General features: G+C 42.1%; 3 protein-coding genes across 3 annotated transcripts; all 3 read right to left on the bottom strand.

The window, feature by feature from the left end:
• Window positions 1-4,341: 4,341 nt before the first annotated feature.
• On the bottom strand, window positions 4,342-19,496 carry LOC132768296 (aquaporin-6-like). The gene is made up of 4 exons (XM_067463921.1): window positions 18,840-19,496; window positions 9,929-10,087; window positions 7,107-7,187; window positions 4,342-4,973 (listed from the first exon to the last, which is right to left on the bottom strand). Exons 1-4 carry the CDS (start codon window positions 19,197-19,199, stop codon window positions 4,773-4,775), a joined length of 801 nt encoding a protein of 266 aa, XP_067320022.1. The 5' UTR covers window positions 19,200-19,496; the 3' UTR covers window positions 4,342-4,772.
• Window positions 19,497-49,670: 30,174 nt separating this feature from the next.
• On the bottom strand, window positions 49,671-50,843 carry TMDD1 (transmembrane and death domain 1). Its single transcript, XM_067465556.1, has one exon. The coding sequence runs from the start codon at window positions 50,645-50,647 to the stop codon at window positions 49,730-49,732; it is 918 nt and encodes a 305-aa protein (XP_067321657.1). The 5' UTR covers window positions 50,648-50,843; the 3' UTR covers window positions 49,671-49,729.
• An 18,742-nt stretch (window positions 50,844-69,585) lies between these two features.
• FIGNL2 (fidgetin like 2) lies at window positions 69,586-132,207 on the bottom strand. Its single transcript, XM_060764047.2, has 2 exons — window positions 131,959-132,207; window positions 69,586-72,687 (listed from the first exon to the last, which is right to left on the bottom strand). Exon 2 carries the CDS (start codon window positions 72,674-72,676, stop codon window positions 70,520-70,522), a length of 2,157 nt encoding a protein of 718 aa, XP_060620030.2. The 5' UTR covers window positions 72,677-72,687; window positions 131,959-132,207; the 3' UTR covers window positions 69,586-70,519.
• Between the last annotated feature and the right edge of the window lie 11,972 nt (window positions 132,208-144,179).

The raw sequence follows: 144,179 nt of genomic DNA, 5'->3' as shown, positions 1-144,179 counted from the left end.
TTGTCATGTCAGGAGTGACTTGAGAAACTGCAAGTCGCTTCTGGTGTGAGAGAATTGGCCATCTGCAAGGACATTGCCCAGGGGACGCCCAGATGTTGTGATGTTTTAACATCCTTGTGGGAGGCTTCTCTCATGTCCCTGCATGAGGAGCTGGAGCTGATAGAGGAAGCTCATCCGCACTTTCCCCAGATTTGAACCTGCGACCTGTCGGTCTTTAGTCCTGCCGGCACAGGGGTTTAAACCCCTGTGCCACCAGGGGCTCCTGCCTTGCTATGATATAGGACAGTGTTTCTCAATCGGGGGGGGGGGACCCCTGGGGGGGATTATGAAGAGGGTGTCGCCAAGGACCAAAAGAAAACACAGTATTTTCTGTTGGTCGTGGGAGTTCTGTGTGAGAAGTTTGGCCCAATTTTGTCATTGGTGGGGTTCACAATGATCTTTGATTGTAGGTGAACTATAAATCACAGCAACTACAACCCCCAAATGTCAAGTCTATTTTCCCCAAACTCCACCAGTGTTCACATTTGGGCATATTGAGTATTCATGCTAAGTTTGGTCCAGATCCATCATTGTTTGAGTTCACAGTGTTTTCGGGGTGTAGGTGAACGACAACTCCAAAACTCAAGGCCAATGCCCACCAAACCCTATCATAGGAGTTCTGTGTACCAAGATTGGTTCAATTCCATCATAGGTGGAGTTCAGAATGCTCTTTGATTGTAGGTTAACTATAGATCCCAGCAACTACAACTCCCAAATGACAAAATCAATCCTCCCCCAACCCCACCAATATTCACATTTTGGTGTATTGGGTATTTGTGCCAAATTGGGTCCAGTAAATGAAAATGCATCCTGCCTATTGGATATTAATTTTATGATTTATAACAGTAGAAAAATTAGAGTTATGAAGTAGCAATGAAAATTATGTTATGGTTGGGGGTCACCACAACATAAGGAACTGTATTAAAGGGTCATGGCATTAGGAAGGTTTAGAAACACTGATATGGGGTGTGTGGTTGTGATGGATTCACACTGTGCTGCATCCATGGGATCTGCTTGGTAGAAGGATTGTCTTGACTTATTGTGGCTGCATGTGACACGTTCATTGACAGTCCAACTTCAAGTCTGGTAAACTCAGAGCAGCTATGGATCCCTCGTCCAAATTAATTAGTGTGTAGTGTAGTCTCTTCCATTTCCCATTGCTTTCCACTTTATCAAGTGTTATCATCTTGCTCACTGAGTTATGCCATCTCACAATACCTCCAAGGTAGGACAGTCCCCATTTAATTATCTTGGCTAGCTATGCCTTTACTCTAATCTGTTTATTTGTGCCATGTCCCAACCGCTGAGCTGTCCTCTCCTCTCTGCTTTTGTTTCCTCTATTAAGAAACCAGGCATCCCATTGTGGATGCCACTAAGCAGGACAGGAGAGCAACAGTATCTTCCCACTTGTGTTTTCCACTTGAAAGGCACATTATGATAAATAACTACCATGACTATTGTCACTGATCACCCCTGGATCAGCAGGACCTCAATACCATAAAGGTGCTAGAGCCCATCTGATTTTAGAAGCTAAATGGCATTAGCTCTTGTTAGTTTTTGAATGGGAGACTGCCAAAAAAATCAGGCATTGTGGGGCATATTGGAACTGGCAAAACAACCCCTGTGTATACCTTGCTTATACACATCTTGGGTTCACCAGTAGTAAACAGGGTATTTGACGGTACACACGTACATTAGGGATTAGGAAGAGGGTTGGGAATAATGGGATTCCTCAGAGGTTGTTGAACTGACATCACAGCAGTACTTCTCATTGGCTTTGGTGCTGCATCTGGGTGACATATGTAGGGCTACATAATTCTGACCCTGAACTAGAAGTCTGGCATTCCAGTCTAGTACTTATATGCAATATACATGGGTGGACAAAGTGTGAACCCTGGGCTGCATGTGGCTCTCCTTGCTCAGGGCAAAATAATGGTAGTACTGGTTTGCTCCAAAATGCCCCCAAACCCACTCTGGGGGTGGCGGGGGGGGGGGGGGGCATGAAAAGCATGCAGTATTTGCAAAAACAAAAAATCAAAACAAAATATTTTTGCTCTGAAATACCTCAAAATGTCCTCCAGGGGGAAGCATAGATATTTCCACCATATTTTGCATAATTCCCCCATGTCTTATTTAAATGGGGAGCCCATTTTTCATCTTGGGCCAAAACTGGCTCAGGAAGACCACAAAATGTTGAAAAATATTCTTACCCTTAGAGAGCATTTTGGGGCAATATTTTGATTTTCTTTTGTAGGCGGAGGTACAATGGAGTGGTGCAGCTCTTCAGGATCTCCTGGAGCAGCAGTTCTCAAGTGTGCTCCGTGGAGCCCTTGGGACTCCTTGAAGCATACTGTGGGGCTCTGCATCACCTTGATATTGCCTAAGCCCTGCAATTGTAGTGGCCCCGTTACACCAGTGGCAAACTGGTAACTCAGCACTTACACAATTACACATTTATATACTTCCCCCTTCATTTGGTGTAGGCCTGCAAGTAGAGAACATCCCTGTGCACTTGGTGGCCTTTGGAGAGTCATTTCTTTTAGGTTTAATTCACCTCAGAGAGTTATTATGGGGATAAAATGGCAATGGGGGGAACCAAGGATGACAGATTACCTCCTCAAAAGAAGAGCAAAAGAGTAATCTAGCTATCCTATAAAAGGAAATGTCAGAGGGACATCATTACAGTATGTTCAGGGATAAGAACATCAGAAGAGTCCTGCTGGGTTAGACTAAAGGCCTGGATTAGACCAACCCCAGTGAGACGCTCCAAAGCCAGGCAGGAAGGCAACAGTACTCTCTAAATTATGTCCTTCAACAATTGCTCTTGAGCAACATATAGCCTCTATTATGGGAGGGAACATAGATATAATAATGACTAAAAATTCTGGATAACCATATCTCTATGAATTTATCCAACCTTTTTAAATGTTGGCAGCCATCCCCACTACTTGTGTTCATGAGTTTCACAGTTCAAATTGCCAATGTGAGAAGAGGGCATTTTTATTACTCCTGAATCTCCTATCAGTAAGTTACTGTGTGTGAGAGAATGGTCAAATGTGTAGCTGTATCGCACATTGCAGTTTTTTGAGTTTCCCCTTCACATTCTACAAGCCCCACTGGCTGTTGGTTCCCACTGAAGCAGTGGGATTTATCTATAAGGAGCCCCTGGTGGTGCAATGAGTTAAACCCTTGTGCCAGCAGGATTGCTGACTGAAAGGTCATAGATTCAAATCTGCGGAGCAGGGTGAGCTCCCATCTGTCAGCTCCAGCTTCTCATTCAGGGACATGAGAGAAATCTCCCACAGGATGGTAAAACATCCATTCATCCTCTGTGCAACGTCCCTGCAGATGGCCAATTCTCTCACACCAGAAGCGATTTGCAGTTTCTAAAGTTGTTCTTGACATGAAAAAAAATCTATAAGACTCACTTTTGCCATCAATTAAATGTTTCTCCTCCAGTTGGGAACAGTATTGGGCCACTGAGATCTATTCATACAGCCCCATGTTTCTGGGTCCCATTTCTTATTGTGATGAGGGACTTAAATGTCCTCCAAGAAGAGGTTTTGCATTAACCCTACTGCATCATGATCAAGTCATTATTCTGTGCTACTGACCTCTAGCCACCATACTGCAGAATCAAATATGTGTTCCTGCATGGCAGGGGACTGGACTAGATTGGCCTCATGATCTCTTCTAATTCTATGATCCTCGTGATTTCCCCAAAGTCTTTAGTGACACCTTACACATTTGCCAAGAATCCAGGAAGAAGTTGTCAGCAGAAGTACACTCAAATGACTTCAGGAAGGAGAAAAAAACCTGCGGCCTTCCAAAGATCATAGGATTGCTATTCTCATTGGCACTAGCCATCACTGTAGGGAAGAGATGATGGGAACTGTGTCCGAGGACATCTACAGGGCCTGGCATTCCCTATCCCTGTATCTGTCAAGGAGTGGTCTGTGGGAGTTGTTCTTCTGGGCTACAAACAAGCCACATCTGGCACAGGAATGGGCAACTAGCCCAATGGTCAAGTAATGATGGATCAAGACAGCTTGAGAAGGGCAATAGTTCCTTATCCTTGACCTATGGATTCGAAGATCTCCCTGCCTCTTGGGTAGACACAGTCCTTGCACAATCATCAAAGAGACATGCTTTGGAACTGTAATGAGGAACGTACTTCCATGGAGTGCTGGCAGTGATACCACTTTATGCAAAACAATACAAAAATCATAATCCAGAATCACACACAAACAACCCCACTTGCTTCATGATAAAATGAGGAACAAAAGCTGGTGATATATTGGGTGTGAGGTTGCAGTGGTAAATCAAAAGACAGCTTTAATCTTTAAGAGAATCAACAGATACTCACGGCTTTAAATATTTACATTTAACCTTGGCTCAGTTACGTCTCCTCTGAAAAGTGCATAAGATACCACAGATCTGTACAGTGTCTCTGAGCTCCCTTGACCTTATGGTGCCCATGTATCATCTCCCCACTATCTGGCATTCTTAGTGCGAAAAGATCCCCTTTTTTAGCAAAATTGGAACTAGGTAATAGAAATGCATCTAAGATGCAGATGCGCCACTCCAGGCTGTAGACTTCAGAAAAAAGGCACCTGGGGCCCTCCAGTGGCCAGTTGCAGAATAACCTGGTTTAGTGTGGCTGAGCTCTTCCTTCAAAATGGAAGAAAATATTTCTGTGCCTGTGTCTGCTCTCTTCTCAAGACACTAGTAGACTATAGTCTATGTACAAGGCTGAGGCTGGGTAAAGATATGGATTCTTTCGGCCGCTCGGTCTTGTTCTCCAGCTCTTCTCCATCATAGCTGCCCTTGAGAATAGCCAGTCGTTGGGACAAAGTCTTTGGGTCATGGTAAAGGACAAAGTTGTAAAGCAGTGATGCCAGGACAGCCCCAGCCAAGGGACCCACCCAGAATATCTGCAAAGAGAAAGAGAGAGTGTGTGAGACAATAATAGTTGCTGTATTTGGATGTCTGCAGGAAGCTGCATCCCATTTGCTGGAAATCAAAGCATAGAACAACAGAGTTGGAAGAGACCTCATGGGCCATCTAATCCAACCCCCTGCCATGTGGGAAAAGCACTATCAAAGCACTCCTGACAGATGGCCATCCATCCTCTGTTTAAAAGTTTCCAAGGAAGGTGCCTCCACTACACTCCAAGACAGGGAGTTCCACTGCTGAACAGCTCTCATGGTCAAGAAGTTCTTCCTAACGTTCAAGTGGAATCTCCTTTCCTGTCATTTGAACCCATTGTTCCAAGTCCTAGTATCCAGGGCAGCAAAAAACAAGCCAGCTCCCTCCTCCCTATGACTTCCCCTCACATACATCACGTCTCATATTAACCTTCGCTTCGGCAGGCTAAACATACCCAGCTCTTTAAGACACTCCTCATATGGATTCATGGTCTCCAGACCTTTGATAATTTTACTTGCCCTCTTCTGGACACATTCCAGATTGTTAATATCCCCTTTAAACTGTGGTGCCCAAAATTGGACACAATATTCCAGGTGAGGTCGAACCTTAAGCAGAATAGAGGAGCCCCATGACTTCCCTTGATCTAGATCAGTGCTTCTCAACCTGTGGGTCCCCAGAGTTTTGGCCTTCAACTCCCAGAAATCCTAACAGCTGGTAATCTGGGTGGGATTTCTGGGAGTTGTAGGCCAAAACAACTGGGGACCCACGGATTGAGAACCACTGACCTAGACACTATATTCCTTTTGATGCAGCCCAAAATCCCATTGGCTTTTTAAATCTGCTGCATCAACTTATTGTCCACTAAGACTCCAATATCTTTTTCACATGTATCTCTGTTATCGTGCCAGACATCATTCATTCTGTATCTTTGCATTTCATTTTTTTCTGCCCATGTTGATTAGACATGAGTAATACTGGTGGTGCAGCGGCTTAAACCACTAAGTTGCTGAACTTGCTAACCAAAAGGTCGGTGGTTTGAATCTGAGGAGCAAAGTGAGCTTCTTCTGTTAGCCCAGCTCCTGCCAACCTAGCAGCTGGAAAACATGCAAATGTGAGTAGATCAATAGGTACCACTTCTGCAGGAAGGTAACAACGCTCTATGCAGTCATGCCGGCCTCGTGATCTTGGAAGTGTCTATGGATAACGCCGACTCTTTGACTTAGAAATATACATGAGCACCACGCCGCAGAGTCGGACATGACTGGACTTTATGTCAAGGAGAAACCTTTACCTTTTTAATACTAGTGGTGAACAGGGAAGATTATTTAACCTGCTCTCCTATTGAAATGACTTGGGGTTAAGGTCCTTCGATGTATTTAATAATCTGGTTAACTGTAGTGAGATTTAAGTGCAGCAATCTTTCTCTTGAGACAAGACTAGCTTCTAGATCTTGGTCTTCATCTTCATATTCTACAGTCAGAGTTACCAGCCTCTGAAATTTGAATAATCTCAATTGCATCAAACTTTGACAAAGGGAAAAAGAGCTCTTGGGCTGATTATCAACACTGAAGGATGAACTGTGTGGACTGGAGAGAGCATCAGTTCTTCCATCCACCCACTTCCCTATACATCTAATGGGGCAGAGTGAGGCAGCGAGCTGTCCAGACAGGATGGGGGCAATGAAGCAATGTGGCCTGCCCTCAAATTTTGGATTTAACCAACTGTATAGGAGTCTTGCAGGCCCTGATCCCTGAAGCCTGAACATTACAGGGAGGGCTCAAACCCTCAATTATACAATTCCCAGGCTACCCAAAGTGTTCTCTAGATGAGAACAAATTTTAATCATAAGTCTTATGAGGTATGAGGTATAAGTCTTACCATACCACTGCTACCACCAGTAACAACAGTAATCATTCCTCCTATTCCTGTTCTCCTTCCTCCTCCAACATCACCACCTCCTCCTTCCTCACTGCTTCCCTCCCTCCATAGACAGGTACAGCATAAAATACCTATCAAGCAAATACATGGCACTGCTAAGTTTTGCCATCTGACAATCTTGGACAACAGCTGGGGAAAGTGTTCAATTTTTCCTATTAATTCTGAATAACAAGGAAGGAACGGAAAAAGGTGTTTCTTACCCAGTGCTGAGGAAACTTCCCAACAATTACTGCAGGGCCAAAGGATCTAGCTGGATTCATGGAGCAGCTGGTGAAATAGCGCTAGAAGAAAGAATGGGCAAAATGGTGTGAGGAGAAATATCTCTTGTTGGGCCCCAGCTTTTTCCTTGTGTCTCTCTTAGCACCCTATTTAAAACAGGGCTTTGAAGGTTTTCCCCAAAGAAGGACTTCTTATAGCTGGTTCTCATATCAAAATAAGTATACCTCCCTTAAGCACAGACACAGACCTGTGATACTGCACACTTTCCTAAAAGACACTACTTACTCATGGATGCTGGAAGGCACCAAGTGTCATTTTTGTGGCCCCTATGGTACCCTTTGTAGCCATACCAATGTTTCCCCCTTGCTTACTTGGGTCCCACATATCTTTACGCTTCTCTCAAAAGCTCACGTTCTCTGATCTGCGATGTGTGCTCTGGAAACGTTGTTTTGTGTATTGCCTGATTGCTAGGGGATTCTTGTAGGTCCCCAAAAATAAATTTTGCTAGCTTTGGCCTTGAGCAGTATGCCAAGAGATCCTTAAATCAGGGATTCTAATTCAGGAGTGGACAAACTTGAAGTTTATAGGGTCTACTTTGATTTTTACTAGCATCTCAAGATGCATGCCTAGTTGCAAAATGATGCCTTGGTTTGAGTGTGGGGCCGGCACTTGGGAGATCTGGATTTTAGTTCCCACTGCACGTAAAAACTTCCACAGTGACCTTGGGCCAACCACTGTCTCTCAGATTTATTTACCTCACAGGAAACAACAGAAAAAAGTTAAGAAATCTTAAGCACTAAGACTGGAGTTTACATATACACATCTATTTCCCCACCAAGGTTTCTTGGTTTTCAGCAGCAAAATTTAAAGGCAGGGAAAGCCCTCATCCCAACCTGCCTCTCACTACTAGCAATCCAATAGTGAGGGGCAAATCACCTACAGCCCTTCCACACAGCCCTAAATCGCAGAATATCAAGGCAGGAAATCCCACAATATCTGCATTGAACTGGGTTATCTGAGTCCACAGTCAGGTAATGTGGGATTTCCTGCCTTGATATTCTGGGATATACGGCTGTGTGGAAGGGTCCTGGGTGATTTGCCCCTCACAATTGGATTGTTAGTATTGAGAGGCAGGTTGGGATGAGGGCTTTCCTTGCTTTTATATCTATTAATTGTTTCTAAATATATGAGGACAAATGGCAACTTTTAAGCAGCAACTTTTTACATAACACTGTAATTACTACCATCCCTATTTAAACTTCCTCACTTCCTTGGAATTCAAGAGCGTCCCACTTTCCTTTGTAAACATCCCTTTGCACATTTCTGATTCAATTTCTGATTTTATAGTTGTTTGGCATCAGAATCACAACAAAGAGCACTCTATAATTAGCATTCAAGCATCACTTAAGAAGAAAGGAAGGAAGGAAAGGAAGGAACTCAGTGAGAAGTTACTGAGGGCTTTAACTTGCACTTTCTCGGCCTCTGACTCTTCAGAGCCAACTGGAGAGAGTGCAGGAAAAATGACATCTTTCAAGAAAAGCTGTTATCCTAAGTAAATCCTTTTGCATTAGTAGAAAGAGTCTATTCATGAAAGCATTTTCCTTCACTCTTAAGAGTCATAGAACCATAGAGTTGGAAGAGACCTCGTGAACCAGCCCCCTGCCAAGAAGCAGGAAAATCACATTCAAAGCACCCCTGACAGATGACCATCCAGCCTCTAGTTAAAAGCCTCCAAAGAAGGAGCCGCCACCACACTCTGGGTCAGAGAGTGTTGAACAGCTGAACAGCTCTCTCATACAGTCAGGAAGTTCTCCCTAATGTTCAGGTGGAATCTCCTTTCCTGTAGTTTGAAGCCATTGTTCTGCATCCTAGTCTCCAGGGCAGCAGAAAACAAACTTGCTTCCTCCTCTCTGTGACTTCCCCTCACATATTTATACATAGCCATCTTGTCTCGTCTAAGTCTTCTCTTCTGAAGGCTAAACATGCCCAGCTTTTTAAGCCGCTCCTCATAGGTCTTGTCTAGGTCATATTCAGCCAGGGTTAAAAGAACATAATCCTAAATGAAACTAGCTGAATGTTCTTGTTCCACTCAAAAAGCAAATGGAGTTTGGATCTTGGATGTCCAAGGCAAGCTGGGAGTGTGGACCACCTCAGACCTGTTTACACCTGAGCTTCCTTAAGTGAAGCTGGCTGGCTGCTTCAGCCCACCCACCCTCCTCCCTCCCCCCATTTGTCCATTGCAGTTTGGGAAAGTTTATATCCCAATTCAGCTTATGCTAATTAAGAAACACACAGAGGAACGAAAATAAACACACACACACCCTGTGCCTAATCGTACTCCAGTTTTATAACCTCTCACTTGGAGGCATCTCAGAGCTTTTCCACTTCTCCACAACTTACCATCCTCATTGAGCAACTGTCTCATTATATCTGTTACTCCTCCATGATGCTGCCCCCTAGTAATGCAGCTTAAAACTAATATACCTGGAGGAGAGACTATACCCCTCAGCTGTATTATCCAGAAGAACCCATTATCACAGGGAAAGAAGACTGGAAAAAACCTATTGCATTTAAACCCCTCAATGGTAGCAGGTTGACTTTCAAATCAATGGGGTGGTGAACCTGATCCAAGTTTTAGTCTGAATTTTAAATGAGTTATCTAATGCTGAGCCCTAGCCTTAAAATAGGTCCAGTATCTTGGATAGCCCCTTTAAAACTAAAACCCATAGCAGGTTCACTGTCCCACTGACCCAGAAGCCACTGGCCTCCACTACACCTGGCCCCAGTGATGTCCTCTACTTACCCCAATTACTTGCCCCAGAGCAACAGATATGCCAATGATGATAGCAGGAGTGCCGGTGCTTCGCTGACTATCAGTGGATGCAAAGTAGCAGAGAACCAACTGCAGGGTCAAAATGAGCTCAACGGCGACAGCTTGTCCAGCAGAGATGTTGCTGCTGACCTGAGTTGGAGGAGGAGACAAAGTGGTGAAAGAGGTTTAAGTTTCATCCCTCAAAATAAAAAAAAATGAACATTGGGATGTTTTCTGATCTCAGTGAGAAATCCATTGCAGACTTAGTATTTTCCACAACCAGAAGAACCAGCAGGAAGCAACCTACTACCAAGCAAAGCACATCACTTCTACTTCTTTGCATCACTGTTTCCCAAAAACAGTATGGGACATTTTTTCACCCAATCTATTCCAATTTTTTCTGTGCCAGGAGTGACTTGAGAAACTGCAAGCTGGCCTTAGCATACTTGACGGGAGAGCTAAAGAAATAAAAACAAGAGGAATTTATTGAATTAGAAGTATAGAAGGTTAAACAAGATGTGCATAAATCCTGCGGGGATCAGTGACGGTAGCCAAGGTGATGGGTAGCACTGGGGGTGGGTTGAGGGGTAACTGTACTATGGGTGGTGGGTTGCCTACGTATGTGTATGTGTTTGTGCATGTGTATGTGTATATTTCTGCAATATATATGGTTGGTGTATTATCTTTTTGAAATAAAAATGTCTTGGTTTTCAAAAAAAGAGAGAAACTGCAAGTCACTTCTGGTGTGAGAGCATTAACTGTCTGCAACAACATTGCCCAGGGGATGCCCAGATGTTTTGATGTTTTACCATCCTTGTGGGGGCTTCTCGCATGTCCCCGCATGGGGAGATGGAGCTGACAGAAGGAGCTCAACTCGCGCTCCCCAGATTCGAACCACTGACCTATTGGTCAGAAGTCCTGCCAACACAAGGATTTAATGCCCATTGCACCACCAGAGACTCCTATCTATTCCATTGATTGGGAGAGACAAAACAAAAGTATCCCAAAGGCCAAAAAACTTTGGTTTGATTATGATGCTTTGTCCCGGTTGGGTTTTTCTTGTTGTCAAAAAAAGTTAGAACAAAATTGCACAATGCAAATGGCATAAATGTGGGGCTGTTGCCCTTAAAAGGTAAGCAGAGCCAAGTCTGGTTAGCACTTGGATGGCAGACTACGAAGGAGTGTCAGCTGCTGGAGTATATTCAAAGAAAAGGGATGGCAAACCTTCTCTGAATAAATCTTGCCTATGATAGGCTCATCTTAATTCACAAAGAGATTTCTTGAAGGCACATAATAGCAGGTATCTTGCAACATGGAAGAAAACAGCACCCTTCGCCTTGGGGGGGGGGGGGGGGAAGGGTGCATAGCCCCTAAAGCTATTCACATTATTCTGGCACATGATAGAAAATGAAAACAAATGTTCCCTGGCAGTAAAATATGATAACAAATTATATGACAATTTGCACATGCAAAAATATCTGCTGTCCACATCTGTTGCATTGCGCTGCCTCATGGTAAGGCTGGTCGTGTGAAGCAACCATAAACAAATCAAGATTGTTATGAAGGATATTCAAGGAAGACTTCAAGAAATAATTCTATATTTTCAGATAAAAAGTGAGACACATGGGTCCCACATCATTGTGTAGTCAAGAGATCTAAGTAATGAATGAGGAAGAAGAAAAACAAGCTGGGAGAAGCTGCAACAGTTTGCTTTTGCCAGAGCCCTTTGAGAAGAGGAAGACACCGGGCCCTATATCCCAGAATATCAAGGCAGAACATCCCACATTATCTGAGTGTGGATTCAGATAACCTAGTTCAAAGCAGGTATTGTGGGATTTTCTGCCTTGATAATCTGGAATAAAGGGTTGTGTGGAAGAAAATAGAAAAACATCATTTCTAGATTAATTCCATACCTCCTTTCCCTTCAGTTTCTTAGTTGACTTCAATGTAAAAGAAGAACTTTGCAAAACTCTAGATCATGGATAAAATGGATGCCAGCCTGATTGTTAAGAAAACAAGCTCCCTCTTGTCTCCTTCACCCAGCAAACGCTCACATCTCCAGGAGAAAAGAATGAGAAGGTGATGCAGCTGGGCTTGATGCAGGTGGGGGAAACACTGCCCATCTTCCTCAAGTGTTTTGGACTTCAGTTCCCATCAGCAGGGATGACGGAAAAGCAAAGTTTCCCCATGCCGGGGCTAAGCAGTGCTGTGAAAATGGTCTCAGTGTGTGTGTGCATCTGGCACACCTTTAAGGCAGAGGGAAAGGCTGGGTTGATCTTCTTGCCAAGATGAAACAAAGGGCAATTCACGGCTGTAAGTGTCTGGAAGTTCAACAAAGATCAATAGTATGACTCTTTATTTGAAAGGAGGAGCTGGACGAACTTGGTTGGTGCTAGGAAATCACAGCTCAGTAAACACAGTGATGGAGGGAGACGGAGGGCCTTTCCAAACAGCCCTCTATCCCAGAATATCAAGGCAGAAAATCCCGCAATATCTACTTTGAGCTGGGTTATCTGAATCCATACTCCTATATCGTGGGATTTTCAGCCTTGATATTCTGGGATATAAGGCTGTGTGGAAGGGCCCTGGGTTATCTGAGTCCACATTGTCATATATCCCAATTCAAAGCAGATAATGTGGGGTTTTATTCAGCTGTGTGGAAAGGACCAGAGAGAGAGAAAGGGTTAAAAAAACTGCCTCTAGCATCTTTCTAAAATAAGACAAATAGGAGAAAGATGGCCTAGAGATACAGGAAAGGATTGTAGGGGATTACAGATTAGGAATAGTGCAATAGAGAGAGTACTGTCAGCCAGAGGGAAGAACTTAATAGAGTTGTAAGGAGTCATGAATGGGTTAATCTGCGATCTAATTGTGTATTAATAAGCTTCTGCTTGTTTATTCCTTTTTACAATCATGCCTGTCTGTTACTATTTCATTTTGAGAGAGGCTGGTCAGGTTTATCACAGTGAATCATTGAACAACACAGGTATTTGTCCATATTGGAATAGCTTTTCAGATTATTGAAAAGCCTCCGGTGTAAGAGATCCCAGTGGCGCAATGAGTTAAACCCTTGTGCCAGCAGGACTGAACACCGACAGGTTGGGGGTTCAAATCAGGGGAGAGCATTGATGAGCTCCCTCTGTCAGCTCCAGCTCCCCATGCGGGGACATGAGAGAAGCCTCCCACAAGGATGGTAAAACATCAAAACATCTGGGCATTTCCTGGGCAACGTCCTTGCAGACGTCCAATTCTTTCACACCAGAAGCGACTTGCAGTTTCTCAAGTCACTCCTGACATACAAAAAATTGAACAACACATGGCTTCATCCATATTGGCATCCCTTTTCAGATTGATCCTGAGGAGGATATTAAAGGGGAAATGTGAGCCCAAGCGTTTGACCTGCAGGAGAAGAGTTTTGTTGCACCTTCCCACTTAAAAATAAACACAATTGGACACAGACTTTAAAAAAAAAGTGATGGAGTTAATTCCTATGACTTAACCTGCGATATCCTTAATTCACCCAAACAAGGAGAGGCAAGCTCTCCTGCTCAAACCTTTCACTACATAGTAAAGAGGTTTTTTTAAATCCATCAAGCACTTTATTTGTAAAGCTGAGGATTTTAAAGACTGGCCGTTCACTTTTAAGCTGATTCTACCTGCTGCACCTGTTTCTCTTTAATGGCTTTGTTGGGCTTTAAAAACATTTCAATCTTATTTTATTGTATTGCTACTGATAGAGTAATTTTATCGCATTGCATTGTCTTTTATTGTTTGGGGTTTTATTGCATTGTTGCATTGCATAAGTTATATGATTTTTCAGGTTATGTTTTCCATTATTTTAAGCTACACTACGCACTGTGAGTAAGCGGCAGGCATTGCCTTCAAACAAGTACACATTTTCCCATTTGAAAAGAAATTGATTTAGTTCTTTGTGCCCATCATACACATGCAAAGAACAGCACCAGAATTTCTGCATGGAAAGGAGGTCGAGAGGAATGAAAAAAAGACAAACATCAGAAAAGGACACTACAGATGGAAATTATAGTATTCTTCAGTTGGTGGGGTGGGGTGGGGCAACATGGGCACCAGATGTACCTCATGGAATGGATACCTGGCTGAATAATAATTGGGCAGATATGCTATATACTGTAAGAGCTACTTCCAAAATATACTCCAAGAAACAGCTGATAGGGACGCCATCACAGTTCTGTGTAGGATTCCCAGATATCTGGGCCTATTCCTACATCTCAGGATGTGAATCTCTTTCTCCAGTCCTCAAGGTGAGATGGAGGAATCTCAGGTGGAGAGCACTGACTAGGGAAAATGTACATAGTTAACCTACTTGTGAGAGCTTTTTTTTTTTTTTTTGTCGTGTCAGGAGCAACTTGAGAAACTGCAAGTCGCTTCTGGAGTGAGAGAATTGGCCGTCTGCAAGGACGTTGCCCAGGGGACGCCCGGATGATTTGATGTTTTTATCATCCTTCTGGGAGGCTTCTCTCATGTCCCCGTATGAGGAGCTGGAGCTGATAGAGGGAGCTCATCCGCCTCTCCCTGGATTCGAACCTGTGACCTGTTGGTCTTCAGTCTTGCCGACACAGGGGTTTAACCCACTGCGCCACCGGGGGCTCCTTGTGAGAGCTGGTGTTTGATGTGTGTGTGGCATACTTGGGGCGGCTGTGGCTAATGCCCACATGAAACATTGCCACAATCTACCTTTTAATGTCACAAAGAGATCATCCCTAGGACACAGGTTGAGGTGCTGAAATCTCAAGGCCTGGGCCGATCCTTAATTTAGGACCCTATATCTCAGAATATCGAGGCAGAAAATTCCACATTATCTGTGTGGACTCAGATAACCCAGTTCAAAGCCGATACTGTGGGATTTTCTGCCTTGATATTCTGGGATATAGGGCTGTGTGGAAGGGCCCTAGTAAGCCTATTCCTATGAAAACTTAGCTTGGAATAAGAAATCCCAGTGATAGGGAGTACACATATTAAGTATAAACATCGAGTATACATATGTAGAGGCAATTAAACAACAGTCAAGCATGCTGCAGAAAGCATTTGGTTATTTGTAATCCTAGGTGAAGGAAGCAATCTGGTTTTCTATTTCCTAAACCAAGAAATAACACACCCTGGCTAAACGGACTGGATCATCCACAACAGGTTATAATCTCCCCAGTTTTCACATAATCCACCATGATCTCACACTTATACACAATACATTTCAGAAAAGGAAGACAGTTCACACATGCAACAAGGCCCCAGTCTTACATATTTACATCTCTCATTTCCCTCTTTCATGGGCTTCACCTAGAAAGCAATAGGTCAGTCAATTTCCCCTTTGTGAAAACAGGGCTTTGGGTGAGCAAAGAAATTGCATTACATAGAAGTAGAAAGCAAGCATTAACATCCATTTCAGTCTGGTAATTCTTTCTTTCATTTCCTGATTTTGATAAATCAGTGAAGCATGCATCTACACACTATGTTTACGTTACCTATCTACAGTGATGGAGCACCATAGTGGTGCAATGGTTTGAGTGCTGAACTAGTGTCCCTTCCACACAGCTGAATAAAATCTCACATTTTCTGCTTTGAAACTAGAAAATAAGGCAGTAACCCAGGGCCCTTCCACACAGCCCTCTATCCCAGAATATCATGGCAGAAAATCCCACAATATCTGCTTTGAACGGGGTTATCTGAGTCCACGCTCAAATGTGGAATTTTCTCCCTTGATATTCTGGGAAATAGGGCTGTGTGGAAGGGCCCTGAATCCTCACTGCCATATATTCCAGTTCAAAGCAGAAATCTGGGATTGTATTCATCTTTATGGAAGGTGCCCCTGTTCAAAGCGGAGATTGTGGGAATTTCTGCCACAATATTCTGGGATATAGGGCTGTGTAGAAGGTCCATACTAGGACTCTTGGAGGCCAGGGTTCAAATCAGCCATTAAAGCCCTCTGAGTGACCTTGGGCAAGGCACATTCTCTCAGCCTCAGAGGAGGGTGATGGCAAACCTCTCTGAACAAATAATTTCAAGAAAACTCTGTAATACTTCAGTTCATCTTAAGTCAGAAATTATTTGAAAGCATGCAACAACAATAGTAGTGACATTTCTGTTACTCTACAAGGTTTTTCTGTGCTCTTTAAAACTGATTTGAGCCTTATCACACATGCCTCCAATTGCTAAAATAAAACAGAGCAGACAAAACCAACATGTATTTGTTAAATACTTAAAACCTCTGCTGTTTCATCCCTGCTTGATAGGACACATTATAGATATTTTCATTTGTAGCTTTTCCGGTTCTGTAAGCCTGCACCATCCCTCTGTGCAAACGACTGTGATAAATATTATACCTTATATTTCAAAGTTCTTATGTAAACTAGACACTAGATTAGTTGTTTCTGAGTGCCAAGCGAGGCTTAACTGAGCCTTTACTGGCCTAGCCTGGAATCCAAACAGAAGAACTTCATTTAGAAACTTCAACCCAAAACACAACTGAGCCAAAATAATGAAGTTTGACTCCCTGTTCTGCCTATCACAGAAAATGGTCTTTGCAGCCATCTTTGCTGTCAGTGCAGCACACTACCTGAATGCTAACCAGCTTTCAGTGATCTCTTGTCAGTTCTTAAGAAGTCCTGCCACGGGATGGCAACCCACGCAGATTTAAGAGTTCTTAGTATTCTTGGAGTTCAGAATCCTAGGGCTGGAAGGGATCCCGAGGGACATTTTTAGATCATTTCCAATACCCATTTCATTATATAACAATTCAGTACACATTCATCTGTGTCCTGTCACACTATCACTCTTCTTCTGCCCCTCCCAATTGTGTGCAAAATTTTAAAACATAAGCTCTTATAGGCATTGATGTTCCTTTTTGGTCTTATTCTACAATAGTCTTCCCCAAGATAACATCATCCAAATGGGCAGAAGTACAACTCTGATTATCTCCAGCCAATAAAGAATTTCCTCACATCTTGATGGTGTTACATAAATATACAATCAAGCATATCTTGTTTTGCAACATCTTTTAGTTTGATACACTCTGAAGTAAAGGAATGCCAGTGTGCCTGTCCCATCTGTGACTGCTATAACTATCTCAAGGCAAAGGATCTGCCGTGGTATATTATTATTACACCCTCCTCTGCTCACTCCATTTCCAGCTACAGAAGGAGATGACACAAATCTAAATCTCTCCCCACCCCTACCCCTGATATCTTGCTTCAAATATAAACCAACACACTTATTAGGTGAATCTGCCACCTACTGACTGAAGCTGGTACAGCAGGTTTCAATCACAGCAACTTATTTAAAGTAATCTAAATTGATGAGTGTGCTTTTAAAATCAAATAACCACCAAGTGTGGATCTCTCAATTCCTCTAAGCAGATTCTCATGCCTCAGATGTCTGGGTTTCTAGTGCTAGAACAAAGGCACTAGCAAGCACATATAAAGACTTCATTACTAGAGGAAATACTGAGATCTCAGAAAGAAAAGCAGGACTACCATCTACACTTGTTCCAAGTTTGGAAACTCCAGTTGATTCAAAATGCAGCAGCCAAACTAGTTACAGGAACATCTAGGAGTGAGCATATTGCACCTATCTTAAAGTCACTCCACTAGTTGCCAATTAGTTTCCAGGCAAAGTATTAGGTGTTGGGTTTGACCTTTAAAGCCCTACATGGTTTGGGTCCAGGTTACCTATAGAATTGCCTTCTCCCTTACAATCCATCCCGAACATCTTCTCCAGCCTTCCAGTATCCGACTAGTGACTGTCACCCAGAGGACCTTTTCATCGGCCACCCCAAGACTGTAGAATGACCTGCCAGTAGAGCTTTAACGGCTAGATCAGCTGCTGGAATTTAAGACACAAGTGAAAACCTATCTCTTCCAGCAGGCCTACCCAGACAGTTTTAATGACGAATTTTAAACTTCCAATCTATAACTAACTTTTATTTTATGCATTTAATATGTATTTTATGGAAATACTTTTTAATATATGTATTCTATGGAGTGTTTTTAAATGATTATGTGTTTTGATTATGTGTTTTAGAAATGTTGTAACCTGTCTTGAGCCATGAGGAGAGGCAGGTAAGAAATAAAATTATTATTAATATTATTATTATTATTTTACACTTTACAGTAGTCACACTGGAGTTGCTTGTGATGTGGCACCTGCTTCTTGTGACACAGAGGTAACTGCTCTCTCTTCCTTTTACAGCCTTCCTATTCTGCCCAATAGACTTATCCTCCACTTCCCACTTCAGCCAACTACTTCCCTTTCTCAGTATCACTGTGTGCCCTCTCTTTCAGAGAACAAAGGAGACCCAAGATGAATGCATATCACACACTTTTCTTACAAGCTTCCTGCAGAAGTTGCTCCTACAAGTGATGGATAAAAGAGGCTTTCCAAATTTGGCCATCATCAGGAATGTAAACTTACACCTCCCATCCTCCTTAAACAGCATATTTGTGGCTGTGGGAAATCCAGGGAGCATCAAGTTTTGATGTTACACTACAGTCAAAGCCTTTCATAAAGGTCATTAGTGTCTTTTACTTTTACTTAATGCTACTCAGTTCTTAAAGACTAGCTCCCAAAGTTGGTTCCCTGGTTTTATTTGGACAACAACTCCAAGAATCCCTCATCATTGGTCATGCTGGCAGGGACTTCTGGGAGCTGAAATCCAACAACATCTGGGAACCCATGATTGGGAATCACTGCTCAGAGCTTGGGGAGAAAGAATTCCTAGGGATTTTAGAAGATGTAGATTAACAGATTATTTGTTTTACCCACGCTCTGGCTTCAACCTAAGATGAAAGCATATTGGAAATATGTCAGAGCAAGTTTACTGTACCACCTTTGCCAACAGTAATACAAATTCTGAGACAGAACAAGGACATACCATGTTGATGCCTAAATTTCCCCGGACGGTAGCTGGAGTGACCGCATACAGGATAGCTGCCCCAAGAATCCCTCCAGCCAGCTGGGCAACCATGTAGCAGATGGCCTTCACCAGGGAAATGCGAGAGCCCAGAAGGAAGGCCAATGTCACTGCTGGGTTGATGTAGGCCCCACTGGCATGCCAGGCAATCTGGACGGTGGTGGCAGCAACCAGGTTGAAGGTGATGGCGCTCTGCAGGATGGACGGGGGCTCCGGCCAGCTCAGCACAGAGCCCACACCGAAGAAGACGTAGATGGCGGTGACCAGAAGCTCTGTGAAGACACCCCGGTAGAAGGGTATTGAAAGCAGTTCCCTCCACATCCTTGCCAGGAGCTAAGCAGGAGCAACCTTTGTGTGTGAGTGTGTATATATGTGCCTTGCTGCCTCTGTCTTGTGGCTTCTTTGGCTGGGTGAGGGCCAAGAAAGGGAAATAGTATTTAAATTAGTAAGATTGCCACACTGGGCTGGACCAGGAAGCTTATGAGATACGGATGCAGGGGCATTTCCTACCCAACTCCTTCCGGTCATGCCTGACAGAGATGGCCATACTGGGAAAGTTGTGGACCCACAAGAAATATCAATGGGTGCTTTCCTAGGACTCACTCCTAACCCCACTGTCTTGGGGGGGGGGGGGGTTGGGGGGGGGGTAAAGTAAGAGGTCGCTTATCCAGAAAGGCTACAAAGACTGGCAAGCACACACCTTCCCTTTTCATAAGACGTTGATCTCAGAGGCTGAGATATGGGTAGGTGTGTCTTCAGAAGAAGTTCTAGTTTGAACCAGGAAGTCCCCAATTCAAACCTCATTTCCAGTCATGAGTTTGTCGAGTGAAGATGACTGCTTTTCTCCCCCACATTTCAAAATATCCTTTATTGTGAAGGACCCACTGCTACTTACTTCATTTTTTTAAAAAGGCATTTCCTTCTGTGGCTTTGGACATTTTTAGATATAGATAAACACACATACCTTTCAGCACACCACAAACAGCTGCTTTTGACAGTATCAAAAACTGTGATAGATACACTGGCTGTTTGAACAACAATGATTTTTTTTAAAAATACAATCCAAAGCTTCACTTCACAGAGAGGACTGAGTCACACAAATAGCTTTATGGCTCCATAATGCTTCATCAACACAAAATAGATTTCTTCCTGGCCATGGGAACCTCCGCTGGCAGTTTGTGGGTTTATGTCCCTTTCACAGTTGTGTAGAAGAGATATTTTAGCAGGCATTTATGTCCTTTCCACAGTTGTGTAGAAGAGGAATTTTAGCAGGCATTTGTGTTGCTGTTACCTGGTTGCATGACAAGCCACACCTGCTGACATTCTCTCTTCTATCCAGCCGCGAAAGGGAGAGAAGCCCTCTCCAGTTTTCACTTTGGCAAACCTACACGAGATTCAGTCAAAGACGGAAACAAAAGGCCTTTGTCAGAAACAGTGGTTCCTGATGTATTTTTAACTATGTTTTTTAACTTGTTTTAATGAAGACTTTGTTTTAACATGTGTTTTATCCATGTTGACAGCTGTCTTTGAGTGAAAAGAAGGAAAACACAGTATATAGAGAGCAAATGAAAAGAGATTGCTTGACAGGTCTGGCCTGTGATGAAAAAGAGGAACATCTGTTAGCATTGTGGCTGCTTGCTTAACCCTTCCTTTGCAATGCAGACCAACCAGGGCTTGATATTAAGCTTGTGCAGATGAGTGAAAAGTCTTTCTGTGGCACCTTCTGGATCTTACTAGGATGGTTCTTCGTTGCTTTATTTGTTCCTTTGGCAAACCTTTTACCCTGGCTGATGCCTAGTTTTGTATTTGCTGCATTTAAAAAAATGTTTAGGTAAGGATTCTCCTAGGCAGTAAGAAGCCAGACCCTGAAACTGCTGGGCCATTAAATGTTAATCAAAGTAGCCAATTGAAACATTAACACTTACCTCAAACAGATGAGAGTTCTTTCTCCCACCCTGGATCTTCCACAGATATATAAACCCCACTTGCCTGGTTTCCAACAGACCTCACAACCTCTGAGGATGCCTGCCATAGATGTGGGCAAAATGCCAGGAGAAAATACTTCTGGAACATGGCCATACAGCTCGGAAAACTCACAACAACCCAGTGTAAGTGAGCTTGGGGCATTTCTTTTCTCATTGGAAAAGAGCAAGATAAATCTCTGTGCTTTCCATGCACTCCAACATTTCACAGATGAAGATGAGGACAAGATCATTAATGTGGGAGAACACGAGTGCCTGGAGAGGCTGCACCAGTTTGCTCTCTTCCTGGGCAAAGGACAAGCAAGGGCAAAATTCCACCTGCTCCTCTCCTCCCTCCTGAATTAACTGAGTGCAAACATCTTTTGTATTTTCAACCCAGTTTGCAGCAATTGACATAAGCTGAAGACAAAAGGGGAAACTGGGAGGAGGAGAGAGAAACTGGGACATTTCAAAAGCATCTGGAAAAGTTGGGATGACAGAGGATTAATTGGGACTGCCCCTGCCAAGCCCAGGCAGTTGGAAGGTGTGGCCTTATTCATCCTAGAACAAAGCAGCCACTGGTTCCTTTGCCATAATAGAATGTCCTGGCACAAGAACGCTGGAACCGAAAGGATCCTACCTCCAAGCCCAAGTTTAGTCTCTCTTTTTTTGTATGCAAAAAGGGATGTGTAATGAACTTTGCTTTGCAAAACTGAGTCATGGGAATACAACTGCGTTAGTTTAATTATTACGTGATCACTTTGCTTTGGTTAAAGGAAATGTTTTGCAGAAGGGGGAAATTCCAGAAGAACAGCTTTTTTGCACAGATGGTTAAGCTACACCTGTCTTCCTTTTCATTTGTGAACACTAAAAACTTCTTTATACACAAAACAACGATTGCTTCATAATGTTTAGTACCATCTGCATTGACTGGTGGTGCCTTTCCAGGATTTCAGGCAGTACTGTTCCCAGTTCCCACCACTTCCACGAGGGATCAAGCCTAAGCCTTCCTACAGCTATATGTCCCAATTCTTTTTGGTATTTTTTGTAGCCCAATGTGAATATTTAGTTACCTTTCTTTCACATCAAAACTCGATATAATTAAATGAAGAAAGTTCAGTACACACAGATATCAGTAAGTGAAATAAATGGGTTGTTGTTGAAACTAAAGATTGTGTAGGCAAATCTACATTAGAGTAGCGAATTAAGCTTTTGTACAAGTTACATTTTTATTTCCTCAAGGAAGTCAATGAAATTCATTCTGGATTCATTTGTGTCAGCTCAATCAGACACTTAGATGCCAAACAGCTCCAACTTTATGCTTCAAATTCAACCAGAAAGTCATCTTCCTTTTGTAAGAATCCTAGATTCGTTCTTCTACCTCAAGGGTGGGGATTGTTTGCTCCTCTAGATGTAGTTGGACTACAGTTCCCATCAGCGTCAGTCATCACAGCCAATGGTGAAAAATTCTGTGAGTTGCACTTCAACATAAACATTTTGAGTCCATCCCTGCATAACTGGTGTTGCCTTTGAAAACTGTACCAGATCAGGTTATTATTTACCCCAGTATTGTAATGGATAGGCTTCCCCAACCCAAATATGTCAGAACATAGCTCTTGTCACTTCTGCTAGCCATGCTGTCTGGGGTACAATACGTCTGTAAGGATCTGGAGTGAACAAAGTGACATAATGTGCCGGCAGGGCTGAAGAACAACAGACCACAGGTTTGAATCCGGGGAGAGCGCGGATGAGCTCTCTCTATCAGCTTCAGCTCCCCATAGCAGGGACATGAGAAAAGCCTCCCACAAGGATGACAAACAGGATGGTAAAACATCTGGGTGTCCCCTGGGCAACATCCTTGCAGACGGCCAATTCTCTTACACCAGAACTGACTTGCAGTTTCTCAAGTTGCTCCTGACATGAAAAAAAACCCTTATGTTTGCTTTAGCAAAATCTCTTTCCCCGTGAAAACCACACTCTGGTTCCTCCTGGTTAACCTTTCTCCCTTGCTGACTCATACATGCAAATCAACAAATCCTTGGTTTGCTGAAAGGAGGTAAAACTCTACCAGCCTCTCTCTTTCTGTTCACACAAGCATAGACAGGGTTAAAGATTTAGAGACTCCTTTGCCAGAAAGACAAGGTGCTGAGATTTGATGGATGGCTCCTGCCTAAAATTTAATACTGTTGCTAAAGAGGAACAGAAAAGATTAACAGCCTGCTCTTAGGCAGGGTTAGACATAGCTCAGTCTACTGAAATTCAAGGGAGCAGATACTCATAAGTTTGCATACAAATGGCTTCCATGTCCATGGGCTAGTGAATCCCCGCTAGATTTTAGTCTGAACTTTAAGGTGATGAATCCTATCCCCAAAATAAGTTCAGCAGCTTAAAGACCCCCTTTGAGGGTCAGGCTAAAATCCAGAGTGGCATAGGACGGGGCTGCACTTGTGGGTGCTTTGCTCAGTTCTCTCTTTCCTAGCTGTATAGAACAAACTGTCATAAATCACAATGGGCAAATTCTTTCAAAGTAAACCCATTCCCCAACCCAAATATGTCAGACCATAGCTCTTGTCACTTCAACCCAACCAACCTAGTAAGCAATGCCAGTCTCCCAGGACTGCTCTATTAAACAATTTTGCAGAATTTCAGCATGCTTTGTGGCATCAGCCATGTAATATTGACAAATACAGTCTGACAAGAGTGTTATGAATTGCCTTGTTCCAGCCACATAAAATTACAGTTTCCAGGGCTCTTTATAGAAAGGAAAGCCCTGTTTCAGCAACTTAAGTCTACAGTGTAGAAAAGATAAGCCACCTGCCATTTCCCAATCTAGTCACTTAGTTGTCACCATTGTCTGTATTTGGGGACTTTGTGGGATGTAACATGGTTATCTACAAAACCTTCCTTTCTAGGGAGTGTGTCTCACCATAAAAACCCCAGGAGCATTTAACTAAAGCTGTGGCTTCTTTTCCACTAGGATCAACTGGGATCCAATTGAAAAAAGCCAGGCAACAAAATCAGACAATTTTAATAGGCATAATCAGTTTTTACAAAACCAAAAATACTTGTTGCCATTATCCTATTCCCTTGGTGCTGTTCCTCAGGCAAGAAGAAAACAGTACGTAACATAATTTCTTCCATAGGAAGTTTTGAAACCTGGGAAATTGATGGTTTGTAAGCAGATCTGTTGCTTTCACACATTGGCACCAACCAACCACTGTAAAGATCTGAAAGACTTGCATAACCTTACGCAGCCTTTTGATGATTTAATGAGAGGGTCATGATTGGCATCTTTCTGAGATTGCATTTTATCCTAACTCCCACAATGGTATAAATATGCCTGATACTTAAGGACTGAATTCCACTTGTAACTGCAATTGAAGAAGAAGGGTTTATGTCCACAAAAACTCATGCAAAAACAAGAAACCAGTTCATAAAATCCTAGAGTTGGAAGATGTGGTGTAATGTAAAATAAACCATGTGTAGTTCATGTTTGATCAGCCCACATACTGTCTTGCCAGAGAAAGAAAATATGCCACACAGGTAAACAGTAAAGAACAAGTAGTTTATTCTTCTTAATTCAGAACAACAGATTTACAATGTGATCAGTTGCTACACCAACACACATAATGGCCTTTTATGACAGATTTAAAATGGTCTTTCTTTGTCCATGTGGATAAACTCCTTCAGCAGCTCATGAAGGGAGAGCACACTCCAAACTCAGTCTCTCTCTGCTTCTCTCTTCTTTCTGCTGAACAAAAATGTGAGAGTATCCAAAAGTCCCACGCTCAGCCATCTTCCCGGGCATTGCCCAACCAATCAGCTTTATGCATCTTATTTTACAGCTGATACACAAACACACACTGATTCCTTGCATGCTCCAACAGAAGAGATCTTGTGGGCCATCCAGACCAACCCCCTCCAAAAAGCAGGAAAATTGCATTCAAAGCACCCCTGACAGATGGCCATCCAGCCTCTGTTTAAAAACCTCCCAAGAAGGAGACTTCATCTTAAAGGTACGTCCATATTTCTAATTTTCCTTCATTCCTCTTTCTTTTTGTCAAAGCGGCTTTGCTTTTGCTGTTCCTCATTTTTCTCTGACTTAAGATTTCAGCACCAACCTATAGGGCCAGCCACTTGACAAATGTCGAGTGCATCTATAGTTCCTATTACTATTCTCCACCCTAAAAATTAAGCCTGGTTTAATCTTTTCCTTGCCAAACTCATTGTCTGCTCAAACCTCACCTCCTTCATAACAGGACTTCAGAAAAAGATAAAGTGGAATTGTGACACTATGATTGTGTAATGTGAAAGGACTCCTAGGATGGAAAGGGACATTTTAGTACCACCCCTTTCCTACTTCTGCTTGTCTTTGTCTCCATTCAACCTGAAATGTTTTCCTAATGTGATAACATAAAAATATAGTCTTTCATGGCAATGGGATCAGGAGTTATAGCAAAATATAAATGTTACACCACTTGTTATTTCTTCATGTTTGATGTCCCTCCTACAAAACCTAAAATAAACACTAAAAAAGAACTCTCTGGCCAAGGTACTGTGTACACAAGTCAAAAGAGCCCAACCTCTTCAACGTCAAGGGATGCTTACCGAATCTGCCAGGCTTTCTCCACCCTATGAAATAGAGCAGGTATTATAATATCTTCCACCTGCATGTGACACTTGCTGTGCATGGCCAAAGTATTAGACTGTGCACAAGTGTTATTGCAGGTGTGTGTGTGTGTGTGTGTGTGTTGGGCAGGGGGTGGGACTGTTCCCAGCTTTGTGAGAAAGTCCATTATGTAAGCACATAGTGTGAGAATGCAAACACATAAGAGGCATGTTGTGATGTCATTGACATCTCAGGAACCAGGATGTGAAACTTGGTGACTTTATGTTCATATTACACAGTTATTAGAAAAGAATTAACCAACTGAGCAATTCAAAAACTTGACATCAGCACTGCACACTGGCAAAGGAATGATAGTTGTCATCCTCCTTTCATCACTGCCATCCTTCTTTCATCACCATCATCACAATTCTCAGTAGGGTTGGAGAATCGCTGATCCTTCAGATGACGCTGGGCATCATTTCCCCTCAGCCCCAATCAGAAGGACTAAGTCAAAAAGAAGAATAAAGTTCGTGCCTAGCATCAGGTTTAAACTGAACGATGTCGGAGTTTTGTAACCTTCCATCATTTCTAAAGTGAAAATAAGTTATAAAGATCAGGTCCATCCCAGCAGCAAGCATTAACGATTTAATCACTTGGCTAGCACTGAGTAATTTATAGCCAGGGTGGAGTAGTTGAAAGCATAATAAAAATTACAAGCTTCTCTGTAGGTGTTGTTGTTGTTGCTGTCGTCAGAGTGTTGAGCTGTTGGAGATGGTGATTCTAAGTTTTAAGGATGAATGAAGAAAACTAGAAAGAAGCTAATACTATGGAGAAGGTATGAACTGACTAGGAATGCTGAAAAGAAAGGCTAAAGAAGAATCAAGAACTTCTGTTAGATATATGTAAATACTGCTGTATAAAGTTTTCTACTGAAGATTCAAGTTGTGCTTGTCTGTCCTTAATTAGAAAGAGAGTGCTTCTGCTGAAGAAGGGGGTTGGCTTGTTGCTGAACAAAGAACCCCCAAAAAGTGCTGTGACAAACCAGTTCTCATTAGTTTCTAGATGAGCCTCAGGCTCCATCTACACTGCCATATAATGCAGTTAGGTAAAGGTAAAGGTTTTCCCCTAATATTAAGTCCAGTCGTGTCTGACTCTGGGGAGTGGTGCTCATCTCCATTTCTAAGCTGAACAGCTGGTGTTGTCCGTAGACACCTTCAAGGTCATGTGGCCAGCATGACTGAATGGAGTGCCGTTACCTTCTCACCCTAGAGGTACCTATTGATCTACTCACATTTGCATGTTTAGAACTGCTTGGTTGGCAGAAGCTGGGGCTAACAGTGGGATCCCATCCCACTCCCCAGATTTGAACTGGTGACCTTTTGGTCAGCAAGTTCAACAGCTCAGCAGTTTAATACACTGTGCCACCGTTATAAACTGCGTTATATGATTCATGTAGTTTCATATAATGCAGTTTAGCTGAACTAAACTGCTGTTCTAAACTGCATTACATGGCAGTGTAGATGGGTCTCTGTCTTCTTGTACTGTATAAAATGCCATGCGCACTGATTACAATACATATATCAAGTTGCACAATGAACATCTATAAGCATCATCGTATATCAGCCTAAAGCTCAAGTACTTTTGATAGCATTCAATGAAGGAGCTCCTATCCTTGGCCTTTTTCCTTTGTCCTCCCTGAAGTTTTGTGCAGGATTGGGAAGTGTTTAAGTTTATGTTGCTGTGCTTTGCCTCTAAAGCTCAGCTCTACTTAATCCAGTTCTGCACTTAATAACATTTTTGTAGCCTGCCTCCATCTCCCCGAAGGGACTCGGGGCAACTTACATGGGGACAAGCCTGAGCAATATAGTTAAAATATAACATTAAAATTCATAAAAAAACATCATAAACAATATAAAACAAACACATACATAACGCAATATAAAAGCAACCATTGAGCAACAGCCAGTGGCCTGAAATAGTAGCAATAGGAACACCTTCACTCAGTGCTATCAAAACCACACTTCTATAGTGTGCTCTTATTTTCTCCCTCCCACTTGAACTTTTCGTATTAGGTGGGTCAGCTGCTCTTGGCATACTGTAGACTTAGAAATCAAGTGGGCACAGGTTCTTTTTAGATCGGACACATGTTCATGTATTAACACACATTCATTTAATTATTCTCATTTACACCTGTATACTTGGGGGTGCCAACTGATTCAAAATCAGCACCCACTGCCTTATTTCCAAGTAGCCTTGGTTTGCTTCCAACTATTGGACCATCCAAGTTTTCATATCCAAGACAATGTGTTGCAACCTACAACAGAATGGACAGCTCTACCTAGCCAACCTCTATTAGGAAGGAAATGCCCCTTTTGGGAGCTCTACTTAGTTGAGAAGTAGAGTCTTGAAAAATTATTTGGGGCTATACAGCAGAGATGGAAATCATGGAGTCCTCCTGATATTGAACTATAACCTTTAGCCGGAATAACCAACAGTGAGCAATGATGAAAGTTGTAGCTCAACAACATTGTTACTGATTTCTACTCTCAGGGTAGTACAGAAAATAAAGAAAAATGGAAGAAAAAGTACGTGGAAAACAAACATATGACATTGTTTTTCTACTTATTGAATTCTTGGAACACCCCCTATTGTACTATATAGAGGTAAAAGATGGAACTTTAGGGCTGCAGCCACAAACCAGGGTGTTTTGTACTACTAGTGTACTTATAGGCTGTGACTAAAAAATGGCAACATTTCTCCTTTTACACCTTGCTTTCCGGAAAACCCATAGGATTAGAAGAAGCCTATAACAGGAAAGAAGGTGTTTTTTCCCCCTCTAATGCCCTAGCACAGTGGTTCTCAACCTGTGGGTCCCCAGGTGTTTTAGCCTACAACCAGAGGCAGCCCTAGGTTATTTTCAACAGTAAGCAAACAGTATTTTGGCACCACCACCCCAACCAATCACTGATTCATAGTTTCTGTTTGTCGTGGGAGTTCTGTGTGCCATATTTGGTTCATTTCCATCACTGGTGGAGTTCAGAATGCTCTTTGATTGTAGGTGAACTATACGTCCCAGTAACTACATCTCGCATATGTCAAGGTCTATTTTCCCCCAAGAGCGCCTCAAGAGCGCCCCTGGGCAAAATCAACTATACTGCAACGGCTTACTTTGCGTAATGGGTTGAGCCGCCCCTGCCTACAACTCCCAGAAATCCCAGTCAGTTTACCAGCTGTTAGGATTTCTGGGAGTTGAAGGCCAAAACATCTGGGTTGAGAACCACTGCCCTGATTCATGCACCATGTGGACAAAATGGGTTAGACCCTTGTGATGGCTGGACTGAAGATTGACAGGTCACAGATTTGAATCCAGGGAGAGCGTGGATGAGTTCCCTCAGTTGGCTCCAGCTCCCCATGCAGGGACATGAGAGAAGCCTCCCACAAGAATGATAAAACCAAAACATCTGGATCTCCCCTGGGCAATGTCCTTGCAGATGGCCAAGTCTCTCACAACAGAAGCAACTTGCAGTTTCTCACATTGCTCCTGACACTATAATTTTATACATATACATATACATATACACATATACATATAGAGCTTGGAAAAGTTACTTGTGTGGACTACAGCCCCAAGAACGCCACTGCCAATGCTGGCTGGAGACTTCTTGGCATTGTAATTTAGGCAAGCCTGACTATATATTTTTAGAAGTTTTAGCAGCCCTGTCTTTGTGGAGTTGCAATGCACAACCTCAGCATTTTGTGCCTCAGGGACCCACAACAAACCACAGATTGTGGCGAGTGTCACATTTTGCTTCACATTGCAGTTCCATTTTGCTTCCAAATCAATAGGAAGTCGATCTCCCAAATTCAGTGCTAAAGGTAATGAGGGAGACAGTTTCTCAAACCAAGATAAGGAATTAAGATAGTGAAGGATTCTAGACAAGATTTATTCTTTTTCCAAATCTGGAAAGGTTTGGAGGAATGTCTGTTCATTTCTTGAGCGAAATCTGCCCGGAAATGCTCTGCCAGAAATAATCTCTTTAGACCATCGCACTGTGACTCAGAGAGCAATAATCCCAACCATTTTGCAAGGTCTAGCCTACCTCTTAATCACATCTTATCTTGGCCTCCAGTTGGCAGTTTACTGTTTTTTCCAATAAGTTTTCCTTTCAAGTGTTGAAAGTGAACGAAGGAAATTGCTGTAATGTTTACACGAAGGCCTGGGATAATGTGGCAGAGCATGCAATTTTATTTTAACCGGAAAGATCAACCATGGGACACAATTACCCGTTTAATCCAAGGAGCTGTAAACAAAACTGTGGTTCTCTCTTGCTTTACTTTATCATTAAAGATAAGCTGCCTTGGGTAACCTTATGTGAAGGAAGTTGGGAATTCAGACTCTATTAATAGTTTGTGGAGAAGAAATGTTGGCAGGAACTATTAGTTAGGCCAGTTTAACAAAGGCGTTTCTTTTGGGGGTTAGGATAGAGTTTGGAGAAATTTCTTCTTTGGACATGGTTTATAGTTTGTTACTAGAGTTGCAGTTTTCCATTTGGAAAAAAACACTCAAACGGTCTTTATAATGCACTACATTATAGTGCATGACCCCAGATCACCTCACAGTTCTTTTCTTCAGCGCTTTTTCCAGCTGAGCCCATGAACTCTTGTCAAGGCATCCAAGGTCATACCACCCATTTTGGCCCCATGTTTACCAGGGAGCAGGCATGTAGCCGGGGGGGGGAGGGGGGGCTTGAGGGGCTTCAGCCCCCCCCCCCGAAATTCTCATGGTGGTTTGCGAAAAGGCCTTACTGGTGCATTATTTAAACTGTTATGTTTATTCATATCATGATCTGATCACCATACTCAATATATCCCATATGCATGGGGGTATTGGGGTAATGATACAAAAGGTTTGCTAGGCTAGACCCTCTTTCACTCAGACTCAGCCCCCCCCCCCCCCCCGAAACTCACCCCCCCCCCGAAACGAAATCCTGGCTACGGGCCTGCCAGGGAGGTAAACTAGAGGTGGTGGTGGTGCATTATTTTGAAAGAAAGCAAGAGAATGTTGGTTCATATTTTAGGATAGGATCCAGTATATTATGAGAGCCAGTGTTGTGTGGTGTTTGATGGAACTAACCCACTGCCTGGCACAAGTTTGTAGTCCTCATCAAGGACTTAGGCTGAGGAATTAGTTGACAGGGAAAAGTCCTCCTCTAATTGGCCTATCTGACTGTCTCCCCTTTATTTTCCCATTACATTGTTTGTTAAACAGGTGGTGCTTAGGAACATGCCTTTTTCTATAAATATTTACAAATTGTTTGAGCACATGGCAAGGCTCAGAGTTCTCCATTTTGTTATTCTCCTGAAAATCTGGGCAGAGACATGATGTCTTTCTGTGAATTAGTTAGATAGCCAATCCCGTTTTACTTTCCTATCTTTACTTTACTGTGAATAAAGTATTTTATAACCTTTTAAGCTTGAGCACAATTGTTCTTCTCCCTGTACTATAAGCATCTGATCTGCTGTTGTTGCTGTGCTACCATTTCAATGTTTTTCCCTTATTGGAAATAACTCCCAACAGTTTGACCAGGGCACTAGGAAACTAGGGTTCAAACATGCACATGACCTAATTGGTGATCTTGGGTATGTCACGTTCTCTCATCTTTAGAAGAAGATGGCAAACCCTTTCTGAACAAATTCTGCCAAAAAAGAAAACCCATTGTAGGTTCTTTTTAGGGTCAATGTTGTGTTGTGTAATTTCCGTTTCCGCAGGAACCTCAGGTTCAGAGTTCGGCTCATGGAGCTTCCCAGAAGGCCAGATGGGACACAGATGGATTGAATGCAAAATCAGAGGTTTGTTCTCAATCGCCAGAGAGGATGTCTGTTGAGAAAGCGCTCCAAAGAACTGGCACATGGCAACTGCAAAAACAGAGCATATTTACTGTATTTTGAGAACTCTTCAAGTATACTGTGCTAGCTTCTGATTGGTTCAGAAAGTGTCCAGCTAGAATCCACTCCCTAATTGGTCTAGGGCTCCATCCTATGTCATCGCTAATTGGTCCTTGCTGTGGCAGGAAACTGTAATAAACTGTCATTGGACAAGGGTATGTGTGGTTTTCAGGCTGTCATTGGACTATTTTGAAGAATGTATCCATTTATTGATTTGCCCATGAGTAGGGCGTAATCAGAAAGGAATGTGGTGGGGCAATCGATAATGGGTTTAATATTTTAGCCCTGGTTGACACCATGGTGTTAGTCTCGATTAAAAAAAATAGGTGCTTTAAGCTGATGGTCATCTCAATGGGTGTCACAAGAGAGTCTAGCTTGGGAAATGCGAGTGGAAACATTCCCAAAGATAACCCAGATCATATCAGATGAAAGAGGGATAATGACTTAGAAGCTTTGACACAAGCCCGTGGTGTGCCCCACCCCTGGTGTCTCCCAGGTCATTGTGAAAGGATTATGATAATTTGGGGAACCATTTACTGACGTCCAAGGTGGAGTGAGGAAAGGTTCCAAGGAAATTTATGAGAGGTTATTGCAGGATGAAATAGAAAAGGTAAGCTATGTCCCCATGGAACTGCACCTCATAGTTTATAATTTTGAGCATCTAATTTCTCAATAACAATACATTAGAAAGGACTTGAAAGCACAGAACAATAAGAATATTTTCTATCATTTTGAGTAGAATAAATCTGGAGAAATGAATTAGGAAGTGTGGGGAACTTAACTGGATTGGCCGTTTGTAAAAAGAGAAATGGTTGAACAGAAATGGCAATGCAGACTCAGGCCCCACCTCTGCCTTGTGCTCAGGTTCATTGACAGGGTGCCTTTCTGAGAAATTAGAGGAACTAGCTGCAGCTATGATTGCAGCCAATTTTAATGGCATCCTTCCTTAAAAATTCTAATGTGCCCACATGATCATTCCAAGAAGCGTGGTCAGCAGCACAAAGACTTTTGCACATCACTCATTTCTTAGATTTCATTAGTCTTTCCCAGCAACATAATTTGAGATGGTGAGGGTGGTTTTGTGGTTTGTATTAGAACTTTCCTCCATATTGCTGGACAAGTGGGAGTCAGAACTCTTTCCTGCCCTTTTGTCAATCACATAGGCAATTATAGCACTATTATTCCATTGTAATAGCCATGGCTGCATTCTGTGGAATCCAGTGGGAATTATAGTTTGGTCAGAGGCAGCGAATTAGTTCCTTGGCTGAGAAAGTCTCACCCTCCACTGCATACCTCAGGATTTCATAGGATTTTGCCATGGCAATTAAAGTGGAATCATAGTCATATTTCTGTACTGTAAAAGGGCCCCAGTGTCAGGAGTGGGAGGGGAAATCTTTTATGTTGTGCCTGCTCCTACCATTGTTTATGCACATATAATGGGAAAGAGAATGTACTTCAGGTTCCTTCTTAATAATTAAACTAAGCAGAATGTCGAAAATTCTGGTACCACCCTAATATGGGTATATATCCAGAAGATCCTTTGTTGTTATTCCAGATAGTAAAGTAATATGACCGAGACCACCTTCTACAGGTTATCTGTTTTGAACTGGATTATATGAGTCTCCACTGCCAGATAATCTGGAATAAGAATGATCAAGACAGTTTTAAACAGTGTATTTTAATATTGAGACAAGTGTTTTTAATGTTTATATATGCACATAATGAATTCATGTCCCGGTATTGAATGTTTGCCATATATATGCTGTGCTCCACCCTGAGTCCCCTTCAGGGTGAGAAGGGCGGAATATAAATGTTTTAGATAGTAAAATAAAATAATAAAAGAAGATAATCTGGCATCAGATCCTGGAATGTAGGGGCAGTGTAGAAGGGGCCTGAGTGCTCAGTGGTGTTCATACCACTGCAGAAGAAAAATGAGACATAAGAAGCCAAAGTGAAGTCTACACCTTTAAACTGGAATGTTTCCAATTTGCACTATAAAATAATGTATTATAAAGAAGGTATGGTGCTAAGGTTCATCAGTAGCTTGTCAAAATGGCAAACTGCTACTTTGAGTAGTAAGGCATACCCTGAGCATGTTGGCCCAGAAATAAGTTATATGAGATCAATTAGACTTAGGCCCCTTCTACACTGCCATATCATCCAGACTATAAAAGCAGAAAATCCATTTTATCTGCTTTGAACTGAATCCAGTTCAAAGCAGATAATCTGGATTTTATATTTACATTTCTTGTCTAGGGGGCTCAGAGTTGATTACAGCATTTACATATATAGGCAAACATTCAATGCCTGTACAATTACATAAGATACACAAACACAAACAAAGGCACGGCTTCTCCTTTCATTTCTGGCATCTGGAGGCAGTGCTCGTCTCTGGCTCTGGGTGGTGCTTTTCTCCATTTTCAAGCCGAGGAGCCTGTGTTGTTACCACCTGGACATGTGGCTGACAAGATTGCTTGGAGTGTCTCATTGCCTTTTTCCACCAAAGCAGTACCTATTCATCTACTCACATTTTGCATGTTTTCAAACTGCTAGGTTGGCAGGAATTAGAGCTGGCAGAAAGGAGCTCACCCCGTCTTGTGGATTCGAACTTCCAACCTTCAAAACAGCAGTTCAGCAGCACAAGTGTTTAACCCATTGCGCCACTAGAGTTCCCTATTGCAGTGTAGAAGGGGCCTGAGACTCAAGGACGTCCATTAGGATTGCAGCTTTTGGGGTGAAATCACAAGAGATTACTAATGTGGAGTTTACTGGGAACTGCAGTCCATTAAAGTTGGAGAGCCACATAATCTACCATTAAATCTAATTGTCCATCCCAACCAGAGTGTAGCCATTGAATCAATTATTAAACTAGGAGCCACCGGTGGCGCAGTGGGTTAAACCCCTGTGCTGGTAGGACTGAAGACCAAAGGTCACAGGTTCGAATCCGGGGAGAGGTGGATGAGCTCCCTCTATCAGCTCCAGCTCCTCATGCGGGGACATGAGAGAAGCCTCCCACAAGGATGAGAAAAACATCAAAACATCTGGGCATCCCCTGGACAACGTCCTTGTAGACAGCCAATTCTCTCATACCAGAAGCGACCTGCAGTTTCTCAAGTCACTCCTGACACAACTCTCTCTCTATATATATATATCTTATGTAAATCCCATGAGTACAAATGGTCTACTCTAATAAAGACAACAAATTGGATTTAGGCTGACTAAAGAAAGGAATCTTTTTGTTTGGAGGTATTTACAAGACAAGTTCCTCATGTTATCTGAATATGAATGTGAAAAAGATGACAGCCATCCTGTTAAGACTTTGCATTACACATCAAATAATGACATTCAAAGGTTTATAGGACAATTTCAAATGAAATAAAGATATATTCACACACATTTATAAAATATTGATGGAACTGGGGGCCAAGAACAATACATTCAAGAGGCAACAGGAGAAGATATTAAAATCAGTTTCTCGGATTTTTTTTAAAAACGGAAATGCATTTGTAAAACAAGATTAATGGCGATATTGAATATGACATTTTAAAAAAGATTTCTGTAAGATAATCTCACGGTGGGATTGCATGCCAAGAAAGCTGAATAAAATGTGCCGACACAGAAGTAATGTATGCTGGAGATGTAAGAAGACGGAAACTAGTTTTCTCCACATTTACTGAAGCCATAAAGTCATAAAAGCATTTCAGATGAGAATTACTGAGGTCATATAAAATGTTACAGGAGATAAATTGTTTTTTGCTCCAAGAATGAGTCTTTTGAATGATACTCTACTATATGTTTTTTAAAAGACACAAAACAAAACAAAATGGAGTAATGATTGCGAACACGCTCACACAGGAGCCCCAAACTGGAAAAAATTTAATCTATATAACATCAGCCTCCAGTCACAGATTTTTTATTTCATTTATCAAGCAGAAGCGCACCAATTGTATCTGCTGCTGTCAGTAGGCAAGAAAAAAATGCATTTTCACTCTTTTCAGTCTGGTGGAGATACATCAAGTTTCTGGGAAAATACTTGTAGAATTGCTCATGTGAGACAGCAGTCAGATATTGGATATTTTATGATACATTAACATCATAAGACAACGAACAGCTTCTTTAGAAAAGGTGGTATAGAGATGTCTTTTAAAATCAAATATATTCTCCCAGTGGGATTGATTTAGATCTTTCAATTATTTTTTATTTGCTTGTTTTAGCTTCATGAAAATATTCAGTACTTTTCACATTACCTATGGTTTGTATGGGATTTGTTGCTGCTGCTGTTATTATTTAAGATCTCCCCAGCTGAAGCCCTGGTTTCTGTTAAAGCAGGAAAGAAGCCAGAAGGTGACTGAGCACTGGACTTTGGACCAGAATTCAAACCCCACTCCGTTCTGGAAGGCCATTGGTTGACCTCAGGTAAGTCACACTTTCTCAATCTCAGGTTCCTTCCATCCAGTTGAATAAAATCCCATGGGGAGGCCCTGCTCTCGATCCCGCCTGTGTCACAAACAGTTTTGGTGGGGACGAGAGACAGGGCCTTCTCAGTGGTGGCCCCTTCACTATGGAACGCCCTACCTGGGGACATTAGATCACCCCCTCCCTCTTAACATTTCGGAAGAGAGTCAAAGACTTGGTTGTTTGAGCAAGCGTTAGAAAATGCAAGGTAAAAGACATAGGAATTGGAACGACTGGATGACGAGATGGGAAAATGTTTTTATTAGGAGACGCAAATGATGTATGCTTTTAGTATTCTTGTTATGGTTTTCTATTATGTGTTAATGTTTTTAAATGTTTTATGGTGTTTTTGGGCATTGAATCGTTGCCATTGTAAACCGCCCTGAGTCGCCTAAGGGCTGAGAAGGGTGGTATACAAACATAGTAAGTAAGTAAATAAATAAATAATCTGCTTTGAACTGGGATATATGACAGTGTGGGCTCAGATAACCCAGTTCAAAGCCGATATTGTGGAATTTTCTGCCTTCATATTCTGGGTAATATGGTTGTGTGGAAGGGCCCCAAGCAAGGCCTGGGCTTGACTCAGGCCCAGAAAAACCCTCATTCCCATTGACAGGCCCAGGAAAACTATCATCCCCATTGACTGGACCCCCATATGAAGGACCTCCATGGGTAGGAAAAGGTAAACCTTCTCCCTCATTAATCTTGCTGAGGTAACTCCGTGATAAGTTTGCCTTAGGGCTTATCATAGCTCAGAAATGACTTGAAGGTACACAACCACATCAAGAACAACAACAGTCCCTTTCCATCCACTTATTTCAAAGCAGGGTATGACCTCCATATCCACACGGGACACATTCCTGGACTTTTTGTGCATATGCAAAACTGGTGATGATAGCAACCCCTATAAGGGGCTGTAGTCTGAAAACAGATAATAGGAGTTGTAGTCCAGAAAGGAAAAGAGCAGATGCAGCAGTTTTTTTTTGGATTTTTTTAAGAAAAAGAGCTCCTTTCTGAATTCTTTGTATTAGAAACTAGAGATACAGACTTGCTCAAGCAAGTCAGGGTCAAAGCTAGAGACATGAAGTTTCATTACATTTCCATCTCAAGCTGTTTGCATGTATAGAATAATGAGCCAATTAGAATACAATGAGTGAAGAATAAACCAATGAAAGAGACAAACTGGAAACACCAATCAAAATGTGTTGTTTGATCAGTTGTAAATGATAAAAGATCACGGCCCCATCTTTGGCATTTCTTTATGCTTCAAGCCAACTGTCTGCCATTTGCTGATCAGCAAATAAAGCCTTCTTTGCTTGACTCAACTCGTCCGTGTGTCCACTGTGCCACCCCCTTGAGAGCAGAAGAAAGAGAAGGGCGCCTCTGAGAGCATGCAGAGTTCTCCCTTCACCCCTATTATTTTAATGGACAAATGACAGGCACTGAGAAGAGGGCATGGTGTGTAAAGAAGATTAAAAATGAAGAAGTAAAACTGTGTATGTTGGTTTTTGGGTACAGGGGTCATGCTATATTGTGGTTCAGATATGTGGCAATTCATTTGCAAAAGAGGTCAATTTATGTACTATTTGTAATTATCCCAGCTATCTCCCAAAAATGGGATTCAATGCAGTTTCCACCACCAGCTGAAAGTATAGTCATTCCTTCACATTCGCAGTTTTCACTTTTGTAGATTTGATTATTTACATGTTCGATTTAAAACATTCCCTGGAAGAAATCTAGATTTTCCAATGTGACCTTAGAACCAACTTCCTCCAATCATGCTAGATTACATTTTTGTCTCAGGGTGGTCCGTGAGAAGGCCTTACTGGTACATTATTTAAACTGTTATGTTTATTCATATCATGATCTGATCACCATGCTCAATATATCTCATATGCATGGGGGTATTGGGGTAATGATACAAAAGGTTTGCTAGGGTAGATCCTCTCTCACTCAGACTCAGCGCCCCCCCAAATCAAACTCAGCGCCTCCCCCCCCCCCCCCGAATCAAAATCCTGGCTACTGACCTGCACAGTCCTTTATCCCAGAATATAAAGGCAGAAAATCCCACATTATCAGAGTGTGGACTCAGATAACCCAGTTCAAAGCAGGTATTGTGGGATTTTCTGCCTTGATATTCCTGGATATAGGGCTGGGTGGAAGGGCCCTAGGACACTCCAGGGGCCCTTCCACGAAGTCCTGTATCCCAGAATATCAAGGCAGGCATTTCCAATATCTGCTTTGAACTAGGTTATCTGAGTCCACACTGCCATATATTCCAGTTCACAGAAGATATTGTGGAATTTTATTCAGCTGTGTGGAAGGTGCCTAGGTCTTCCAGTGGGACTGCATGGTCAAATTTAAGACTCGTGTGGAATGACTTAGACATTCTTACAGAGCTGTTCTTTTGGGTAAAACATAGCAATTTTGTTATTCGTGGTTTTTCACTTTCATAGGTGGTCCTGTGTCCCTAATCCCAGTGAATGTGGAGGGCTGACCCAGGCCAAAGTTTGAACGTCAACTTGGATCACGCTGCTTGGGAGACAATGAGAGTTGTAGTCCAAAATGAAAGCTTCCAAGCTCTGCACCAATCCATATGTTTGGAGGACTTTACCTCCAAACATATGGATTAGTGGGGCATAAGAAACAATTACCTGTCATTTTGTCTTGACAAACCAGAATTATGCTTCAAAAAGTAACCCACATTCCTTCATCCCTTCTTTATTCTGATACAGTCACAGGGAGCCATTGGACATGAGGAAAATTGGAAATCTTTTCTCAGACAGCTGCATTTTAAGATAGTTAATACACACAAGTGAAAAAAAATCCATAGGTCTCAGGTTCAGTCCAATGGAGGATTGGGTGTGCCCACAGAAAGGCTCTGAAGCCAAACCTTTGTGCTTTCTCCTTTTCAGAATGGGAATAAGCCTTGTTAAACTATGAATCAGAGTTGGATGCATCAGGACCTTTGGTGTAGTCATTTTTTCAAAGCGAACAAAGGATTATTTTGAAAAGGTTAGTGTGTGAGGGGAAAGTAATTAAAACAGGTCCTGAAAGTTGATATTGATCAGCCCAGTTCGTAGAGCTTGGTTCCTTCCCTTATTGTGCCTTTGTAATTCAAAGTCTTATACAATATAGTCCAAAAGAGTTGCTAACTTTCCCCAGCACTTAATACCCATTTGATCAATTAATTTATATTGTTATTATTTTGTTTTTCAAGTGAGCTCAAACCAATATAAATGGCTCTGGTCCCACCCTGTCCATGTATTCTGGAAACAACCTTGTGAAGTAGTTCAGGATGAGGCCCCATCTGCGCAGCTGAATACAATCCCACATTTTCTGCTTTGAACTGGAACATATGGCAGTGTGGACTCAGATAACCCAGTTCAAAGCAGGTATTGTGGGATTTTCTACGTTGATATTCTGTGTTATAGGACTGTGTGGAAGGATCCTGAGAAAGAGTAAGTGGCCCAAGATCAAGAGACCAAAGTCCCATGCACTTATTTGAGAGTAACCTGCAATGAGGGCTGTAGAGCTTACTCTTGAGTAGGCAAGTTGAAGAACCAGCCTTTCAAATGTGAAGGTTTTCCTCATATGGAGAAGCTGTTCAGCAAATGCTTTGCCAGTTGAACACCTTGCTTTAATTGATTGTTTTTAAATGCAGGAGAGTAACCCCAGCAAACAAAAGGGATGACAACCTGAACCTTTCATTAAAAATTTCCTGAAGGCAAAAGGAGAATATAGCATTGTGCCCTTAAAGCTTTTACCTGTCATATTCCTCGGTGGGATTAATTTTTCTTCCTGGCCTAATTCCTTCAAACAAACGCCAAAATGTCAATCATGGGTAGACAGGCAAGCTTATCACACACCCAAAACTTCCAATGCAATGTGACTGCATTTTCAACATACTTTCCATTGAAGCCCACACAGTGTTTTCTTTGGGCTTAGTGTGAGTGTGGCAAGTGGAAAAGAGACCTAGAGAAGGGGATTTATACAACTAGAGCCAACATAGGGTGAAGAATGGTAAGAGATTATAACGAGAAAGATGAGATTTAGGTTCAAACTATCTGAAAGACAGCATCTCCTTACACCAAACTAACAGAAGCAGGGGTTTTTTTGTGTCAGGAGTGACTTGAGAAACTGCAAGTTGCTTCTGGTGTAAGAGAATTGGCCATCTGCAAGGACGTTGCTCAGGGGATGCCCGGATGTTTTGATGTTTTATCATCCTTGTGGGAGGTTTCTCTCATGTCCCCGCATGGGGAGCTGGAGCTGACAGATGGGAGCTCATCCTCGCTCTCCCCAGATTTGAACCTCCAAACTGTCAGTCTTCAGTCATGCCAGCACAAGGGTTTAACCCACTGCGCCACCAGAGGCTCCTGGCTCACTTGGTGAGGACAGGAGAGGACGCCATCTCAAGGAGTATCTACACCAGTGTTTCTCAACCTGGGGGTCGGGACCCCGCGAAGGGGTGTCAGAGGGGTCGCCAAAGACCATCAGAAAATACAGTATTTTCTGATGGTCATGGGAATTCCATATAGGAAGTTTGAGCCAATTTTATTGTTGGTGGAGTTCAGAATGTTCTTTGATTGTAATGAACTATAAATCCCAGCAACTACAACTCCCAAAAGTCAAGGTCCGTTTTCCCCAGGCTCCACCAGTGTTCACATTTGCGCATATTGGGTATTTGTGCCAAGTTTGGTCCAGATCCACCATTACATGAGTCCACAGTGCTCTCTGGATATAGGTGAACTACAACTCCCAAACTCAAGGTCAATACCCACCAAACCCTTCCAGTGTTTTCTGTTGGTCATGGGAGTTCTGTGTGGCAAATTAGATTCAAATCCATCGCTGGTGGAGTTCAGCATGCTCTTTGAATGATTATAGGTGAACTATAAATCTCAGCAACTACAACTTCCAAATTACAAAATCAATCCTCCCCCAACCCCACTAGCATTTACATGTAGGTGCATTGGGTATTTGTGCCCAGTTTGGTCCAGTGAATGAAAATACATCTTGCATATCTGATATTTACATTATGATTTATAACAGTAGTAAAATGACTGTTATGAAGTAGCAACAAAAACAATGTTATGGTTAGGGGTCACCACAACATGAGGGACTGTATTAAGGGGTCACGGCATTAGGAAGGTTGAGAACCACTGATCTACACTGTAGTATTGATGCAGTTTGACAGCTCTTTAGCTGTAATGGTTCAATGCTATGGAATCCTGTGATCTATAGTTTGGGAGGGTGCCAGCACTCTTTTGCTGAGAAGGGTAAAGACTTTGTAGAACTATAGCATTGAGCCATGGCAATTCAAGTGGTGCCAAACTGCATTCATTCTATAATATAGATGCAACCACAGTGGCTACTCCTGCCCCCTTGTATGCCTTTCTATGAGAACCCAGACCTCCCCGCCCCCAGCTTTCCTTCCACAAGTCGGTGAAGACATTTTTATTGAAGCAAGCTTTTAATGGATAAAAAGGGATGGTTTTTTTTTTAATTGGGCATGATTTATGTATCTTTCAACTTTTGTGTGTGTTTTTCATAGATTTTTAAATGTATCATATGATTTTAATTGTTGTCACATTGTGTAATACAAGCTTTTAATGTATTGTTTTTGGAAGCCACCTTCATTTCTCTGGGAGAAAGGTAACAGAGAAATACAAAATAAAGAATAAAATAAATGAATAAACATGATAGATAGGAAATAAGGAGAAAACTTTCTCTTCCAAAAAGCCAACATTTTCAGATGCAACAGCAGCAGGAATGTCATCATCACCAACATAATAATAGTAATAATAACAACAACAACAATAATAATAATCTTTATTTGTAGACCGCCATATCTTCCCGAAGGGACTCAGGGCAGTTTCCAACACATATGGCAAACATTCAATGCCTACAAAGAACATGTAACCAAATTACATCAAAACAGAATACATCAAACAACCTAACTAAAAACTTAATACCAAATAAAAAATAACCAAAAATACAGCTTAAATAACCCATCACTCTCATTGTCTCAATTTTATCATTATATCAGTTTACATAATAAATGAATAGGAGGTTTTCATATTGGAAATGGTTCATAGAAAACTGAAAAACATTTTCTTCTTGCTTGGGACTCTTCAAACACAGGATTCGTGACCTGGAGTGCTCTTGGTTTCCTCACAAATTGAGGTGTGAGGTGGAAATTGTAGGTTGCAAGTGGTTCCCACAGATGTTTTGGCACTTAACTGGACACAGGAAGCTCTTGCGTTCCTGAAAAAGAGGGGGAGTGAAATTCCCACGTACACACCCAATGATAAAAATCCATCCTTGATTGATTTCAGGAGTGACTAAAGGCCTTCTCTGACTGCGGAAAACAGAACCTAGAAGTTACTACCAGCTTTATTTTAAGTTGTATGTGACTTCAAATTATTTGTTGGCTAATGACAACTGCATGAATTTCATAGGCATATATTCCAGATTACCAAAGCAAATAATCCACATTATCTGATTTGAACTGGATTATATACATCTACACAGCCATATAATCCAGTTCAAAGCAGATAATCTAGATTTTATATGGCAGTGTAGAAGAGGCCGCAGAGGTGGTTTTGCCAGTCCTTCCTCTCAAATACAGCCAACGACTCCTGTGATTTGCAGCTACATAGTGGCCAATTTTTCAACAAATGCAATTCACAGGGATGGGGTGGGGGCGCATTGAGAAATAAATACTCATGTACTTCCTGGAGCTGATTAGAAACTAATGGCACCCAGTAAAAGTTGGGATTCTGCTGGCTCAGGATTTTTAAAAGAATGGAAACAATCAACTTCTGGGTTTTAGACCAAAGGATACCTCTTGGCCTGTAGCTGTTTTTCATAAGTGGTGAAATGGAATAGACAACAACAGTATCCATAGCTCCTTGGAGACACATAGGTGGTTGCCAGAACGGTTGGGAGCCCCAGTTTGGTTGAGAGACAAGGAGCTGGAAATGAACATGGAATCATAGAGTTGGAAGAGACCTCGTGGGCCATCCAGTCCAACCCCTGCCAAGAAGCAAGAAAATTGCATTGAAAGCAACAGATGGCCATCCACCCTCTGTTTAAAAACCTCCAAAGAAGGAGCCTCCACCACACTCCAGGGCAGAGAGTTCCACTGCTGAACAGCTCTCATAGTCAGGAAGTTCTTCCGAATGTTTAGGTGGAAACTCCTTTCCTGTAGTTTGAAGCCATTGCTCCACATCCTGGTCTTCAGGGCAGCAGAAAACAAGCCTGCTCCCTCCTCCCTATGACTTCCTCTTACATATTTATACATGGCCCTCCTCATGTTTTCTCTCAACCTTCCCTTCTGCAGGCTAAACATTACTAGAAGAGTGTGAGTTGAGGAAACTGTATATGGGCCCTTCTCCAGAACCCCCAAGTGGCAAAAGGTGGAAAAGATCAGCTACTTTTGTGACAAACCAGTATCTGGGAAATGCACTCCCTGCAAGATAGCACCTCTATCAACTGTTCCAACTTCATTGATTTATATGAGCTTTTCAGGTAGTTGATTGCCTGTGACAACCTTATATCTTAGACTAAAGTCAATATCACACTTCATGGCCAGGTGTATTTATATTGGCCTTATTACACTTTGTACTACGTTTTGTAATGTTTACACGGCCTGTGAAAGTTTAATGTGTTGAAACAGATTCTGCTGCACTTTGTAATCTTTCTGTTGTTATATGTGCATGAGCAAAGGAGGGGAGCACAAAGATACCTCTACTGGTTTGATCGCAGGGGGAGCTGAAGGTAAGGCGACAGACATTGGACACACCAAGTGAGGTATGGCAAAGATGGAGCATTTCTTCATGTGGATTGAATTGGTGGTAACAAATCTTCTCTGCACTATTAAGGGAACCATTTATAAACGCACACCCTCCCCCCCCCCCCCGAGAGTTAAGGAATCTGAAATATTATTGAATGAAGTTTTATGACTAGTGATTTCATTTGAAAATAATTTGATTTTTCATATTTATACTATTGTTGTTGGGATCGAACTTTGAAAGTCTCAGACCCCTTCTACACATTATCTGCTTTGAACTGGAATATATGGCAGTGTGGACTCAGATAACCAATTTCAAAGCAGATATTCTTGGAATTTTCTGCCTTGATATTCCGGGGGGGGGGGGGGGGGGGGGGCTGGGGCTTCCACACAGCCCTATATCCCAGAATATTAAGGCAGAAAATCCCACATTATCTGCTTTGAACTGGGTTATCTGAGTCCACACTCAGATAACGTGGGATTTTCTGCCTTGATATTCTGGTTTATAGGGCTGTGTGGAAGGGCCCTCAGTAATAAAACTGTTGAATTCTTTGCTCAGTGCTTTGAAGAGAAAACAATTCAAATTTGCTCTGGTTTTGATGTTGTCATTGTGAAGGCATCTGGTGTCCAGGCAACTATCTAATGACTACGGTGCATCTAAACTCTAGGCTCTAGCCTGAGGTCTTCTAGATCTGTTTCATTTGCTCTCCAAGTGGAAATCAGTTCTACTGATGCTGCGGTTTCCACTGGCAGATGGGCAATCTGCATAGTTTGTCTTAGCAATGTATGTAAGTCTCATCATATCAACAGGAAAACTTGCACAAAGTGAGTTGTAAAACATTTGACCAAGGAAATGTGCACAAGATTGTAGCGTTGCAATTAGATCATATATTTACTCAGGAGTTTGCTTGGAAATTACAGAACTTCCTTCTACGTAAATACAGACATGGCTATAATCTCAGGCAGAATCTCAGCACATGTACACATACATCAATATGTATTGTTTGCCTTCTGGCTACAGATTGACCAAACCAGGCTTTATAGACACACAAACTGGGCTATATTCTATGTTTTCAAAACATGCAAGTGAGTACCAGATTTATTCCTGCAGTCTTTTTTAAAAAAATGAATAGAGCACATACAGTGGGCCCAGTTGGTTCCAGGATATCCCCACGCACCTTCCCTGGTTTGTTTTTTGGGGTTTGTGTGTGTGTGTGTCAGGAGCAGCTTGAGAAACTGCAAGTCACTTCTGGTGTGAGAGAATTGGCCATCTGCAAGGATATTACCCAGGGGGTGCCCGGATGTTTTGATGTCTTACCATCCTTGTGGGAGGCTTCTCTCATGTCCCCACATGGGGAGCTGGAGCTGACAGAGAGAGCTCATCCGCGCTCTCCCCGGATTCGAACCTCTGACCTGTCCATCAGCAATCCTACCGGCACAAGTGTTTAATACCTTCCCTGGTAAGTAAATCTCTTTTACCTGTCACTATTACTAAGATAGCTAGATCTCTGCCGGTCTCTGTGCCTTGCACTTTCACTGGCACCTTTGTTGCTCCAATTATTTTTCAACTTCCCACCTTCCTGACAGTGCTACTCTTTCTATGGGAGGAAAAGCGGTAAAGTATCATAGCCTGGTCTGGAAGCTCCGAGCGTTACGGAGATGCCGCAAAGGTGGCTGCGAATATGGGAAGAGAGTGGGTGAAGTGAGAGCGGGGAGAGCGAAGGAAGGATAGAAAAGAGGGGATACTTAGGGTCAGTGTTAGGGCAAGGTTTAGGGTTTGAGGTTACGGTTAGGGTACGGTTTAGGGTTAGGGTAAGGATTTGGGTAAGGGGTTAGGCATAGGCTTACGGTACAGTTCAGGGTAAGGGTTTCACCATTAAAGAATTCTCACATTCCTTCTATATTACTGTTGAATCGGGATAATGTTTAAATGTATTTTATTGTTTTAATTGTAATTTTATTGGTATATATGTGGATTGAATTACTGGATGCTCATGTAAGGCTGCCCTAAGTCCCCTTGTGGGGAGAAGGGTGGGATAGAAATGTATGTAATAATAATAATTCTATATAATCTGTCTCTGGCCTGGTTTACATTCGCCAAGTCTCTCTTGCGCAAACAGTGCTCTCAAAGGAGTGATCCGGCTCCTCCCAAACATAGTTTCTGGACCCAGTTATCATACTATTACCGTTAAAGGTTTTCCTTTGGCATTAAGTCCAGTTGTGTCCAACTCTGGGGGTTGGTGTTCATCTCCATTTCTAAGCCAAAGAGCCGGCGTTGTCTGTAGACACCTCCAAGGTCATGTGGCTGGCAGGACTGCATGGAGTGCTGTTACCTTCCTGCCGGAGCGGTACCTGTTAATCTCCTCATATTTGCATTTCAAACTGCTAGGTTGGCAGAAGCTGGGGCTAACAGCGGGAGCTCACGTTGCTCCGCAGATTCGAACCTGCGACCCTTTCAGCAAGCAATTTCAGCAGCTCAGCGCCTTCACCCACTTAAGCCACCCGGGGCTCTAATTAAACAGGAAATAATACTTTCAAACCAGGAAGAACATTTTTCTCATTTTGTTACTATAGTGCTACTAGCCACAGTGAGAAGCCCCAATCAAATACTGGCTGTTTGAATACCACAAGTTAACCATTCCAAAATACCCTGTGGCGTGGTATAGCACCAAGTGCTACACCAAGTGCTGAATCCTAGGTCCATAGCAAGCTGTCACCAAATCTCCACAGAAGGAAATACCCAGCTCGGTTTGCCCAAGGAAGAATCCCAATCTGCATCACTTGAACGTCTGCAATTACAAGAATAGCCAGCAGCCCTTTGATGGCAAAGTAAAAGCCTTGGCTGTTGTCCTGTGCCGCTTTCCCCAAGCATTTCCTGGGCCCAGTGGCTTCCGCACTTCCAAAACGCACCTATTGGGAAGCGCCTTAGATTACAGCCTGAGTTCCGAGTGGAAGGAAATCCCGCACGCGCCGGGAGTGGGGGGGGGGGAGCTAACACCGCTTCCGGCTTCGTCCGAGTTCTAGCTTCTCCGCGTGAGCCAATGAGAGTCGAAAGGCTCTTCGAATTAGCCAATCACTTCTCAGCATTGGCTGATTAGCTAATACCAGCAATATAGAGACGCCAACATAACTGCCTCGGCTCAATGCAATGGATTTGTAGTTTCACAAGATCTTTAACCAGCGTTCCAGTGCCTCACCAAACGACAGCTCCCAGGATTCCATAGCGCCATGGCAGCTAAAGTGCAATCTTTGTATTGTCGAAGGCTTTCATGGCCGGAATCACTGGATTGTTGTAGGTTTTTCGGGCTATATGGCCATGTTCTAGAAGCATTCTCTCCTGACATTTCGCCTGCATCTATGGCAAGCATCCTTAGAGGTTGTGAGGTCCTTTCTATAGTGTAAATGTTTCTCAGCCTAAGGTGCCTTACCAAACTACAAATCCCAGGATTCTGTGTAGGCCTTTAAATTGGCGTCACACAACATTAATTCCACGGGGTAGTTGTAGTAGATGAACCCAGTTCGTGTTCTTTTGTGCCGGTGAACACTATCCGCGGGAGTCCGTAGGTAAGGAATCCTTTCCTCCGCCTGTCAACTCACAAGGCGCTGCGGCGTGTTCAATGGTGCCTCAGCGTCCCCCAGCGTGCTTTCTTATTGGTACTCGCTTTTGTCGCTATTGTTCGAACTCTTTCGCCTATTGGCTGGTGGAAGTTCCGATGTTCCTCCTCAGCCAATCGGAAACGAGCGCTACAATCCGAACCATTTCCCCTCTGCTTCTGCTCTTGTTCCTTGAGTGACCCAGCCCTGTGGGCAAATATCTTTCTTGTCTACAAAGGGATTTTTCCTATTTTTTTCCCTAAACGTCCCCACTCCTCACTGTATCCTACAGAGCCATTGCTTTCAGAAGCTAGTGCACCAATAACACAAGATTTTTGTTCCTGGGTTATAAATGTCATTTCCTAATTGGTTGTATAATTAAAAAAAAACAACATGGGAAAGTTTTATTAAATTGCAAAAGCTTTGTTTTTGCAAGACATCCTGCAGCACATTATGCAATAATTTTTCAATGAATATCTCAGAGTATGTATTTTTTTTTAAAAAAACTCTAAAATTATAACAGCAAAACAACACCCAAACACAGGGAAACTTCAGAGAGGAAATAATCAGGGACAGCTAATCATCTCTCGACAAAAGATTCCCCCAGGCACTAACAAGCTACACCAAAAAACTGCCAGGCCATCAAATGCCAATCAAGGTGGCCAACTGAAACATTCACACCTAGCTCCAACAGACAAGAGTTCTTTGTCCCACCCTGGACATTCCACAGATATATAAACCCAATTTTCCTAGTTCCAACAGACCTCACAACCTCTGAGGATGCTTGCCATATATGCAGGCGAAATGTCAGGAGAGAATGCTTCTAAAACATGGCCATATAGCCCGACAAAACCTAAAACAACCCAGTGATTGCAGCCATGAAAGCCTTCGACAATACAATACCTCAGAGTCTCAACCAATTCAACCTAGTTTTTGGCAGCCACAAAAAGTTTCTGGAGTACAACAACTACTTCCAAAGTAAGTGCCACACAATTAAACAGGAAACAATACTTTTAAACCAGGAATAACATTTTTCTCATTCTGTTACTATACTGTTATTACACATCTCCATTTCTAAGCCGAAGAGCCGGTGTTGTCTGTAGACACCTCCAAGTGCATGGAGCAACATTACCTTCCCACTGGAGCAGTACCTATTGATCTATCACATTTGCATGTTTTCGAACTGCTAAGTTGGCAGAAGCTGGTGCTAACAGCAGGAGCTGACCCCACTCCCCAGATTCGAACCTGTGACCTTTCAGTCAACAAGTTCAGCAGCTCAGCACCTTAACTCAAGCCACCCAGGACTCTAATTGAACAGAAAATAATACTTTCAAACCAGGAACAACATTTTCCTCGTTTTGTTACTATAGTGTTACTAGACACAGTGAGATGGTTCATTCAGGCAGCATGTCCTAGAAGAGATAAGTGGCCCTAAATGCTGGCCCTAAACCAGGCCTTCAGGTGTGATTGGAGAGAAGAGGGAAAATATGAAATGGGCTTACAACAACCCGGATTGTTGGCATACGTAGCCCAGCACTACTGGGTTTCAGGCAGGATTCTTTCATGGCTCTGCCTGGATATTTTCTAGCGCTCCTTATTGGTCCCTCCTCCAGCCAAGTGGGACTACATTTCCAGGGTGGCATGGTACAGCTCATATAGGAAACATTAATGAGTTGTTGCCCCATTGTTGGTCCCAATCAACTTTTGTAAAGCAGGGCTGAGTATGATTTATTCTTTGCCTCAGGCAGCAAAATATATTGGCCATGACAAGTGCAGTGTACTGTTTTGTTTTGTTGTTGCTGTTTTTAAAACCCACTTCTGCTTACAAATTAATTACATGAACTCATTCTTTATGGCCCCGCGGGTGGTGCAATAGGTTAAAACCTTGTGCTGCTGAACTGCTGACCTAAAGGTTGGCAGTTCGAATCTACAGGATGGGGTGAGCTCCCGCCAACCTAGCAGTTGAAAAACATAGGTTAGCTCCTGCTAACCTAGCAGTTCAAAAACACACAAATGTCAGTAGATCAATAGGTAGGAAAAGGCAAAAAGATGCTCCATGCAGTCATGCCAGCCACACGACCAGGTGGTGTCTATGGACAACGCAGGCTCTTCAGCTTGAAAATGGAGATGAACACCTTCCCCAGGGCTGGAGTTGAGCACTGCCTCCAGAGCCGGAAATGAAAGGAGAAGCCTTTGCCTTTGTCTGTCTATTTCTATTTCATTTTATGTCATTATAACAAGGCATTGAATGTTTGCCTGTGTCTGTTTATATGCTGTAATCTGTTCTGTGTCCTCTTGGGGAGAAGGGAGGAATATAAATATATTATTATTATTATTATTATTATTATTATGATGATGATGATGATGATGAAGAAGAAGAAGAAGAAGAAGAAGAAGAAGAAGAAGAAGAAGAAGAAGAAGAAGAAGAAGAAGAAAGCATATTTCTGGTCAATCTGTTTTATTCTCCTTTTTATCAATTACAGGAAGATTGGCTTTATGATGCAATAAGAGGCTCTGCGTCCCCAGCTTCATCACCATCACTGCCGTCACCGCCTTCAGCCACTGACTTGCTGTCGCATTTCCACTCTTCACCAACCTCCAAATATGTATAATAGATGCCACCCTGTTGAGGTGAAGGTAAATCTAAGTCTATATTGGGAATGCCGTCTCTGTTGCGTGGAGTGATGTCTGAGCATCCCTCGTTCAGGATCCAGAGATAACTATAGACAGCTAGAGCCACAAGCACAAAGGAAGTCAGAAACCCACCGATGGCACCGGTGGCCACTGGTTTGACCCATTCAAAGAGACTCCGGTCATATGGTGGCAAAGGCATCCTCTGTATGAGCAACTCTAACTCATCCAAGCTCCTCAGCGCTCGCCTTGTATTGGAGGCTTTTCGCCGTGCTCGGCCTTGTCCACTACTCTCCTCGCCCATCCCCATCTCGTTCTCTTCTAGGAGCAAGGAAGAAGTCAGATGCTTAACGGTCTCGTGATATTCCTCCACGTTCTTCTTGATCTCCAAGTTCTTGTCCTGGTTGAGGTTCTTGCCCAGTTCCATGGAGACGTCGGGGCGTCCGATGTCCTGGAGAGCGCGCGAGAGGCGGTCCCAGTACATGGTGTCTCCTTCTGTCTGCAGCCAGCGGTCCAATGTCTCCTTGCATTGCTGTGTGCTGATGATGTCTCTGCGCCTGCGGGCTCCAATGGGATTCTTCTCTTCCAAGAGCCGATCTAGCTCTTCTCGCATGTTCTCCTCAGGCCCAAGGAGTTTGGTGTTGAACGCTTGACATTCCTCTGGGGACAAGAGCTCTGAGATGCGGCCCATCATATGGCTACCAATGTCATCAGCCACTGTGTCATCGCCCAAAGCAGGGGCCACCAGTAATAAAAGGGCTACTCGTATGAAAGGTAGCATCAGGAAGATTCCAGAAACCTGAATGGAGAGACAAGGAAGAAATCTAAAAGGAGAAGGGGAGAAGTAGTGAGAATGGATTGGGGCATTCCCTCTTCTCTAGTTATATGCAAGACAGTCGTCCCCAAGCCAGAACATCCTTTTGCTCTGACACTCCTCAGGGATTTATCCTCAAACTTGGAAAGTAATAATCAATAAAAAAAAAAGAATCATTTCACAATGTTTTAATGTGTTGTTGATTGATGTAATTAAGTATTTTTATATTATTTCGTATTGTATTTTAAAAAAAATATATAATAATAATAATAATAATAATAATAATGTATTGTCGAAGGCTTTCATGGCTGGAATCACTAGGTTCTTGTGGGTTTTTTCGGGCTATAGGGCCATGTTCTAGAGGCATTTCTCCTAGGTAGTGAGGTCTGTTGGAATTAGGACAATGGGTTTATATATCTGCGGCCCTATAGCCCGAAAAAACCCACAAGAACCTAATAATAATAATACTTTATTTATACCCCGCTACCATCTCCCCAAGGGACTTGGTGTGGCTCAAATGAGGCCGAGCCCACAATACATCAATAATAAAAACAATAACAACAAGTAATACAAAACAATAAAAATAAAACTCATAAAAGAAAAATAAGCAATAAACATTAACAGTAACACAACGTTTAAAAAACTATGGTCAAATATTTTTTCTGTGTGTTTTGTTTTTAGCTAGATATGCTCTGCCTCATGCCCCATCTTGGAACAACTGTGAATACTCAAGAGACTGTTCAATCCAGAGGGAAGAATATATGTCAAACAGCAGGTTTTAGGCCCCTTCTACCCAGCTGAATAAAATCTCACATTTTCTGCTTTGACCTGGAATATATAGCAGTGTGGACTCAGATAACCCAGTTCAAAGTAGATATTGTGGGATTTTCTGCCTTGATTTTCTGGGATATAGGCCTGTGTGGAAGGGCCCTTAGTGATAAATATTGAGCATTACCTGACTTGACTCCCAGACAAGAGCACTTCTTTCAGGCATCTCTCTTGAAATACTTTAGAACATTTTCTGTAGAACTGAGAATCACTTCAACTGTCTGATGTCACAAGAGAGAAAGCAGGCAGGGCTGGGAGTGTATTCCATGACATTCAGTAGCGTTGATAACCTGGATTGTATAAAGGTGTAGAAGGGATCATAGTGTAGGGCAGCACATTGTCTTCCTTAAGTGGCAGGGATTTGGAGTTCTTATGCCAAGCCCTTGACTCTGACTTTTCTGCTTTAAAAATGGCAAATAAATATGAATAAGCAGTCAATGTAGTAAATATTAATTCACTACAAATTTGCTGTAGTACAATCATAGCTCACGGCATTGCATCACCATCCCATGAATTGTTAGGTGACTTAGCTGGATAAAATATCAAATATATTTGATTTTAAAATAATGAACAAAACAGCTTCTCCAAATTTCGATGAAAGGAAATACGCATCAAACAAATTTAATATGTGTTCATTTTCAAATCGGCGTTTGTCCATTTCTTCCAACTCCATCCAGAATTGATTCTGATTCTGGGCACTTCCACACAGCCCTATATTCCAGAATATCAAGGCAGAAAATCACACCATATCTGCTTTGAATTGGGTTATCTGAGTCCACACTCAGATAATGTGGGATTTTCTGCCTTGATATTCTAGGATATAGGGTAGTGTTGAAGGGCCCTGATTCTCCACTCTCCTATTAAATGGCCACCCAAAGCTCACAGTTTTATTTTGGCCAGCAGGTGGCAGCACTGTATCATAATTACATATTTTTCTTTTTTTTAATCCAGGAGAGAATAGCAAATGACCTCCATTCCAGTTCAGAGATCTCAGGCCCCTTCTATACTATCCTTATATTCCAGGATCTGATCCCAGATTATCTGTTTATCCCAGATTATATGGCAGTGGAGATTCAGGGCCCTTCCACACAGCTTGTCAACCTGTGAGTCCCCAGGTGCTTGGCCCTCAACTCCTAGAAATCCTAACAGCTTCTAAATTGGCTGGGCTTTCTGGGATTTGTAGGCTCAAACACCTGGGGGCCCACAGGTTGAGAAGCACAGTTCTAGGTGATAAGTGATGGACACTAGCCACGTTGCAGCCATTGGCTGCTACTACGATGGGAACAGGAGGGGAGACAGTATGTGTGGCCGGTCACCAAGGCAGGTTTGGTAGTGCTGGATGGTTAGGATTCTGTGGCAGCTTTGGGGCTGGCAGTAAAAATCATCCTTGGGTCAGTCTGCATATGGACCTGGTAAATGGCATTGTTCCCCAAGCTGACAGCTTTCATAAGCATCAGAGTGCAACCTTTTCAAGGTTGCGCTGGCTAAGTATGATGGGATTTATAGTACAATACTTCCAAGGTGATATGCAGAGGGAAGTCTGTTTTCCACAATAATCCTAAATTTAGAATGAAAGAGATTGTGCCAGAAAAACAAAGGCATGGAGTCAGGTACAGAATAAATGATGGTGACTTCTCTCCCCCCCCCCCCCCCCCGGTGGTGCAATGGGTTAAACCAGGGGTCCTCAAACTTTTTAAACAGAGGGCCAGGTCACAATTCCTCAAACTGTTGGGAGGGCCAGATTATAATTTGAAAAAAGCATGAATGAATTCCTCTGCACACTGCACATATCTTATTTGTAGCTCAAAACACTTAAAACAATACAATTATTATAATTAAGATCAATTTTAACAAATATAAACTTATTAGTATTTCAATGGGAAGTGTGGGCCTGCTTTTGGCTGATGAGATAAGGTTGTTGTTGTTGTCGTTGTGTGCTTTTAAGTCATTTCAGGCTTACAGTAGGTTGACCCTGAGCGAGGGCCGGGTAAATGACCTTGGGGGGCCGTATCTGGCCCTCGGGCCTTAGTTTGAGGACCCCTGGGTTAAACCACTGAGCTGCTGAGCTTGTTGACCGAAAGGTTGCAGGTTCAAATCCAGGGAGCGGCGTGAGCTTCTGCTGTCTGCCCCAGCTTCTGCCAACCTAGCAGTTCGAATCCATGCAAATCTGAGTAGATCAATAGGTATCACTCCAGTGGGAAGGTAACGGTGCTCCATGCAGTCATGCCGGCCACATGACCTTGGAGGTGTCTACGGACAATGCCGGCTCTTCGGCTTAGAAATGGAGATGAGCACCAAGCCCCAGAGTCGGACACGACTGGACTTCATGTCAGGGGACAACCTTTACCTTTACCATATCTTTCCATCCTAGAATGGACTCCATTCATGTTGTTGCATCCATCCAACAGGACTTCTTTCTCCTCTTTTTCTTCAGTTACATCTCAACCCAAGGGTGCTGGTTATTACTAGAGTGAGAACTAGCCATCACATTGTACTTTTATACCCTGCCTATCTTAGAAGCATGAACATGGCTGAGAGTCAAAACTCATACATTAAGAGGAGCTCAAAATAAATATTTTAGCCTTCCATTTTTCCCTATTTGCACGTAGGTGCAACCTTCCCTGCCTGCCTGTTGAGATTTTAAAGAGTTCACATTTCATACCTCTTCCTAATAATGCCCACGAGACAAAGTTGTTGTTTTTTTTTAAAAAAAGATATATGCCTGCTACATGGAGAACCTGCAGAATACTCCCTATAGGAGAAAAGGCTTCTTGTAAACCTTGCAGAGGGGCCATTAGAGATGCACAGTCGTCTCATTGTTCCTGCGTAGGAACACCCAGCAACCCGTTCCTGAAGACGCAGAAGTAGAAGATGAAGAAGTGATGGCCATGGAATGAAAACAAACAATCCACAGTTTGTGACTGAGCAGAGGGGCCCCACAGAGGGTCCCGTTCACGCCTCCCAATTTCATTCAGATTCCAAAGGGCAGAAAAGAACATTTCAAGCAACTTATGCTTCAAGTTGTGCTGTGGGTTTTTAAATATTGCCACTCCAATAATTTGTCCAGTCCCTTCTCCCTCGATGCGGAGTATTTTCTACATAAAATGTGCAGCCTAGCAAAGCTCACACAACTCTGTGCTGCTGCCTGGTTTGCAGTTTCCATGGTGTGGGGGAATAGACAACAGGCCTCTCTTTCAAGAAGAACGGTAACTTTTCCACATCTGGCTTTCATTGAATGCTGCATCAGGCCATAAATGGATCTCCTCAAGCTGGCGAATGGCATTTTAATTATCACAAGCCCACAATCAGACCATTCTCCCAGGCGCCCCCAATTCAGTGGCACGGATTTATTACACCATTCAGAAATGTGTCTCCAGGATGGCCTGAAAACAGCACTCTCCATCCTTGAGCTCCTCTGCTGCCTTGGGACTACAACTATCCTCATCCTCAGCAAGTGGAGCCACTGTTTGTGCTGATGGGCAATGGGAGCTGCACTCCAAGGGCCCTTCCACACAGCCCTATATTACAGAATATTAAGGCAGAAAATACCACAACATCTGCTTTGAACTGGGTTATCTGAGTCCAATATGGGATTTTCTGCCTTAATACTCTGGGATATAGGGCTGTAGAAGGGCCCCAAGGGATCAGTGTGGCACCAGGTTGGAGGAAGCTGCTTACATAAACCATAACAGCAAAAGCATGGAAATATTTTCACCAGATTGTACAGGAGACAGCAGCATGTTCAACCACATCTTTTACGGTTGCTAGCGAGGGTGTTGTGCCCTTGAAGCCTTCTTTCCCCTTCTCAAAATCACGTACAGGTAATAAAATAGCAGAGCAGGCTTAGAGTAGCCCTTTTCCTTTCTCCCCGTCTCAGCCTAATACATGTACAGGCCTTTAAAAAATGGGAGCACACACTCTAAAAGTACCCTCTTTCCTGGCATATGAAGTAGTACAGCTCAGAAGTCTCCAGCTTCTTTCATGTAACATGACAAGGGCATTTTAAATTGTGCATTTAAATCTGGGAGTGGGGAGGGAGGAATACCTGGGCCAAGACTCCCTTTGGTTGGTGACCCCAATATGTTAGACCACAACTCCTATAATCCTTTGGGAATTGTAACCCTATACATATGGAGAGGGACACATTGGGTAAAACTGGTTCTAGGAAAAGAAACTCATGATGTGATTTGTGTTTGATTTCCCTATGCTTCTTCTTTTTTCAGGGGGATAGGGAAAAGAGGAAAATGCATGATGCCACAATATGGATTTGTCATTAATTTTAGAATAGTTCACTATTACCCATGGTTTCCTGTTTCGTGATTATGGAGGTTCGTAATGACAATAATTACAAGAGTGAATAAAAAATAGTCTGTGTGCTGGTTATATTAAAACTTGTTGGCCACATTGTCTTTATCAGCACTTTCCATACATGGCCACTATCTCCCCGTTCATTGCCGTGCAGTTTTGAAAGTGTTATGTCAGTTATTTGCGACTGTGAAAAAAGAAAACTTGGCTGCCCTCCTTGTGATTTGCACAAAAGAAGAGCAGTGTGCAGTGAAAAGGGTCCAATCAAAAGTAAGTGATAGATACAATGAGATGCTCACTGAATTGCTGGAGCCAAACATTTTGACAAAACGCAGAGGACTGCTATCCAAAAGTGTTATCGCACCACAATACATGCCTGCACACCGCTGCCCATACTGTTGAAACTCTCCAAAAACTTCCAAGGTGTTATAACATCCTTCCTATAATCCCAATCTTGCCCCACTGGACTATCACCTGTTTGATCATTGAAAGAAGTCCTACAAGGACAAAGATTAGTGTCAGATGAGGAGGTGAAGATAGCGGTGCACTTGTGACTTGCAAGTCACCCTTAAATAAGGGAAGATGAAAACTTGTTGACAGGTGGATAAATTATATTGAAAAGCAGGGAAAATATGTAAAAAAAAATATGTGTTTGTATTTTCTGAAAGTTGAGTAAAATAAATTCTAGTCAGAATGTGGATAATTTTTTTACTCACCCGTGTCTATCTATCTGCTGTGCCAGCTCCACTGGCTGCCAATCCACTTCTGAGCACAATTCAAAGTGCTGGTCTTGGCCTATAAAACCCAAATGGTTCCGGCCCAGCTTACTTGTCCAAATGTATCTCCTTCTATGTTCCACCCCGTAGTTTAAATCGTCCGGGGAGGCCCTGCTCTCGGCCCCGCTAGCTTCACAAACGCGTTTGGCGGGGACGAGGGACAGGGCCTTCTCAGTGGTTACCACCCGTCTGTGGCACTCGCTCCTCAGCTCCTCTTCCTTTCATTTAGGAAGAAATTGAAATCATGGTTTTGGGACCAGGCCTTTGGACAGCAGGCATGAAAGCACCTTGGATGTGAAATTGGACTGGATGCGACTATTCGCTTGATAATAATGTTTTTAGATTGTTTTTAATTTACTGTTTTTTACTGTTTAAACTCTGTTATATTTATTGTATCTTTTTTTGTGTCAGCATCGAATCGCTGCCAGTGTAAGCTGCTCTGAGTCCCCCCTTGGGAGTTGAGAAGGGTGGGGTAGAAATGTTAGAAATATCTATCTATCTATCTATCTATCTATCTATCTATCTATCTATCTATCTATTGTTTTTATTAACTTCCTAATCTTATTCTTAAGATCCCACACTTAAGTTGTGAGCCTTAAGAGCAAGGCAATTGTTTGTGAAGAACAAACTACTCCAGTAAGCCATCACAAAAGAATCACTGGACCCCAGAGCGGAGAACAGAGTTGAAGGAAGCAAAGTTTGTTGTGGGCAAAGCACACTGTTCGAAACCATCTGTGAGAATGTGCAGGCAGGGGGCAGCAGGAGCCCACCACACATCTTCCTGTTGAGATAGAGCTGAAGGATTTCGTGCATGAAACTTTCCAGATTCTTTTCAAGCTTGGTGGCCTTTTGTTAACGAAACCAGGGTTCTTTGCTTGATTTTGGTCATTTCATTTTATCTTGTGAGTAGATGTTCAAATGTTAAGAAAAAAGGAATATGAGCAGCACTGGTGCTTCTGTCACTAAGTTAAGGTAAATGGGAACAGATTGTAAAAACAGAAGTTGGGACCCACCTACACTGACTATTAAATGCAGTTTGAAGCTAGCTTCAAATGGTTAGACAACAAACTCCCACAAAAGAGCATGAAAGAAGGCCCTTAATGAGTGCTGGTACTCTGTGATTTGTGTAATCACCATCTGGGCCTCATACTGGGTCTAGGATTTACAAGGAGCTGCGGTGGCGTAATGGGTTAAACCCTTGTGCCGGCTGAACTGCTAACACGGAATGGCTTAAATGATGTAAATGGATAAGGATTTGAACTGGAATACATTGATTATTATAGTTTTAATGGTTTTTATATGGATTTTATTATGTGATTTAAATGTTTTTAACTGATGTATGTATGTATTTTGTGGCATCTAATTGTTGCCAATTTGTACACCGCCCTGAGTCGCTTTTTGGGCTGCTGGAAAGAGTGGGATAAAATGCTGTAAACAAACAAACTGCTGGCCTGAAGGTCAGCGGTTCAAATCCACAAGATGGGGTGAGCTCCCTTCTGTCAGCTCCAGCTTCCCATGTGGGGACATGAGAGAAGCCTCCCACAGAATAGTAAAACATCTGGGTGTCCCCTAGGCAACGTCCCTAGAGACGGGCAATTCTCTCACACCAGAAGGGACTTGCAATTTCTCAAGTTGCTTCTGACACGATTTAAAAAAAATCTGAACAGTGAAATCACTTTCTTCAGTTTTAGTTTAGAAGTGCATTACATGGTCACTATAGTTGAGGCCTTAGTGTGAGTTTGCCATCCAGGGTAAGTCTGTCTTTCTCTAGGAAATAACAGGGCTATATAAGTGAATCAGAATTACCAGTTTTGCCCTGTATATACACCACTTTACTTTCATTCATTGTGTTCTGTTAAGAAAATGCATAGATTTTAACAACTGCAAGATTGCTCTAGGGGTGCAGATGGATGGAGTTTTGCAACAAAAGAGACAGGTAACTTCCATTCCTGTATCTTCCACATTCCCACTATTTCCACATTAAAAACATACACAATTGGTTGCTGTTGATTTTTAAGACCTCCCTGTGGGAGCAAAGTACTCCCAGAAGAACAGAATTATGTTGTCCCTTCCACATGGGAGTACTGATAAGAGCTACCCATAGACCCACAATGAACAATAACAATCCCATTTCAAATAACAATTGACATGAACTTTACTGTTCAGTATCCAATTTTGAAACTTATTCTTCAGTATCTAATTGTTCAATATCTAAGTTTGAAATTCTGACTAAAACCCAGAACAAATTCATCATGCTGTCAACATTCAACCTTGTAGTTACCCTTACTTTTAAACAGGTAATGTACTGGCAAAATCGTAAATGCATTGGTATTTGTAATCCCCTGAATACTTTTTATTGATGTGCAGAATAAAAAAAGTATTGGATTAACAGATATTTTTTCAAGTTTTACTCAAGAAATTATGAACCGATAAGAGAGAAAAGGCTCAATTGCTTTTAAAAACCAGACTATTTTCTCATGGTTGTTGCGATATCAAATCACTTCCTGAATATATTTTTGATGTACTTTCACTTGCTTACACAACAAGATTACAAAATTCCCCAAGTACACTTCTTACCACCATTACTATGATCACAAAGATTGAATGACAGCAGAGATGAAAAACAAAGATAAGCCAACACTTTTCAATTCCTTGCAATCTCTTTAATACTGTGAAATACTTTTTCTTTTTTAAAATACAGTATTTTCTGAGGTAGACCATTACAGTTTAAACGCATTTTTTCAGACATTAATAAGACATGAATTAAATACTTTCATGTACAATATGTTGCAAAATGAGGTAGAAATGGTTACAGAGGATGTACAAAGTCAAACATGATTTATTTTAAAAAACAACAACAAAGTCTTCAAAATTCCAGTACCACTTTTTGGAGGAAAGCAAACATAAAAGATAAATTTCCTGAGGTGAATTATATATATCTTTGATATCTATGAGAGGAATGTGCACTGAAAGCACCAGAGTTAAGCCAGAGCTTGGAAAAGTAATGTTTGGGGTGTGCAACTCCCAAGAATCTCCCAGAGACCAGTGGCTATGCTTGCGGGGGGGGGGGGGGGGGGGGATTCCAGCCTTGCTTTTTCCCCAAGCACTGGAACTCTGAAATACAGTTGATCTCCTATCTAAGTACTAACTAGGGCAGGCCCTGCTTAGCTTCCAAGATCACACAGGATCAGGATATCTTAATGCTCACAGATCTGATGACAAGAGTTGCGTGTAGATGCCTACAGGCAAATGCCTTATCTCTAAGTGACTAGCATCGATTTGCTTGGTTTAGTTTTCAATTCTTGCTTTTCTCGTTGATGTGTCTCTTGCAGAAGCTTTATTTGTTGTAAAGAATTGGGGCTATGTTTCACAATGTGAGATCACAAAAGTCTGTCTTGTGCTGTTGGGCACATTGTTGGGGACCCAGTGAGCAACCTGGGTCACAAATAAGATGCATTTGCAGTTGCCCATGGCCAGGAAGATTTGTAAAGGTGAAAGGATTTCTGGGAGTTGTAGGCCAAAAACCTCTGGGGACCCCAGGTTGAGAACCACTGCTCTAGTACAATAATTCTCAACTTGTGGGTCCCCAGATGTTTTGGCCTTCAACTCCCAGAAATCCTAACAGCTGGTACACTGACAGGGATTTCTGGGAGTTGTAGGCCCAAACATCTGGGGACCCACAGGTTGAGAACCACTGCTCTAGTAGTTCTTAGACTTTGGTTTCCCAGATGTTTTGAACTGTATCTTGCCAAAGCCATAGCCAAGACAGCCAATGGTAAAGTCTTCTGAAGACAGAAGTCCAAGACATCTAGAGCAATTTGACAAGCTTCAATTTTCAGCAAGCAAAGAAAACAAGACTAAAATTGTTGAAATATTTGATCACTATGAGCTAGATGTACCTCCTCCTCTTGATTTATATTTCTCTTTTTCCCTAAAACTGGGACTCTAGTCAGCCTTTGGGAATAAAGTTACAGTAATTGTGCCACAAATCTCTGGGCTGAATTCAATCTTTGGTTGTCCTCTTTTTTGTCCCAGCAGAGTTCTATGCCAAAAGTGGGTCTTGTTGAGTGCCTAATCTTGCAATATCCCAGTGGTTCTCAATCTGTGGGTCCCCAGGTGTTTGTCCTACAACTCCCAGAAATCCCAGCCAGTTTGCAGCTATCAGGACTATCAGGCCAAAACATCTAGGGACCCACAGGTAGAGAACCACTGCAATATCCCCTTCCTTGCAATTCCACAAATGCTCCCAAATCTATACAGCAAATTTTCATTGGACACAACAGACTGCAGGGAGAGAAATCAAGCAAAAACATCCCTCTGCCCTACCTAGGAAATGCTCCTTTAGGTCGGAAGCCTCCTGCAGATGGAGACCTCAGAGAGAATGGCTTGGGCATTTGGGATGTGTTTCGAGTTCTCCATCACTGATGGATGTGCATATTTGGAAGGGCTATTTCTGTAACATGGGAAGGAAAAGAAGAGAAGAAAGGAAGAGTAGAAAGAGACAAGCAAACTAATAGGAGCCAGTGAAAAACTTATTTTGGAAAGCTAACTTTCAGTAAATTAAGTGTACAGAACAAATGAATGCAAGACATACATTTAAATCCAAACATAAATCAGCAAGAAGAAAATACACACATAAAATGCTCTGGAAATCATGCACAAACGTTTTCCTTGGTAGAAGTCTTCCATAGCTTCTCAAAGACAATGGGACTTGTGAATCATTTCACAGTTTTGGGAGCAACGGTCCAAAAATGTAATTTTTAAAGCTCTAAGTTTGTATTGTCAAAGGCCTTCATGGCCGGAATCACTAGGTTGTTCTAGGTTTTTTAGGCTGTATAGCCCAAAAAACCTAGATCAACCCAGCTCTAAGTTTGTTATTGGAAACCCCCCTCCTGCCAATTAACCATTGCCTTTATGTTTGGAGACAGTTTATCTCTGAATGTTTGTTTGTTAAGGACAAACAATCAAGGATGTTTTGTCGCCATCATGCTTTGCTTGCCTCCGGGGGAATTTTGCTGGTCACTCTACTATAAGAACAGTACTAGACCAGCGGTTCCCAAACGGTGTTCCACGGAACGCTTGGATTCCACTAAAGAATCACGGGGGTTCAGTGAAAAAACATCCATGCCAGAGTTTGAAGATCTTTTTGAAATTCAGTGTACCTCTGCTTTAAAAACAAAATCTGAATCTCTTTATTTCCAAGCCTATATTTATACAAAATACTCAAGCAATAGAAGTAGATGAAAGAAGGAAGAACTCTGTAGGTTCATAGTGCACAGGGACACTGTCAGGGGTCCACAAGAAAAAAACAAGAGGAGTCAGGGTTCCACAGAGGGAAAAAGTCTTCTGAAGGGTTCCATGGCCTAAAAGGTTTGGGAACCGCTGAACTAGACTACATAGAAATGAACTGCCACAACACACTTATTCTGGAGTAGAATGCAAAACAAGGTTGACATAAATGCCAGTTGTCCAAGATCAGATGCTTGAAATCTACTCTTGGTTACCAATCTCATCCCAATTTATTGTTGAAGGCTTTCATGGCCAGAATCACTGGGTTTGTTGTAAGTTTTTTGGGCTGTATGGCCATGTTCTAGAAGCATTCTCTCTTGACGTTTCGCCTGCAACTATGGCAGGCATCCTCAGAGATTGTGAGGATGCCTGCCATAGATGCAGGCAAAACATCAGGAGAGAATGCTTCTAGAACATGGCCATACAGCCTGAAAAACCTACAACTCGTCCCAATTTTTTCCTTCAGGTACATCGTCACCACAATAAATTCTGTGTTTCACACCACATCTCAAATTCACGTTTCCTTAAAGAAAAACTACCCCTCTTCTCTACTCAATAGTCCCTATAAAAGAACAACAAGAACCCCACATTCCTTTTGATGTCAGTGGTGCAGCCCAGGCCAACCGTGTCTCCCCTTCACACTCCTCTACAACCTAACACAGCACCCCACTTCTTTTCCCAGGCCCTTTAAGGGACAGGAGAACAAAAGAGCTGTGATTTGTTTAACAGGGGGAGCAAAGCGCCAATCAGCAACCACCAAATATGAGCTAGCTTCCTCCACTGATCTCACTTTTCACCAGTGGGAGGAAATGCTATGAGCCGCATTAACTCTCCTACAATGGACTTCCTGGTACCTTGGAGCTATATGAACACACAAAACAGCACAGTACTCTTTAGCGGAGCCATCAGTTATGTGTAGTATCAAGAACACCATCACTGCAGCTTTCTCACAGAATTGCCATCCTACAATTTATCTAAAACGAAGTTAAACCCCTGTGCCAGCAGGACTGAAAACTTGAAAGGTCGCAGGTTCAAATCCAGGAGAGCGTGGATGAGCTCCCTCTGTCAGCTCCAGCTCCCCATTGTGGGGACATGAGAGAAGCCTCCCACAAGGATGATAAAACATCAAAACATCAGGGCGTCCCCTGGGTAACGTCCTTGCAGACGGCCAATTCTCTCACACCGGAAGCGACTTGCAGTTTCTCAAGTTGCTCCTGACACGGGGGAAAAAATCTAAATGGAAGCCACAATACAAACAAAACGCTTCACATGGTATGATCAACAAACCTGAAAGTTGAAATATCTTTGGTCTTAATCTAAAGCTAAGCTTGTTGGGCAGGACAAGATTAACTCTCTTGTATTTACTTCTAACAGGTGTCTCACTTTTACAGGAAATGTTTTTCAAGTAACATATACATAAAATACATCCTGTGCAATGGACACTAAAATTCAGTGCTCAAAACCAATTATTCTACACTATTTCTAACCTCAACCTCATTGTGTAGATGTTATACTTATTTTATGTTTCAAATATATACTTTTTACAATTTGTGGGGAGATAATGTATCTATTTATTATAGACAGGAGATGTTTTATTGTAACCAGAATTATTGCTCAGAAATCATATGCTCGGCAAACACTGCTAGACATAATTATGAGGACCAGAAATTTGCTTTTGTAACAAACACTGTCATTTTTAGGAAGCTGTGCTACATATTTGGTGTTACAAATGAGAAAGAATTAAAATGCATTGGAAAGAAATGGCTGGATTTCATATCAGGGACTGAAAAGTGATCATTCCCACCATAAGAAGCCAGCATTCTGCTCCTACAGTAACACTTTAAAGCAATGGTTCCCAATTTTTGGGCCTCCGGGTGCTTTGGACTTCAGTTCCCAGTTCCCAACAGCTGGTAAGCTGGGCTGGGATTTCTGGGAGTTAACAAAACACCTGGAGGCACAAATGTTGGGAACCACTGCTTTAGAGCAAGGTGTATGGATCAACTATTCAATTTCCTGACTAGTTGCATGTGTAATTCCTATTGTTATTTTGGCTACATCACCTGTGCTTCAGAATGAAGAAATGGTTGCATATGGAATGAAAATTGCTTTATTTGCGGCTGTCAGTCAAGTGCTTGCTTAATTTCAGTCCGCAGAACAGTAGTTTTCACTGCAATCTGGTGTCATATCGGAAAAGAGATGAAGAGAATCAGGGAGAAATAGGCTCATGTACCTTTTAGTGTGGAGAAAATGAAAGGCTTAAATCATTTGGATCCTGTGGATCTTCCCAGGTTTTACTCAACATAAAGCCTTTAAAACAGTGGTTCTCAACCTGTGGGTCCCCAGAAGTTTTGGCCTTCAACTCACAAAAATCCTAACAGATGGTAAACTGGCAAAGTCCTGTCCAAAATGAAAAGTAATAACACACATCAATGTTCTACATTAGATCCTGTACTTAGTTATGTGTATGTGACTAAGTATCATCTTCGATCTTAATCCCTAATGCCATCATAATAGCCAGCAGGCAGATTGGGTGAAAGAGGTTTGCTCAGCTGCCAATCAGGGTGCAAGGATAGCATTTCCACTCTTTTCCGCCAGTAAGGAAGCCTGCAACAAGAAACAGAGACAGGGATTCTGCTTCTGATTGTCATAGTCTCGCTCAATGGGCAGAGAGGATTGAAACATCATCCTTCTTGTGCCCCAGTTTCCAAGTGAACATACTTCATTCATCTGATCTGGCTATTAATGTGGGCAAAGAGGACAGCAACACTATGTCAGAATATGAAACCCTTACAGATATGTGAATGTAGTTTACAAGTCTGTAACTGCAAGATGGAATATCTGACGGTATTCATAAATCACCAGTATATAGGAAACTAGGCTCGGGAAGAAAAAAGGCCAATGGATTGAAATGAATATTTCTCAAACTCTGCTCCCCCTCCAGATGTTTTGGACTTCAGCTCTCACAATTCCTAAAAGCTGGCAAAATAGCTGGGATTTCTGGGTGCTGAAGTCCAAAACATCTGGATGAACAGAATTTAAGAAACACTGGAATAAAAGATAACTGCAAGTATGCATGTAACAGAGACCATACTTTCCCACCAATTCAAAAGAAGCTATAAATGGATGCCAACAAGAAAACTGCAACAGTGCTATTATAGATAGATGATGGTAAGGTTTCATTAATCTCTAAACTAAAGTGCTACCAGATGAAATGGAATTGCCTTAGTGAGAAATCCAAACATTTACCATATCCACTTAGCCTGTGGGTGGTTTTAAATATGAAGATAGTTTGTGTTCACTTATGAGGAGGACAGTTGAAGATGGCAATGAACTGTCAACACTGTCAGCTATTAACTTTAGCCAGACAGAATGCCATTGATTTGATTGTCCTAAACCCACAATGCCAAATGAGTCACAACAGTAATCTTCATAGCTTTTATGGAAACATGGGGATAATTCATAGAAGTAGGCTTGTTCCATACTAATTAATTTTTAGGCCTATATCTAAAAAGCCAAGCAGTTCTGTGGGTCTTTCCTCTCACCTTATGGAAAGCAGGCAAGAGAAAGTGGAAAAACAAAAGAGGTTTCTAAACCTTTCTCTTCCCATTGGTCGTCTCTTCCAAACCAACCCCCTTCCCAGCTGATATGGGCAAAAGGGTCAGCTTGGTATTTCTTCCTCACATAAGGTGTTCCTGGGGCTTGATACTAAATTTTTACCCTTGGAGAATGTAAGAAGGAACCTGTAATGGCTCACAATTTATGAAATAGCCGAGCAAACACGACATGCGCATCCTGCAATATGATATCAAATTCCCACAAAAATAATAGTTGTTCATGCTCTTTGGTTATGGGCTACAAGGGATGACACACAAAGAGAGAACGCCACATTTGTGAATCGACAATTGACACCTTTTTAAACAACTAAAATTATTTGGTTATTGATTAGTTCCAATCTGTGATGAGGAATTACTGATCAGTATCCTTTTACATTAATAAATGCAAAGTACTTCAATATAAAAAGTGCCTGACCATATTAGAGCTCCATGGCACCTGAGTGAGGCAAGAGGGAGTATCACTCGCACAAAGACCATCCATACAATCCATGGCTTAGCTAGGACATGCCTCCTACCTCAGCCTCTCCTGTTCTCATGAACACCCTTTTCTTTTTGGTATTAAGTGCTTTGGTTTACTGAAGACTTATACTGAGAATTTGCTAAACAATATCAAATTCAAAAGCAATTGTTAGCCTGTTGCTTTTCAGCCAGTAGCTGAGATAGGCTACCCTTACAGCACCTCAATGCTAGCTCATCAGGTCCCATGTCCAGCTGATCCAAGATATTACCTTTAGCCATGGACCAGCACTTATCTTTTGTATAGCAGCATAAGAATATTACATTTTCAGGAAGACATGAGAGAGGTGGACATCTATTACTACAGAAGAAAAGTATATCAGCTCAGAGACTGATATGCACCTCTCTCTCTCATACGTACACATGTACTCACTCTCCCTGAGACAGAAATCATTGGTTTCAAAGACACAAGAATAAAAGAAGAAGGACCTGTAGAGCAGAATCTTTTTGTAGGTACCAGAAAACAAGACATACAGGTTCTCAAGTCAACAACATCAAAATATGTTTTCCAAGTATTTGGGACAACTGAACTTTTGTTACCTTGTAGTTTAGGGATAATCATTGCCAGGCAATGATTCACTGGTACAAAATGCTAGTGAAGAACTGCTTAGAAAGCGAAACATCCTGGCAAACTAGTCCTAATAAGCCAGTCTTTGGATTTGCAAGAGAAATCAGGCTAAACTAACCACAAAACAAAAGTGCACAATTGTTCTCAGGTGATTTTCAAAGACCTTTCGCTGCCTTCTAGGCCACTGAAGAGACAATCGTTCCTTAAGGTTTCCTAGCCACAGTTATAGTGTGATAACATGCACCTCCACAATGTGTCTGTACGCAATCTCACTGTGGCAGATATTGATGTTCAAGTGTCAGCCTTAGTCAGCATGGGCTCTCTCTCTCTCTCTCTCTCTCTCTCTCTATATATATATATATATATATATGGGACAGAATTAAACATGGTAGGAGAGACCTGTCATACCAAAGACACCGTTTGGGAGAACGCACTGCATTCAAATCATGATTTTGTGGACAAAATCTCAAATTCACAAAATTAGCCAAGCCTTGGCAAGCAAACTTTGGACTATGGCGGGCAAAGGCATTTTAAGTAATATGAAGGTAGACCTCAAACTGGAATGCAATATTAGTTTGTTTCCCAGCTAAAAAGAACACAGGCAGAATGACATTACTGTGAGATTCTATGTACTCCAAGAAGTAATATTTATGAATAAATAGATCGGGGAGGGGGTTGCACCGAAATGTGTTTACTGCACAAAAAGTCTCTATTTCTGCCCAGAAAGTACTTTTTATACACAGTACATCTGCGCAAAAGTGCTTTTTCTGGACAGGAAAACCACTGCTACTTTGGCACACAAAGCATGGTTTTGTTTTGTATATCACAATAATCTCTTTTTGTAACATCTTCCCTGGTGTCAGGAGTTCTGGAGATCTTTAAAAATTATATGTTATTTGTGATCTTTGAGTTGGTCCAGTAAGGATAGACGCTAACATTGATTCCAAAGTTTTACCATTCATAATGAGTTGTTAGTCCCGTAATCTACCAAAAGCCCTATCATTATCAATATAAAGTATAGATAGACCTCATCTAATGAAGCGGATGGGTTCCTCTGCATTGCATAAAATGTAGTATCACAGATATAAATGTCACGGAAAGATTAGGGACTGGTTTCTACACCTCAAAAAAGAACAGGTCAATAGGCTTCAGCATGCGTTATATCCAAAACTAACAATATACACATACGAAATGAAACAACCACAAGGAAAAAGCCCTGAAAGTACTGGAGACAACTTGGATGCTTCTTCCAAAATGCACCCAGTATGACGTTCTGGAGCCAGATGCAGTTTACTTTGCCTGTTGCAAGGCAGCTACACACAATCTACAGACTGGAGTAGAATAGCATTCTTTCCCAGCTCAAGTCTCTCCTCTACCTCATATCTTATAGACAAGTATGAGATGCAAAAACGTGAGAATCTGTGAAATGGTGGGAAATGTGGGTTCACACTGAACACTATTCTAGGATCACTAACATTTCATAGATCCCCATCTCTCTCCAACCTAGGATCCCATTCATTTGCTGTTTGCATTGTGTAGAAGATGTCAGGTTGGAAAGAGAATGAAGATGGGTGAAATGGCGGAAATGTAAACACAGCGTTCAGAGTGAATCCAAGCCTCTTCAGCCTTTCTTCGTCTCCTACCGTGCCAATACAGTATGTACTGGGATACCTGTATTCCAAAATCTGAAGAAATACAAAACACTTCCGATCCCCAGTGTTTCAGATATAAGCTATTCAACCCATACCATCAAGTCAAGCCTGAACATCAACAAGATCCCAAAATGATTACAGTGAGGCTATCGTACTTTGGATATATCAGGAAATGACATTGAAAAAGATCACATTGAACAGTAAAGAGAAAGGCAGTAGGAAAAGAGGTAGGTCGTATTATAAATGGATGGATTTGACAAGGAAGCACCAGTCCTGAGTTTGTGAGGCAAGGCTGTTGATGACTGGAGCTCTTAGGGGCTCCTCAATCATAGGATTGCCATAAATTGAGACTGACTGAGTGACAAACAACATGAACAAGTCTTGATATATTTGAAGAAACAGTCTACAGTGCATTCTCATGTGTTCCCTCTTGCAAGCATGTAAAAATGTGCATGTATTTATAATGAAATGATAACACAGGAAATTGTCTCATGCAGGTTAATAAAGGAATAAGTCCAAATGTATTCAAGTGGACTTATCCCTGTGTAGGTGTGGACAGAGAGCATTCAGTCAGCACAAAATTTTCAGGATATTTGTAATGACAGAGCAGAAGCTGAGAATTGGGGTGCGGGGGGGGGGGGGGGGGGGGTAGTTAGAGGGAAAATAAGTAGATCAGCTCCAGTGTAACTCACTTATTTTCTTTTCACTGAGAACATGCCGGAGAATTGTGAGGCCACAGGATCCGATAGTTTGAATCACCCCCGTTTGCCACTTGATGGTAGAGGCACAGACACTGCCTCAAGATCACAAGGTTGCGGCTTATTAAACCCTTGTGCCAGCAGGACTACTGACGGAAAGATTGGTAGTTCGACTCCATGGAGTGGGGTGAGCTCCCATCTGTCAGCTCCAGCTTCCCATGTGGAGACATGAGAGAAGCCTCCCACAGGATGGTAAAACATCCAGGTATCCCCTGGGCAATATCCTTGCAGACTGCCAATTCTCTCACACCAGAAGCGACCTGCAGTTTCTCAAGTTGCTTCTGACACTTTTTTTTTTTATATATCTGGTTTTGTTGCAACAAATTATAATTTTGGAAGCTTCAGCTAGATTTTTTTTCTCGGCTTACAGAAGGCTCACTGTAATAATGCATTCTGAAGTCTTAGTCAACACCATAACAAAATAGGAAATGAGTTGGCAACCTGAAATTTGAAAATGACATTGAACGATTCCTTCAAAAAGTGGTACTAGTCATGGCTTTAAAACTACAGCACTAATACTTCTTAATCTTTGAAGACACATTACTCCACAAAAACTATGGTAAAAATGCTTTCTTTAAACAAAAAAAGAAAGAATAATATATTGTGAAACGCCCCTGAAATACATTCAACTTTCATCTTTGTAACAACTTCAAGTTTATCTTTGCTTTTATTCTTCCTCTCTCGCTTTTGCTTTAATATGGGAATCAAACGTGCCATTAAAAGCACTTCTGTAATCCCTCCGGAACATTTTTTACAATTTTCCTTGAGTTAAAACAAAAAACAAAAACATTCTTCTTGGTTTGAGGTAAATTATTTTTCCTGAGTCGTTAAAAAAGAAACAAAAAACCCAACTACTACATATTTTACAAAAATAAAAAGGAGGCTAGTTTATTCAACAATCTACACTTTTAAAAAAACCACCCCAAACCCCCTTCCCTTAAAACCCACGGATGCCATCAGCCTCAGAAATTATACTCCTGGAGGCTCTAAAGGACACCCGGGGGATCTCCCTGGAAACACACCTGAATGAGGACAGAATGCACCGAATGATCCCGAGTGTGATGCCCGTGCGACCAAACAGAAAGATCCAGGAAGTGCGCTATGGAAAAAAAAGGAACTGGGGAGACCTGTCTGAACACTTTATAATGCTGGTGTGGAAAGGGGGTGTCTAGGGGAAACAGCTTAATAATAAATAGATTATCCTGAGTTCATTGAGCAACTACTTTTTCATTAACATAGAGACCCAACAACCACCACACAAACTTTCAGACATCTTTTAAAAAAAACCAAACCAAACCAAATGTATGCAAATCAATCTAGGGAAGTTCTTGCATCCAGGAGGTTTGACTTTCTAAGAGACTAGAAGGACTCCTCACCCTTCCCCTGTTTCCATAGGCAGGCAGGCGTTCTGCCCCACAGAAATGGGAGCACTGAGAGGGGAAAAAATTGGAAAAGGTCTCTCGATTGGAGAAACCCAAGCTCCCACTCAAAGAAGCCCCGGATGATCTAACAGGTGAGGCAGGACACTCTCCACTAATGCCGCGATCCATACATTTTATCCCATTCAATGTACAAATCCAGCTCTTTCTGAGAGACAGCAGGGTGAACCTTGCAGAAAATGCTTTCAAAATCTTTGTACGAGGTGGGCTGAAGCTGGCCTGGCAAGCCGTGTAGCTTATTGGCCCCTGCCTGCTGACAAAGTTGGAGGAGCTCGCTGCCAGAGTAGCTTTCGGTGAGTTGCACAATGGAGGCCATTTCCCTCTCGCTGAGGCAGTAGTTTTGCTGGGCTAAGGCATGGTGCAGGATCTGCCGCCTGGCAGTGTTGTCTGGTGGGGAGATGTAGAAGCGCTTGGCAAACCTTCTTTGTGTGGCTTCATCCAGGTTGCCAGGTCTGGTTGTGGTTGCTATCACAACCACATTCTGCTCACCTGAGGTAGCAAGATTATCCATATAGGAGAGGAGCTGGGACTTCAGGATGGCGGAGTCTTCCAGGACAGACTCCACATCGGTGATGAGAATGACGGCAGGCTGACGACAATTGGAGACAAAGAAGGTTGTCTGGAGGATCTTCTCAGCTTCAGCCTTCCACTTGGAGACCAAGGCTGTGCCACTGAGCTTCAGCAGAGTGGATCCCAGCTGTGTAGAAATACATCTGCTCAACAGGACCTTCCCCACACCACGAGGTCCAAACAGAAGGATGGTTTTGGGTGGTCGGTTCACCCCAGTATAGGCACCTGGCCTCAGGATGGGCCACACCAGCTCTTCCTCTATGGCAGCTTTGACAGAGACGTGTCCAGCAATGTCTGTCCACTGCACCGGAGGGCCACAGTCAATTATCTTGTTGTTCACTAGTTCAAGGATGAAAGGATCCACTGTTTTCAGTTGTTCTTCTATCGTCTGGCTGCTGTTGTCACTACTGAAAGTGGGTGCTTTCGGCTGCATTCGTAGACCAAAGGACTCTCCCTCGCGGTCACCATTTGCAGCGGGAGGGGTGAACTTCTCAAAGCTCTCACTTGGCCTCAGTGGGGCTTCACCAACACTGTAAGCTGGCGAGATGAGTCCTTTCATGGGCTGGCTGTTGTATTTCTCTATGGGCTCCTCTGAAGCCACAGCTGCTGCCGCCACTCCCACAGACCTTTTCCCACCTTTGAAAGGCACCTCAGAGCTGCGGTTGAATCCATTCCCTCTACATTCGCCACTGTCGGACATCTGATATGGGGACTTTGGTTGCTCATAGCTGTATTTGCGATACCGGCCTTCGCTATCATCTTCATCACCGGTGATGTCAAAGGCCTTTCTTTTCAGAGAGTTCCCCGACTCCCCACTGAGGGGTGGCACTGGGAGGGGGCTCTGGTAGCTGTATCCAGGGACCACAGGGGGGCGAGAAGAAGGAGGGATTGGGGTGGGGGCAGCAATACCTGAGGGCAAGTAAGAGGCTGACGGGTGAGGAGGGTGGATGGTACCATAGCCAGGCTGAGGTGGGTAGCTGCCTGAGGCATAGTTGTACATAGCTCCTGAGGGGCTGTAGCCCGGGACAAGCGTGGTTGTGGGGTGGCTGGGCTGTAGGAGGCCTGAGCTGTGCAAGGCAGACGGGTGTGGAGGAGGAGGAAGCGCCGAGGCAGGCTGGCTGCAGTAACCTGATGACAAGTAGCCTCCACTGTAGCTGGAAGAGTACTCCTGAGGTGGCCCAAGGCCGCCAGAAGCAGTGGCCCCCCCACAAGTGTTACCAGGATAAACTGAGTCAGAGAGATTACTGGAGACCACAGGGGAGGTACCAAGACTGTTTCCTGGGGTGACAGCAGGAGGGACAATCCCCTTGGAGCCGGACAATCCATCATGCATTGGGGTCAAAGGGTATGCCCCCTCTGAGCTATGTGTCATTGGCCAAGGCTCCATCTCCGTCTTCTGACCATTGAGGGGCCCAAAGGCCCCATCCCCATAGCTGTTGATTGCTGATGGTCTGTCATAAGGGGAGTCCAATACTCCAGAGTACTTCTCTGCATACCGCTTCAGTAGGTTGGAAGCCGTCAAGGCTGAGATGTCATCATTGGCCCAGGCATAGTTGAAGCGCTGCCGGCTGCTGTGGTAGAGGTCAGATTTGTGGGCAGGCGAGGAGGTGGTGGAGGAGACATCAAGATGCTGCTCCGGCCACTGATTCAGGGGCTGAGCATGCTCTGGTGTCCAGTGCATCTTTGACAGAGCTGCGGAGAGAAGATGAAAGAAAATAAGAATTAAAAAAAAATTTGGGGGGGGGGGGGGCTGAAAAATATTCAGAGACCTTATTCTACTACTCTATGTACCCAGCTTCATATAGGTCTGCTTAGTTTGGCATGAAGTAACCTTCCAACAAAGTTACACAGGTGTAATAGTTGAATTCAACGTGCCCAGCAATGTCTCATGAAGCCATGGTCACTGGGCCCTTTTGGCGTAGCCACTGTTGTAGTGCACCCTCACAGCACTTCGAAAGAGCGGCCCATTAACTCCATGCCCATGAGGAAGGTGCTGTATAGCCACGGAAAGGTGAGGCACATCCTACATATTCCTTACCCTTGGCTTCCAACTACATTTACTGCTGGAATAGGGACACAAAACTACACAAGTCCTTGCTTGATTTTGTATAACAACCTCCCTCCATCCCAGCATTCCTCAGCCTCACCAACCATTCCTCAGACTCACCAACCAACTCCCCAGAAATATGGTGATATACATTTCCCCCTGCATAGTTTAGCACCAAAAATGAGGAACTGCTTCACTATTGCTACAGGAGACAGAACATCCATCCTCACACATGGAGTGACAGCAGCATACCCACTGAATCTCCTGATTTGGAAGGTAGAGCCTTAATTAATCCTCTTCTGGCCCAATTTTTCAGCTGATTTTAAAATATCCCAGTTTCTCCCGCCCCGCCCCCCTTCCTCCTTTGTGCCAAAGCAATTTGCATTCAATTAACTCAGCAGGGAGGAGGTGAGGAGGGAACACAATTTTGCTATTCCTGGTAGGCTTATGAAAAAAAACAAACAAACTGCATCAGCCTTTCCTGGCTTGTCTGTTCTTTGTTAATAAATGTTGCTGTTTTGACCACACTCTTAATGTTTGGCCACACATGGCCAGGTTTTCATCAGTGAAATGTTAGAGGATGTGCTGCTGCAGATCTCTAAACCATTTTGTGCTCTGTATTTATTAAACAAACAAACAAACAAACAAATAAAAAATTGCCAGCCTTGTTTACCTGCCTGTCCACTTAAATAAACCCTCAGAAGAAAATGAAATTGGACATGCCAATTTCTAGCTCTCCTGCAGATCCTGTAGATCTGGTTTCTTCCTGAATTCATGGGTCTGTAGGTCTTCATAGAATCCTCAATTTCCGGGGCCCCGCAAACACATAAACGGAGAGCCAGAGGGGTGCCTGTATATCTGCCATCAATCACTGCTGTGGGCATACTTTGGAAACGAAGGGCAGTGAAGGCTTGTCTAAGTTTTGGAAATGTGAGCCTAGTCAGGTAGATAGCCCTATCATGGTCAAGTTTGTACAGTCTAAACCAGTGGGAGAATTTGGAGTTATTAATGGCCTGCCTATCATGGTAGGCATAATTATTAAAAAAAATATTCCTGTAGTTTCTCCCTTGAGTTCAAGATAGAAGGCTTATCTGACAGAGTGGGGTGAAATTCCAGCAGCTTCTGGTATCTAGTGTTCCAGACTTTGCATTTTGCTAGTTGTTCAAAACATCCCTTGGGAAGAACCCTAACTGAGGAGTCTTTTACGTTTCTCCAATTAAATTAAATAGGGTAAAATGAACACGTGATCTAATGGAGGGGAGACCAACCTCTGCTAGTTTGGCAGAAGCTGGGGCTAACAGCGGGAGCTCACCCTGTTCCCAGGATTTGAACCATCGGCCTTTTGGTCAGCAAGTTCTGCAGCTCAGTGTTTTAACCCGCTGCAACACCCAGGACTCCCTTCATAGAATTACAGAATGGGAAGTGGTCTCATGGCCCACTGAAGCCAACCCCATTTAGTGCAGGATCTCCAGACTCTTTTTGAAGACATCCACCACCCTAAGCAATTGGTTTCATTGCTGAATCATTCTTATTGTCAAGAAGTTCCTTTCAATGTGAGATTGGCATCTACTTTCTTGTAACTTCAAACCATTAGACCTGGTCCTACCCTTTGGGGCAGCAGGGAACAGGGCTGCTCTCTCCTCTCTGTAACAACCCTGGAGGTATTCGGTTATTAGAAACCATTTTCATCTTTAAAAAGGCTATTTCTCAGTTAATTTTCATCCTAACTAGTGGAGAAACATACATGTAACCATCTGAAGGGTAGAACAGGCAGTCTATATGAGGCAAAGTTCAGGAAAGTTACTTTTCTCTAGCCTACAGAATTTCCCAGGCAGCATAACAACTTCTGAAACATGTTTTCAAAAACAAAAACTTTCCAAGCTACGTCCTGAAGATGAGCAAAAGAGAAAGAGTCAAAATGTTGTTTTTCGATGGCTTAGTATACATGTCTGTCAGACAATCAAATATTAAGGACATCCAAGGAAATCAGAATTACTTTAGCAGAGAAATTCACTATAAGTGAATAACTATAACTATATCATAGTTGCTGCCTTAAGTACCAGTTTGAGGGAGAGGTGGGATATAAACAGCTGACGAGGTAGAGGAAGAAGAGGAAGACTGGATTTTTTAAAAAACAAAATCACCTGCCTTCTAATCATGCATAAAAAGTCTCACACATCGGGAGGGGAAGGGTCTGAATGGCCCCAGGTTGCATTAAGCTTCAAACCCAATGCCATCAAAGCACAGTCATCCATGTATAGAACCAGTGGGAGAATTGATTTGTTTTGGTGCTGGACCCTCAGGTCTCCTTTAATTCACTTACAATACCCCTGATGGAAAACTGTTCCAAGAAATTAAAATACTGCCCCTTGCTGGCGATTCAATAACAGGGGCACTGTGGGAAATCAGACAGTAAATCCCATACACCCCTTTCATCAGGGTGGTGTTGTCCTTCATGCCCCACAAAGCTCACCAGCAACACTTTGCCAGGAACCAATGGGGGCAATATAAATGACAGCTCCCAAATTATTTCATCCATTGGCCAACTGCTGGTAGTAGTGATATTTAAATTGGAGTCCAAGCCTTGCATCCACATTCATAAGAGACCAGAATGTTGTTTTTAAAAAGTATAATTATTAGTTGCAGTGTGTTATTTCTAAACTCTGAGAAGTGTAGTCCAACACATGGAGAGTGCTAGCCAACAAATAGATCTTGTATACCTTCATAAGGCAGATAAAGGTATGGTTGCTTTTTCTAACCACGGCTATGCTGCCACTTTAACACAGGAGGATAAAGATGATTCGGGATACAGAGCGGTGCTTCCAAGCTATCTGTGGAAAACTGTCTTTTTTCACCAGTTTGCTAGGGTATAGTACCATATTTCCCCATTAGCTGACAATTCTATCTTTGGGCTGCTGTTGTGAGTTTTCCAGGCTGGATGGCCATGTTCCAGAAGCATTCTCTCCTGATGTTTCACCTGCGTCTATGGTAGGAATCCTCAGAGGTCTTGATGTCATACATCGCAACCTCTGAGGATGCCTGACATTGATGTGGGTGAAACGTCAGGAGAGAATGCTTCTGGAACATGGCCATACAGCCTGAAAAACTCACAGCAACCCAATGCTCCTTTTTTGGGGGGGGGGGATTAAGGGGACCTCATGAAGCAATTAATCCATTCCTCATTTTTGGGTCCTTTGTTCAACAACAATATCAAGACGATGTGTCTATGCATCTTCCAGTCTTCTGTTAAGTAATAGCAAACCTATAAATTTTCTCAGAGCAACCCAGTGATACCGGGCAAGAATGCCTTCAACAAATCTCATCTTTCTTGTCCAGAAACACACCAGGACCACGTCTTTGACAGCCTCATCTGACTAGCATTTTAAAGTGAAACCCCTGCTTTCTTATTATTTATTTTATTTATTTACTGTATTTGTATACCGCCTTTCTCAGCCTGTCGGCGACTTTCTTGGCATCTTCTGCCTCCTGCAGAACTCTGGAAGATGTAGTTTAGGGTGGGACCTTCAGAACTGTCAGCTAGAGAGGTCCTCACTTTCCCAAACTACATTTCAGAGAGTTCTGCAGGGTGCCTGCTTTAAAATGCTAGTCTGATGAAGCCCTGAGAAGCACTGCTCATACATAATAGTGGGCAATTGTCATTCACCCAGATTTAATTCCAGGAACTCTGGTAGGCACCAAAATCTATAGAGGTTCAAGCCTTATTATATACAATAACCAAGTAAAACAGTGTCCATTAAATAAAATTGCAACATCAAGATTAAATTTTAGATTTCTTTACATATATAGTATACTAGCCAAGAATGGTAAAATCCGTGAAAGCAGAATCAGAGCATAAGGGGGCCAAGTAGATTCAAATTACAAGGAAAGAGATTCCACTTAAACATTAGGAATAATGGGTTGCTGTGAGTTTGCTGGGCTGTATAGCCATGTTCCAGAAGCATTCTCTCCTGATGTTTCACCTACATCTATGTCAGTCATCCTCAGAGGTTTTGAGGTATATTGGAAACTAAACAAAGGAGGTTTATATATCTATGGAATGGCCAGGGTGGGAGAAAGAATTCTTGTCTGTTGGGGGCAAGTGTGGATGTTGCAATTAATTCCCTTGATTAGCACTGCAAAGCCTTGCAGCTTCAAGACCTGACTGATTAGGAACAATGTTTTTTAATGTAAGAGTTGTTCAGAAGTGGAATTGGCTACTTCGGACAGTGGAGGACTCGCCCTTGGGAGATTTTAAACGAAAGTTGGATGGCAACCTTTTGGAAGTACGTTAGTTGCAGATTTCTTCATGGCAAAGACTTGGATAGCCTTTGTGGTCCTCCCACCCAAAACTATGGTCTCATAACTGAAAAGGTCCTCCAGTCTTGTTTCATTTATCCATAGAATCTATTGTTAGTCAACCTCCCTAAATAATTCTTTGTATGTACTGCCATTTACTCATGTTTTCTCCATTCTGGGAGGGTGTGGTGGATGTTTGACTACAACTTGCCACCCCGAATCGCCTTTGGGCTGATATGGGCAGGATAGAAATAGTGTAAATAAATAAATAAATAAACTTCATCACACTAGAAAATAAATCCACTTAAAATCTGGTTTCTGCCTCCTGCAGAATTATGGGGTTTGTAGTTTAGGGAGGAGCCGTTAACAGCCTCACTAAACTACAAACCCCAGAATTCTGCAGGAGACAGAAACCAGATTTTAAGTGGATTTATTCTCTAGTGTGATGAAGTAGTTAATATGTTGGCTTTTTTTTCCTTTTGAAGGGCACGTAAGTCTAATCTATTTGCTTGGGGAAATGAAATGGGGGATGTTAACTGCCTAAACAAGCAGAGTGTCCTTACAGAAGGACTTTCCGCAGTTCTGTATACCCTAAAGGCACCATCCTGTCTGTTCTTGGAAGCAAGCAGCATCACCCTTTGTTCTTACTTGGATGAGAAACTGCTAATATCAGGTGCTATATTTCAAGGACAGGGTTGACAAACCCACCTTTGAGCATTCCTTTAAAAATCCTGTAAAATTCATAGAGTGGCCATAAGCGAATAGGTAACTGGTAGCCCCACATGTATATACAAAGAGAGAGGAATCTTAAAACAAGGCCAGCCATGCCAGTTGTAAATGTGCAACCCCCTCTCCCTCCCAGAGCCCCCTCCCACTTGGCTCAGCTGCTTCATAGCAAGCAGGCGGAGGAATGCACACAATGAAGCAATCAGGGCCAGCGCTGGAGGAATGCTAACAGCACATCACCAGCCTCCGACTTAAGTAACTTTAATTGTGCCGGGCTGTTTTCGACCCCTGCCCATGGCTTTCTCGTGCTTCTGATCTAATGAGCAAAGACATTTCAGGAGCCTTGCTGGGGGGGCTTGGCAAATTCCAAAACGTGGGGGCTCCAGATTGAGGGGAAGAGTGGGAGGGAGAAGCACAGAGGAGTGTTTGTGTGTCCCTCTGTGTCTGTGCATCCGTCCAAGAACACTGGGTGCATTATGCAGCCACAACCAAACCCACACAGGGCTTTGTAGCTACAGTCCTAGGTTTTCAGTGCAGCTCCCTTCCTTGCCTCTATTGTTCGTGTGTTTCTGTGGCTGTGTGTCCACTCTCCCTCCCTCCGTCCCCACCCCACGCCTTCCTCTTGGCTCTCCTTCCTCCTCCTCCTCTGCTCCTTCACAAAGGCCTCAGGGGGACCGCTGTGGAGTGGGATGGGGGAGACCCAAGCGGGCAGGGGAGTGTTGCCATTCAGCCCTTAAGCCACTTTGTGGCCACAGCACAATTAGATTACCTAATGCTTTAATTGACTTATATGGCATTTGTCCTTCCACTTTAGATATCAAACTTACACAAGAGGATTTAAATGGCAGCTTTAACCAGGCTTTCTTCGACATCTTGCTTTCATTTACCCACCATTATAGTAAAGTGCTACAATCAGCAAATATCTGGAGAGAGAAGACAGAGAGGGGTGTCCCTCCTCCTCTGCTCTTACCCCTCCCCATAGACCTAGCCCAAGAAATAAATAGAAACTAAACAAAATAGGATACTCAGCACGAAGAGGGTTTTTTTTGGGAGGGGGAGGAACAAAGACCAAGTGCTGTCCAGTGAATATTCACTTTCGGCACACAATTCCAAGGCTAAATGTACATAGGCAGTAACACAATAGGGATGAAGGGAAGGGGAAATATTGTTCCTTGCCAAAATGATAGTGGAATCACTTCCATATCAGGGGCATCAATGTCAGCAAAAGCTATTAAAATAGGAAACATTTCTTGACCTCTTTATAAGGAAGGACATCATTTAAAAGGAAGTGCATATATGGAGCATAAGGTCCACAAGGCTATTGTTTAGAGGAGGCAAGGCCAGGGCATTGGATAGGTTTCTCTGACACAGAAGCCCATGACTGGAAAAAAAATGTGTGCTGCAATTCACACTAAAAAGGGAGTAGATTGCCCCCTTGTCAGCTCCTGCGGAAATCAAACCAGCTCTCAACCCAGTGCTATGAAAAAAAAAAAATACCCTGGTGCCTGAATGCCTGGGAAGATGAGTGCCCATCAAATGGGATTCGGAAATAATTAGTGCATGAGTGCCGAATAGATTGTGTGCATTCATGTGTGTGTGTTTGTGTGTGCAAACAGATCTGTATAGTTCTAGGGCAGAGTTTTCCAAACTGTGTGTCGCAAAACATTAGTGTGTCAGCTGCACTGTGGAGGTGTGACGCGCAAATGTAGCGGGAAGCCTCTGAGACTATGTGACATAAGCACAAAATCATATATTTGAAAAATTATGAATGAAAGGTTTTCATGAGATCTATTGTAATTCTTTTTCTTATTACGATTTATGTATTTATCCGACCAATGGTGCAGCTGGTTAAACTGCTGACTTGTTGACCAAAAGGTCAGTGGTTCGAATTCAGGGAGCAGGGTGAGCTCCCGCTGTTAGCCCCGGCTTCTGCCAATCTAGCAGTTTGAAAACATGCAGTTGTGAGTAGATCAATAGGTACCACCTCGGTGGGAATAAATAGATCAATAGAAACCACTTCGGCGGAAGGTAATGGCGCTCCATGCAATCATGCCGGCCACACAACCTTGGAGGTGTCTACAGACAACACCGGCTCTTTGGCTTAGAAATGGAGATTATCACCACCCGCTAGAGTTGGACATGACTGGACTTAATGCCAATGGGAAAACCTATACGTTTACTTTTATCCTACTATATCTCTTATAAAGGGTTGCTTTAACCTCTCTTTTGCTAGTAAAACTGAATTACTGTGTTGTGAAACGATGCATGTTTTAAAAGTATGTCAGCAACATGAAATGTTTAGAAAGCTCTGTTTTAGTTCTTAAAGAAGTCTGATGCTGCCTTCCACAACTGTGTAGTTGTCTCATATACATTTTAACTATTCCTTCCACTTCCTGATACGTGTTTTTGTGAAATGAGTTAACCCATTAGCTGCAGTAACCATGCCTTGCTGAAGTCACCCTCCTCACGGGCTGCTCTGTTAGTCCAGATCTCTCAGGCCACAGCAAATGAACTTAAATTATGCAAATAATATCTATGCAATACCACCACTGATCTGTCAAAATATTGATGGTTCCTTAGGGAGGTTACATCAGCTCTTTACTAAATGATACAGGGGGAGGTCTTGGAGAAAAACAGTTCCCTCGGAGTGATCCCAAAGGAAACTAAGTATATTCTGAAAGCACACAAGCAAAAAAAAAAAAAAATCAACTCTAACATCCTTGATGTTTTGTGGCAATTTCTAGCTTTCACCAAAATGCTTCCCTTTGGACAGGAATTCTATTGAGGGTAAATGTCAAACATTTACTTCAAAATGATCAATATATATCTTGAAGATGAAGAGAAGCAACTGTTATTTCCTATTTCATGTCCACGAAAACATGTATTTGGATGTCAAAACATCATCAGACACTCTTTCTTTCCTTTGAATCAGAGATTCCCAAACATTAAACAAAAGAAAATCAGATCCTGTCATGTTTATACCATACTGGCTTCCCTCAAATTAAAAAAAAAATTACTGGATCCATTCTAATTTAGATTAATGAACCGAATGTGTGCCATTTTACAGCTATGCTTCAGAACAGAAATGGAATGTAAAATAGCAGTTTCTTTTCTTTCTCAGAATATAAATCAATTATACCTCTCTTCTGATGCAGAACGGCAGAAGGAGATAGAGGACCTGGTTTCCCCAAGCAGAAGGGGAAAAAACAATGTCCCTGGTACTAATCTGGCAAGGGAAACTCTAGACTTGATCATGATGCAATACGTGGAATAAATACACAGCCTGCCTACTTTCAACCCAACCCCTTGAGTTTGTTTGTTTTTCTGCACCTTCAATTTGTTTCCGATTTATGGTGACCCTATGACAAAGGTATCTTGGTGTTTTCTTGGCAATTCAGGGGAGGGTGGGCTTTGTAGATGCCAACAACACCAGGAGCAAATCAAAATGAGAAAGCGAGTTGCATATATTTGGGCCTCAATGAATGTGTAGGGACAAAACACATTAAGGGACAAGAATACATTATAGATTTGCTTCTTTCTGCTTGAAAATCATTTCAGTACTGTCAGTGGAAAAAGGGAGATACTCCATTTGCTAGGCAGTACAAGGAGTATTGTTTTTTGCTCTAAGGCCTTGGTTTTCAACATCTCCTTTCCTAACCTCATCTCCATTATTCCCCACATTACTAGCCTCACAAAACTTTCAAATAGGAAAATTTAGAAAGAGATGCCAAGTGAAGATTTGGATTTTTTGTAAACATTTTTATTGTGGTATATGAAGAAAAAACAAAACAAAAAGGTAAAGGTTTCCCCTTGACATAGAGTCTAGTCGTATCCGGCTCTGAGGGGTAGTACTCATCTCCATTTCTAAGCTGAAGAACCAGCGTTGTCCATACACGCCTCAAAGGTCATGTGGATGGCATGACTACATGGAGCACCATTACCTTCCCACCAAAGCAATACCTATTGATCTCCTCACATTTTCATGTTTTAGAACTGTAGGGAGGCAGAAGCTGGGGCTAACATCGGGAGCTCATCCCGCTCCCTGAATTCAAACCTCTGATCTTTCGGTTAGTAAGTTCAGCAGCTCAGCAGTTTAACCCACTGCACCACTGGGGGCTCCAAAAAATTACAATCTTTAAAATTCAACAATCGAGATACACATATTATTTTTCCAGTCCCTTCACCATCCCATTCCCACCTGTGAAGTACTACAAATTATTTCCAACACCACGCCATATGGAACTAGTATCTAACAAAACTCTATCTTTATCATCTATATAAATAAAAATGTAATGTTAGTTTGTGGGATTAACATAACTCAAAAACCACTGGATGAATTGGCACCAAATTTGGACTCAATACACCTATCAGGCCAACAAGTGACCCTCACTCATAAAAACAGTGAAAAACACAGTGGAAAAGATTTTAAAAAACCAAAAATAAAAAATGCATTACAACGCATGTGCAAAACCACATATATACACATATATACATACATACACACACAAAACACATATACACAGACTGGGCCACAGCAACACGTGGCAGGGGACAGCTAGTTACATTAATAAATTCCTCATGTGGCTATTTAATATCTATTTTTGTCTTCTTTTTTAAATACCCGAAGGCAAGTCTCCGTTTTCTAACAAAGTCTTCATTGTTTTTTCTCTTTAAGCCACTGGAAAGCTTGGCCATTTGGATACACATAACTGATTTTTTTCTCCAATGCTCGATGAGTAGTTCTCCCCCCCCCCCTTCCAAGACTTTGCTATTGTAATTCTCGCAGCCACAACATTATATTGGCAAATTTCTACATCATCTTTACTAATTCTCTGTTGAAAGAAGTCCAACAGACATCTTTCTGAGTGTCGCAAAACATTATTTCTAAATATTTTTAGAAATCCTTTTTTAGTTTCTTTTGTCGCCTTTTTCCATTTTTTAACCTCCTTACACGTCCACCAAACATGGGAAAAGGTGCCTTTCTGCACCTTACATCTAGAGTTTTATCCATTTTGGCCATTAATTCAGGCATTATGTAACTTCTATAGAACATTTTATACATGTTTTCTCTAATGGACCCCGCTATTGGAAATTTAAACCCTTTATTCCAGAGGTATTCCCAACAGATCATTACTGTTTTTGTTCAGTTTTTGTTCAGTTATCTTCCAGGTTATACTCTAGACCATATTTTTATAAATTTGAGATCAATCCTTTCTTTTCCTTCTCCAAAATATTCTCCGACTCCAATTTCTTTTTTGGGAACCCAATTTTAAAATCTTTACTAAATATATCCTGTAGTTGGTAATACCTAAACCAGTCATTTATCTTTAGCTCCTCTCTCCCTTTTAATTTTCATTGTCCTTTTTCTTCCATTAGATATTCTCAGTCTATATGTTCTCCATTCATCATTCCATGTTGGTTTTAGTGCTGTTTCCAGAGGACGCAGCCATTACAGGGTCTTTGGCTCCATTCCTTCCTTATATCTATTCCGTAATGCTAGAAGGACACCACATTTCTTCGAAGACTCGGATCTTCCAAGCTGTCCAAAGCTCAAACCACTACACCCTAAAACGGCTAAATTTAATTGCTGTGACTCTTGTAATTAAGTCACACCTATGTTTTTCTTGGTTGGCTTTAATGGGGCTTCAGCCAAAGCTACCAATATGTTTCACTAAATCAGGGACAGAGGTATAGGTTGCCTAAGTAAATCCTGGAGTATATACACCTGGCCTTATGAAAACTGTAGTTGTATTGACAATATGGAAGTAGATGTTACATTCTCCAATGGCTATTGCCTAAACACTAGCTATGAACATAGTCTAGTTGAATTTCTTGATTCTCGAATATTCAAAACTGGCTGCAGAAAATAACCTTAGAGAAAACATTATTTGGGTCTCCCATGTCCAAAACTCATGGGCACAAAATTTGTCCCATTCATTTCATTCGTGTTTCCATTTTGTTCCGTCCATTAAGATGGCACAAAATGGAAAGGCCCCTTCTGAAACGAAAATGCAATCGATACAAAGGGCAGATGGGAGCGGTTACTGGCTCCAAGCCTGCTTTTCAGATCAATTGCCTGGGGCCTGGCAGGGCCTGCAGCCAAGCACCAAGTAAGGAGCGCTCATTACTCGGTGCTCGGCCCTGCTCAGCCTGAATGTGTAGACCCAAATCCTGCACCCGTAGTCCCACCCCCACCCCCAAAATAATGGGCTGAACAAAAATGGATCTTTTGGCCCCGTAAACCAAAAAACAAATATCTGACCTCCCGATTTTGGGGGGCTCAGAAGAAAACAGATCAGGGGCCCCACCAAACGCTGGAAAATGAAATGGATCAAGGTATGTCCCGAATGCACATGTCTAATGTCTGCTAGGAATTATCTCTGTTAGCTTGGGCTGGCAGAAGCCAGAGTCCAACATAGAATCCTAGAATCATTGAATTGGAAGAGACCACATAGGCCATCCAGGCCAACCTCGTGTCAAGAAGCATCCTCTCAAGGTCCCCACCCTGTTTCAGGGCTGGAGAAGTTACTATTTTAGATCACAACTTCTAAAAATGCCCAGGCAACACAGCAACAGCTAGCTGGGAATTCAGGGGAGCTGTCATCCAGACGGTAATTTCTCCCACCTTAGCTTTGCTCTGAGCCCAAGAGCATGGAGGGAGAACCGGAGGGAGAAGCAGAGTCCTCACTATCTAAAGACTGGGCATACTGAAAACATTTTCAGGCTGCAATCCTATGCTCACTTACCTAGGAATAAGCAGGCACGTGGATAAGATTTGTGAAAGGAAGCTTTCTTTTAAAAATCGGCATATAATATTTATTCGCAAAGAAGGTTCCAGAAATATTTTTAATGGGAAAGTGTAGTTTAAATAAATAAATACATTAAGACTTGCATTTTAAAGAGATAAAAAATCAAAAAGGAATCCAGGCACCAATGTTTAGCAATGAAGGAGATTAACTACTTGAACCAGTATCCCAAGGGAGAGAGTAGACTCTCCATCTTTTGCGGTTTCTTAGCACAGGATGAGTTGCCCGCTTTAGAAAATTACATTTTAAGAAAATTACTGTTTTTGGGGGGAGGTGGATGTTGGAGTTGATTTGCTGGAAGCCCAGGCTTTCTGACACTAAAAAATGACAATACATGTGGATGGATGGGTGGGTGGGTATTTAAAGAAAACTCTACTGAACAGGGAGAGGAAATGGATACGAAGAAGGGTGTAATAAAATATAAAGAGAAAGGAGCACAGAATGAGCTGTTGGAGCAATGCCTGATGAAGACTAGAAGCAAAACCACTGCAGGCTTATGGTCTTACATTTTTAAAAACTAAATATATAAGGAAATTGAAAATGGCATGGAAGGGGCGAGCAAAAGGGGATGAGAGAAGGGGCTTGGAGGGAGTGGAGTTGTCAGGCATTTGAAATGGAACGTAAATAAGCACTCCCAGAGAAGGCAGATGTTTCAATGCGCTCCCTTGGCAGTGTGAGAAAATTACTGTCCAGTGACCAAATGGCATGTCAGTTTCCCACCCTCTTGGCTTGCCCATTATCTAAAGCACAAGACAAAAGGAAGAAGGGGGGGCCAGGCAGGAGAGAATCCCATTGTCCCCTCACACTCTAATTATGGAAATCTGGTTAATCTATTCAGGAGCAACTATGAACTGGGTTTTTGTTTAGGGGGTGGTAGAAGAAAGCTCTTTTGGCGAAGGCTTGCAGCAAAGGGTTTCCAACTGTTCAGTGTTAAAAGCGGGTGCCCTCTCCTCCCATCCACACACCCCTGCGGCTCCCCCAAACCGAGGCCTGCTCTTGCATCCACACTAAAAGTTAAACACTCCTCTGTGTTGTTTTCTCCATTTCAAAAACAAAACAAGCCCACTTTGTTATTTCAAACACCAATCATAAGACAAGGAACTGCCCTTAACAAGCCTTTGCTGAGTCTAGCCCCATGCAAACACACTCTGCAAAACAATCTATGTCCTATACTTTAGATGCAGTAAAGAAATGAGAGTCAAATGCAAGTTGAGTATCTCATATTGCAAATGCTGGGCACTAGACATGTTTTGGACTTCTGATTGTTTCAGATTTTGGAATGTCTGTGTTTGCATATACATAATGAGCTATCTTGGAGGTGGGAATCAACATGAAATTCATTGATACAGTAGAGTCTCGCTTATCCAACAAAAATGGGCTGACAGAAAGTTAGATAAGCTAAAATGTTGGATAATAAGGAGGGATTAAGGAAAAGCCTATTAAAGATCAAAATACGCTATGATTTTACAAATTAAGCACCAAAGCATCATGTTTTACAACAAATCAACAGAAAAAGCTGTTCAACACACAGTAACATTATGTAATAATTACTGTGTTTACGAATTTAGCGCCAAAACATCACAATGTATTGAAACAGCTGTGGATCCAGACGGGAGGCAGACTGCGATGGATAATACAGAACATTGGATGAGAAAACGTTGGATAATTGAGACTCTACTGTATTTCATATGCACCTTATATATACATAAACCCAAGCAGAGCTTCTTGAACTTTTTCCACTTTTGACCCAAGTAATTTTTAAATGATCCAGATATACAGGTATATTAAACTGATATAAAAACAAGCATTCAGTGATAAATCAGCATTTGCAAAGCTTGCTAAACAGGCTGATTTCCCCTTTTAATGAAGTACAGCTGAAGCATCTTCTGCACAGTCAACTGTAAACACTGAATGTTGTTGCTATCAGATTTACTGCTGTTAAATTTTTCATGATGCCAACTCTGATTTGGGAAGTTTGGGAAGCAATGAACTACAGTTACTTTTATACACAATATATGTAACAATTATATTCATGAAATAAAGTTTGTGTACAGTGAGACATCAATAAGGAAAGGTGTCATTAGTTCAGCCATGGATTTGGAATTTTGTCTAATGGATGCTCAACCTTTATACCAATATATTTTTTACATAAAATGATGTTGTTGTTGTTACTGTCATCATCATTATACGCCACTTCTCTCCTAAGAGAGATATATCCAATAAAAAGCAAGAATTTCTGACTTCTTATTATTGAATAACAGCAGCAATAAAATGATTCTGTTCTCCATCCTTCCCCTAATTATACTGAAAAACCAGAAATGTATGAGGAAGTAAATGAATATGAGTATACATGGTGGAAGGACTAGGAATTCTTTTTAGTTTAGTTTTTCTACTCAAACCGAATTCCTAGGCATAAAGGCATTCTAATGCAGTTGATAGATCTTAGATTTCTAAGAGGAAAATAAAGTAGATTCCACAAGTCGATCCACTCCTGTTATAATCTGCAGTCATAACAGGACTTTCCTGCTATGAACACATATTAAACATGTGTATAACTGTGATAGAAATAATTCATGCAGCATCTCTGCACTGCAATGAACAAAATATTTATAAGTGCCATACACAAGCAGGGCAAATGAGTTTATGAAAGCAGGGAAGACCATTGAGAAGTGAGACCTGCCCTAGAGCTGAAGACAAACCAAAATGTAATTGGATTCAAAACTGTCTTGTATTATTCAGCAAAGAATTTCGTACAAATCTATCAAGAAGGAAGCAATGCTTGAAGATCCATCAAAGCAACTTTAAACCTCATTTATTTCATATTTCTTTCCAACTTTTTCAGAGGTGAAAATATGTCAATCTTTTCGAAGAATTGTGGCCTCTGTCTAGTTGAGGCAGTTTCTCCTTAAATGATGTATGGTGTCTCTACAGCATATATGTACATTTATATATCACACTTAAGGTTTAAAAAGTCAATATTCAACGTAGAAGACTTTTATATGAAGCTTTCTCCTCAACTCACTATACTACCTTATCTAAAGTCCAAACACCTTTGGTTGTTTCTGGTTAGTCTTGAAAGCACTGAATTGCTCATAGTATTGTCTGGTTGACTGCTGCACCAAGATATAAATCCTATCTTGATCTCCACAACAGGAACAAACAGAAAACATACTAATAATTTTCTGGGTGATCTGCAAAAGGTTTCTGTCATTTTCTAAAATGTACAAAGAATTGAAATAACAAAATGGTTTTCTCCACCAACTAAAAAATAAGCTACTTTAAAAATGAGCATGCCTGTATGAAACAACTGGAGTTCAGCTCCTGTTGAACAAAAGTATTCCTCTGAGGCATGTGGTCTGAGGCAAAAAATTGTAGTAGATTACCTTATTCACAAACTTGATATCCATTGTTTTGTTTACCTGTGCTCTAAAAATATTCCCTCCTAGAAATGTTTATGAGCCTCTCTAAGTCTTCAAGTTTGCTTCCAGCAGACGTATAGTCAAAATACAGGGTTTGGCACTATCCACAGAGGTCTCAGAATGTATGCCAGCAGATATGAGGGTCAACTCTACACATCTTATTACATATATTGTATCTGTCCTATCTCCAGCCACAATTTTTGCTCCTGCTGGTAGACCTTAAGATTTGACTTTAAAATAGATCCCAGAAGTTAAACACACACACACACAAAACGCAATGAACACCCAAGTAGAAACAGTGCTATTGTGAACAGCAGCCCTAGGCCAGTTGTTCTCAACCCGTGGATCTCCAGGTGTTCTTGTCTACAACTCTCAGAAATCCCTGTTAGTTTACCAGCTGTTAGGATTTTTAGGAGTTGAAGGTGAAAACATCTGGAGACCCACAGATTGAGAATCACTATCCTAGGCCTATTGCTAAAATTTACTGTTGCTGCAGCTATATAGAAGATCATTCTAATACATTAAAATGTATACTGAGTATTGTTTTAGGATTTATTTTCGCATATGACTGTGCTAATAGATAAGTGACAGCAGCTTTCAATCTTGGGCTGGGAGAAAGACAGGTTATTAATGAAAAAACTAAGTCTCGATATGAAATACCTTCTATTTACATCAGTTATATCCACTCACCATCTAAGAGCACCATCATTTCAGTTCTTAGCTCTAACAGCCGGAGCCCACCAAAGTTTGGGTCCAGTATCCTACCCAAAATTATTCTCACAAGACTCCCAGTGGGAACAAATGGACCAGCACATCTCCATAACTTACTGGTCTCTTGCGCACTTTCATTGAAGCATCCATGCAGGAGACTTGGATGCCCTGGGACTCATTCGCATTTTGCCTAGCAACTCACAGACTGTGGTCCACCAAGGACGTGTGATTACACGCTTGCATATATTTTGCAGATCACACCAAGAGGGGGAAGCTGATCATTAAGAGAAATTTCACCAATATATTCCAGCAAGCTCATCATGCTCTCCCTTTGGGTCAGTGTTACTTGCCTGCACATGGCTTTGCATAAGCAACAGCAATTATTTGCAACACAGTCCTCTTGCATTGACAATAAAAACTTCCACAATAACGTAATGCATTGAACATAATATCTCTTTAGCTACTTGGGTGAGCTACACACTAACCCAGGTTTTCCACTCTTCATACGATGTTTGAAATAAGCCATTCCTCTCTGTGCCTTTCATGTAAGAGAGGGATTTCGCCTCTCTTTTCTACTCCTTCTCCCTTGATGCATGCTGCTTCAGTAATCCAAACACCTTGCTACACAAAATATCTCAAAGAAATGTTTCAGAATACATACCATAATACCTACCTCCATCATCATCCCAATATTCTAAAATTACGGATCTAACTTGATGTGCCCATTTCATTCTCCTTCCATTTGCAATGTCACACCTGGCCTGAAACACACCGGAAATCCTCTTCCCTGCTGCTTGTCCCCAGCATTTTACAATCACAGGCTCTATTTCAGTGGTTCCCAACCTGTGGGCCCACAGATGTTTTGGTCTATAACTCCCAGAAATCCCAGTCAGTTTACCAGCTGTTCAGATTCTGGGAGTTGAAGGCCAAAACATCTGGGGCACATGCTCTATTTCAATCTATCATGGTTAACTCCGTCCCTTAAAAAAATCTGCAACATCATTATCTTCATCATTCAGAATTCTGCATCAAGAGGTGAGATCTATGACACTCCTATAAGGGTTACTCTGGCTTTTTGCTTTCATTTACTAATCACCTAAATGATATGTTGGGCCTCAAACTACATTAAACATATTCAAAGAGATACAGAGCCAGTGTGGTGTTGTGGTTTGGGATGTTTCAAGACTATTTGGACAAAAGGAATGCTATTCACTAGATATCCCAGAGCCCTCTGCCAGCCATGGTAGGCTTTATTACAGCACATCGGGGAAGTGCTAGGAAAAAGGGACAGGGATATATCCAAAGCACTGGGAGTGCCAGACCAAGAGTTTACTCTTTGAACCACAATTCCCAGAGTCTCCAAGTCAACAATGTCATGCTCACTGGAAGATTCTAGAAGTTGTAGACCATACAATTTTATTTATTTATTTTAAAATAGCCAGTGCTCCACATTCATAGGGATTAAGTGGCAGGAAAATCAGGCTCCTCCTAAAAACTAACTCTTAACACTGCTGACCATATTTAATAGACATGTTATCTGCACTTTTCCACAGTAGGACATAACCCTGCCCCAGAGCCCATTTGGTAAATGTTCAGATAATAAATTCCTTTAAAAGCTAAACTCATCGAAGTTGAGGTATTGACTATATTTATTTGTTGTCAACAGCTTTCAAGTCAACTTCAACTTAAGGCCAGTCCATGGTATCCATACAACTCTGTATCAAGAAATTTCAGATCATCTTACCATAGCATCAAAATCAGATAAAAACATAAGATATATTGAATAAGCTAAAGAAATATTTTAAAATATAATGAGTTAAAACATTTTTTTTTTACTTTAAAAAACTACAAATGACAGTCTTTGGCTTACTTTAATGAGGCCCAAATGTGTGTGGTTAGCCAAGATTTTTTCATGCCTAAATGACATGAATATTGTCACCTGTTGGGCCTCCAAACAGAGAGCACCCCAAGATTGGGGTGCCACATCTGAAAAGGCCCTGTACCACTGGAAGGAGGGCTCCTACCAAATCTCAATCCTTGGGGAGGAACATAAAAGAAACTCTTCCAAGCACAGCATTTGGACCACAATATAGACAGCATGGTGAGTGTTGGACTAAACTCCAGAATTAAGAATGTAAATCCTTTCTTGGCCAAGGAAACCGACTGGGTGACCTTGGACAAGTTGCATACTATGTTTCAAAAGATTGCTCTGAACACTCTGAAAACACTATGATAGGGTCATAGTTAGATGTGGTTTGAAGACACACAACAACAAAGTCACCCTTTTACAGATACAGATGAGCCAGAAACAAACAGCAGGGCCATGACAGGATACAAAGTCTACAAAGTCATTTCTCTAGCCTGAAGCATGGTGACATCCCAGATTTGTTTTGAAGTATTTGCCTTTTGTAGGGAAGTTTCCTGCACTTCCAACTGAGCACTGCAGAATCTAAGCAGGAATACAAGCAGCTGTTGTGATACACATTCCCTAAAATTACATCATTCTTCTTGACTTGCACCAACAAAACACACACACACACAAACACACACACACACACACAACTGAAAAATGAGGACAAGAAAACCTTTTATTATTTTTAAGTCCAAGGCTCTTGCTTCTAAAGATAGAGCTTAAAAGTGAACTGTGCTTGCTTTTTGCCCAGTGGTGCCGCACACAATGAACATCCCCGTGACTCTTGTTGACAAAAGGAAAGGATGGTTTTGCAATCAAAGTGGGGTCAATGTACATATGTTAAAAGGATTGAGACTAACTTCAACGGTGCCCCTATTCTGCCTCCACCTTCTGGAGCAGTCACTGCCTGGAATCAGATTTCAGCTCTTGTTCTCTTGCCTCTTTTCTTCCATTTATCCTTCTTTTTTTTTTGTTTGTTTGTTTCCACGAGCCCTGTGGCTCTCTAATGTCCACTCTCTGTCCACTCATATATCAAGGGCAGAGCAGCTGGGCATCACAGAGTGACCAATAGGCCATTTCCCATCTGTGCCCTTTCAGTATCTGTCCAGCAACTAAAAAATTAATATGTATCCATTTGTACATGGCAAGCAGCTGAGCATCACCCATCTGTCAGGCTGACAGTGGTTAATCTCAGTGAAACGCAAGCAGGAGAGAACAGGAGCAAAGGAAGAGGGTTTGAAATCCCATCTCACACACTCCCTGCTAGTACAGGTTCTTAATCCTACACAAGCCCCCAAAAAGAAAGAAGATACGCACATACAAAAGCAGTGATTTGTCCTTACGAATCCCATGAACCCCCCACCATACGATCTACAAATCTTGGGTAGTTGGTGCAAATGGGGGAGAGGGGTCAGACTTAGGATTTTAGGCAGATTCCTCTTACCTTTTGTAATGGCTTCTGAGAAGCAACCTTTTTGTCCTAGGCCCTAGCTTTTTTCCACAGGTTCTTAAAAAGTTATATGCGGCTGAGAGAAATGAAAAATGCACACTGTTTTAGCTATGGGGCAAAACTCATGTACCAAAATAATTTCCCATCCATTTAATATAAAATCACAAATGCATAACATGCAATCTGCTTTTTTTTTAAAAAAAAAAAAAAAGCAATGGAGAGTCACATTTTGTTATACAGGAGCCAAATAAACCCACCATCAATAGATGGTGAGTGGTGAGCACAAATGGTTCCATTGAGAAGTACTGCCTGAGATATGCTTATCACACGCATGATTGTAAATACAGTATGAACTCTGTATCCATGGAGGATATTATCCTGCACAAACAAGAAAATATGGATAAGAGCAAACCCTACTCAAAGTTACCATAGACTTTTGGATGGTGTGATTTTAATATTGAATGTAATTTTAAATATTTAATAGCTATTAATTTTATTATTATTATTTTATTTGTGGTATTTATATATTATTTGCAGTATTTGTATTAGATTAATGCATCAATTGATTTTAAGCTTGATGTAAGCCGCCTTGAGTCCCCCTTGGGGTAGAGAAAGGTGAGATATAAATAGGGTAAATAATAAATAAATACATAAATAAATGGGAGGACCTTGAAAATGCCTAGACAGGTATCCTCTGCAGGAATGTGCTTGGTTCTCCACTACCGAACTGCCTGGAGGACCTAGGAAATTTCTACAGGTGAAATTGCAGGTACAGGTCCTTCAGGGTGTACTGTATAGGAGATGAATATGCACCATCCTTGGTGGGTGTTAGTGGCTTATAAGTTAGGACTCACTGCAGTAACAGTAAGGAAATCTAACCTGAGAAAAGATGGCACAGCTTGGCTCTTTTCATTGGGCAAAGCAGTAAAACTGTTTGAATCCATCTACTGGAGATTCCTTGCACCCAGCAGAGGTTCCTGATTTGATTCGGTCAAAGAATGCAGGAGGGGATTCAACCCAGCACTCTCCAGATGTTCTGGGAGTACTACACCTCTTTCCCCCAATCATGCTGCCATGCTGACCAAGATAGTGATGGAGCAATAGGAGGTGTAAGCTAATGCATCTGAATTCATCTACAAAAGATTGCCCTGGTGCAGCAGTGGTCCTTAATCTGTGGTCCTCAAGATTTTTAGGATCACCAACTTCTGGTGGACCAATCGTTGAAAACTACTGCCCTACACAGAACACTCAGTTCCCAGAAAGCAACAGTGTTGCTTTCCTTTTAAAAGAGGGTCCCACAAAACACCCAAATAAATCCCTATGAGTATACATTACAGGAAAAACAGCAATGGTCAACAGCATAACGTCATTTAGGGGACGTGACCATCACTGCAGAACTAAGCCCTATATAAACAACATGGAGGAATATAAGCAAACAAGATCATAGTGCAATGGCACATTACTAGAAATAAGGTATAGTGTGACACCCATATCAATAGTACCAGTATTCACGGTTTCATTTATCCACATCTGCCAAAATACCCCCTCTAGGCATTTTCTAGGTCCTCCAGCACATCTCTATAGTACTCCTGGGTCAGAAGTCCTTCATTTCAATAGGGTTCAGTATTATCCATGGTTTTGTGTACCCCATGCAAGTACCCCTGCAGATATGAAGGCCCTACTATACTTTCAAAGGGGAAGCCTTTAAATGAACTGTACACACTCCAGAACCTGCAAGAATGCCACAGCAGATAAGCTGAAGTAGAAGGAGAACATCATCTCTGGAGGTAAAAAAAAAAAAAGGTGAAACATAAAGAAACCAAACTGAGCTTCGTATCATAAAATTTAGCATAATTAAGGGTTGGGTCTGTCTGACTTCATTAATATTTCAAGGTTTATTGATCTGATTTTCAATTCTGCATTTGATTTTCAGTCAAGTGCAGAATGTGTATTAAGATAAGCCAGTTCATGCTTGGACATCAACAAAAATGACAGAACACAGAATCAGGAACCCCAGGGACCAGTTCTTAAATAGTACAGTTTGATATCCCTTATCTGATATACTTGAGATGAGATATGTTTTGGAATTTTTTTAAATTATGAATATCTGCATATCTATAATGATATGTCTTGGATATAGAACCCAAGTCATGACATTAAATTTGTTTCATGTTTCATATATACATATGACAAAGGTAATGTTATGCACAATGTTTTAAATAATGTTGAGTATATCCGAAATCACCAAAAAGCAAAGGCACCACTATTTCAGCCTCTCCTGTTGAGAATTTCACATTTTGAATTTCCAGATAAAGGATACACAACCTGTAATTTCAATGGGACCATATACACAGGCCAGATTGGGGCCATCTACGCAAGCTCAGGTGCTAAACCGGAATAGGGTAGGGATTGGTGGGTGAGTTGACTCAGTGGCTGGATGGTATTTCAATGAGCACGCAGCTGTAGAACTGGTTCAGCTGCTCTGACCCTCATAGCCCCCTGTCATTCTGGGCGCTGCAGTGACCAACAGGACAAACCTGGCAGTGGTTGTCACTCATCATCTCTAGTGACAGTAGCTGAAGCAAGAAAGTGACACAAGACAACAGAGGAGGGGGAACAGGATAAATAATTCCCTCCTTTCTTCCCTTCCTTCCTCAAACACGTTATCGCTCCAGCTAGCATCATTACAGGTGTTTAGCCACAATCACCACCTATTTTGTGACCAATGATCACTGCTAAGGTCAAATCAACAAAGAGAGGGTAAAGCCCATCCACTGTCCCTGGGCTACTCGAGCCTAGGAAAGTGATGGTTGTGTGAAAAACCCCAGCCATTTCACTTATTTTTAAAACACGGGGCAAAGCCACGTTAAGGCAAATTGATCCTGCGTGTCATGCGGACACCACAGAGTCCATACACCCACTCAGCTAGACCATCAAGGTGAGGAATTCAAGGCATTGCATGTCATCACCGCTGATGGTTGATTCTCATTCACAAGTTTTGAAAAATTACTTTTTGTACTAGAATTCCCAGAACACCCAGTCAGCATAATCATGACTACTGACTAGGGCAGAGCTTTCCAAACTGTATGTCGTGATATATTTATATATATCGTGTCCCATAAACATAACAAGAAGCCTCCAAGTTTTTACTTTTCAAGAATAGAGGGAATTTGTTCAGAACCATCTCAGCTGCGTACTACATTGGAATCGCTGTTCCTGGGCAACATAAGAAGTTGGTGCGCTCTCGAAAACCACTGTTGTCTCTTTGCAACAGATAATTGTAGCAAAATGTGATCCTTGATCTCCCGGTAATCTATTACTGGTGTGGAGGCTAAACTTTAGCCTGCCAGAGCTCAGTTGACAAGCAGCTATTTAGAAAGCCAAAATGAAGGCTTTGGGAGGGAATCTGTCAGGCAAGTGGCAGATCAAGGGCGGGAGACAAGAAGCCCCGTGCAGCTCAGATTTCCACTCCTGTTTATCAATGGACGCACTCGGAAGATTCAGTAACTCTATAAAAAGCAGGAGTCACTTTTGTATGGTGGGGATAATTCTGGCAAGCCTTTTAAGTTTACAGCTGCTTCGGATCTCTTAGACACAGTTCTCAGGCTCCTCCATGCAAGCACAAGCAGACCAAGAAATTTTACTTGATTTTCTGCGTACTGGGATCTCTGTTTTGAAAAGTCTCAAGCATCCTAATTCATGTCAAAGTCACCACTTTATTTTTATTTTCCTTTACTCCTGTAAAAATGTTACTGCAGGGATTTTTGTGTTAAATGTGCTCTGTCTCTGGCATCTCTCCATGCCAAAGGAGGCGGGATGAGGCAGGGAAGAAAACAACAGACACTTCAAAGTCAGGCTCCGAAGCAATCCAGCACAGGAGCAATCTACAAGTGAGATATTCCAGCAAAAAAAAAAGAAAAGGGGGGGGGTGTATTATATATGACATTTCCAAGACCCAAAGAACTGGAGAGGATAATGAAAATGTACTAGAGAGTTGCTAAGAGGGGGATTCTTGCAGCTGGCCTCACATCCCCACCAAGGGCCCCACGGCATTTAGGGAAACTAATAGGAACCATGTGTGCTTGTGAGTGGCAAGAGCAGCAGGCTCACTGGACAGTTGAGCTAGGGAAGGTCATGTGCTCATTTGAAGCCCAGCAAGAGCATAGTTTCCCAACAGGAATAAGGTAAGCTTGCTTTAGCACTACATCCCTTAAAAGCCTCCAAAGGAGGAGCCTCCACCACACTCTGGGGCAGAGAGTTCCACTGCTGAACAGCTCTCACAGTTAGGAATTTCTAAGAGATGCTATTATCACCTTAGCATGGCTAGTCCTCACTTGCAATTTTTGCTTTCATTAAAAACTTACAACAGCAACCATCAAAAACTGTATTAACAGCAGAGCTATAGATGCTTGCATGGTTCCTCCTCATCCAGATCGGTTCATATGCAAACAGGTCCAACATCCTTAGGCTCGGAAGCAGAGGAGAGGCCCCCCCCTCCATCCCAACTGCCACTGCCTTGGCCCCATCAGGACAGAAATAGAGGCAAGCACATCTTTTCATCATGTTCAGTCCCAGAAACAGATGAAAGGCCATTCCTCCATCCTAGCTGCCGCTGCCTTTGCTGCAGAGGGAAAGAAGCAGAAGCAATACTTGCTCCAGTGCTTCTCAACCTGGGGTCCCCAGATGTTTTTGGCTTACAACTCCCAGAAATCCCAGCCACTTTACCAGCTGTTAGGATTTCTGGGAGTTGAAGGCCAAAAACATCTGGGGACTCCATGTTGAGAACCACTGTGCTGGACTTAATTGCCTCCTTCTCTACCATCTCATTTCTGACTGGTCTTACTTGTCAAGTGTCATGTACTGTGATGGTACCATATAAATACATACATACATGATAATGATGATGGTATTTTCTCATAATTATGAAGAAACAGTGAGAAGCACTGATGCATGAGAACAGTTACAAAAGATGTAATGTTGTTTTCCTCATCTCAGATCTTTTTAGAGTATGAATTCTAGTGGAATGGCATTTCCTGAGGACAGGTAAATAGCTACCAAAGGGGGAGAAGAAAACATCCTATGTAAAGACATTTCATTGTGCATTGTCAAAGGCTTTCATGGATAGCATCATTGGGGTGCTGGCAGATGCTCTGAAGATGCCAGTCACAGATGTAGATGAAACATCAGGAGAAAATGCTGCTAGAATACAGCCATACAACCCGGAAACTACACAACACCCCAAATTTTATTATATTTGGTTTCAACTGGTTTTTCTGGGCTTCTTAGTTTTCAGCTAAATAATTTAACATTAATAGTATGGGGGTTAGTAATCTGTAGATACATTTGTAACATAGATATGGTTTGCCACATTGGCGAATGAAAGGCAAATACAGCTCTTTCATAATTGAATGTACTAGCAGATCTCTGTTTGCTCATAAACACAGTGATGGCAGAGTGTCACAATACATTCCTCCACGGCATGGGCTGCAATGAGGAAATTAATCCAATCTATGTGTTAGCACCATGAACACCACTCCTGGTAAAGTCACTCAGAGAAGAAGAAAGAAACAATTCTTGTTTGCATCAATGAGGAAATAAGTAAAAGAGTCATGTAGCTGGGCAAAAAAGCACATCCAAGGCCTGGGCAAGAACAAAGAGGAACACTTCCAAAGCACTGAACCAAGAACTCCAGAGCATTTTTCACAGGAAGGAAAAGACAACCAAAGACTGGAGGAAGAGATAGTGTGCTCCAAAATGGATGGGAGAGGAGAGCATTACAGATGCTTCTGTGCAAGAGAAACAAAGCCAAAGAATGAGAAAAATGTTAACCATCAAGAATTACAGACCTTTCCACTATCAATTAAAAGGCTATTCCTAGGAGGACTGGCCTTGTTCAAAAGGAAAGGTTGGCTTATTTTATTACCAACAGCCAATTGACGGTCACTGTGTTGATATTATATTTATTATACTATACTAGAAGCATTGCCTCCTGCAAAAGAATGATAAAGCAATGTGCCAGAACACAATAACTATCCAACCAACAATTTCACAACTAATAAGAAAGACAGGCCCCTTGTTTGTTTGTTTTTTTATTGAGTTGCCACAGGCATAAAGTGTTAATCGTGCAAACAGGTCTTTGAGACTGGGTACACTGGCTAAAGGTCCTTACAAGCACTGTTTCTGCAATTTTTCTGCTCACATGAACAAAGACATGCCAAAATCTATACCAGTCCTTCCATAATTAGACATTTTAAGTGTCTCATTCATGCACACAAATGCACCACATAACACCCATTTACTCCTTTCCAGGATGACCCTGCCCACCACCCAACCTCTCCAAGGAGTAAGGACTCCTCATGCTGAACCTGTCTGGAGGAGCAAACAAATTCACTTCTAGAATGGTTTCTTGCCCATCCTCCTTCAAGCAGCTCAGAGCAGCATCCATAGTGTCCTTACTCATCTTTTCTCACAATGATAACTGCTTGTGAAGAAAGGTTTTGAAATACCGGCTACCCAGAAACAATTAACTGCTCCACCACTCCCCTAAAACTGACACAAAAGAGCATGATGGATTGCTCATTTTACAGGGGAGGGGGTATTCATATCTCTGTCACATTTATATCCTATCTAATAGCTGGGAGCAGCCTATGCAATCCTTCTCAGCCATGTTTTTCTTTTTAATATGGTTTTTCTACTAATATTTCTGTGAACTAAGGTAAGGCTGTGAATTGATGGTAGAACATACCCCTAAGAAGTTGCATGGCCAAGTGACAATTTGGAGATTTGACCAAGTGACAATTTGGAGAGAGATGTCTTCTGGGTTGTAAACATCCAACATCCTATATTAGTGGTTGGCCTTTCAGATGTTTTGGACTTCAACTCCCAGAAATCCCAACAGTCTTACCAGTTGTTAGGAATTGTTGGAGCTGAAGTCCAAAACACATGAGGACCAAAGATTGGGAACCACTGTCCTATATCTACACTTTTGAAGTACATTTGCAATCTGAAAGTCCTATGAACTCTTTGAAATTTGCCACTTTCAGAGTCCAGTTTTGACAACAGAATACTGTCACTGAGTTGGGAGAGGTATCTCGTTGCAAGTGCTCCTCTCGTACCTACAACCCAACACCTATCAGATGCCCAAGCAGCAGCTGGACTGACTAATGGTATACAATGACACAACCTTCATTTCTGTGGTCAGCACATGCATGGATATTCTGTGATGATCCTAAGAACCCAGCAACAGGAAGACTGAAGTATCACCCAGCCAATAGCATCTATAAAACAGGATTCTGAACTAACAACACCCATAATATTCTATAGAGCAATAACGTTCTGGAGTAAAGACCTACCTTTCCAAAATAATTGACATTACTTAAACATAAAGGACATCTGGCAATCTTACCCCAAGGCATCCATTACTCCTTTTGAGGGAAGGAAGGCTAATTTGACAGCCTCATCCCACCTGTAAAACCTGACTTGCAGGCTCTGCTGACTTTCAGGGGAAGTTAACCCTTGATCTTCTAAAGTTAGATAGCCATGGAAGAAAAAATATTTCCAAGATGCTCCCACTCTCTCATTTCTCTACTAATGCTCCCACCTCCACCCCCCAATTCCCTAGACCCGTGTCTCTGACTGTACCCCATCCTCCTTGTGCTCCCTCATATTCCTTGAATGCTTCCACCCTCCCTCCAGATTTTCTTTCCTTTTAAAAAAATAGTATCTTGTGTTTTAACTTTTTAATATACAGGATAAAACACATACATATAAATATGTTAATTTATTAATATTTGTATGTATGTGTTTTATCCTGTATAATTTCTGCTATGTAAATCGCTTAGAGCATCTCGGATGGAGGGCAATTAATAAGTAATTAAAGATGTTGATGATGAATATAGCTTTGCATTTTAGAGTTTAGCCCAGATTTTAATGCATTATGCTCTTATCAGACTGTACCCCATTCTCCTTATGGTGGTCTATGACCGGCATAAAGAAAATGGGTAGAATACAAATAAAGTTTTATTATATTATTGTCTTAATAAAGATAGATTTTTAATTTCAACACTGAAATGTGCAGCCGCCGAAGTCCACATTATGTTATAAGTGAGATCCATGTTTCATATCTCTCTCATAACAGCTAACATAAAAGGCATGTGATATTCTGTCACTGTGCTGCAAATCTCCGCATCAGTTGTCATTGGCACATTTGGCCTTCTGTATCCCCCTCCCCCCAAAAAGCAGTGAACCTGATGTAAGGGCTAATGAAAAATGTATGAATCCACACAGTCTGCCTCAACATATACAATAAACTTCATCAATACTCATCAGGGGATAAAATTCAAATACATCTTATATTAAGTGATTCTCTACAAGCTTTTGTTCTTGATGCACCTAATCTCTATCTGTGGGCTCCATCTTAAATTACAAGGCAATGACCACAAAGTATTCTATGAACACAATGATTTTTTTCATGTCAGGAGCGACTTGAGAAGCTGCAAGTCGCTTCTGGTGTGAGAGAATTGGCTGTCTGCAAGGATGTTGCTCAGGGGATGCCTGAATGTTTTACCATCCTATGGGAGGCTTCTCTCATATCCCTGCATGGGAAGCTGGAGCTGACAGATGGGAGCTCACCCTTCTCCCCAGATTTGAACCACCGACCTTTCGGTCAGCATCCTGCCCGCACAAGAGTTTAACCCACTGAGTCACCAGGGATGCTCTTCAGAAACATGGGAAGACTAATAACCACTCAGGTTTTCCTTACCCTAAACCTGATAAATGTAAAGTTTCCAAAGGCCAGATATTCACTAGTCTCTCAAATCTAAAACTTCCTTCTTTATTTAATGCATCCATAAAATGATTATCCACAGGCATTTGGTTCCAGGATCTTCCCATAAATATCAAAATTCAGATTCTCAAATCTCATTAAATACCATGCCATAATACAGTAAAATGTTGTCTCTTTTACAAAATGGCAAAAGCAAGCTTTGACTTCTGAGTTTTTAAATCTATATTCATGGATACAGACTCTAGACATAAAGGTCCATTGTCGTAAATCCATTTGGTTTGCCCAATGAATCAGAGTTGACTTGATTCTCTCCTTAGCTGCCACCATTGGATCATCACACTCCCCAATCCCTGGAACTATGAGAAGTTCAATCACTGTCCACTTCATCACTCATAAAATAATTTTCCATAATATAACAGAGTGGAAAATATTTCCCCAGCAATGAAAAAAAAATCAGTTTGAATAGAAGATAACAACTGTTTCTGTAATCAAGACATCAGGATTCCCCCACAACACACTCATAGCAATAGTGCGTTTTGCATGGATCATCCAGAAAGGATGTAAACCAGATAACCTTTTTACTGTTTTAATGAATGTTTTACTTATTGTTTTAATTGTTATTATATTGCTGTGTTATATGTAGTGACATCAAATTGCTGCCAAATGTAAACTGTCCTGAGTCCCCATCTGGAGGTTGAGAAGGAACAGGATAGAAATACTGGAAATAAATAATAAATAATAATAAACTTTCCAAGGACAACATAGACTAATCCACAGTAACTCATATACTACACTAGTCTGGAGTGGTTCTCAGCCTATGGCTCACCAGCAGTTTTGCTCTTCAACTCACAGAAATCCTAACAGCTGGTAAAATGGCTGGGATTTCTGGGAATTGTAGGCCAAAATACCTGGGGATCCACAGGTTGAGAACCACTGGTTTAACTGCCTAGCTATAGCAGGGGAGCCTATAATTGGAATTACAATCTATAGGCTGGAAAGGCAAGAAAATATCTCCATTCATATATATTTTTAATAATTTCTGTGATTGTAATGAATTCATTAATATTTCTTAATCCAAGAAGCAGTCTTCCTTCATTGTGGCCTTCTCCAACAATAACAGCTCGACTCTAGAAAGCTGACACACACACACACACACACACACACACAGAGGGAGTGGGGACTAATCCCTAAGGGAGAGAATTAACACATGGGAGCCACTCACTTTGCAAATAACAAAGCCTGAAAGTTAACAAAAGAGAAAGAACAAACAATGCTTGAGGACAGGCTAATCAAAGTCTTGACATACACAACCATGTTTTGAAAGACATTATATAACACTGGTGGTTTACCCCTGTCATTAACTCCAACAGGATGTGTAATATGTAACCGATTGTAGCAATAGATATTTGTGCTACACTTGTCTGTGTATGAGTAAGAATGAGTAAGTATTATTATTAATTATCATTATTATTATCATTATTATTTGAAACACAACAAGATGATTCCACAGCAGACAAGATTACTCTGCTGGCTGTTGTATTGGATCACATGTCGGACACTTCCCAAGTGTCTAGGACTATGTGATGTATCGGTGAAAGAGCTCTTTAACTCCCTCCTTGCCAGAGTGAATAATGATCTAAGGATCTCAGCTGCTCATTCCCATCAGCCTGTCTCTTGGTTCATACAGGCACAGGAAACTGAGATGAATTAAAAGAAGAACAATGAGACCTCTAGAGCTCATCACACTCTGGGTGGGTGCAAGACTTGAACATAGAAAAAAATAAAATAATACCTACACTGCACCAAGAGGGGAAGGACTCTAGGAGCCACATTATACCCCACACAGTTAACTGCATATCCCTCTTTCACACAAAAAGGTACCAATTTATCAAAGTTAGTATGTGCACCACAATCCACCTGCAAAGGAGCATTGAAACTATTAGTGCACTCATACAGCATAACCTCCATTTTCACCTACCCACATCTGACAAAATATGTCCTCTTTAGGAACCAATTTTCCAATTCTATGGTATGCTTCTGCCACAGAGTCATCTTAGAGGAGCTAGCACATTCCTAGAGAGAATATCTTTCTAGGAATATCTAGGTTTTCGAGGACAACTCTGCAGACCCTTCCACACAGCCCTCTATCCCAGAATATCAAGGCAAAAAATCTGCTTTGAGCTGGGTTATTTAAGTCCACACTCAGGTAGTATTGGATTTTCTGCTTTGATATTCTGGGATATAGGGCTGCGTGGAAGAGCCCTAGGTTAACTTTCAATGGAAGTTGTTCATTTCAATAGGGTTCACTATTATTTACAGTTTCCTGTCTCCACACTACATTCATGAATGCAACCTCTGTGGATATGATCCTATTTTTTTTTCTATCATAAAAGCTACTGCATGCAAATAACTATTCTAAGCATGTACTGTATTCATGTAAAAAAAGTGGAGTATAAAATATAGACTCAAAACTGGCTCCGATTAGAGAACCAACTGATCCTTTTCTGTTTTTTTAACTCAGTAAATTGTGTGTAGTCCTCCAAGGGCAACAAAGGTCCTTCATGAACATGCTTGGTGCATCGCAAGGGAAAGGGCAATGACGTTGAAGGAGCTATCATACATAAGCAAGGCTGACACATTGCCTGCCTGCCTCCTAGGAATGATACAGCCCCCCCCCACACACACACACACACACACAAATTTGTGGTTTCATTATTTATGGACTTAATTAAAAATCTTCCCTGTAGGAATCTTAAATCCTCCAGTTTTACTCCATGGTGAACTTCCTTCAGTCAACCTGGAGGACTTCTCCCTAGGAATCTCTATGGCTAGCTTCCAGCAGAAACTGATGATAGATAGAGCCATGCTAGAAGACCTAGAGATTTCTAGAGAAGTGTTAAAAAGTATCATGTATTGATTCACAGTTTTTCACTTTCACAGCGGTCCCGTCCCTAATCTCAGTGAACGTGGAGGTCTGGCACTCAGTTCTCATTTTAACCATCAAGGAAGATGCACCGAAGAGCATGAAAGGGCTACAGATTCCCCACAATTTCAACCCCCCACTCCATGCAATAGGTCAGTCCCCCAAACAGGGCCCTGCAAATAATGCTGCCACATACAGACATTCTTGCTGTTCCCTTAAGCAAGGAATTTAAAAGGGAATTTCATATTCCCAAAGCTCTTGCTCTATGAAGGGGAAGCTTTCATCCTTTCTGAACCCCCCACCCCTTAAGGAGTGCCTCGGAGCACGACATGTTCAATCTGGCTCATGTTAGGACCGTTTAGGCCTCTCCAGGCCGCCTTTGTTCCTTGACTGACAGCTCTTTTCTAAATGCCACCTCTATGGGCTGAAAGGCCAGCACAGCCTTCTCTGCTCGACTTGCTGATGGCTCTTCATAGGCTTTCCATTACTCAAACACTTTCGGAGTCTGGTATACCTCTGATATTGCCCTTCTGGTCCCTTGGGACCCTAAGCAGGCTCAGCCCTGGTTAGCACCTGGATGGGAGACTGCCAATAAATACAAGGTGCTATAAACTATATTTCAGAGAAAGGAAATGGCAAAACTATCTATGGGAATATCCTAGGAATTAATGGAACAATCACACGTCTGCAGGTACCTGAAGTTATGTACAGTACACACACACATCTTTGATGCTATTACCCCTATCACAGCCCACAAAGTACAGCCCAAAAGCAGAATCAGGAAGAATCTTATAGCAAACCCGAAAGACTTTCTTTTTCCTGTTTTTTTTTACTTGCTGGGATGGCTCTTTCCTTGTGAACCATGTCCCAACACACTCTAGTTCGATGGACTTTCAGCACATTCAATTCTGTTAAATTTCTCTACCCTTCTTTCATGTTAGTCTGGATAGGAGAAAATAAAAAGTTTAACACACACACACACCCCTCCACACACACACACCCTAATCTGCACAGCAAACTGTGCTCAGCTGAGAAAGAGAAAGCAGCCTGACATGAGGTCACTCCTATCATCTAACTCACCCTGAAGTGATAAACCTCTCCATGCAACTTAACCAGTCCCCAAGAAAGCTCCTTCACATATACATTCCCTTCACATAGGAAACTGCATGCCAGGCATAATGATGCAGTCAGCTTCAATATTTTAGTGCTCTTCAAGGCAGGCTCTATATCCCAGGATCTGATTCCAGGTTTTCTGCTTTAAACTCGATTATATGAGTCCACACTGACAGATAATCTGGAATAAACAGAGAACCTGGGATCAGATGCTGGGATATAGGGCCTGTCTAGAAGGGCCCTCAAATGCTCCCTAAAATAAAAATCCCAGGATTGCATAGGATGGAGCCATGACAACTAAAATGGAATCACAGTACTGCCATTAACTTACGTGAAAGGGCCTTAAGATGATGTATCATAAACACAGGTCTAATACCTTGGTGGGAGTTAATCCCAAGTGCTGTATGTTTCATTGGCCATTGAAAGTGGTTTAGTTGGAAGGAAGAAAAGAAAGGTTCTTTTTTTATTGTGGCACCCAGGTGACAAAACGCCTCTTCAGAGCAATATATGCAATTTCCTTATTATGAACTTTTGAACTGGTGCTCAAGACTATTTGGGTTCAGCTGGCATTTTGAAAGTATAGTTTTTATTTTTATTGACTTCCCGACCACCTAAGCTAATTTTAAACATCTTGTTATATTGTTTTGTCTAGATTACTAAACCTGATTCTACTTTGCAGACGATTATGAGATTAGGACTTTAGTAAATATAATATAAATATAACTACATGCACCAATAGTTTTAAATTAGGGCCTCCTTAGTCCAGATCTATCACTCTAGCCACTACACTACATCCTAGGCCTGCTTCATATTACTGTCTATATGTCTCAATTCCGCTGGGACCATCCTGATTAATCTTCTCTCATCCTTTTCAGCAAGGACTATCCTAATTAAGCTTTTAAAGGTCCTGCTTTCGCTCTTCTTGTCCCCCTTTCCCCTGTGTCCTCAGCTTGCTTCAGTTGTTGCAAACTATGCTGGAAGTCCAAAAATCATTTGCTCAGCTACCTCAAGTAGGGGAAGAAGAAGGGGTACAATCTTGTCCTTCCCAATAAGCTCAGACAAAAGCAAACTGTTGCAGCCCTTGCTAATATTTTAATCCAGTGGTTCTCAACCTGTGGGTCCCCAGATGTTTTGGCCTTCAACTCCCAGAAATACTAACAGCTGGTAAACTGGCTGGGATTTCTGGGAGTTGTAGGCCAAAACACCTGGGGACCCACAGGTTGAGAACCACTTTTCTAATCCATCTCACTAAAGACTTTTGCCACCTTGGCCACATTCTGATGCAACTTGACTAAACAAGTCCCATATGTGAAATGTTGAAGGGCATACTCATAGTCAAAATAGAGGGCAATTTTTGTACCATTTGCTTTATTGCAAAATTACTATCCCTTGAGTTACTCCGAATGTTAAATATAAACACTTTGGTCACCCAGTCGCATCTAGTACAACATCCTGTATCCACCAGGAAAGAATACTAGTTAATCCAGAGACAAACATTAAGAAAATCACTACGTATTTATCCTTCCTTTTGCTCCTTCCCCAAAATACTGGAATAACATAAACATACAGCTAGGTTGCCTGGAAAAGCCAACATCAAATATTTATTCAATATTGGACTGAATGCCTACATAATATATTACTGATTTTTTTCCGTGTCAGGAGTGACTTGAGAAACTGCAAGTCGCTTCTGGTGTGAGAGAATTGGCCATCTGCAAGGACGTTGCTCAGGGGACGCCTGGATGTTTTGATGTTTTACCATCCTTGTGGGAGGCTTCTCTCATGTCCCTGCATGGGAAACTGGAGCTGACAGAGGGAGCTCATCCTCACTCTCGCTGGATTTGAACCAACCAACCTGTCAGTCTTCAGTCCTTCTGAAATAAGGGTTTAACCCATTGCATTTAACCCATTGTGTCCTTATATTACTGATGTCCTTAGTGATCTTTACTTGAAATGAATTGCTCATGCTACAATTTTAGAGAAAATGCAGAAATATCGTAGGATATCATTCCTTCACCATCTTTTTCTCATCCTGTCCCCTTATCTCTACTGGGTTTCCACCTGCCCATGGAAAAGCCAACTGCACCCGTGGAAGCCTTGTCCCTGCTCTCTGAGAAAAACAGTCATGTGACATGATACGCAGGACAGCTAAAGGCCAATACTGCTCATGGATATTTCACAAGTGTAGGATCACTAGCTGCTTCTCAGTTTCCATTCAGCGTGGCTGGCTGGAGAGCATCTGTGCAATTTGAGAAGAGAAGATCAAAGGTGGATTTTTTAACGTAGCACATGGATACAGATCATTCTGAAACATGCCAACTGCAGGCACCAAATACTAATGACTGCTTTGTTTGTTCATTTTGCACATTTGGCTGTGTCTGTACAAGTCCAGCTAAAGCTGTTATGAAAGTACACTTCCATTGGTTTCTGTGGCAAAGGCATGTTCAGATTCACATCTGAATTGTATTGGTGTTATTTTCCCATTTAGTGACTTGGTATTCAGCAATGACTTATGTTTTTACTGCTGTGTGATAACTGATCAAAGCATTCAGCTCCCCATGAATCCCAGGTCTTATGTGATGTCTGTGCTTTGTGGGGGGTGAGGATGGGACTTGATCATCACTTATCTCATTTGCCTTTAAAAAAAAACTCTGCTCTTTGCTCTTTTGTGTTTACCAGCATCATCCAGTTGTGGAATGGAAAACTAGAAAAAACAGCTCAACTTCCCACCCAAGCTGTGACTCTTGAGAAGACACATCACCTTGAAAACACTCAACCTCCCTAACCTCCCTGGCACTGATCGGGTTAGCAGAGCATCACCCTTGGCCCTTTAATTACACATCTTTGCAACCATTAATCCTGGTGCCATCAATTACGGGAGCTTTATCCCATTCATTTTTTAGAAGAAAAAAAGCATTAGGGGTCTAGCAAGCAGTCAAGTACTTCTCTCCTCTACCTGTCAATTACAGAGCGTCGTATACCTCTCTAGCCTATGTTGCTATATGCACATTCAGTCTGTTCAGCAACCAACCACACGCACACAGTCCCATCCCATTCACTGCTTGATTCCATCCTTATTTCCCTATCCACTCATCTACTTAGCACCAAACCCTCCGAAGAGCATTTCCAACACCAAAGATTGTTTGAAGTAAGGAAAGCACTGAAAAAAGGCAACACAATTCAGCAGAGCACATCTTGGCAAAAGCCTCTATGTAACGAAATAACAGAAAAAAGCGTAGAGTTACAATAATGAAAACCATCATCGCTATCCTTGAAATGCACAAAGCACTGCACTTAGAAGAGCACAAAGCTTCTCACTAAAAGAGCACATTAGTACTATTGAGATACAATTTTGTAAGAGATGGGTTGCATTTTGGACACTAACAACAACTCGATGATGATAATTTCCCTTTGTTATTATTATTTCAACGTTGATTATCCTATTTCACATCTGTATATACTTCCTCCTGTTCCCCCATCACCCCCTTCTCTGTGTGCAAAGTACCTAACTCACATGCAGTTTCCATCATATATTTTTTTTCGTGTCAAGAGTGACTTGAGAAACTGCAAGTCACTTCTGGTGTGAGAGAATTGTTCGTCTGCAAGGATGCTGCCCAGGGGATGCCCAGATGTTTTACCATCCTGTGGGAGGCTTCACTCATGTACCTGCATGGGAAGCTGGAGCTGACAGACAGGAGCTCACCCGGCTTCCCAAATTTGAACTGCCAAACTTCCAGTCACCCTGCTTCCCAGATTTGAACCGCCAATTTGAACTTCCAATCAGCCAAACTTCCAGTCAGCAGTTCAGCCAGCACAAGGCTTTAATCCATTGTGTCACTGGAGGCTCCATCATATGGGGACCAGGAAGACAACAGAGCTGTACCCATTTTCAATGACTGCAATATTCTAAACGTGGCCAAGGAAAATGTGTGGCTATCAATATTATTTCAGTGCAGTATATTACAAATGGGTATAGTGCTCATAATTGGATTATTTTGCCGCTGTAGACCAGGGCTTCTTATACGTTTTCTACTCATGACTGCTTTTATGCAATACTGAATATATAGGCATATATAATAGCTATAAAAATCAAACATTTGCAGTTTTTCTTTCTATGAAGTACAGCTGAAGCATTTTCTGTGATGTCCATTGTAAATTTTGCATGTTCAATTTGTTGTCGAAGGCTTTCATGGCTGGAATCACTGCGTTGCTGTGAGTTTTCCGGGCTGTATGGCCATGTTCCAGAAGTATTATCTCCTGACATCAGGAGAGAATGCTTCTGAAACATGGCCATACAGCCTGAAAAACTCACAGCAACCCAATACTGCAGGTTGTTGCTAACAGATTTGTGTAAATGTCCAACACAGTAACTAGGCGGCATTCAGAATTTTTTGTTATTGTTGCCAAGGTTTTTATGACTCCAACATTGAGTTAAGGACACCCCATTTGTGGCTGGGACCAAGTTTAAAAAGCAGTGGTGAAGAGAACCCTGGAGAAGACAAAAAAGGAAGAAGACACTAAGATAATTACCTAGACTCCTACATGCCAAAAGGATGATTTTTTAATGTAGTGACACAGCCTCTGCAGATCTTAGTTTCATTTCTACATATATTTTTCTTTTATTTTTCTTTTACAACAGTGGTTTCCAACCTGTGATCCATGTACCACCAGTGGTCTGCAAGAATTAAAATATGGTCAGTCGCCTTATTGTTTCTACACCGTTGCAATGAGAGCCACTGGTCTCGCAAAACCCTCTTATAGTGCCGAGGCTTATTAAATATGTTTTTTTGTGGGTGAGCAGATGGCGACCACTCGATGGCATATGTTCTGTATCAGAAACTAGAGCTGATGTGGTCTAATCAATGCAATTTTCTGAATTAGCACCCCAAATAACCAAAATGAATCTAAAGGTGCCCAAAAATGAATTCATAACCCCTTTGGTAGTAATGTTGGAGAGTGGTCCCTGGTCAAATGGTCTCTGGTCAAAAAAAGGTTGGGAATCCATTTTCAGCCCTCATGACTATGTCAAAATATCACATGGGCAAGATCAGCTGAAAAACTCAGAAATATCTTTACACAGAACATTTGTTTTACTATCCACCTTTATCAACTAAGAGGATCCCGTTCCTGTCATTTCAATACCTTCCCTATCCCCTCTCTGATTATCAAGAGAAAAGTAACTACTACTTCAGCACATTTAGCCCAGGACGCATACACTCTGCAGCTAAATTATGTGTACATATGAAAACAAAGCTTGCTTGCATCAGAGCTGCGTTTGACTGGGGCAATCTGGTTATTACATTTCAAAATCACACCCTCCAATGAGATTAGGGGATTAGAAATGGGTTGCCATTACAGTAAAACCAATTGTCTATGCAGCGTGATCAGTGAGAGCAATCGGCATAGTGATATTATTTTTCCCCGTTGCAATTTCATTATTTCTTTGTGGAGAATTCAGTCTTACTTTTTCCCCTCCCCACACAGATACACAAACAGTACAGCGTTTTATTGCTTTGGCTTCCAGATTACTGATGCAAGCTTCTCCGTTGCAAAGTGCCCTTTGTCCAGGGCGAAAGATTATTTCCAAGCAGGTCAGTTATGGCTCACAGGGTATTCCACCCCAAAAGACTATGAGGGCTAGAAGCAATCCAGTGTTTAGTTTGGTTTGCAGGAGATGTTGATGATAGAAAGTAATGAAAACAACACTCAGAGAGAAGAAGGGAGATGCCGTCCTTGGCTAAACAACAGCGTGAAAGGATTATTTTAATACAATGTATGTGCATTGAGATAAATTATTCCAAAGAGCAATAGCACTGCCTGTTTTGCAGAAACCAACTGAAACCTAACACAACAGTTTTCAAGTTTCATAGAACTATTATTCGGATCGAATTTTTAAATGAGGGGAATTTTAAAAAGAAAGCTAAAAATAAGATGTTTCATATAATGAAAGGAGGCTAGATAAAACTTTCCTCTTACGCTTGCCTGCCTGGTTATCAGATAAAAACGTACACCACTCTACGTGACTAGAGTGCCGTACATTTCAATATCAGACAATATCAAAAGGCATAGCATATTCATATAGATGTGTACAGTCAGCTCTCTGTAACCACAGATTCTGATTCCATGGATTCAACCATGCATTGCTTGAAAATATCTCATGTCCCAAAATCCAAGAAGCAAATCTTGATTTTGCTATTTTATATAATGGTCATCATGTTACTACACAATTATATGAAACCTAAGCAACCATGGATTTTGCTATCTACGCGGGTATTCTGTTATCTATGAGGGTAATCAGAAGACGTTGACATCTTGGGAGGAGAGCAATGATCAATCTCGATAACATACTGAAGAGTAGAGACATCACACTGGCAATGAAGATCCGCATAGTTAAAGCAGTGGTATTCCCCGTAGACACCTACGGATGTGAGACCTGGACCATAGGGAAGGCTGAGTGAAGGAAGATAGACGCTTTTGAATTGTGGTGTTGGAGGAAAATTCTGAGAGTGCCTTGGACTGCAAGAAGATCCAACCAGTCCATACGCCAGTCCATAATGCCCAACTGCTCACTGAAGTGAAGGATATTAGAGGCAAAGATGAAGTACTTTGGCCACTTAATGAGAAGATAGGAAAGCCTGGAGAAGACAATGATGCTGGGGGAAATGGAAGGAAAAGGGAAGAGGGGTCGACCAAGGGCAAGATGGATGGATGGTATCCTTGAAGTGACTGGCTTGAGCTTGAAGGAGCTGGGCATGGCCACAGCCGGCAGGGAGCGCTGGCATGGGCTGGTCCATGAGGTCACGAAGTGTTGGAAGCAACTGAATGAATAAACAACAAATGAGGGTCCTGGAACCAAACTCAATGGGTACCGAGGGCCAAATGTAGTCAGAGGTAAGCCATTTCATCAATGGGCCCAACTTTTTAGAATGTTATCTGAGGGAGGATATTTGTAGATTAGGTATAGGCAAAGTCCAATTTACCAGATGTTTTTAGACTATAACTCCCAACATGCCTTAGAATTGGCTATTCTGGTTAGAGTAGGTGGAAGCAACAGTCCAACAACATCTAGGCAAGGCTGCGATCTTAAGCACTCTGGCTAGAGAAGAAGATCCCCTGAGGAATACAGGTTTTGCTTCGAAGTAATCTGGCTTAAAACTCTTCTATAATCAAATGACTCTGTATCTGTATCAAAGCACAGATAGGAAAAGAAGTGATGACAGGCCTCCTTTCGAAAATATGAAAGCACATTCTTGACTGGATATTTTTGCTACCCAAATCAGGATGCCTTGAACAACAGAGAGAAACAGATAGACAGGAGAAAACTTGCAAAGCTGGAGATTCGTGAGGAAGGATAGATCTTAAAAGGCACTTTATCTCCTTGAGGAAACAGCTGTACTCTTAAGAGAAGAAGAGGCACTGTTTATTGCTCCATGATCTAAAAAGCAATTCAGTCAAGGGGGGAGGGGGTTAAATGCGGCAATAAAGATCAATGTCTCCTGATAAGAAGAGACCAGGTCGTATATGTCTGAGGAAAGTCAGCCCAGCAGCACGTCCTGCTTAACTCACCCTTAACCGCAACTGATGACAGGACATAAGTCTGGGAAGTGTGTCCAGCTCTGGCTGTCCCTTCTGGGAAAGAAGAGCTACAACGTAGAAGGTGGCCTAAATACCCTAAAGCAGGCACGGGCAAACTTTGGCCCTTCAGGTGTTTTGGACTTCAACTCCTAGAAATCCCAGCAGCTAGGACTTGTGGGAGATCCAAAACACCTGGAGGGCCAAAGCTTGCCCATGCGTGCCTGAAAGGCACCAGATCCTGTCTGATAGTGGACACTAAGCAGGGTTGGCCCTAGTTAGTAACTGGATGGGAAACTGCCCATGAATCCCAGGTGTTTTGGACTGTATCTCAGAGGAAAGAACTGGCAAAACCACTTATTACTTGTTTAATAAAACCCTACAAAACTCACAAGTAACATAAGCTGACACATGACTTTAAATACACAGGATGAGGTAGTCAAGAACTATGAGATGTAGGGGCATTTTCCTAACAAGGCAAGTATGATATTCTCTTAGCCTTACCTACAGATACTCGGAATAGAATTAGGGCCCTTCTGCATGCAAAGTAGGTGCTCTATTTTCAGCTGTAATGTGCACACCACATGAATAACTTCTAGAGCCCAGCTTAGAATGCAGGCACTATACAAAAGCCAGGTCTATCAACTAAACAGAAGGTCCATGAGAATCTTTGAATATTGGCTTCTGGGGAACTATAATGGGGGAGGCTACTGCAATTCCTGATAATGAACATCCTGGAGACATTTGCCTGATCACCTAGATAAGCTGAATAGTAGTCTTAGGTGGAAGTTGGTCTGGTCTTAAGGTAAAGGTTTCTCCTGACATTAAGTCTAGTCATGTCCGACCCTAGGGGGTGGTGCTCGCCTCCATTTCTAGAGCCGGCATTGCCCATAGACACCTCCAAGGTCATGTGGCCAGCATGACTGCATGGAGCATCGTTACCTTCCCACTAAGGCGGTACCTATTCATCTAATCACATTTGCATGTTTTCGAACTCCTAGGTTGGCAGAAGCTAGGGCTAACAGTGGGAGCTCATTCTGCTCCCCAGATTCGAACCACCAACCTTTTGGTCAGCAAGTTCAGAAGCTCAGTGGTTTAATCCACTGTGCCAACTGGGGCTCTGATCTGATCCTATAAAGTTATATTTGGTTCTTCAATGGTCTCCACAAGAATCAGGCATAACTTTCAATTGTTCAGCCGGTTAAGAGACCCATAGGGAAGTGAACTGGAAAAACAGCTCTGCCGAGAAAATTTCTGACATGGGGAGGGGGAGTGTTAATCTAGCACAGCAAACACAACAACAGGCAACCTAGTGGCAACTTAAAGCCTCACCAGGTTTATCCAGCATAAGCTTTATGGACTGCAGATTTATTCTATCAGATACATGGCATTGCTTCAGCGGGTAAATATTAACAGAGAAAATGATTGCTGTACTCATTTTTGAAAATAAGGTAATGCAAAATGATTTTCCAGGTTATTTATTTATCGTGTCAGGAGCAAACCAAACAATTGTATTGCATTTTTTAACAAACAAACAAACAAAACACAAAGTTTGCACGCTTGGTAGTTGATATTCCAGGTGATAATGCAGTGAATTATTTGTGCTGAAATGTTCTTGCTAGACACTATTCAAGATGTTTATTTGACTGATTTGGCACTATCCATCACTGATCATTACAGCCTCTTACGAAAATGGAAGCAGAAATGGCACTAAAATACATCTTCTGACTTGCGAAAAAGAGACAGCATTGGATTTCAGGGCAAGTCCATGAAAATACCAACTTTCACTCTGTGTCCCAATTGGGAAATTGTGTTACATTAGTATGTGACTTCCCCACCATACACAACCCCTCATCTGACCAAGCCCAACATGATTCTTATTCTTTACAGTAATTAACATGATGGATTGGAAATAATATGTGGAGAATTCGGGAGTATCCACACTAGACAGTGATACCACTGAAAATGATGAGAACTGCCATTGTGCCATCCTATGGAAACCTGCAGTTTGGTCAGGTAATGAGAAATCTCTATTAGAGATCCCTAATGCTCTAGTTCAGGATGGTGGATTAGTTGATTCTGAGTACAGTCAGCCCTCCATAACCATGCATTTCACTAGAAATAATTGAAAATATTCCCCCTCCAAAAAAAAATTCCAAAAAGGAAACACTGATTTTGTCATCTTATACAAGAAATATCATTTTATTACACCAAAGTACATAAGGGGACTTCAGCACTTCCAAGGGGTCCTGGAAACAATCCCTAACTGTACCTTACAAAAATACAAATCCCAGGATTCCATGTGCTGGAACCATAATAATTAAAGTAGTATCAAACTGCTATAATTGTGTCGTGTCTATACATCCTAGGGCCCCCTGGTAGTGCAGTGGGTTAAACCACTGAGCTGCTGAACTCGATGACCGAAAGGTTGTCAGTTCGAATCCGGGGAGCAGGGTGAGCTCCCACTGTTAGTCCCAGCTTCTGCCAAACTAGCAGTTCAAAAACATGCAAATGTGAGTAGATCAATAGATGCCGCTTTGGCGGGAAGGTAATGGCGCTCCATGCAATCATGCTGGCCACATGACCTTGGAGGTGTCTACGGACCACACTGGCTCTTTGGCTTAGAAATGGAGATGAGCACCTTCCCCCAGAATCGGACACAACTAGACTTAATGTCAGCTGAAACCTTTACTTATACATCCTTAATCTTGCTTGATTTTTTAAACCAGAACCATATCTACCTATCAGAGTGAGACCCATCAGCGAAATACTTCGAATTAAAAGAACTGTGAGATCTAGGAGCCTATTTACAGTACTGAACTGCTGGATAGACTTCACAATCTTTCTAACCCACAAAATAGACAGTATACTTCAGCTGTATAGTGTATTTCCATTACTATACTTTAGGGATGGGGAGTCATGTTGTTATTGCTATTTTAAACAGCTGCAAATCAGAACTTCTTGCTGATCGATGGCAAAACACCCTAAGAACTAGCAGCCTGGAAATGCAGTCTCAACTTGTGTTTACTGCTGGTGTGCAAAATGTTCTTCAGACTATCCTATTGCCTTTAAAACAGTAACCGGGCACAGGTGAAGCATTAAAGACAACTCAGTTTACATTTCATCAGCCAAGGCCATTGTAATTCAAATATTTGCACTGCATGGATTGATTTAACAACCCTTTGCCAAAGGTTCCCAAACATGACCTGATATTCTACAAAAAACAGGAGGCACATTTGAGTCTCATATTTGCACAAGTTACATACATCATATTTATTATGGTCACAGACTGGTCAAACAAAGGTTGCACTGGAGTCCATTCCCTATGTTTCTATAAAAATAGTTCTAACCATGGCCTCCTGATTGGAAGGACACAGACCCACAACAAGCCTTTATATCAGATTTTCTCAAACTGCACTCCTCCAGATGTTTTGGACTTCAGCTCCCACAATTCCTAACAAATCACAACCAACCAGGATCCTTAGACCCACTTCTCAAAGTATATAAAGCAAAGGTTACTCCCATGCTCTTGTACGGAGCTGAAGTTTGGGGTCTAAACCAGGTACCATTATTAGAGCAATCACAATCACAGCACCTGCGAAGTTTCCTAGGAGTGGACAGGACGACCCCAGCTGCCTCAGTAAGAGCGGAACTGGGAGTACACACAGTGGATGGCTTATCCAAAATCAGGGCCTACAACTACTGGGCAAAACTGATGGCCATGGAAAATGATAGACTCCCCAAACTGTGCCTGTTAGAGCAGATAGAAAATCAACATCAGACCTCTTGGTTAGTTCTCCTGACAAAATACATTAGGAGCTGTGGACTTCCGACTCGGTATCCGAATCTCTTAGAAGAGTTAGACCCAAAAATAGCTGCTCAACGAGTATTGGATATAGAAGGCCAAAAAGACATCGCTACCCTCAGTAAAGCTGGCTCACTGAAATGGTTAGACCGCTTTAAACATACTTTCCAAACAGCTCGATATCTAAAAACAGAAATGCCTAAACACCTTAGGAGGGTATTTACCAGAGCTCGTTTTGAACAGCTGGATACAATGGACAAGCACGGAAGGTTTAATCAAGTCCCATACAACGAACAATTTTGTATTTGTGGAGCACCAGAGGTGGAGGATATCACACATGTATTGTTCAACTGTGAGCTGTATAAGAAAGAGAGAGACCATTGCCTTGGACCATACATTATTCAAAAAACACACTGGGACCCATATATTAAAACCTCATTTTTGTTGGCCGGCCAGAACCCTAAAATAACACACAAAACAGCCCTTTTTCTATTCAAAGCAACACAGCTGAGAATTGCACATTTAGAATCAATTGGGGTAAACTGTGGAGGTGACGTAGACATTTGACCTGAACGAGATCTTGTTAACAGCTTGTTTATTTTAACTCCTTTGATACCGAGGGTTGTATGTTGTATGTATGACTATGTATGACTATGTGTTAATTGTGTTATGTGTTAAATGTTTTGATACGGCCAATAGGCCAATCAATAAAACGTATCTATCTATCTTCCTAACAATTGGTAAGGTGGTTGAGATTTCTGGGAGCTGAAGTCTAAAACAGTGGGAGGAGCAGAGCTTGAGAAGCACTGCTTTATCGATTGCATCTACATAGTAAAATTAATTCCACCTTGAATTCTGAGAGTTGTAGTTTGGTGAGACATCAGCACTCTTTGGCAGAGAAAGCCAAATACCTTAAAACTACAGCTCCTGCAATTCCATAGCATTGAGCCATGGAAGATAAAGTGATGTCAAACTGCATTAATTCTACAGTGTAGCATAAGGCAGTCACTTCTGAGAGCAGATAACTTCTGCTGCAGTGTAAGAGTCTTATGCAAACATCTGCATGGTCACCTACGTGGAAGGAAAGTATCACAAATAGCCAACACATACGAGCCTTGTGCTACTTGTCCATATCCAACAAAGTATGTCCTCTCCTTTCTAAATGCTCCATGCGGTTGTATGGTATACTTTCCCAAGAGGTTACCAAAGAGTCACCCTGGAGGACTTAACAAATTCTTAGAGAAGATATATCTCTAGGAATTTTCCATGGTAACACTATGGCATCTTCTGGTGGAAGTCATTTATTTCAATAGGTTTCGTTATTATCCAATGTTTCCTGTTTTCACAGTAAGTCCATAAACATATTCTATCTAACACGTGACTAGAATGTCACTCTTTAAGTAGCATTTCTGTTTGGCACAGAGAAATAGACAGGTGGCCCTTTTTTAGGCCCTGAAACAGGCCTGGGCCAACTTTGGCCCTCTTGGTGTTTAGGACTTCAACTCCCACAATTTTTAACAGTCTTGAAGGCATGGATTATAGTTCTCAATAAGCATGAGAACTTGAAAATGCTCCCATATCTTTGTTCAGCATTAGTATATAAAATTTACGGCCTTCATTGGCCATGAAATTTACGGAAAACCACCCCACCCACCCCAATAAATTACTGCCTTAAAATAGAATAGAGCAATGCAAACTATATTAGCCTATTTACCTCCAAAATTAAAAAAAAGATTGGTCTTTATCTCTTTTGCAATGCGGAGAAAGACCAATACGGTTCAACTTCAGAGGGAGTGTAGTCCAGAGTTAGAGGACATCAGAGGAGAAATCTAGACAAAACTTGGTAGAAGTGAAGAAACAAAGCAGGAACAAAAAAGAGATGGAAAGAATAAAAGCTTCAGGCTTCTTGCGAGAGATACTTTATTGTACAAACGTAAAAGATTGTTATCTTTTAAAGATCCAAAATCAACTTCCCCAGAGGAGGCTTGAAAGTTAAAAGCAACATCAAGGGATCAGGCTGGGATCTGAATGACAGGTGGGAAGTTTTTCCTTTTCATGTTTGATGTGTGAAATGTACCTTCAAGTCACCTCTCGACATTTGAATTCTGTAGGATTTTCTTAGGCATGAAACACCAAGAGATGGTTTTGTGAGTTTCTTCCTCTGAAATATAGCCTACAGGACCTGGGATTCATGGCAGTCTCCCATGCAAATACTAATGAAGGCTGGCCCCGTTTAACTTCCAACCTCTCTATTTTTTTTCACAGAGCAAACAGCCATTGGAAGAGAGAGAAGATTGAGTGCAGGAAAAGAAGAGAAGTGAAAAAGATAAGCCCTCTCCTCCCAGAATTGTGGCTCCAATGTGGTTTAAGTGCCCCCCGCCACCGCCACCATCATTTCTGTGATTTCTGTAAGCTTCTAAAAAATATAGAAGTGTCAGTCTTCGGCTGCCCCATCTGGATTCAGATTTTCTCAAATTCTGTTACCAGGAAGAGGAATACAATATTACATAATCACAGGAAAAAGCAAGTGAGGCAAGTTAAGCAGGTATGGACAAAGCTAATAAAGCCACAAGAAAAACCTCTGAAGAGGATGGAAAGTCGTGGCATTTTGGAGCTTTTAGAGAAAGATGGAGTTTGGATTCAGACCGAAGTCCAGAAAAGCTATTTGAGTAGTACCACTCCCAGAATCCTACTGTCAACATGAATATTCTAACTAGTGGGTTCTAGCTGCTGCAATCCAAACAAATAGCGTTTCCGGGCTCTGCTTCTGACCACTACAAGCAATTATGCTCATTTCTCTAGTCTTCAGTCTCCAAGCTTGCACTTCCAGCTCACCCAAAAGCCCCTTTCTTCCCTCTTTTGCGGTAATCAAACCAAGGCAAACTTTGTCACCCACTTTGTCTCTGCAATCCGATGTCCATTTGCTGGGCTGTCTTAGAGCCATCCAAAAACAGTGATTTCATCTGCTAAGTAGGTGGTAAATTCATCTCAGCAGACAAGACTTATCTCTGGCTCTGGGAGGAAACAGGCTAGATTTACCCAGTCATTCACCACCCAAAATAACTCCAAGCAGATGACACTTTGCAGATGCTGTGGCAGGACGGAGACAGCAAAGATTTCTCTGCCCATCTAAAAAGAAATTGGTGCTATTGCCAGTGGGCTTTATCATCAGTCCAGCAAAACTTGCACTCTAGTTCACCTTCCCAACTCAGTAGTGTCAGATTCCCAGTTAAGCCAGAAGTCGAAGGGCCATTCACAACTACAGATTTATAGCTCCATGATTCCATTTTACTACTATAATGATATGCTATGGAAAACTGGGATCTGCAGCTTTATTTATTTCGTGTCAAAAGAATTTCATAAAATAAGTACCATATGTATAAAACTGATAAAATAAAGGGAGTATAAGCAGCTAAATAATTTTAGACCAAAAATGGGCAACAGCAACTGCATGGTCTGTGGGTTTAAACCGTTCTTCCTCTGTGCATGAGGCAGGACATGGTGGACAAGCATATAGATGTGGAGTTATTTGTTCTGCTCTACATTCGCACAAGGCGGAGGATTCTTTTAGATTGAGCCATTTAGCCAGGTTGTCTTTTGATCTCCCAACTTTACTTCTGAATCTGTTCATGGACTTCCAAGTTGCCCATTTTTGGTTTGCCCCTGGAGGAAGACCCTCGTGGGAGGCCATCCAGGTGGAATTGCCTGATTTTGCTGCCCACGGAGATATTCTTGCTGGAGGAACATTTCGAGCAGTGGTTCTCAACCTGTGGGTCCTCAGATGTTTTGCCCTTCAACTCACAGAAACCCTAATAGCTGGTAAACTGACTGGGATTTCTGTGAGTTGTAGGCCAAAACACCTGAAGACCCACAGGTTGAGCATTCAGGATTCTCAGCCTTTGACCGGAATTCCATGGGACAGAACCACCTCCATTAAAAAGGAATAAAATAGTACTATAATTATGCGGTTTGAGTAGGCTCAAGATCAGAGAAGAGGACATGGAAGATATGAACCAAGAACCCTAAAATTTGTTCTGAACCAACTTGAATATTACAAACCTCTGGAGCATGGAAAAGCTACCTTCAGGATAGCAACTTTTAGAATCCCTCATTGAAGAAATGGTATTTAAATCATTCTGAAAACTGTTTGAAAAAAATAACCTCACCAGCACCTGGTCCTGAGTCTATTAAACTGAACAACTTAAATGCATGGCCCGCATCACTTTTTAATTTGAAACTGGTCCATGATAGTTGCTGCTGGGAGTGAGAGAATTAAACTCTCCCTCATGAGGTGTACTGCCTAAATTGTTGTCCCTAGAACAGAGCATTTTATTTGGGGAAGTAATTTAGGAATAAAGAGAAGAATGTATTTTCCCATTTTCCCATAATGACTTCCATAAAACTCTCTGTATCCATGGTTTCAACCATCCACAGCTTGAAAATATTCCCCCTCCAAAAACCCAAGTCTTAATTTGGCTGTTATATACATGGAACACCATTTTACTCTGCCACTGTATACAATGTGATCTAAGCAACCACAGGTTTTGGTACCTATGGAGGAGTCCTGGAATCAAACTCCAGAGTAGTGGTTCTCAACCTTTTTTTGACCAGGGACCACTCTCCAACAGTAGTACCAAAAGGGTTACTAATCGGTTTTTGGTCAATGTTAGATTTGGTCTGGTTATTTGGGGTGTTGATTCAGAAAATTGCCCCGGATAGACAACATCAGCTCTAGTTTCTGATACAGAACATATGCCATCTAGTATTCACCATGTGCTCACCCACAAAAAACTATATTTAAATAAACGAGAACTGATGCGGTCTATCCAATGCAATGTTCTGAATCAGCACCCTAATAACCCCAGGAACAAGCCTAAAAATGAAGACACCAAGGCAGCGTTCCCGCTTCCAGGCACCACGTGGAACAGCTCCGCTCAGGAGGAGGAGGAGAAGCAGCAGTCAGGAGGTTTGTTGTCATGCCTTTCATGGGTAGTCAGAGCCCCCGGTGGCGCAGTGGCTTAAACCCCTGTGCCGGCAGAATTGAAGACCGACAGGTCGCAGGTTCGAATCCGGGGAGAGGCGCATGAGCTCCCTTTATCAGCTCCAGTTCCTCATCCGGGGACATGAGAGAAGCCTCATACAAGGATGATAAAAACATCAAAAATCATCTGGGCGTCCCCTGGGCAATGTCCTTGCAGACGGCCAATTCTCTCACAACAGGAGCAACTCCTGACATGACAAAACAAAAAAAAAAGCCTCTCCCCTCCCAACATCCCCATTCCCTCAGCACTATATAAGAGGTTTCGCGAGACAAGTCACTCTTGTTGCAATGGTATAGTAACAGTGAGACTGCAGACCATATTTTAGTTCTTGGGGACCACTGGGGGTCCACGGACCACGGGTTGGGAAACATTGCCCTAGAGGATACTGGGGTTCCATTGTATGTTTCAAACTGTCTCACCACTACTTTTATTATTACACTTCCTATTATTTTTAAGAAAAGGGGGACCCATTAAGAACCTCTCACAGTCTCATCCATTTTGATCACAAGAGTAGGATACGGCACAGGCAAATGAGGGTAAGCAAAGCAATGAGCCAGCTAAGCTTTAAAGGAGAAGAAAGAATCAAACATTTCAGGGGATAGAAAAACAACACATTGAGACTCTAAATCTTCGTTGGATAACTAGTTGTTGCTGTGTCCCAAAGACTCTGTTTTGTGATGCACTGGTTAATAGCAGAGCACAGAGAATTCATGTAGGAAGTCCACCATTGGGGTCAACAGGTTTCCTTCCAATTCTGGGGCAGTAAAAGGCGAAAAGATGATGCAGCCTATAGAGCAGAAAGTGCAGCTGGAAAGCCCCAGCAGCATGATAGAAGATGGTCCTGGAGACAGCCTGCAGGAACTGAACAAAGTATCTACTCACAGAAATAAAAAGTTGAGGAAAAGGAGGAAGGGTAACAGAAGATACATGGTTGGTTAGTTTTGTCAGCTTATCCAGGCATAAAGATTTAAAGCCACTCCACCCTTTTCCAAAGGAAGAGCATTAAACAAATGAAGATGGTAGTCAAAGACCAGTTGATGTGGTCTCTTCTGTAACTTAATCTTTTGCAACAGGTCAAAAAGAACTTCAGTATAGACTGTTCTAAAATATACTCAGACCATACATATGTATATAGCAGTAATCATCCATTGCAATATCTTTTTCTTTATTTTTTTTCATTACAAGTTGAGTATCCATTATCCAATATCTGTGGGACCTGAACTGCTTTGGACATTTGGGTTTTTTTTTCAGATTTTGAAATTCCTGTATACATACATACATAATCATGTATGTTTGTGATGTATTATGCTGTGTTTATTTAAGTTTGTTATTTTTATAAGTTTTGTTGAGGTTGTTTTATCCACTGGTTTGATTTGTTATTTGTTGGTTTTGGCACTGAATGTTTGCCACTGCTGGAAACTGCCCTGAGTCCCCTCAGGGAGATGGGGCAGGTTCTAAATATATTATTGTTATTATTATTAGTATTATTATTAGTATTATTATTATTATTAAATATTTTGGAGAGAAGACCCAAGTTTAAACCAAATTCATTCATGTTTCAGATATACTTTATGCAAAGAGCCTGTAGATAATTTGATAGACAATCTCTTTAATAATTTTGTGCATGAAAGGAAGTTTGTGTACAATTAACCGCCAGCAAAGGAGTTACTATCTTAGCCACCTAGATGGACAACTTCAGATTTTGGAGTATTTAGGATTTTGTAATTTGGATAAAGGATAACTGGTATGTTGCTATGTTAGTTTTATGCTAGTTATCATGAGTAACAGAAGTTCAGAATGTTTTAATGTCTTAAATTGTTAATTTCTCATTTGTCCGGTTTTATGTTTGTATATTTTAATTTTTTGTTTGTAATTGTCTTAATTTTACATGTTGTACATTGCTCTGAGTCTCGGCGTGGGATAAAAGAGGATAGAAATAGATAAACAAATAATGTTTTATATTGTTTGATGTGTTCTATTTTGATGTAATTTGTTTATACGTCTTCTCGTTGGCACTGAATGTTTACCATATATGTTGAAAACCACCCTATAAGTAAAGTTTATCATTTTATGACACAAAAACACAGTATGTCACAGCAAATGAGAGATATACGCTGGATATTATTATTATTATTATTATTATTATTGCTCAATTTGAACCACAGCAACCTGGATTAGACTTTTAATTGAATGTCCACTATTCCAACAATCTCTTTCCTGATAACATAAATTACATTAACTCCTTCACCACTTGATTTTGCAAAATTAGGGCTTTTTTGTTTGTTGATGTCAAGAATACCTCCCACAGTCTCTAGCATGATAACCCACAGAGCGCCACCACTGGGAGATGCTTTTCCAGAGACCCTGATCTTTGTAAATCTAAACCAGCTTGCGGGGTGTAATTATAATCTAGAGTACTGTGCTGTTTTCTACATGAAAATGTAGCTTTCAGAAAACAAAAAACAACAATTCTGTCCCATATCTTTTTCCCTGAGGCTAATTGAACCCTTTAATTGACTAATTTTCTCCTAACCAGGTCCACATGACAAGTTTGGCAGCAGAAATTTGAATGACTCCAGCAAGAAACAAAACAGAAACATGAGCAGAAAGAAAACTCTCTGTGTGCCTGTCTATTTGTCTGTTGTTCTGTCCAACCAACTGGTCTGGTCAAACTGGCTCCACAGGCGACTGATGCCTGAATCAAACTGAAGATGCTGTGATGAGAAGTACCAACTTGGGCGCTAAGGATCTGCCAGGGAGGTGCAAAGAAAAGGGTAGAAAAGGGTGTCCCCAGATAAGCAATTGTTAACATGATCCATATGGTAGACAAGTTGCTTTTCTGTTTAACCAAAATGATAATAGCAAGAGGGAAGAATGCAGGGGAAGAGAGAAGGGGGGAGTCCTAAGAGAGAATGGACGCCAGGACAAAGCCTGCTAGTTAAAGCCGAGTTAAAAGAAAACTCATTGTGAAAGGAACTGCAGCTTTCTGATTCTTTGCAGCTTAAGCCTCACAAACTGAGTCCACCCACCCCCTCCATGGCAGATCCAAAACCCAGAGCCCCAGAAACCAAGGCACATTTTCCTGTTGCAACAGCTCTCACAGACCCGTAAGATATCTGAGAAAATATTGACACAGATTCTTTGTTAAACAGCACAGGAAATTAATATGATGCTCATCACATATGCCAAGCTTTTATATGAATAATGTGCAATTCCACAAGACCAATTTTACTTACTTTCTTCTAGGATGTATGCATCACACAGAAAGGTAAGCAATGCTCTCCTGGGGGTAGCAGAACCACTTTCCCAAAGTACACAGTAACTACACATCTTCAAATAGTAGCTCAAAAACCATGAACATATCCAGTTTAAAAGGTCTATCCATTAATTTTATAAACACACTGTACTAATAAGTATTTTGCCTCCAAAAACCATATGGTTGCTAATGACTTCAAAATTAAAATGACTTCAAAATAAAAATGTGGCTATTAGCAGGGTTCAGGCATTTATTTTCTTCAAATTTTACATAATGTCAGAGCCCAATCTCCTTCCTAAGTTTTAAGCATAGGTCAGTGGTTCAAATCCAGGGAGAGCAGGTTGAGCTCCCCCTGTTAGCTCCAGCTCCCCATGTGGGGACATGAGAGAAACTTCTCAGAAGGATAGTAAAACATCAAACATCCAGGCATTCTATGGGCATCGACCTTGCAGACAGCCAATTGTCTCACACCAGAAGCGACTTGCAGTTTCTCAAGTCGCTCCTGACATGGGGGATGGGGGAAGCATCCACTCTCTCTACTGAAAACTTCACTTCATGGCAACCCAATTCTAAGCATCCTCTGAGACCAAAGACACTTACTTCCAAGTAAGTGTGCAAGGTCTGCTTTTCTTTTCATTACAACAGTGTCTGCCAACTGAAAGCGCTTTAGTTGGTTAATCATCTGCTTTTAAACAGATGGATTGCTTTCAAATGCATCTCTGCACATTGCTGAAAATGCAGCACAGGCATCTAGCCATGATAGTAAGGGAAGTACCAGATGTTAGAATGGATTCCTATACAAATCCATTCAAAAGTAAGACTCGTTAGTTTCAATGGTCCTTTAATTCCAGATAAATGTGCATGGGACTTTCACCTTAACAAACAGCTATTTCCAGTCGTGTTTAAGGTTTTTTAAACACGACTGGAAATAGCTGCATGTTAAGGCGAAAGTCCCATGCACATTTATCTAGAATTAAAGGACCATTGAAACCAGTGAGTCTTACTTTTGAATGGATTTGTATCTGTAATTTCGCACTATCGTAATGTACCAACTAAACAGCCAAAAAAATAAGCCTGTGTATCAACTCACAACCACACAGTTGGGTTCTCCAATTAATCACCTTACATTTCCATGAATCAATATACTGATTAACCCTATTAAAGTGTATATGTGTGTGCATGCGTGTGCCTTCAAGTGGCCTGTTAACTCATTATGGCCCCATGAATTTCATAGGGTTGTCTTAGGAAAGGATTCCTCGAAGTGGTTTTGTCAGTTCCTTCCTCTGAAATATAGCTACAGCACCTGGAATTCATTGGCGGTCTCCATTCAAGGACTCGCAGCGCTTCTTTTCATTACCCAGTTGTTGCAAGATGTAATGGAGAAAACAAGCATGTGAGGAATGCTTCAGCTGGTTTGCTTCCTGATCAGAACAATCACTCTGGAAACTCACTGACAATGGGTTATCAATAATACTAAAGAGCCCCCGGTGGTGCAATGGGTTAAACTCTTGTGCCGGCAGGACTGCTGACCAAAAGGCAGTTCAAATCTGGTGAATGGGGTGAGCTCCTGTCTGTCAGCTCCAGCTTCTTATGCAGGGACATGAGAGAAGCCTCTCACAGGATGGTAAAACATTCAGGGATCCCCTGGCCAATGTCCTTGCAGAAAGCCAATTATCTCATACCAGAAGCGACTTGCAGTTTCTCAAGTCACTCCAGTTGTGGAAAAAAATAAATAAAAAATACTTGGCATACAGAGCTGCCATGAATCTGAAAGTGCAAAGTACCTCTAATCCCAATATCCAATTCAATATAAATATTGTGGCACAAACCAACGTGTGAGAAGTGTCATAATATTTCTGTGTTACAGCTGGATGTGGAAACGTTGGGTTTTTGATGTGATACTACATTTTAATGAGTATGCGAGAATAACTTTTTTTATATTATTAAGTTTGACTATTCATATTTCATTTTGTTCCATTCACTCAAATTCTGTGTGCCCAATAGATTTTTCTATGTTGGGATTTACTTCCCTTTCTCTTCCCATTGAATTATCCAAGAACAAGCATCAATGAAAGGCGTTTTCACTACTAATGCATCAATCTCAGCAGATGGCATTTTTTAAAAAATAGCTAAAATTCTTCTAACCCGGAAATAAAAACATGTAGGCACCTGAGACTTAACCATAAATATTGCTATATTCATACATTCCCTACATTGTTTATGAAGCATTCCTTTTAAACAACGACAAAACATATGCAAATAATGATTTCCTGTTTCTATCATCTCTTTGGCAATGAAATAGAAATCTACCTTTTCTTCTTCTGAGCTCTGGAGAACAGAAGCAGCCAACCATACCATCCTTTCTAACTTATCCTCAGGCATCCAAATTCAGAGAAACTAAGCTACTCAATGGAACATATTCTTCCTCTTCTTCCATTTCCCTCCTTTTCTTTTCTGATGAATATGTTTGATAGCTTAGCATAGTTGTGTTATAGTTTTATTATTTTAATTTAATGGTTTTAATCTATTGCCATTGATTTGGTATGTGTTATTTTACCCCCTGGTGGCGCAGCGGGTTAAACCACTGAGCTGCTGAACTTGCTGACCAAAAGGTTGGCAGTTCTAATCTGGGGAGCGGGGTGGGCTCCCACTGTTAGCCCCACTTCTGTCAACATAGCAGTTCGAAAACATGCAAATGTGAGTGCATCAATAGGTACCGCTTGTGCGAGAAGGTAACAGTACTCCATTCAGTCATGCTGGCCACATGACCTTGGAAGTATCTACAGACAACTCTGGATTTTTGGCTAAGAAATGGAGATGAGCACCACCCCCCATAGTCGGACACGACTACACTTAATGTCAGGGGAAAACTTTACTTTTACCTTATACATGTAAGGTATTGAATTTTGCCATTGATTATGTTGGGAATTGCTAGGGGTGAGAAAAGTGGTATATAAGTGCAATAAATAAATAAATGCAATAAAGAAATAGTTGTTTCAGATGTCATTAAATCCCAATATTGGTTCATTCCTCACCAAGAAAACAAAGGGCCAAAGGACATAACCCAGTGGTTCTCAACCTGTGGGTCCCCAGATGTTTTGGCCTACAACTCCCAGAAATCCTAACAGCTGGTAAACTGACTGGGATTTCTGGGAGTTGTAGGCCAAAACATCTGGGAACCCACAGGTGAGAACCACTGACATAAGCAGAGAGATGGCACCTCACATAGGGCACTTTAGGTTATAGGGAGACTTAGGAGTGATCTGAAAGAGCTGTTTAACAGTGGAACCCACTGCTTGTGGTAGAGACTGGATGGCCATCATTTGGGGGTGCTTTGATTGTACTTTTCCTGCATGGCAGGGGATTGGACTAGATGGCCAATGCGGTTTCCACTTCTATGACTCTATGAAGAATCCTAGTTTTAGGAAAGTGTCAGTGCTATTCGATGCAGTATCCAGTCATCTGATTTGCAGGAGGGTTTTAAAGGCAGGAAAGGGCAAAGATTAATCAGAACAGGCTACGTTTTTTGCTTTAGGGACTCCAGAAGGGCTCCTTCTCTGAAGGCATGTGCTATTTTGCTGCTTGTTCTGTGCATGTGTGTGTGTGTGTGTGTGTGTTTGGGCTATGAGGCCCCTAAGATCAAATTCTTGCCGGAGAGGCGGTGAGGCCGGAGCCGGGCAGCGTCACTCCATTCCTGTGGAGGCTCCGGCCAGCCTCCCTCCCTCTCCCTCCCTCTCCCTGCCCCGGGTTGCATTTCTAGAGTGTGCAAAATAATGTCATGGCTGATGGGAGAGACGCTGCCTCAAACTGACATTGTTTGAAGCCACTCTGCGTGCTCCTTGCAAGTTTGGCTAATTGACAGCTCACTAAACCCACAACCTGGGGGGATTTTTTCAAAGGCAATCAATAGGAAATGCAGGAGCAGCAGAGGGAAGGAGAGAGGGAGGCGCCCAGATTTAAAGCCCCCCTCCTGGCCTTCCCCTCACCCCCTTCCTCCCCACACTTTCCCTGCGGCCTGCGAGATAGAGACCCCCGGACAGTGGCAAAGAAAAGGGAACAGCCCCTGCCACGCCAAATCAAAATTCCTCAAGAGACGGCTGCTCCTCTCGCCCCGGGGGGCCACCAAAGACACAGCACACAAACAAAGGCCCCTGGTTTCTGGTCGCTCCCAAATATCACACGCCAAGCCTTGTTCTCCAACTGCTGGGCAAGGGGAGGCAAAGGCACACACGCACCCACACATGTGGGTTAATACGCACATGTATACAGGCAGTCCTCGAGCTGCAAACAGCCGACTTACAAATGACTCATAGTTAAGAACAGGGGTGAAACAACAAGGATATGAGAGAAATATACCATTTAAAAGGGAAATTTACTCCTGGAAGAGGTATTATCATGGGGAAAAGGTGTCTCCGCCAAAGCTGTATCACCAATTCTTGTTTCCACAACAAGCCACATTTCTCAAAATCTAAATATCACAGGGATAATTAGTGAGGTGAAATCACAGACAGCAAAACAAAGCTCACAGAGGAGTTACACTGAAGTAATGAAGCTGTTCTGACTTACATACAAATTCAACTTAAGAACAAACCTACAGATGGGTTGTTGTAGGTTTTTTGGCAGGCAAAACGTCAGGAGAGAATGCTTCTAGAACATAACCATACAGCCTGAAAAAACTACAACAACCCTGTGATTCCGGCCATTAAAGCCTTCGACAATACATTAAACCTACAGAAGCTGTCTTATTCATCACTTGGGGATTGCCTATACAGGAGACTCTCCATTAATCAGAACTCAAGCAACGAACGAAAACAAAATAATCAATGAGCTAATACTTCAAGCAAAAAAAATATGTTCTTTGAATGTAGTAAACCCCTAAATACAGTAAACCCCAGTGGCACAATTTGAATCCGAGGAGAGCAAGTTGAGCTCCCTCTGTCAGCTCCATGCAGGGACATGAGAGAAGCCTCCCACAAGGATGGTAAAAACATCAAAACATCTGGGCGTCCTCTAGACAACATTCTTGCAGACGGCCAATTCTCTCACATTAGAAGCGACATGTCGCTTCTCAAATCACTCCTCACATGAAAAAGTACAGTGACAATAACACTGAGGATGTCTCACAACCTCTGAGGATGCCTGCGATAGATGCAGGTGAAACATCAGGAGATAATGCTTCTAGAAAATGGCCATACAGCCCAAAAAACCTACAACAACCCAATAACACTATGTTACAGTAAGTTTACCTTTATTTGTTTTAACAGACTTTTCATGACTATATTTCAATATTAGTATCAAGTCAATACAGGGTTTGTGGTATGGTATAGTATGGGGTATAGTATTCGTTGGGCCTATTTTTCATAGCAACACTCAAGCAACCAGAAACAATATTCACCCAGCATCTACCATTTCCCATGGGTACCCATTACACAAAACCAAGGCATGTCTTCTTCTAGCTCTCCTCTGGGACTCACAAGGGAAAGTGTGTAGGTTCACTCTGCCGGGGTCCAGGCCCTACCTACCTATCTTCCATCCTCTGCTCAAAAACTAAAGCCACCCCAAATTGTTCCTGGCTGCTATTCTAAGTCCCCACACTGGGAGAAAAATGAGTAAAAAATAAAATAGCTAAATAAATAAATAAACACATTTCCCACTTGGGCAAAAACCAGTCTGCAAAAGCATCAAGCAGCATCTCCCTGGAAGGCTTCCCAATGCTCTCTGGCCATAGCCTCTTGCCTCCCTTTCCCACCCCTGTGCAATTGGGGACCGGATTTCTGCAAGTCTGGATGCTGCCCCCACTTTTCCTTCATGAACAGACCCCCCAAAAGAGAGGAAATTATGTAGAAACAGAGAAAGGAAACACTACAAAGTCCAAGGGCACTTAAGAGTGCTGAGGATGGGTCCTCCTTCTTCCCACCAAATACAGGGTGCGCTTGTAATGAATGGAAAGGGGGAGAGAGAGCGAGAGAGACCAACCTCCTCCTCCTGGCACCCCATCCACCCCAAGGAGACTCTTCCCCACAACCAGTTCCAAACCCTAAGGAAGCAGACCCTCAACACCTCTCCCCAAAGGCACCCATAAGCCAGTGACTTGGGTCTGTGCGTGGCTGTGCAGCCCTTGTAGGCTCCCATTGCATTGGGGCAGGCAACATGGAGAGGTTCAGCACTTGTGTGGGGAGGGGATTGGGAGGTCCAGGGTGAGTCTTGGGGGTCAGGCCTTGGGGAAGGTTCACATTGGGTCTTTTGGGAGTGAGTCAACAGGAGTATTTGGGAAGTGTTTACTACCGATCTTTCAGGGGACTGATCCAGCATGGATCTTTTGGCTCTCATGAGTCTTTGGAGGGGATTCAACATGGGTCTGGGGAAGGAGGGAGGGAAGGTTAACATGGTTCCTTGGGAAGTTAGGGTGCCTTCAACATGGGTCTGGGGAGGGAGGGGAGGATAATGTGGCTCTTTGGAAAGTTAACATGGATCTTTGGAGGGGATTCAACATGGGTCTGGGGAGGAAGAGGAGGTTAACATGACTCTTTGGGAAGTTAGCATGGGTATTTGGTAAGTATTAACATGGGTCTTTTGGAAGGGTTTACTACAGATCTTTGGCGGAAGAATCCAGCACTGATCTTTTAAGGGGTTCTCATGGATCTTTGGAGGGGAATCAACATGAGTTTGAGGAAAGGAAGGTTTAACATGGGTCTTTGGAGGGGATTCAACATGGATCTGGGGGAGGGGAGGTTAACATGGTTCTTTGGGAAGTTAGCAATGGGTCTTTGATAGGGTTTAGCACGGATCTGGAGGATGGAGGGGTTACCATGGATCTTTGGGAAGTTAGCATGAGTCTTTGGTAAGATTCAACATGGGTCTTGGGGGGAGATTCGATGTAGAGAGGGGAGAGGGGTTCAAGATGGGTCTTGGGTGAGATAGGAGGATTTGGGAGGGGGTGTTCGACATGGATCTTTGGGAGGGGGGGTCTTGGAGTCCACTTGGGTCTTTTGGGTGGTGCCAGCCCCTCTCCGCCCCCTCCCCTCTTCTCTTCGGCGCACCCCAAGCCCCCCGCCCCTTCCCTCCCTCTTTCCCTGCCTGCCTTTGGCCCCTGACAGGCTCACCTTCGCGCTTCCCATGCCGCGGTTAGCGGGACCCGTCGGCGCAGCCGCATGGCCCGCGTGGGCCCGGGGCGCCGTGGGGGCGGCAGCGGAGAGGGAGGCGGCAGGAGCAGCAGCCGGGGCGCCTCGGCATCTTCCTCGCCTGGCCTCGGAGCCCGGCCCAAGCGGCTGCCGTCCCTTCCTTCCTTCCTTCCCTCCTTCCTCTCTCCCTCCTTCTCTCTCTCCCTCCTTCTCTGCGTGCCGCCCCTCGCTCGCCCAGGCAGGCTCGGTTGGCCTCCGAGAGGGAAGCAGCCCCGCCCCCCTCCCCGCCCCTTCCCCTCCTCCTCCTCCTCCTCCGGCTATTCTGGACCCTCTTCCAGCCAATCTGGAAGGGGGACAATCTGCTTTACAGAGTTAACCCACTTTGGTCCCGCTTTGCCTGTCCTGGCTCAATGCCATGACATCCCAGGAGCCGTGGCTTTGGAAGGTCTTCAGCCATTACATTGCACTCAGCCATGGCCCTTGGTGGGATCAAACTGTGTTAATTCTACAGTGCAGATCAGTGGTTCTCAACCTGTGGGTCCCCAGGTGTTTTGGCCTACAACTCCCAGAAATCCCAGCCACTTTGCCAGCTTTTAGGATTTCAGGAGTTGAATAATAATAATAATAATAATAATAACTTTATTTTATACCCCACCCCCATCTCCTCTGCTGCTATGCATGCCCAATGTGGAACACATCTCACCACGCTAAAACAGTGTATGTGGCTCTTAATGAGATATGCCACATTATTACAGGGTGTCTGCGCCCTACACCACTGGAGAAATTACACTGTTAGCCGGTATTGCACCACCTGACATCCGCTGGGAAGTGGCAGCCAGTAGTGAAAGGACCAAGGCAGTGACATTTCCAGCTCATCCCGTTTAGGTATCAGCCAGCACGTCAACGACTTAAATCTAGAAATAGTTTTCTAAGAGACACTCGCTGGAACACCTCAGCAAGCGGGAGTCCAAAAGTGACAGGCTCAAACCCAGAACCTCAACCAATGGCTGATACCAAATGAGAGACTTCCTCCTGAGCACACAGAAAACTGGGTGACTTGGAAGGCGCTGAACAGACTGCACTCTGGCACCACGAGATGCAGAGCCAACCTCCAGAAATGGGGCTACAAAGTGGAATCCATGACATGCAAGTGTGGAGAAGAGCAAACCACAGACCACCGACTGCAATGCAACCTGAGCCCTGCCACATGCACAATGGAGGACCTTCTTATAGCAACACCAGAGGCACTCCAAGTGGCCAGATACTGGTCAAAGGACATTTAATATAATGCCAAGTTTGCAAACTTTGTGTTTTTGTTTTCTTTTTTTAAAAAAAAAATACAATATAACTGTTTGGTTTGCTCCTGACACGATAAAGAAATAAATCTCCCCGAAGGGACTCGGGGCAGCTTACAAAGGGACAAAGTTAAACATAATGCATTAAAATAAAAACCAAACCAAACCAAATAGAAACATATCACAATAAAATATAACATTGTGAAAACAGTACCATGGGGGCAATAAAAGTGCTGAATTTAGAGGGCTCTGAGTTTGTGTACAATTCCTAGATACTGCTAAGGGAAAGTGCAAAATTCAGTGACAGGGATGGGAGAGGAATGTCCTTGGGCTTTATAATGTCAGGATTGTAGGCCAAAACATCTGGGGACCCACAATTTGAAAACTACTTGTGCACCCTGGGCAAGTTTGTTTGGTTGGTTGCATGCTGCAAGTCGCTTCTGATGTGAGAGAATCAGCCATCTATGAAGACATTGCCCAGGGGACACCTGGATGTGTGACAATCCTGCAGGGAGGCTTCTCTCATGCCCCCCCCCCCCGGCACCACAAGATGCAGAGCTAAGCTTAAGGAATGGGGCCACAAAGTGGTGTCCACGACATGTGAGTGCAGAGGAGAGCAAAGCACAGACCACTTACTACAATGCAGCCTGAGCCCTGCCACATGCTCAATGGAGGACTTCCAGAGAGCACTGTGGACTCAAGCGATGATGGATCTGGACCAAACTTGGCATTAATCCTTAATATGCCCAAATATGAACACTGGTAGAGTTTGGGGGAAAACAGACCTTGACATTTGGGAGTTGTGGTTGCTGGGATTTATAGTTCACCTACAATCAAAGAGCATTCTGAACCCCATCAACAATAGAAATCGGCCAAACTTCCCACATACTTTCTTACAGGACCTTCTCACAGCGACACCAGAGGCCAAGTAGCCAGCTTCTGGTTAAAGGATATTTAGCATAATGCCAAGTTCTTTAAAAAAAACATTGTTTGTGTTTTTAAATGCATTTTAACTGTACCCTCAACTTGTTTCTGACATGATAGATAAATAAATATCCTGGGTAAGAACCCAAGGGGCGCTCCCTTTGGCCCTCTCTCCCCAAGGAGAGAAACTCATGCTGGAAGAAACATATTTTTTTCCAATATTTTAACTGTTTTTAATGTATTTTTGGAAGAGGCTGAATTCCACAAGCACAATCCAAAGAGCATCTCATCCACCACAGCCATTTCACAAGTTTTATTACTACAGGCAGTCCCCAAGTTATGAAAAAGATAGGTTCTGCAGGTTTGTTCTTAAGCTGAATTTGTTTGTAAGCCGGAACAAGTACATTTTTAAAGTAGAACTTCAGCCAAAAATATATAAATCAGGCTTAGCCTCAGAGGAGAGCAAAGGCCAACCTCCTCTCAAAAACTATTGCCAGGATAGGGTCTCCTTAAAGGTAAAGGTAAAGATTTCCCCTGACATGAAGTCTAGTCATGTCCGACTCTGGGGGTTGGTGCTCATCTCCATTTCTAAGCCGAAGAGCCGGCGTTGTCCATAGACACCTCCAAGGTCACGTGGCCAGCATGGAGCACCGTTACCTTCCTGCCAGAGCAGTACCTATTAATCTCACATTTGCATGTTTTTGAACTGCTAGTAAAAAAGTAAAGAACAAAAGTAAAAACCTGGCTCTTTGAACAAGCCTTTGGAAATGCAACGTAATAGATGAATATGGAACCCAGGAAAGAATAAACATGGAATGGCTTAGACAATGTTTTTGGAAAATGAGCTAATAGGAAGTCACTGGTGATTATATTATTTTTACATCATTTTCATAATGTGCGCTAAATATTTTTAGTTCTGTTTTATGACCATTGTGGCATCAAATTGTGCCAGTTGTAAGTTGCCTTGAGTCACCTCCGGGCTGAGAAAGGCAGCATAGAAATGCAGTAAATAAATAAAATAAATAATAATAATAGGTTGGCAGAAGCTGGGGCTAACAGCGGGAGCTCACCCCGCTCCCCGGATTCAAACCGTAGACCTTTTAGTCAGCAATTATTAGGATGAAAGAGATTGTCCCATCCTAAACAGGATCCCATATAGAGGCACTTTTAATGGGATAAGGACTCCAATCCAATCTGTTTTTATGCAATGTAGGATTAGCATTATACTGGGAAGAGGAATTGTGTCTTAAACATATACATCTGGGTGGGGTGTTACACATAATTTCCCTTTTTTTTCATATAGAAAGAGCAATGTGCCCCACACCGTAGCTTCAATATCAACTAGGTAATTTCCTTTCAAATGTTATTATGCTTCCTGCCTTGGGCTGTAAATGTTGATTGCTCTGTATAGAATGTAACCATCTTTTGAATGTGAAGGGTTTTGCTGTGAGTTGGTGAATGAACCCTATGTATCCTATGGAAACCCAATTGTAAGAGCAACTCGAAGATCCCAATAGGGATGGGCAAGCCCCACTGCTATCAAAATTAGAGGCAGCTTTGCCTCTGGCCTCAGCCTACAAAGGATCTGGCTCTGGGTTTATGGGTTGTCTCCATAGAAACAGGAGTGGATCCCCGAAGGAGGGGGACCAAGGAGAGAGGAAGGAATGAGCCAGCGGCAGAAAAAAAAATCAGAATAACTGTACAGCGACCACTTTGAGGCTCTCTTAAAGGCTGCAAGGCCACGAGATGCAAGAATGCAGCACTTTGCCCACAAAAGCCAGTTTTTAAAAACCAAAGATTTGAAGCACAACTTGATTTTATGATAGCATTATCCCCGTTTATAGCCCTGGCAGGGGGCCTTCATGGGTGACTTGCCAAATAAAATCCCACGTATGGAAGGGACAGATGAAAATATACCAACTGGAAGCAATTTGCAAACCATCGTAATTAAAAGCTTGGAGTCGAAGCGAGGGCTTCCGAAACCAGAGCACAAGGATATGAGGCCAAATGATCACTGGCTTTTTGGGATGACATTAGTTTGGGGGGACTGACGCCATATGATGGAAGTTGTAGTTTACCCTGCATCAAGTCAGAGTGCTGTGACCCCCACTAACAATGGACCTGGACCATATTTGGCACACAGAACCACTATGACCAAAGAAAGACACAGGGGGGGGGGGGGTTCACCTTGAATTATAGCAGTTGTAGGTACTGGGATTTATAGTTCGCCTGCAATCAAGGAGCACTCTGAACCCCACCAATAATAGCCCTGGGCCTAACTTGGCATACAGAACTCCCATGACCAACAATAGAATACAAGAGGGCTTTGGGGAAAATTCACCTTTAATTATAGGAATTATAGTTTACCTACATTCAAGGAGCACTGTGAATGCAAACAACGATGGATCTCCATTAAATTCAGCACACATACCCGATATGCCAACATGAGTTGGAGGGGGGGGGGAGGGGTATTGGCCATGACATTTGTTAGTTGTAGGTACTGGGATTTATAGTTCACCCGCAATCAAAGAACACTCTGCACATCACCAATGATGGACCTCGACCTAACTTGGCACACAGAGCCCCCAAGACCAACTTAACGTACTGGAGGGATTTGGCAGGACTGACCCACCACGGTGGGAGTTGTACTTCTGCAGCTGGAGAGCATACTGAACCCCACCAATGATGTATCTAGAGCAAACTTGTCCAACATGACAAACTTTAAGTATTGATGGAGTTTCAGGAGTTAACCTAGCATGATGTGAGTTGTAGTTCACCCACAACCTTATGCATTTTGTAAACAAAAAAAAATGACTTTTTTCTAATAACCCGGTCAATGCCGGGTACCCAAGCTAGTATAAAACAAAGATACTAACCGTATCTCTTTGTACAGATTGGCTGCTATTTGAATTATGCACACCTTGTTGTGATTTCAGCTGCTTTCTTTGGTTTTATTTCATTTCAAATTGTGTCTTTTAATCAAACCATAAATTGGATTGGATTTTCCTTGCTGTTAAGTGAGCCCTGCTAAGGGCATAAAATAATAAAATGCTATTGTATTATTTAATATTAAGGTTCTTTTTGAAATGCACAGGATCGGATAATTGCTAAACTAGCTTTTGTGATCAAAACTGCTTCCCTCCTTTCTCTGCCCCAGTTCTCTTCAAAAGTAACACCATGATCAAAAAGTCTCTGCTGGTTAATTACCTCTCTGTTTGATCAGCCATAGACACCATCAGCAGAAATCCATGCTGACACCTCCCTGTTAGAGCGCCCGCCTGATCCCATGGGGAAGTTGGCATTCCTCAAAGCTCATTAGTGGCTTCACAGCAAAAATATGATAATCTCGCCTCCAGGATTTTTTTAATTTTTAGTTTTATTTTACAAGAAAGTAATTAAATGTGATAACAAGTAATGCCCCCCGAACCTCTTTTCTATTGGTTCACATGGGGTGACATATTGCCCACAACTTGGATTATGTTTCAGCAAGCTATGTGTGAACGGAGCATGAGCAGCCATGTTGCCTCGAGAGAGGAGAGAAAACAATTACGCATCAAGCATGTTCGCTGAGATGAGGCCTCTAACATCATCGCTGGAGGGAGCATCTCCGATCCCCGGTCTCTATACAGAACCAGTGACAGGCAGCCAAGGACTTGCAGGGTGGATGACATATCCTTCCGAGTGTCAGAGCCCCAGACTTTTCTGTTCAGGGATGCAAACATTAATGCTTTTAGCCTAGGAGGTTCCTAGCATGTTGGTCAAAGAACGGTCACACTTAACACTCATTCTTTCTAATTGATGGCCCTATTAAGGGCTGCTTTATAGCTGTGCAGCCATTCAGGAAACAGGCCTCAGTGTCACTGATGATCGCTTGCAAAAGCATCGAGCATCAATGAGCTCTAATGGGGGGAAAGGACGGCAATCCCCGCTGCCCCTCAAAAATTTTTTTTACCCACAATGCTCTCACATCTGGAGGGCCACAAGTATGGCTCCACTAATTTGTCTAAGAGATCGCTTCCACCATTACGTTGGATTGCAACTTTTAAGTAACCCATCCTCTTTATTGCACCATCTGTACATAATGTACAGTTATCTGTGGCTGCTTTCCACTTTGCAGTTTCTTGGCCTCTGCATACTCCATAAGTCAGAGGTCCTCAAACTAAGGCACGGGGCCGGAAATGGCCCTCCAAGGTCATTTACCTAGCCCTCACTCAGGGTCAACCTAAGCCTAAAATGACCTGAAAATACACAACAACAACAACAATCCTATCTCATCAGCCAAAAACAGGCCCACACTTCCCATTGAAATACTAATATGTTTATATTTGTTAAAATTGTTCTTCGTTTTAATTATTGTATTGTTTTTAAGTGTTTTGCACCACAAATAAGATATGTGCAGTGTGCATAGGAATTCATTCATGTTTTTTACTAATTATAATCCGACCCTCCAACAATTTGACGGACTGTGACCTGGCCCTCTGTTTAAAAAGTTTGAGGACCCCTGCCATAAGGCGTATGATATTTTTATTCAAACTGAGTTAACCTGGGTGAGTCTAAGGCTGGAACTGATTAATTACTGTATCCTTAGTTGCTGCATAGCTTTCGGGATGGGTTGGTGATAAGCCTTTCGTGTGTTTGCTTGCTCTGACAGTCCTAGGTGACATCTGAAATGTCCATGACATCTAGTAGAGTTTAATCTGGGAAGGAGGAAAGGAAAGGAGAGCCCTCCGCATATTGCTGATAGGAATTGCACACACATTTTTTTCCCTGGTCAAATCTCTTTAAATCTGCCATTTTTCTCTCTGTTCCACTTTAAGAATTTACAGAATTAATTCCACCAGAATCACATCAGCCTCTTTTTCTCTCTCAACCATTTATCTATTTTTGTAAAATGAAGATGTTTTGAGATCATTAAAGTTTACTCATCGTTTTCTTGGTATTTGGTTAGCTCTAATAAAAGTGTGGCGAAGCAGGTTAAGCCACTGATCTGCTGAACTTGCTGATCAAACGGTTGGTGATTTGAATCTGGGGAGTGGGGTGAGCTCCCACTGTTAGCCCCAGCTTCTGCCAACCTAGCAGTTCAAAAACATGCAAATGTGAGTAGATCAATAGGTACCGCGTCGGAGGGAATGCAACAGTTCTCCATGCATTCATGCTGGCCACATGACCTTGGAGGTGTCTATGGACAATGCCAGCTCTTCAGGTTAGAAATGGAGATGAGCACCAACCCCCAGAGTCAGACACAACTAGACTTAATGTCAGGGGAAACCTTTTCCTTTACTTTTATTAAAAGTATTGCCTGATTACAGATTTTGGAATGTTTAGAGGTCTTCCTTTGAGTTAGAGCTCAGGGACAGAAATAGGATTCCTGGTTAACATAGCTGTTTTATTTCCCTTCCCCCATTGGCAGTAGTAAAAATTATATTTGGGGAGCTTTCCTCCTACCATGGGAAACCAGTAGTGGATACATCCAGTCCAGAGGTTTATGTTTTGAAGGCACTTGTCAACATAACAGCGTGTCCTGGCACAGTGTTTGGGGTTGGGACCACTATCTTTAAACTGAGAGCTGAGACATTAGATATCCAAGTTTTACATAGGATCACTGTTCCTCAGTTGTTTCACAGTGGATAACACTCCCTCTGAAGGTAGAGGATTCTCCATCTCAGGAGGTTGTTAAACGCAGATTGAATAGGAAGTTACCAGGAGTGCTCTGAATATGTATTTCTACATGGCAGAATGGGGTTGGACTGGATTTTTCTTGTGGCCCCTTCCAACTCTATACATTTATAAAATTAGGTTCAGCTTCTGAGAACGGAATGGACTGAGGACACTAACAAAGACACTTCTTTAACAAATAATTGAGCATAGCATGCATTATTCAATTTTTAAAAAGCTTTTACAAAACATGCAAAATAAAGAAAACCAAATTGGTTCATAACACTGTGTAACACAATTTTTGTTCCTGGGTTATAAATGTAATTTTCTAATTGGTTCAATCGTAAAAACATGCGGAAAGTTTATTAAACTGCAAAAACTTTGTTTTTGCAGGATATCCTGCAGCACCTTTGGCTATAGTTCTTCAATTAATATCTCACCGAGTCTCATCCGATTCAACATAGTTTGTGGCAGCCACAAAAACGAAGTTTCTGGGGTATAACTTTAAAAGTAAGTACCACACAGCTAAACAGGAAATAACACTTTCAAACCAGGAACAAAACATGTTTTTAATTTTTTTACATAGTGTAAAAAATGTCCCTTTCTTAACTTTCCTGAATAAATAAAACAGAAGAAATGTGGTGGTGAATCAGTGCAATCTTATGTATAGCAGCAAAAAATAGTTTGGAAGAAATACATGCCAACTCACACATGGCTAGTACAAAAATCAACAGCTGGGGTGTTACTATTCTTTCAAATGAGTTCTAAAACAGATTTGAAAAAGCATAGTGTGGTGATTTGAGACCAGGGTTTGATTCCCGCTCAACCACAGAAACCCACTGTGTGATCTTGAGCAAGCCACACACTCACAACCCCAAATAACCCCATGATATGTTCTCTTGAGAGCAGAGGCGGTCCTAGGTAAGTTTCAATGGTAAGCAAACAGTATTCCCCCCCAACCAATCACTGATATATATTTTCTGTTCGTCGTGGGAGTTCTGTGTGCCATATTTGGTTCAATTCCATCATTGGTGAAGTTCAGAATGCTCTTTGATTGTAGGTGAACTATACATCCCAGTAACTACAACTCGCATATGTCAAGGTCTATTTTCCCCCAAGAGCACCTCAAGAGCACCCCTAGGCAAAATCAATTATACCGCAAAGGCTTACTTTGTGTAATGGGTTGAGCCGCCCCTGCTTGAGAGTCCCTATAAATTGGAAATGACTTGAAAGCACACAACAACAATAACAAAAACAACAATGACAACAACAACAACAAAGTTGTTTAAAACAGGAAGAGATGAGAAGGACCCATTCTATGCATGCCAATAATCATAAATTAGGTGTCACAGGAAAGTTCAATTTGGGTATCTCAGTGAAAAGCACTCCACGGGGCTGTTTTTCCACTGTGGAACTTTGCCCACAAAGATTAAGGGTGGCACTTCCCATATGGATCAGATGTGTCCTGCATTGTTGCTGCAGCAGCCTCAACAGGAGCGGCTCCCTGGAATTCCACTTAAAGTCCAGTGCACAAGAATAAAACTTGAAGGCCCCACGGATTATCCCTGCTGGAACTTGTTATGAAAGCAGATTCATGTCCCCCAGTCACAGCCTTACATTCCTTTCCATATCTTCCACACAGCTTACAAGTTTAAAAGATAATTAGATGGATAAAAAAATCAAATAGATAGATGATAGATAGATAATAGATATCCACCTATCTATCTATCATCTACCTATAGATAGACAGATTGGCAGATGATAGATTGGTGATAAATAGTAATACTAGAGAGAAATATGCAATTGTCAACTAAAGAAAGGAGAAAAGGTGCTTATAAAAGTTGGGTTTGGTACGCTAATTAATTTTGCCTGCATTTGGATTTGCTGCCAACATATATATATGAGAGCTCAATGATGGTTAAAATAGAAGTCTTGATTGCTTTAAAAAAAAGAAGTGGTATTTTATTTTGTGTCAAAGAGTTAAAATTAAAGCATCATATTATGATGTTAAAAATGTATTCCTTCCTGTATTCTTTTCACTCTAGGGCAGGCATGGGCAAATTTCAGCCCTCCAGGTGTTTTGGACTTCAACTCCCACAATTCCTAACAGTCAGTAGGCTGTTAGGAATTGTGGGAGTTGAAGTCCAAAACACACAGAGGGCAGACGTTTGCCCATGCTTGCTCTAGGGCAAACCTAGAAGTAGCTTAAGTTTTTCTCCTGATTAATAAAAAAAAAGGCCAAAACTCAATAGCTTCCAAGCAACTATAAATGGTTAACCACTCTAACAAGCTACCAGAGAAAATAATTTGTGTATACCTTACAAAATTCCTATTTAGGATGAGAAAGAATCCTAAAAATACATAACAAAATCAGTATAATCCACAGGGGGAGGGAGAGCAACAGCGCCAAGATGGTTCTTCCTCATATGGCCACTTAATATATTTCCAGAATTTAAAAGAAAAATACATAACTGGAAACACAGGTCAAAAGTATATACGTGCTTGCATAAAGTGTTTATACTAGGTATAGATGCAAAGTAGTATAAATTAAACAGAAACACAGCATATCGCAACATACTGAGAAAATTGTGACCCAAAGCCTGTTCCACAATGCAATATTTTTTAGTATTATCACTTCATTACTGGGTGATCTGTCATTTACAAGCATATTTTTAAATTTACAAGTTGATATATAACCTGAACTAATTTCATCTGTTTGATATATTATGTTACATAATACATAATACATCTCAACTTTGGGTGGATGAGATCTAACTTTCTTTTCTTACCAAATATGATGTGTACCTGAGTCTCTGAGAAGTATGAACGAATCTTGATGCAAAGGTGTGCCCCCCACCCTCAATTTGTTGTGCATATATTTCAGATTGTTCACTGTATTCAGGCTTGTAGCCAGGATTTTGTTTTTTGGGTTTTTTTGGGGGGGGGGGTTGAGTCTGAGTGAAAGAGGGTCTAGCCTAGCAAACCTTTTGTATCATTACCCCAGTACCCCCATGCATATGGGATATATTGAGCATGGTGATCAGATCATGATATGAATAAACATAACAGTTTAAATAATGTACCAGTAAAGCCTTCTTGCGGACCACCATGAGAATTTCAGGGGGGGGGGGCTGAAGCCCCCCAAGCCCTCCCCCCAGCTACATGCCTGACTGTATTGTATATGTGTGTGTATCTCTGTGTGTATATGTATGTGTGTGTATATAGATAGATGATAGATAGATAGATAGATAGATAGATAGATAGATAGATAGATAGATGAATGCTGGTGAATGCCATTTTCCCAAAAGGTTATGACTTTCAACAGGTCATACTTTTACCAAGAGGTTATGGCATCATTTTTCAAAAGGTTGTGACTTCTAACAAGGTAATCCCTTTCCAAAGATCATCAAATCTCCAAAAGGTTATAGAGATTTCCATTTCCCAAAAGCATGAACAGTTAGGATAATTAATCTGGAATGATACCCCTGTAATAATGTAAGCATAGGATGAGACTCATTGCACGTTCTTGCAAAGGGGACTCAAGATAAAAATGCAGCATGGTAATGCTAATAAGTATTAAGAATGCGATACTACATCCGAATGGTTACTCCTATAACCATAGGCACATTCCTGGGAATGATACCCTCGTTCTTGCTAAGGCACGCCTCTTGTAGATATAATTCTAGGAACAGAATATAGATAACCAGTTCCAGTATAATTTTCTCATATGTGTACACTCTCTTACAAAAGGAGCATTTTCTATTCTGAGACATCCAGCCAAAGGGAGACCCTGCACATACATCCTGCTGTTTACAAAGGCGTACATCTGGGCTTTTAAAGCAGTTTAAGAGTAAGTAGGATTTATCTGTCACATAAGCAAAAAGCCATCACCATTCCCACAGCCAGTTTAAACATCCTGAACCAATTCTGTTTCTGTCAGGGCAATATATAAACTGACTCCATTGCCTGCTGGAACGAATAAAGATTCTGATTTAAAAACGAAGGAAAGGGGAGTAAGAGGGGAGGGGGGGGGGAATTTGGAGACTATAACTCTCCAAGACTATAACTCTCCTGTAAGAATGTCCTCTGAAAGAGAGCAAACGGAGAGGGGTGCGGTTCATCAGCCTCACCTCCCACATCTGGTTGTACTTAAAATTCATGTAGCTAATGGGGGAGGGTGGGTTGTCTTTAAGGAAAGGGGAAGAAAAGGGGAAGAAAAGGGGAAGGGGGACACAGTACATGGATTAAGCAGAATGCTGGAGCCAGGAGCCTCATAGGTAGAGATGAGAAGCCAAAAAGCATCAGCTGTGCTTAGGAGGACAACATTGC

This window comes from Anolis sagrei, chromosome 2 (assembly GCF_037176765.1).
Source record: "Anolis sagrei isolate rAnoSag1 chromosome 2, rAnoSag1.mat, whole genome shotgun sequence".
Lineage (NCBI taxonomy): Eukaryota > Metazoa > Chordata > Lepidosauria > Squamata > Dactyloidae > Anolis > Anolis sagrei.
The sequence above is the reverse complement of the archived record's forward strand: the minus strand, read 5'-3'. Positions and strand labels throughout refer to the sequence as shown.

What these genes read in the sequence shown, in the direction of transcription:
- LOC132768296 (XM_067463921.1), bottom strand. Translation starts at nt 19,199, where the DNA reads ATGTGGAGGGAACTGCTTTCAATACCCTTCTACCGGGGTGTCTTCACA. An exon ending in GAAATTTAGGCATCAACATG is followed by an intron (nt 10,088 to 18,839) that starts GTATGTCCTTGT and finishes CCTCCAACTCAG; the next exon opens with GTCAGCAGCAACATCTCTGC. An exon ending in GGAAGTTTCCTCAGCACTGG is followed by an intron (nt 4,974 to 7,106) that starts GTAAGAAACACC and finishes TTCTCTTTGCAG; the next exon opens with ATATTCTGGGTGGGTCCCTT.
- TMDD1 (XM_067465556.1), bottom strand. Translation starts at nt 50,647, where the DNA reads ATGCTACCTTTCATACGAGTAGCCCTTTTATTACTGGTGGCCCCTGCT.
- FIGNL2 (XM_060764047.2), bottom strand. Translation starts at nt 72,676, where the DNA reads ATGCACTGGACACCAGAGCATGCTCAGCCCCTGAATCAGTGGCCGGAG.